Here is a 110983-nt window from a genome sequence, read left to right as displayed (position 1 = left end):
GCTAATGAGAGAATTTTGTCAAAGCAATAATAACAGCCGCGAAATAATGTTAGTGAACCCAAATGAAACGACTTATTACTAGTATTTTTAATTTCAGACGCCAACCAATAAAACTTATTTCGTCAACACAAATATGTAGATATAAATATTTTGATTATGGAAAAACCTGATGACTTGTTTATTGTTTCGATTCGGATATTTTATCTAAACACTTGCATAAACTTTAATATAAATTAGTAAATGTTAAAAAAAAAATGGTGAAGAAGTAACGACTCATTCATTTATTACCCTTTTTGAGATTTTGTAATCAATATAGAAAATAAAAAATTTATAATAAGTAAATAAAATTAATCGGGATATAATAAAAAATATAATATATATTTATAATGATATATTTATAACGTAAAAATAAAAATAAATTAAATAAATACAACCAGAATAACAAAATGAAGTTGAATGAATATATTGGCTATTTGGGGTTGTCTTCAATATAAGTATGGATGCATACGAATATATTTAAATGCATTTATATTAAATCAAAAGATGTGAATAAGAAGATGTTTTTATTATTTTTTGGTTAATTTGTATAAAAATTTGCATAATACATATGTTTTTATACGAGGTTAACTATTAATGTAAAATATAAAAAAAAATTAATATGATTGACGAAAGGAAAAATTTAAAAATAATATAACGAAGATACATAAAATAACATACATATGTAAGAAAGTTGAAAATGAGAACTTTACTTTTATTGTAGCAAACGCATCGCTAATGTAGGGAAACAATTTACGACAAAGCAACAACTCAAAAATATTCTTATACAGCATATGAAATGGTCAATCCAAAGCATTTCGCAATTAAGTAAACGTAATCAAATGATCCTATTCCCATATTAGAATAGGTATTGCTCATTAAAAATTAATTCCAAACGTAACAGACACAGACCCGGATTTTTATTAGGCCAAATCGGCAGCATTCTACAAATATATATTTGGAAAATGTTTATATCACAACAACAGGAACTGGAATATTAAAAAATAAAGACATGACAGTTATCGCTATTTTGTTTTAATGGGAAATTATTTATGGCTTCTCTTTTTTGAAAGCTGAATACGTATTGTGCAAGACTGAAGCCAAAATCGAGATTGACATGCATACATATTGGCTCAAGTTCTACGAGTATCCGAATATAATGAAGGTTTACAAAAACTACAATTCAGATACAACATCTGCCAAGCGAAAAGGGCTCAGAAAACTAAATCACAAATTTCAGAGAATTTTATTTAATATTAGAATAGTAAAAAAGGAGGTGTAGATGCTAATGAAGTAATCGAAAGGATGTTTGCTCTACTCAAAGAACACTATAAATATTAGGGCTTTATATAAAAATTTGCTATATCCAAATAGGTATAGTTAGAATCGAAAATGGAATTGAATAAATCTAATATATAATCATGAATTCAATTTGTACTTTTGAATAAAAACTATGCAATGATAATTGAATTTAACAGCAATAAAATATAACATAGGATAGATTATAATTTAAGTTTAAAATATTAATTATTAGTAATTAGTAAAAATATGGATAATTGGTAAGGTAATTTAAGTGGAAACCGTTAGTTCTTTTTAAGAAATTAATTCTAAACCAATCATTAGCAAGCAAATGTAAGAACAACAATTGATGTTTAACAAACGTAGTTTTCTATAAACAAATAATTTAAGATATTCTAAAGTGAGTAAATACATATTTGTATATAGGTATATTAAAAAGTCAGAAGGGAATAGTTGTAGCATAAAAAAAAACGGAAAAATTTGTAGTTACATATGTTAGGAATGATAAAACTAAAAAAAGCACCAAGTTAATTTTCTGCAAGAAATATAAATAGGAGTATTAAAAAGAAAATGCCAAGCGTGTAATTTGAAAAGTACTCCATTGTAACATAACAAATTTATAAATAATATTTGTAACTTAGCCTTAGAAATGAGCAACAATATATTTTTTGATAAATGAAAAAAAATTAAAAATGAATATTTAAAAGTAATGAACATACCTTAAACCACATTTTCAGTATAAAACACAAATATTTGGTTATATATTTTTGAGGTTAAAATATCTTAAAGATGTGGATTAAGAAGTGTAAACTCTGTGAAATAATCTAATCCCAGAATAGCTATAAACCAAAATGAAATTTAATCGATTAATAAGTTGTATATGTATGTAGATATTTGATTTAATTGAATTAACTTACCAAATGTAATTAAAAGTGGAATTAAGTTTGTAACAACCATTAAAAAATTATATATATGTACACATATTGCAGTAATTAAATAAAATGAACAGCAAGTACCAAAATATTACTAAGCAAATCTTGTATTTTGTACAAATATAAAATAAATAGCGAGAAACAGTTGAAACAAAAGCAACAACAAAATTACACAACGGCTACAAGAAATATTATTATATACAAATTATAGAAAATAATTGTATCGTATATTAATTATTAATATTATACTTCTTATAATTACTTACTTATTATATCTTAATTTTGTAAAGAAAAGGAAATGTAGGAATAAAGTGAAAATAAATGAATATCTGAATACAAAACACATATGACAACAACAACATCAACGTTTGTTAATTGCAGAAGTAGTTGTTTTATCAAAAATGAACAATTCAAAATTGCGAAACACTGAAATAGAGAAAATAAAATATGAAGGAATTACTGAAATTCATAACTTTCAATAAAAATATGACTTTATTCAAATCTTCAAGGTTTTTGATTTTCATACATATATGTATAAGGTATTTTCACCTAATTGTGGATAGGCAGAACAATTGTATATGGTTATCATTCATATACTTATATATTAATATTACCAATATAATGTAGGTAGTGGTAGTGGAACATACATACATTTATACTAGAGATGAGCGATATTGTGATTTTTCGATATCTGTGATTTCAGTGATTGCTATTTTTAAATCGCTGTGATTTTATATTGCTATTGCGATCGCAACTAAGTCGACGTTCAAACGTCGTTGTTGTTGTTGTAGCGGCAGATTCTGCCAATTTGACACTGTTTGGCCGAATAAAAGTCCGGGTCTGTTCCACTTACGTAGACCCGACTGTCGTGGGAACGACGGAAACATTTTGTCGTTATTGGCGGCAAATTCTCTTTTGGCTCCTGTAACTCGAGTCAAGTTTTTCCGCCTTTCTTTTCACTACATTTTCGCAAATGTTGGAGCGGTTCGGCTACCTGACACTTAGAGCGTATTGCATAGTTCATTTGTATTTTGGTATGATGGTTTCACACATTTCTTAGAAGGAATTACCATTAGTGTGGTTGATAATTTGTTTGTTTAGAATACCCGTTTTTAATATTTTCAAGGCCAAATAATTAATGCGAGTTTCCTAATCTTTGGGAAAATATTAAAAACCCGTAATTTTTTTATTCCATCATTTTATCTGAAATTAATTAGTTACAATTCTTGTTTTCATCACAAAAAGCTTTCAAATTTGGTTTTAACAATAAGTAAAATTAAAAATTTTATTAAAACAAATTGAAATATTCCATTTTGATTATATTTCATCTACCACTTCAAACATCACACTTCACTTCTTTTCCTTTATACATTTCCTGCCATTATTAAAAAATATAAGAACGTTACACTCAAAACTTCAAACCGATATGACGAAAAATAGCATATACGATATATACAATACCCTGAAGAAAGTTGTTACTTTTCTGCTATTTGCTATTGTGATCGTAATTCACAGGTTCGAACTGCTATCGTAAATCACAGGTTCAAACTGCGATCACAGTTTCGAGCTGCGATCGCAATTCAAAGGTTCGAACTGCGATCACAGTTTCGAACTGCGATCACAGTTTCGAATTGCGATCGCAATTCACAGGTTCGAACTGCAATCACAGTTTCGAATTGCGATCGCAATTCACAGGTTCGAACTGCGATCACAGTTTCGAACTACGATCGCAATCGCAGTTTATAGAAGCGAACTGCTATTTATAAAAAGTGATCGCAGTTGCGATTTGCGATTTTTCAATCACAGTGAAAAAATCACCGGTAGTGAAATATCGCTCATCACTAATTTATACATAAGTGCGTTTCAAAAAATTAGCTTCTGAAATACGCTGTTTTCTCTAGTAGTCATAGTTGGTAACGCAAAATAATCAGAAGGTAAAAGGCAATTGGCAACACATTATGAAAAATACGTTATATGTGCAAGGTCGCGTGATTATCCGATAATTTTGCATTTTTACTGGAATTGAGGATAAAGCAAAGGCGCCAAAATTGTGTTAAGATATTTGGAATATATAAAATTACTTTAAAATTGTTCCGTAAAAGTGTTGGAGTTAGTAGCTAAATCTCAAAGATTATTGTTTAGAAGAGACGAGTTGTTCAGTTTATATTACCTAAGTATTCAAATATTTCAGAATATACAGTTTGATTTGTTATCAAATATAGAGTTGTTGTTAGGATTTCCAGGCTAAGGCTAAAATAATAAAATTTTAAGCCCATAACTACTTTTGTTGTAATCAACGATGGATTCAGAGTAATCACTTTTGGTTGACTTCAATGGAAAATTAACCAGTGAGAACTGGATGAACTCGACATAACATTGGTAATGATAAAATGCACTTTAATTTATAATATCACCCTCAAGATAAATATATTTACTACGCTCAATTATTGTTTCGCCATCTTTCGTTGTTTTCTCTACAATTTTAACTATCCTTAATGAAAAGAAACAGATGTGAAAAATGTGACCAGTAAGTTGCAAATCCAATATTCATGAATTTTTATAACATAAACGAAATGTCAACGGTACATTTCCAAGAAAAACATAAAAAAAATTAATCAACCACTTCCGGCTGCATCATTGCATCTGCATATCCGTTTACCGGCACCGATAATTGGTGTCTGCGGTGTTTAACCATTATTTATGTCACGCAATCTTGCGCATCGTTTGAAAATTCCTACATTTCCATTCATTTAAACGATAAAAGAAAACTTAACAAATTCACATACTAGTGCTTTGGATGTTTGGAGAATCTGATCATAATTAAGTTATTTGTACTCGCAAGAAAAATGGGGACTACATATGAATGGAGACAACGGTAAGACTAGTAGAAATTCATAAATAAAAATTAGATCACTCAAATCTTTATGCATAAATTCGAACGTACTTGTTTTTTTTTAAGAAATTTATTAAAGAAAAACGTCTAAAGAGTAATTTAATGGTACGATTATGCACGTAGTTGACAAAATGCTTAAATGATTTATTAAAACCATATTCCATAATATAAGTTTTAGTTTATTATTGCTAATGCAATAGGAGTGGGCGCATTATGTTGTTTATGGAAGTGGGACCTGTGGTGAGAAGACGATTGCAAAGTTCAATGGTCTTTTGACATAAATGGTGTCAAGTTGAGCCAGGACCAAACGGACACACCAGCTACGAATGAAAACGAAGCAATACTCTACTCACACGTGCTTGTGCCTACCCACCCTTCAGCTTCTGCATCGACTTATTTTGTATATATGTATGTGCATACCATATATCATAGGTATTTAGGTATATCCATATTTTTATGTATTTTTTATAATATTGCCAGTGCCATCCAAAGTTTTGTAATTTGTTTCTATTTTCGAACATTACATATTTTGCATACATATGTATGTTTATATACTACAAATAAATGAACATATGAACATATTCAGAAGTATATGAGCATTTGTATATTCATCTACATATAAATATTCAACTTGTATATTTAACGCATGCATTGCTCTCGGGAAATACCGTTATATAGAAATATATAGTATAGTATATATAGATTTTTGTGTATACATATATGCCTTTAAAACATTTCCAGTTGTTGACAATATTCTCCGGTTTGTGTTGTTGTGAACCTACGACAACAAAATTACTCCTGCGCTTGTACCAGTAAGAGAAAAATGACAATTGCAGTTCCTTATTGTATACGATGTGCATGCAGAAATGCATGTGTTAGTGTGTTGAATCCGTGCTGAAAAGATATAAAATTGGTGGGTTAGTCTAAATAGTATCGTGCATCTTTCGCGATAGTTAGAAATATGTTAGGAAAGTGTAAGGTTTTCATCTCCAAATCAACTATATTAATTTTATAATTCCTTAAAAGTAAACATATAGAAATTTATTCTTAATAAACAATATACATGTGTATACTTTACTTATCATTTTGTTTTATTCAAGATATAAATCTTTGATTGTACATTTGCTTAAACTGAACACAGAATAGTATGCCAACTTAGCCCACTGTGTGCTTCTGAGTTGTTTTAGCGATATACATATATTTATGTGTTATGTGCATATTCCGTGAACTCCTTTTCATGTGTCCTGTTGCCTTGTTGTTTTCCCACCTCCTACTCTGAGTTTCCTCGTTGATGATGCTTTCATGTTCGGTATATGCATTTTTATCCTGAAAGCAGTAAGCGGTCGCCTTTAATCATTTAGTTCTTGCACTCTCCAACAGCAAGTTGTGTTTCTCTGTACGCGATTTTGGTTCTATCAAATCAAGTAGGATGTGTATTCTTTAAAAAGAAATTAATTAAAAATGAGAAATCATAGTTTGAAAGTAAATATAGTAGTTACCATTACAACAACTTGAACATTATGTTTGAATATTAAAGTTTCCAGATTGAAGTTTCAAACGTAGAACACGGAAGGTGTACTTAACAAAAAAATTGTGATTAGAAGCCATATTAATAAATTAAATGAGTGTTTTTTAAAGTTGTGTGACAACTTTTACAATGAATTAAGAAAAGTAATTGAGAGTAATATTTCATTTATTTATTATCGTAGTGCTTTTGAAATATGTTTATTTTTAGTGAAATCTTATACACTAAATGGTTAAATATTAAGGGCGTTTTCTGCACTTTGCAATAATCACAATTGATTTTCCGCAAAAATTTGAATTTCTCCATTGTAAAATGCATTCGCCAAACCAAATATACTAATGCATTAATGCATACATGTATTGATGCGAATGTATACGTTATTAGAAGTAAAGTCTGCTCGGTTGTTTATTTTTATAAATTTGAATATGCACGATTGCAACTGTTTCAACTAAACCCAACATTTCTTACCTCTCATCCAACGCCTTTCTGCGTGGAAAAATCGCGCTTTATGCTCTTCTGAATTTGTATACATTCCAATTCAACTAAAATTTATTGCAATTGCATTCTTTTAAAGAGCAAATTTTTCCACCAATAAATTGTCGAGCTTCCAGAACTTGCAGTGATTGTGATTACTATGACCTACCCGTCCATGCCACCTCTGCAGATAAAGCACGATTTTAGGCGTTGAAGAGGCCAAGAGAAAAATTCGATGGTTCATATACATACATTAGTGGCAAAATCAACGGAATCCCCAGGGAACAGCTGCTGGTAGCTTATAATTTATGTGTCTTTGAAGTTTCTAACATTGCCGCACCCTAAAAAGTTTAAATCGTTAACAATAGAAAAAGTATTAAGGTACTAGTTATATGGTAAATAGGTTCCGTTTGCAATTTAAAATTTTACATGGTTTTTTTGATCGAGTACACATTGTACTTTAATTCTAATAAATAAAGATAAGAATAACTTTGTGTATATACCGGCATACGCATTATGGATGCATTTATTTACATTTGGGTGGCGGAATGTATAATATGAGATGTCATAATAAATAATATTAATATAATTTCATGAATATATAAAGTTATTTGAATTTACAGTTATGATAGCATACAGTGGTATCTGTTTGAGATATGAATATAAGTGGGTGGGGCTGGTGTATAAATGTAAACGAATTATTTCTATATAAATGTGATAGTGATATGGTATATTGCAATTTTAACATTCGTAGTAATTTTACTTCATGTAAATTGCTTTACAGGATGTATTCGTATAAATAATTTAACCTTATTATTAAGGTTTTAATGGTATAAAATATTTGATTATGGTTTTATTGAGTACTGCTAACTTAGCATCAAGGTTATTTATGTGTGCGATAATAATAGTTGAAAATTTTAATGTTTAAAAGCTAAGTCACAATGTTAATTATCTTTTATAGAGCGCATTTTTAATTGTTATTCGTTGTATAAGTTGTTCTTGTTTCGGTCGAAATTAAACGGAATTTGTAATAAAATCTATTTTCGATTGCTACGGGTGTATAACGTAATGCCGACAATTAAAATCTCGAAATTCAGAATCCCGACAGTCAAAATACCGACAATAAATCATAACCCTTAGTCAGTAGAATTCTCTTTCTGTGCTACGATAGAAATAAGGGCGGACAATTTTCATATGTCGGGATTTTGTTTTGTCGCTATTTTAAGTGTATCCCGATGACAGCTTTATATTGTTATGAATTCATAGTATTGTGTATATTTGTATACTGCTCAGGTATATTAGTATCAAATCGTTAACATTGTTATTTATTTTACTATTGAGTAAATCATTTCGGAAAGTATGCGGATACATACATATGTTTAGTTAAATATAATATATATGTAGTGTTTCTATGATTATATTAAAAAAAAAAATCAAATATTTAGTGATTTGAAAAATGCAAATAAAAATGTATGCGGTTACACATGTTTCTTTTTGAGGGGATTTGTTTTATAGGTTTAATATACAGAAAGGGCAAATATACATACATATATGGTACGTCTCTTTGGAATGTATGTATAGCTCAAAAGCAAAGGCTGCGTAGTATAAGCACATTAAGAATATACGGCAAAAGCGAGACTACTGCAAAAATTTACTCCATATTTCTTAACTGAACATAATCTTCCTAGTTTTGCTGAAAATAGCCGGCTTTTTGTTGCAAGTAACTTATATGCAATTTAGTACATTTATACACCGTATTAGACTTTTTGAGTTATCATCATTATATTGTTATAAGCATGTAGTTAGACATATGTATGTAAGTCGGCTAGGTTCGATCTTAAAAATAAGTTTTGTGTTCTTAGATGAAAGCTAAACTTCATTGCCATCCAAGTCTTCCAAGGAGGGGCGAAGTCCAGGAATTGTGTTGTTTGTATATAATTTTCACTAATTAAATTGTAATATATTTTTAATTTTTTTATTTATATGCAATTATTTTTTACTTCTATATATGGATTCCTTCTCTCTCCTCTCTTAATTTCGAATATTAAAATTTCTTTGAAGCCTGCGCAGTAATAATTATACTTACCACTAGTTCAATGACTCTCACCCTACACTCTTTACAATATTACATGAATACCAACACAATCTCTCACGCAAACTCGCTACAACACTTTTGTTGAATTTCTCTGCAATGTCTATAAAAATATGTTTAAAAGTTTTCATTAGGGGCCTTTAGTTTATTTCCGTTCAGTTCAGTTGAAGGAAGGACCGTATTCTTTTCTACTTTGAGTTGATTTTTCCTTAATTTCATTTGCGTTTGTGTTCTACATTTTCGTTTTGTACTTCGGTTCGGTTTTTAAATAAAAAATGCAATAAATAAATAATAAACATTAAAGGAATTTATTAATTAAAAAATTCATTTACTTGATTTATTTCCCGTTCCTACTCGGTTTTGTGAAAACGCTTTTATGAAAATCAATGGAAGAGTTAGTAAAATAATAATTTTTCTAGGTATAAAATAATAGGTTTCACTTTTTATAATCAACATTTTAACTAATTCAAAAACAATCTATATCATTTAATACTACAAAATGTGTTTTGCACTACTACGGATATTCTATTCATGGCTAATGTGTTTCGTAATCGCAAAAATTCAGTACCAATTTCATCTTTTGAAAACGAAAAAATGCGAAAATAATTTTTGCTATGCACATTTATTTAGATTTTCGGTTTTCCGCCTACCTAATTGTGCTGTATATAGTATATGTGATGAACTACTCAAATTGGATTAAAAGAAAACTAGATAAAGGGTATTAAAATTTATATGTACACGGAAAATAAAGAGGTTTATTATTATTATTATTTGCTGAAAAGAAATCTAATTAAATACTTTTCCATAAAACATTATATATATGTACATACATATATCATTATTCAAATCCCAATTATTAGCATAATATGCGATCGATGTGTGTAAATGTATGATGTTGCATTTATATTTGTCTGAATAGACCAAAGACTAATATTGAAATACATTGGGATTGCAACAAATGTAGTATTTTGCCGCCGAAAATGTTAGAATCGGCTAAAAATATGCATGTGTTGTCTATCCATAAATATCCACAAGTCAATATAATTCAACATATTTGTATGTATATAAGAATATGGTCGACTAGAAATGGCTTCTCGTAATTGAGGCAATGCTACGCCACTGTCTGCTACAACTACTACAGACGAGCGATAAATATTGCTCTTGCTGCGAACTTATAAGCAAAGTAATTACCGTTATTTTCAGTTATTTTCAAACATAACTACTTTCTTATAACTTGTTTTAAAATTTTAAAACAAAAATCAGCTGCCGTTACCTTTCTCTTTCTTGATATTTATATTTTATGATCCATGAAGACATGACTCAGGAAAGATCTACAATATACATACATACATATGTACATATGTATATCATATCTGTTGTTAACTCGGCTATAATCGCGTAAGCGGTGTCTATGCCAGTAAAGAAGAAGAAGATATTATACGCACCTATCCGAAATCTGTATTTTTTTTTTCAGATTATAATGTATCTTATGGATTGCTGTTTTGTGTCTGTATTGGCCATGTGTCTGCATATAATTTAATGGAAAGATTCTTATATTTACGAAATCATCCGAGATTGGGATATTCAGGTTTCAGCTGCCATTGTAGCAATTGGCAAGAACAATCTCAAAGTTTAAACAAATATTCTATACTTAGTTGAATTGATCTTTTATTCGATCACTGATATTTTTAAACTGCCACGTTCAACGGCTACTCGTACTTCCGTATTTATTTATGTTTTTTAGAATGTTCTTGAAATTTTTCTCAAATCGAGTTACAGAAAAGGACCTATGTTGTGTAGTTTCGAGTAGAAACAATTTTTTTATAATCAATGAAAATGTAAAAACGGGTTATTTTATATTTGAGAACCCAAACATTATATAACAATATTTACTTTAGTTATTATATCAATAATATCAAAAATAGTAATTTTATAACATTAATCTCAACGCTTTAGTCTGATAAGATAGAAAACCGGCTACATTGTGCAAACTTTTGTTTTCATCAAACAAGTAAGATAGCGAGCCAAAAATTATAGAGAAATATGCAAGATCGCATTAGATAACCTTTTCATTTCGTTTGATATTTAGGGTTTTCACAAGTTTCATAAAGTTATAAATTATAACGATTCGAAAACATAGCATTGAGAATTGTAAATGTGTAAGCTCATTTTTGTTCGTAATCTAACAACAATTTTTTTAAACAAGTGTAAAAATTCATAATTTTATGATTTTACGATGCTTTACGACGGGTTGTAAGTACCCCAATTATAAAAAAAGAAACAAGATAAACGTTAACATAATTTTCACAAATGAAAACTTTTTATATAAGAATTTGATTTTGATCCGTTAATTTGCATGGAGGTTTAATGCTATAGAGGTCCTATGTCGGCGATTCCGATTCGTCTGCCAATTTTCCGAGTGATATCTCAAAAACTGAGTAACTATTTCACGTATATACATACAGTTGAATCAACACTATTTATCTCGCTGATCATTTATACATACATATGTATATATATTTTCTAGACTCTCTGACGTGTGCTTTTGGGTGTTGCAAACTTCGCGGCTTGTTAGTTACATATATAAGTCTAGGTCGAGTTTTCACCCGATTTTATTCATTCTAAGCATAAATGTGCACTGTTATAAGAAAAACGCGCTCATATTTAATAATGATAACTCACACATTGGCCAATATAAGCGGTATAAAATCACCTGGCAGTTCGAGAACCTTGATATTAGGTATACTGTGGATAAGGGAAGTATTGACCATATTCAACCCATTTGTAGCACTACAGGAAAGGATTCTCTCTCTATTTACGATTCAAATGGAATTTAAAATTGTGTTATATGGGAAGTAATCGTGGCTGTAGTTCAATTTCACTCATTTTCACACTGTAACTTAGGAATATCCGCAGTACCGCTATATGGGGAGTGAGCGGGGTTATCATCCGATTTCATTTATTTTCACACTGTCGGTAGGAGTCTTATAGTACTCGTATTTGCGCTAGTTAAATTTGTGGTAGTGGCTTAAGAGATATGTACCTAAAACTTATTGGAGAGTAGGGCCACGTCCACATTTTCAAATTTTTTTGCTCACACATGCTCTTTACTACTGCGATCCCTTGTGCCAAATTAGAGTTTTACGAGTATGTATATCTTAATTTAGTGCTTAGTTATGGTACTTTATCCATTCTCAGCTAATGGAGTTTTGTCGTGTGGCGTGGTCCGATAATATCCATCTATGAGCTCGTACTTTTGTTTTTGCCAAGGAACACGCATACAAAGTTCATCAAAATATCTCAATTTTTACTCAAGTTATAGCTTGCACAGACGGAAGAACGAACAGACAGACAGTCACTCGAATTTCAACTCGGTTCCTCATCCCGGTCATACATATATACATAACTCTATATCTATATCGATTAGTTTTAGATGATAATTAGGATATAAAAAATAAACAAATATAGATTGCAAATAATTTAAGTATTGTATTTCGTTATAGAAGTATTCTATATGTTGAATTATTGTGATTCGTTTTAAAGATTCATTATTTTTAAATATTTTTCAGTGCTGCGCTATTGCATCTGTAAACGGTGTCAACAAATAAGTTATTAAGATAAAAAAAAAAACAAACCATCAGTATTATTGTTGAGGAACTAAAAGAAATTAAGCAATATATTTGTTTTATTCAGGACTTCGTAATTAAAAACATAATTTTCTTAATTTTATATTTATAATTTAAAAGCTTTTGAACACTGAACGTTATTTGTTAAATTATATATTCTTCGTTCCTATGCCATTTGCGTCTTTGGACGAAACGAATATCATATATTTACAATATATTTGTCACTAAATGATGACTACCAGCTCTAATAGCAACAATATGGTTGAAAGTCAACAACAGCAGCAAAACGGCAGTAGTGGTCTCGGTGCTGCTACCGGGAGCGGCGGAGTAACAGCAGCAACGGCTACAGCTAATGCTGGTAGTAATAACAATAACAATAATAATACTAGTGCTAACAACAACAATAATAATATGGATAACGACTCTAAAACAAATTTGATTGTGAATTACTTACCCCAGACGATGTCTCAAGAGGAGATTCGGTCGTTATTTGTTAGTTTTGGGGATGTGGAGAGTTGCAAACTGATTAGAGATAAAGTTACAGGTGCGCAAATAAAATATATTCGTTTTTTCACATATAGAATAATTTGAATATTTTCCCTATGGTGCGGCAGGTCAAAGTCTTGGGTACGGATTTGTAAATTATATAAAACAAGAAGATGCTGAGAAGGCAATAAGCTCACTCAATGGCTTGCGTTTACAAAATAAAACAATTAAAGCAAGTTATCCACCGTTTCAGAAATGGGTTGCATATAAGTACTAGTTCTACCATATTTAAATTGTTCTTTTTTATGCAGGTTTCAGTAGCCCGTCCTAGTTCAGAATCAATTAAGGGTGCAAATTTATATGTGTCTGGTCTTCCCAAAAATATGACTCAACCAGAACTCGAAGTACTATTCAGTCCATATGGCAAGATAATTACCTCAAGAATTTTATGCGACAATATCACAGGTGGGATTTCAAGTTTATATTATTATCATTTGTAGTTTTATCGGCAGTATTACACACAAATTTTATACAAAACTTTAATATTGTAGCATTATTTTACGTCCCTTAAAACAATTACATATTTTTTATTTTACCTTTTAAAGGTCTATCGAAAGGTGTTGGCTTTATACGTTTCGATCAACGTCATGAAGCTGATCGTGCTATAAAAGAGTTAAATGGAACTATACCAAAAAACGCCACCGATCCGATTATTGTTAAATTTGCCAATAACCCCAGTAATAATAAGTCCATACAACCACTGGCTGCTTATTTAACGCCACAGACTGCTAGAGCACGCGGTTTTCCCGCCGCCGCAGCGGCAGTTGGCGCAGCTGCTGCAGCGGCAGCTATACATCCTTCGGCAGCAAGCCGCTACAGGCAAGAATAGTCCTGCTATGTAAACAAAAAATTGTATCGTACATAATTTTTCTCAATATATTTCACTTTTGTCAGCTCGGTGATTTCACGTTATTCACCTTTGGCTGGTGATCTTTTGGCGAACACAATGCTACCGGGGAATCCCATCAACGGTTCCGGATGGTGTATTTTCGTCTACAATTTGGCACCAGAAACTGAGGAGAATGTATTGTGGCAGCTATTTGGCCCATTCGGTGCCGTGCAATCAGTTAAGGTGAGTTATAATTCCATAACATAATTTCTATTCAAGTGGTATATTTAATTAATGTTCGAATTATTACTTCCGTTGTGGTAGGTTATACGTGATCTGCAAACCAATAAGTGCAAAGGTTTCGGTTTTGTCACTATGACTAATTATGAGGAAGCTGTTGTCGCCATACAATCCCTCAATGGATATACACTGGGCAACCGTGTACTTCAAGTCAGCTTTAAGACGAATAAAACAAAGCAAACGTAATTATTAACGAAAATAACTGCTGTTATGAATGCCACCGCCACCAATACAATAAACCTAACAACAACACCGACACCACCCTCCCTGTTCAATTCCAACACCACCAACAAGAACAAGAACACCACAACCACCACAACCACAACCACCACCAGTTTCAGTTTCAACTCCCTTAACAGCACTGAATTGATGTTGATGCATTTGAATGGCGGTGGTAGTGGTAGCCGTAAAACGAACAACAACAACACTAACCAAAACAACAAACATAACACCAACAGCAACAGCAACATCAATGCCAACAGCGGTCAGCACAATAATAGTAACAGGCTACAACATCAGAGCCAGCAACATACTAATCGTAAAACACAGCAACCCCCCACGGCGGCTACAACAACAAGAGCCACTGATTTGCAATCACTATTGAATTTGCCACCACCACATACCCCACATCAAGCAGCGGCAGCGGCGGTCGCAGCAGCAACAATTGCAAATGCGGCTGCAGCCGCATCGATTAGTTCATTTGGTGCCAATGGTTGTAATCAGCGAACAGGTGCTGTATCTATGGCAGGGCGGAGTCCAATACCTACACCACCACAGACACAGGCTCTCATAAAGACAGCAAGCAAATTTATCTACAACAAGCCACGCAATCACTTTGAGTTATTACAACAGCGTGTGCAAATGCAACAAGAATTTGCACATCTTCTTACGAGTGTTGCTGCGAGCAGTGCAGCTGCAGCTGCAGTCCAACAACATACACAGCATCAACAGCATCGCGGCCGGGGTGTAGCGGCAGCAGCAAACAACAACTTCGCCGGCACATCCAGCAGTAACACTCGTGCGGCACAAGCTGCAGCAGCAGCCGCAGCAGCTGCAAAAAATTCACTTTCTTCCCTTTTACCTTATTCGAATTGGTTCTTTTAAGTTATACTTATGTTATTTCTATTGGAGTTTCTTTAGTAGTTTTAGGTACAAAATGTTAATTATTAACAAATTGAGTTCTTGAATTTTAATCACTTAAGTTTCTTTGATTATAAAATGTGTTCGTTATTTATTGCGGATATGCAATATTTAGAAAGGTAATATAATTGTTTAATTGCTTTCGGGAATTAACGCTTAGCCAATAATTTTCATGATATAATTATTGATATTTTCGTGCTGAAGTTACAATTCTTATTGTTGAAAGAATCCAAATTGTTTTTGTTTACTTTTCGTCACAATTACCCACAGTTTAGATTTAGGTGATTTGAATACTGTTTTTAACTTTGACAACTGAATATTAATATACATACATACATATATATTTACTGTTTCTTTTACTTTATAGTATTTTGTAAGAATTGTTATATTTGTTTAATATGGAATTACTTAAACTGCTTTAATCGATCATGATTCAAAATTTTATAGATATACCTTCGAAATAAGTTAAGATCTGGAGAATAACGAGCGTTTCAAACTAATTATTTATTCACAATAGTAATAATTTTAGCAAGATTTGTAGTTATTCATAAATCAAAGTAGTTATTAATTTTTTTCCTACAAAAAAATTTTCGAAGTTACATCAGTTTCATTCAATTGGTTTTAAACCATTATTTGCATAGATTGATATTATTTTATTATTTAAAGTTTCCTTTATTATCATAAAATGTATTTCACTTGCATCGTACATCATCTAACTTGCATATAAGGCAAAAATATTTAGAACATTCTTAAAATTAAAGTTTTTACAACAAACTATGTGAAATCGCCACATCTTTTTTGCTACATTTTTTAACAAGTGAGTATATACATACAATCTACAAGCCCGTAATTCGAACGAATTTTTGCATTTTTGAAATTATACAAGTATAAAATCCTAGTTTTACAACTTATAAATCAGACATTTTGTTCGTAATGCCATACAAAATTTAATTAATCCTATTGCAAAATATGTATAATACTCATATAGTAATTGTACATATTTGCTAGTGCTATAAGTATTTATAGAATTACATTGAAAAAGGTGTTTGAAGTCACGTAATTCGAATATTTATGTTTTTCTTTGGTCTTGTGTAATAAACATCAAGTAGTTCCCAGTTCTGACTATTAACAATTTGCTTAGTATACATTACAATTTATGATATTCAAATAAATTTTATACATGTACTTAAAAGTAATTTTATACATTTAAAGATGTATTTGAAATAAAAAAATAATGTGCATAACCAAAATAGGAATAGAAATAATACAGCATTAATTTTCAACGAGAAAATTAGTCTAAACTACAATCGTTCGTCGTGGACAAGGGAATGTTGCAAATATAATATTGTAAATTGAATTCTGCTCATTAAGACGGATTCTATCATGAACACAGTTGTAAAAATAGAATGATGTTTCAATACTTAGTTGTTACAAATTACCTACTTGTTTTACATAAGAGAGTTATACCTACGTTTTTTCAAGATTTTCAGTTATGCTTGTTTTTTAAAATGAAAAAAAAAAAAATGCAAAACCAATTTTGTAAAAATTAGGTGAAATACAAAGTAATGAGAATATACATTATTTATGAATAAATAATAGGAATACCATACATATATTTTTTACAATTATAAAAATACATGCTTATAGATATGACAACCAAACCATTCCTGTTTTTATAATCCTTGCGAATTATTTTGAAAAGTGATAACAATAATTTTTTCTGTATTTATTTCCAAAGTTATTGAGTTTTAATTGATAACATTTGGAAACGTAGTCAGAGAAAGAATATAACATGAAATTCACAAAATGAGGAAATTTGTATAATTAACAAATAAATTCTACAAATTTCAAAGTACAGTTTCGGAAGGTAATAAATACGTTTTATTTCAAGATATTATTTCTCAAGACACAAAGTCTAATTTTTAATTGAACTTGTGAAGAGTCGTTTTCAACAACATCTATTCTTCATTTGGTATAAAAACAAGAAAGTGATACACACTACAACGGACCTAATTTATGTAAGTACATTTGTATTTTGTATTTACAAAATAATTGGTACTCACCTTAATTATTGTGTTATTAAATACCATGCTTTTTATACATGCACAATGAAAATCGGTTTTCTTTCCGCCCTATGTTAATTATGTTATGTGCATATACACCTCTTCTCACATACTTTACATATGTTAGTGCATATACTACATACACAAACATTAAAAAGTGTCAAAATTATTTTGCTTTTCTTGTGAGAATCCCGATTGTACAAAACATTAACATTGTAATTTGTTCTAACTGCAATGTGACTTACTTTAAACGATATGGACAAGAAATGCGCATAAAAACTCAAATGACATTAACTTAAAGTACTGGAAGAAGATTTAAATCAACTATAAATTGGCAATAGAAGTACAATAACAAAATTAATTAATACGCATACAGGATTGTTATTATAATTTATTTTTATTTATTGATAATCATGCTTTCTTACATTTTTAATCGAAACTTAGTCTTCACTTTTTTGTATACTTAATTTCTTATAAAATTCGATTAGAATTTCGAAAACCATTAAAACGTACTTAAAATTTTCGAATACAACGAATGAAAGTTTGTGAGTTTGCAAGAAGCAAAGATACACCGAATTCATCTGATACTCACAGCGAAAACAACCGGAGGATTCTTTGTTTAACAAATACTGTATCGTTTAGGACTATTTAATAAATATAAATTAAATACTTATTAAAACTAGCTAAGTTTTAAAAGACGCTATTAAATATACATAAATACCACGAGAGTAATATACGAATATGTAATAAAAGTTTGGAATGAAAAAACACCAACACAAACAAGAGCACCCAGATAAAAGAGATGATTTAAAATTTAATATTAGACAAAAAAAAATCAGGAAGTGCAAACATAAAATTTAAAGGGTTTTTAAAACGTTTCAAAATTTCTAAAAATTTACTATTACATTTTAATTCACAATGTTATACGTTGCTACTCAAAAAAACGGGATTGTCAAAATTTCCCGAATGAAGAAGACGTAAATACTACGTATACTTTTCATGCACTTGTATAACATAAAGAATTATTTTCTATGTCTTTTTCACATACTGATAATAAGAATACTTATGTACTATATAGTATATACGTATATAAATCACTATAATACGCAAATTTTAAATGTCAGATGCAAGTTTAGAAATTCCTAGTAGATTTCCGACATAAAAATTCACTTGCTGGAGTTTCCATATGTGGAGTAACATCAAGAGGTATGCTCCAAATAGAAGAAGTCCTTTAAAGCATATGTATATATACGTAGTAATTCATATATTTGTATGTATACAAATGGTCGACTTAAGCAAAAACGTGTGTTGTGAATAATCGTCGTGCTATTGTCTTATATTTTTCACTGTTATGTGTAACGAACATCCCTCTATAACATATTTTTACAAATAGAAAGATTATTAAAGACATATTTCATATTATTCAGACGAAAATACAAAAGTTAAAGACGCAGAATCATCTTGAACAAGTAGTTAATATTAAGAAGTTCACAAATTTATATTCCAAGCACATAGAAATTTTAAAACTTATCTATCAAGCAACATTAAATAGTTACTCTAAAAGTACTTAATAACTTAAACTTTAAGCTCGCCGTTTTCTTTTTTTCCATATGTAAGTTCTCAAAACTTTCTTATGGCATTTAAAAACTCAGCCTACCGTATGGACGTAATACTATTTTCCTCAATAACCAAAAAATGAAGTTATCTTAAGGCAAACACGATTTGTTAAATATATAAATATATGTAAAACGAGCCTAAGGTTCAGTATTAAAAGCATTTTGATATCACCTATAAACTATCCTATTGACGTTGTGTGTTTCAGTGTTTTAACATAACATTTGCTGAAATAGTAGCAGGGGAATTTAATTGTAGATGAATTATGAAATCTAATCTTTCAATAAATTCTATGCTATTGGCTTGCATAATTTGTTAGTTTATAAAACTAAATATACAGCTAGTTACAATCAATTGCTCATAAACAGTTGTATGGGCAGGCAATAAGGTCCCATTTTAATTAATTAAAATATAATACGCGAGTATACCTAAGTATGTATATTCAATATACATAAAGCAGATACAACCGTTGCAGAACCATGTTTATTACACAAAATAAGAATTATGAGATGGAAAAACGAAATAATAAACAACAAATCGTACAATAATCCACACATGTGTAATGTATGGAATTTTTTACTTAATTTTACAAGTTTCTAAAATAAATGGTTAAGGTGAAAAATATGAATATGATAAGTTAAATAACATTAACAAAAATGATATTAGATAATATAAAATAAACGCATGCATATGCAAAATAGAAATCGTTAACATAGCAAAAAGTCGCATATCTTGAAGTAAATAATTAACGAAGAATCATATACGACCGCATATGAAACTAACGTAAAAAATAAACAGAGAAAATTAAAAAAATAAGGTAATTTAAATTTACCATACACAATGTGACAACTTGTTATTGTAAATGTTCACTTTTGTACTTTTACACCGTATACAAAAACAGAAAAACGAGAGAACAAAAACATCCAAATTTTGAGATAAAATTAATTATTTAACTTCAATAAATATAAAAACTAATTAATATTGGGAATATATGCAACTAGATATAAATATTCTTATGTTAATGAACAGATTTAGAATATATGAGCTAGCTATTTTCAAAATTTATACCCAGAAGGGAATTTAAAATGAGTTTAATTTTATTTGTTTTATTAGAGGCTATGAAAGACCAAACGAATGAATATTTCTTCTTGGGATTTTTTTCTTTATTAAAATGTCTTTAAATATTTCAATATACAATTCAAAGTTATTTTAGAAATTTTATTTGTTTATTACAAAAATGTAAAATTTTACATTAATAGAAAACCACTTTAGCATTCGAAATGTTGACTGCTTCTAATTATTACAAATTAAATATATGTATATTTTTTGTGAATCATTTTATTAAAATAGTCATGCGTATATTAATAAGATACACGTATGTATATATATATATGCATGTTAAAAACTAAAATGAAATAATACAAATGAATTAATTATCTGCGGTTCATTACTACAAGTATATCTTATTACAAAAGAGAACGAAGATCGAATGTATTTTGTAAAATAAGCGAAGATACTTATAAACTTCAAGTAGATATTCTTATACTGGGGCTGAATAATACTTTAAACACGAACGAATATATACAAGTACTTACATATTACATATTGAACTAGTAGAACACAATTATTAAGTGTATTTAATTACGTATTTAAATGCATTATATATTATTATATTAACTAGATAATTCGTTGAAATTTGGAATTAACTTATAAAACAATGCCCACTAACATAAATAACTTCTTCATATAAAAAACAATTACTACTGAGAAATGCATACATGTTTAAAACTATAACATCGATAGAAATTTATAGAAAATTAAAAAAATAAAATAAAAATAAAAAGAAGTTATGTCGCAACACAAATACATACATATATTATTCATACATGTACATATATTTACATTGCATTATAAACGATTACATATATAAATAAGCACTTATGGACATTCATAATTCCTAATTTAAATCGAATTGATATTTTCTAGTCAGTCTTGTATCAGAATCTTAGATAATTAGTCTCCACGTAATTTTTAGACTAAAAAATTGCACTAGTATTATTTGCCCTAAGCTAAGCTTTAGTTGTGTATACAAAACTGATTTGCATAGTATGTATTTTTCTATAAAAGCGTGTTTTAAAAAAAATTACGATTTTTCAAAACTTGTTTTCAAGAACTCTTCAATACAAGTTTAATGCTCAATATTTGTATTGCACCAATTAATTTCTGTATATTGCAATAACAATGCAATTTTATAGTATTCGTAATAGCTAATAGTCCAAAAGTAAATCAACTTCACTTCAAGAAGATCAATATGAAAAATATCAAATTTAATTTAAAGTAACTTGAGCACAATCTCATGCATTTTGCATATACATAGAATAATCAAATCAGTTACTTAGTTTTACAATGCGTTAAAAACTTTTACACTATTTTTGAAAACAACTTAACAATCGCAGATCATATTTCCAAAGAACAATTCTTGAATACGCTAACTTTTGTCAAGTGTTTGGTTTTACAAATAAATTTTCAGGGGCGTCGAAAGTTTGACACCAAATAGGAAAAAGTATGCCTAATTATTCGCATGTATGCAAGTGTTTCAATTACTCAGTAAAGAATAAATAAAGTGTTCGAAAAAATGTTTTAGACTCTCCCGTTTTCTTAAGGATTATGAAATGGAAAAATTTCAGATTGATTGTTGTCTACTTCATTCAAACCAAGCGATTGATGATGCTTTGCTTTTAATGAGCTTTTGTAAGTGTAAAGAATTATTGTATAGTTAAAGATCTTTTGCATTTCTTGTGTCAAATTGTTTTCGATTTTCTTAACTTTGAATTTTAATCTTATAGATTTAAGGTCATCAGTTAATTTTTATTTCTTCATATTTAAGGATTGAGGTAAGTGCAGTAAAAAAATTGCTATTATATAAAACTTTTATCTTCAAAATTTATAAATTGAAAATATATATAATATAGAAAAATAAATAATTCATTCATTTAAGTACTTTTGTTAAAAATTCCTTAATTTCTTATGATGACATATACTTCAATATTATAAAATATTAACTTTAATTAATTTATTTTTTTATTAAAAAAATTCGTGAATACATCTCGTCAAATGAAAAGTTTACGAATGTATGATAGCTATGTATATTTACTCAACAAAAATATGAATTAATCAAATTTGTCAAGTAAACGGTGAAACCTCCGAAGAAATTGTTCAGATCGAGCTATTATATCACATAAATAATAGGGTGTTTTTTCTTATTTGTGAAGGGTATTATTGCTTCGGTTCAAATGTGTCTACGAATCGCTGTTAATATATTATATGTACTCATATTAAATATTTATAAAGACTACGTTGTTCTGGTCAATCAGAATTTTTACAAACATTAACTCATTTAAAATGCTCTTTTTCTTTAAATATATACAAAAACCACAAATGCAGAAACCACAAGCTTGCCACATAACTAATGTGCATAATACTCTAAAAATATATATATATAAAGGACCAATTCGTCAGCATATGCGTTTAACGATTAGATACTAGCTGCTGTGAAAACAAAACACATATAGTCCACTAAACTGACGGATAAAATGGATTTTGTTCAATTTTTTTGGTTTCCTAATGCTCTATATCGCATAGTGGGTTATGATTTTCAACAATTGCCACGAGCACATTGGCGAAAGGCTTTAATGAAAGCGTTTCTTATATTCACGACAATAAGTGGTATATGCACACGCATCTATATGCTATTCCAATTGCGTGAACTGATTTTAAGTGGTGACATTTTGAATAGCTTTCGTTTGGGTGTATATATATCTTATGCTATTGATTCAAATGTGAAATTTTTTGTATTTCTTCTGAATGCAAAACGTCTTCGTGTAATTTACCAATCTCTGTCTAATGAGTACCCAATGACGTCTATGGAACAAAAATTATATCAAGTGGATAAATATAGCTTCAAACGTGCACGTATAATGATTGTTTCTTATCTATCGGTAACTAATTCGATACTTATTGGACCAATGCTCCAGTCAATTTTCATGTACATAATAGATTTATTTCGTTATGGCTATGCTGCAGCAGCATTTTCATATTTGCATCCAACACCAATGTCATATAACTTTAACTATTGTACGCCGCATTATTACATTCTCATCTATATTTCGGAATATTTAAACGGGCATTTTTGTACAACAACAAATTTGGGAACGGATTTATATGTGTGCACTTTTGCGGGACAATTTTGTATGCAACTGGAATATTTGGGATCCTCACTGGAAGCTTATGAGCCTAGCATGGATAACTCAAAGGCAGATTGTAAATTTTTGATGGAATGGATAAGAAAACATCAGTTAATGTTGGAGTAAGTTATATTTCATATTTTATTTTGTAATCAATCTCATAAAATATGATGCCTGTAAACAAATATACATTATACCATATGAACATAGTAAATTCTCGGTTTGTGAATGAGTACTAGTAGTACTTATGGTAATATATTTTTATAATACATGTATTAATATTAAAATTAAAATTTTATATTTATTTAATTTACAGTCTTTGTAGCGAACTAAATGAAGTTTTTGGAACAACTCTATTATTTAAATTAATATCAAACTGCGCCGTATTTTGCATAATTGTTGTTCAACTGAAATTGGAGGGCTTTGGTTTCGGATTTTTAAATTTTCTCAGCTTCTTTTTCGTTACTGTTGCCCAATTCTTTATGGTATGTCAATATGGACAGAAGCTGATTACAATTGTAAGTTCCTATAATCGTAATTATTCTGTTATCGGGTGTAATGGTGCTTCTGCTTCGAACAATTAACATATTTTAAATTATTAAAACAATTAGTTAAGTTAGTAAGACATCTACAAATTTTGACATGTTTTACCTAAAATTCCATAGTCAGCAAGCAGTTTTATTGCACCCGTAACGTATTTAACAGTGTTATGAACTTTTATGCGTGTCGTAATTATTTTTATACTTTTAGAGTGAAAACTTAGCACTATGTGCATACAAAAACCGTTGGTATAACGGCTCACAAACATACAAAACCTTATTATTTAACATAATTGCACGTGCGCAGAAACCAGCTCGACTGACCGCGAAAGGATTTCAGCCTATATCGTTGGCGACCTTTCAAATTGTGAGAAGTTGAATATTATCGAATCGTTTAAAATATGTAATTAATTTGTTTTTCTCTTACCTCAGGTAATGACGATGACCTACCGCGTATTCGCGGTGCTGCAGCGTGCTTTGGACTAGTATAATTATTATTTTATTGTTTATACAAAATATTTTGATAATTCATCTTGTACGCAATATATAGCTATACAAAGCTAAATAAAGCTTCTAGCTATGATACCTTCATAACCAAAATGATAGTGCTAAGTTCGGACTTAGACTCGCAAATTGTATACCGTCACCTAAAATGAAAAGCAAAGTAACATAAAAAATTCGAAATACATTTTTTAATTTATTACGAAACACTACATCATACTACCTACATGTACACAATTTTAATCTTCAACTTATAACCGAAATTAAAATTTTATTTCAATATGTGTTTTATATAATTCGAAATACATTTTTTAATTTATTACGAAACACTACATCATACTACCTACATGTACACAATTTTAATCTTCAACTTATAACCGAAATTAAAATTTTATTTCAATATGTGTTTTATATATGTATACACTTTTTTATTCCACTAAACTTATGAAAATGGCGTTAGTTTGCATCGCAGGTGACGATATACCCAAATAGTAACTATTAAATGCGTGTGAAATGTTTAGAGTTATGAGCAAAACTCTATTAAAAAATTTAATTGTTTAATAATTATACATTATTTATAATGCAAGGGTAAAAAAGCCAAACAGAATAATGGAAATTAGCAGAAATCCTGAACCGTTTTTTTTCTAATTTTAACACTTATTCAATAAAAGTTGCGCACCTATTTTCTGACTTATTTTGTTAGTTATTAACCGTTGTATGAAGTTCATAATTCTGTTTCACGAACGGACAGACAGACATATATACATATATATATTAATATTAGTTTAAGATGTTACAAACATCTTTGCTGCATGCTGCGTTAGTATTATATAATTACATCAACAACATATGAGAGACCGTTGTTACTGTCAGAAAAGTTAGCACATTCAGTTTATATTTTTACTACCTGTAGAGCGACGTTTAAGTCCCATTTCTAAAAGTACTTTAAAAACACATACATTCTTTTCGAAAGCAAATGCAGTTCGTTATTTCAAATTCATATACACAAGTAACAAGATGCCTTCATTTAGGGTGCAATGCTAGGCGCTTTAAAGCTCTGCCTAGCATAGGCAATACTCTATTTGTTGGTTGCCATGTAGTTTCAAGGTCTACATTCAAACTCGTGCCATGTTGTCTATGTTTCCACATACTCCACAAATTTCAACTTTTACGGAACCAGCAGGTATCGTACGCGGCTGGTGTATAAGCTGACATTACTACAGAAATATATATATTACATTTTACTCGTATATGTCTGACACAATCGATCTTCGCAGTAATGGTGTAACAGTAGCATATACTTGCTGCAGTGTTGGGTGAATATGTGGGCGAACAACCGTGGAAGTTAGGTTGCTGGTTATTAGCAACCTTAAAGGCAACACCATTACAAATTGCTAAAACAATTTTTAATTTTTTTGCTTTCGATTTTTCGCGCCGTCGTAGTTTTGTAGACCATCGAGATTCGTGTAGCAGTTAGTCGGCGGTCGTTTTTTAACTGTTAATTGTGTGCCTCAAGCGATACGTTCGTGCTACTAATTTGATTATAATTTTGTACAAGTATTGAATTACATATTTCGGTAATGTACTTTTATTAAATTAACGCAAATAGAGTGTACAAAGAACGTATGAGACTCAGTACAGTTAAGAAAAGCTACCAGCTCGACGTACAATTACTGCTGGAATACCACATCGCAAACTTTAAATTTCAAAAATACATGTTCGAAGCAATAGTTTTTAAATTTTATAATTTTTGTATTTAAGGAGTAAACTGTTTTGGTGCGAATTTTCGGAAGTACGTGAGCTGTTAATCATTTTAATAGGTGGTAAGTAATCTAATGCGGATCTCATCTTTAAAAAAATTATCCGGAGGATTAATTTCTTTATTCGTTATAGTATCTTAACATTTTACAAAGCAGTATTGAGATTATTCTCTTAATCTAATCGAGATAAGGATATTATATAAAAATTGATTTGAGTATAATTTCATAACGACATCTTTCTAAAGTTCTTAAATATTATATATTTTTTGTTGCGAGTATAGTGATTTTCCAGTTAATGTAAACGAGATTATGGTCTTAATGCAGCATGAATTTTCAAAAAATTAAAAACTCCGTCCGCAATAATTTTTTAAACTTCAATATCCACGCTCCGAGTCCATCGCTGCGAAGCATTTTTGATACCGCAAGCCGCCACTTCTAGCACTAGACCTTAAATATCGACTTCTAAACGGTATTATTTTAGTATCTTATAATCTTCATCTTCCAATATTTGTTATAACTATTTACAGTTTCTATAATGGACAGCATTCACAGAAAAAAATAGTAAAACAAATACGAATACTTTTAATAGTAACATTACCAATATTGCCAATAATTTTCCTGAGTGGCTTGATTTTATTTAAGAAATTCTAGTTTTAAACTAGTATATTCTATGCGTAATTATATAATTAGTTTGTTTTGAGGTAATGGTATGTACATACATATATGCAGTATTTCCATATACATATACTTAAATTGCCGACTTGCCATTGAAAAAACAAAACAGAGACAACTAATCCAATTAAGACGTTTTAGGTTGCGATTCCTACATTTCTGTGCTGTTTCTTGCATACATTGCTTGAAAGCTTACGTTTGATTCTCTACTTTCATACACAATAAGTATGATCGTTAAACATATTATTAACAGTAGTATTATTAACATTTCTGCGATATTGATAACATTTATGCGCAAGTATTGCATGAGTGTATTTAGAGTTAAAATAAAATTCAGAATTTAAGCGAAAAAAGCGGGTAGTATAGTAGCCCTCTATTTCTATGAATTGTCCCATACATGACGTTCGAAAATTATATTAATGTACTCGTACTTATACGTAGTTCGTATTCTATAGGAATAAATATTTATTAAATATATGTAACTGAAAAGTGATACTTAAACTTCAGTCTATTTTAATTATACTTATGTACAAACTACGGGATAAAGGTACTCAAATCGATATAAAACATACGTACATAATACATACATTTTTACGAATAAAATACTTGAGATTTTGATTAAAGTAAATACAGTATAATATATATAGTATAAATATATCGTTATATAGCACTGCTCAGACATTAACATTACTTTAATGCCCTGAACAGAGTATATTAAGTTTGCCATAATAGTTGTAATATCCATAAGGAAAAATAAATGCCAAAGAATGTGGTTTCGAATGCTAACAAAAATTAAAGTTTCTGTTTTTCTTTTTTGTAAAAGTTGGACACCTCGAAATGAATCTCCCTTTATATACGCAAACTAGTCCCACAGATTTTGAGATTTTGCATGCGTTGTTTTCTCCCCAAGAAACTGCTTATTTGTCGGAACTGCTAATGTCAGACCTCTATAGCATATAGCTACTATATAAACTGGTCGGTTCAATTCAAGTTCTTGTAAGAAAAACATTTTTTATTTTTCAAGATATTTTCATGAGGCTTGACATAGATTATTTTAAAATATTCGAACAACCCGTTCAGATCAGCCCAAATCAAGATCAAATTCTCGTATAGAAAACTTTATATATCTTCGCAAATTGTTTAGATCGGACCACTACAGCGTATAACTTCTATTCAACTGTGCGATCCAAATGGCAAGGCAAGGATTTAGACATGAAACCGCTGGTTCATGTCCAAGAAAACGCAAAGGCGACTAACATACATACATATTTTTAAGAGGAGTTCATATTTCTTTCTTGCTTGAAATTGGTGAATTGAGTTTTATTTTACGGAATAAAATATTCGGAAAGTATTATCTTGACCATTATTTAAATGTTTGCTTTAAAATATTACTGAAAATTAATTTAAAATTGTTAAAGATAATGTTATACCTATATTGAGTGCAAACGATGCTTTAATTGAAATATTTGTATGTATCATTGAGAGCTTTAGTTAGTATCATCTGAGGTCGTAGATGTTGAATACAAGAAATGATTTTTTTTATGTGGATTACTTTCATTTATTTGCTTATCGAATGTTTGGTGTAGGGTAGATCTTATTTATGTTAAATGATTATCTATATATTTCCGCTAATTACTTGCGAATAGAATTCGAATTCTCAAACTTGATTTGTATAAAAATATTATGATTTTAATTATCCATACTTTAATATTTTCCAGCCCAAAAAGTTTTGCGCTCACTCTCAATTCCTTGCTGCATTTTTCATACCATTGCGCATGTTCTGGCTTAGTTACTGGTATATTCAGGCGTCTGAATATATTTGTGCGTTCATATACATAAATATATACATACATAAAGGACTTAAGCAAGTGTATAAACAGGGATAATTTGTTGAAGTTAAACCGATTCTTTCTATGATGTTATACTGAATTGCTCAAGTGGCAAATTTTTACCAAATCTAAAATGTCATAGCTTAAGCATTATTTTTTTTTGTTATGACTCCAACTTCATAGTTTGCAGGATGTTGTTCAATTTGTATATGTATGGATGTATAGTATTTAAATGTTAGACATCTCGTCGAAGTGTAATTGAAGATTTCTTGCAAAGCAACAAAATTTTCCTTCGGTTAACCTATAGAAAGCATACTGGTGAACGTTTGTTTGCATGAGTAGATTTAGACTCATTGCCGGTTTATGTCCATGTTATTCTATGAGTTATCCAGAAAAGAGCTCCATTCTTCCCAATTAAAAAAACTAAATAAAATAAAAGAAAAATTGGAGAGTTCTAATTATGAGAGAAATTCCGAACGAGTTTCCAACAAATTTATAACAGCAAGAGAGTTCGTAATCTGTAAAAGCGCAACGATTTATGTTATAAACTTTATGTTTTACAAGAAACTTAACAGCAACAGTGGGTGTGGTTCCAAGAATATGTAACAATGTAGGATATTTCAAAGGATATTATGTATTCTTGAACAACCCGTTTTATTTTCACATGATTTAGTCAACCAAGAATTTGAGTGTCATTAGTGGTTTTTTCTTTATATATGCATTACAAATATACATAGTCGTATAATAAAACAATATATCTTATAAAATATGATGCATAAGCTAAACGGTTGCGTGCGTTATACGGTTAGTATTACACATTAAAAACTGGCCCAGGGAAAAGTAGAATAGCATGATTAGAGTGAGCGGCAAAAGTCCAGAGAGTGTTGTATTGCGCGCGCCTGGGAAATCAAAATACAATTCCAACAATAACTATACTTATTATTTTACTCTCAATATAATCGTTTGAACTCAATTCATAGTATATACTCTCATCTTTTATTCTCCAAAAATTTCCAGGGGTGGTATGTGGATGAATTTCAGCCGTCATGGATCCCAGTGCTCTACAAAACATGGATCGGGACGCATTAAAGAAGCAAATTGAAAACATGAAGTACCAGGCTTCGATGGAACGATGGCCATTATCTAAAAGTATTGCAGAGTGAGTATTTAAATTTTGAGACAATTTATTTCTTAAAAATTGGAAAAATTGTTTTACTACATACATATATGTGCAATAAATAAAAATATGCTGAATTATATCAAACACAAGTTTGATATGTTGAAATGTGTATGTGAAATTGTGTAGTGCATTTTGTTCACACGCCTAAAAATATGCTTGAATACCTTAAAGCTACACAACAAAAAAGTAAGGTGTGTGTACAATACCCACGATTCATACCAGCTATGGTTTATGTATTAACTTGTGAATCGCTCGAATATTCAAAATTTGTATATAATGAGTATACATTCTCAATTTATATTTTAGCAGACAAAATATCGACTACAATTTGACTATCTATATTCATCACAAAATATATAAAAGTTGACAAACGTTCTTTACAAAATGTGTAAGATAAAGGTGCAAAGAATAACAAGCACATAAGCTAAACATAATTAGTACCAATTGTATTAATTAGAAGTTTTAAATATTTTCATAAATGGCTAAATTTGTTTAAGTACCTCATACCATTTCAAACATTTAAAATGCATATACGAATAAATTAAAAATCAGACTCTTGAATATTGATTAAATTTTACATAACGAGAGTTCTAATATGTTTCAGCGTTTTGTGTGCTTTCTATGCTATACTTGCCACTAAGTTTCATAGGGCTTTAGAATACTAATTAATATTTTTATGAAATTAGTTTAATTAGTTAAATTAATTAACATATTTATATATGTAGTATAACCTGACTAAATTTTACCTAAAAGAATTTATTTCCAGTAACATCAATTATTATCAATACTCACTATGAATTGTACATATGTATACCTTGTTTCAATAAATGCCAGGGCTAATGGCACATAACTTTTCATGAATTCTTAATTTGCTATATTTTTTGGTTATACTATATTAAATGTTTTAAATTGTGTATTAAAGTTTGTAAGCTTTGATTCTGTAGCCAAATATAGAAAAATATGCATGTTAGTAGTTGTGCATAAAGACGTCAAAATATATGCTATATTCTGGAGGAAGAGGTTGGTTAGCTATATTTACTTGATCACCATTAGTATGTCAACTAACTCTTTACATAAAGGCCCACATAGCAAACAGTTATAAGGGATTGAAATATAATTTACTGCAATATTTTTTTAATAATAATCTTAGCGATCATACCTCTTTAAATAACAATATACCAAGATTATGATTTACGAGTATTTATTGTAAAATACATATTTCGTTGACGGTGAACCGAGAGTTCGAAAATCATTATATTAGAAGTTTAGAGATGAGGCAAAATCAATTTTACACATTTTCTATACTAGGAGGAATTGTCTATTTCAAATAGTCCCCTATAGGCATGTGCAAAATGTAGTTCGAAATGGTCGAGCACGTGATGAAATATTATAAAATATGTCACCCAAAAGTTAGCGCTAAATCGCTTATTGTACAATTTATATCAATTCACATGCGAACCTAATATGTTACCTTTATGGTTAAATTTAATACATACGACATTTTTCGTTAGAGAATTATCGCACTTTAAGTAGTAAAATAACAGTTGTGTGGTAGGTGGGCGTGGTTAAAAAAATGTTTTCGCTAAGTTCAGTCACTAAAGCTTTAGTACTTTTTGGGATAAGCTCTCTCTAATATAATTTATATATCAAAAAGCTACCGTACCAGTGTGAACTAATTCTCATATACATATATAGTATATAACTATATTTATTGAAGTTATCGCAAGCACGGACATAGTCATGGTAAATTTTTTTACAATGTCGCTGTTACCAAAATTTAACGACTCCTTTTGGATTAGCACCTTCCAGTTGTGTGTACAACTTTTTTCCAAATTAAATCTGACGGGAACACTCTGAACACTTTTAATTTTCTTTGTAAAGTGAAATTAATAACACATTAATATGTAGTACGTTAATATAAGACTTTAATATACTGTTTTCGTTTTTTTTTTTTTCGAACTTCTTATATATGTATATGTAAATTACTATAATTGAATCTTAATATTTTTGATTACAATTTGTATTTATAAAACGTCACAAAGTAGAGCTTGAAAAGAATGACCGTGAATTTACTGTATAAGTAACCAAAAAAGTAAAATTTACATCACTTTAGAGCACGGCATTTTGTAACCACCTCTCATTTGTTATGTATTTCATATACATACATACATACATTATTTTTTGTCAAACGATATCTTTACTCTTTATACTCAGTGATGAGGTCAATGAGTTTGACCTCGTTTGATGTTTTTATTCTACGTATTAACAAAAGCATCACCTTACGGCTGCTATCACCACATATTTTATACTTAGAGATTTAATATCTATGAAACGAATACGAGCAGTGTTGATAATAATAGATGATTTAGTGTAAGTGTGCCAATTTATACCTTAAGAACTCAAAGTTAAATCAATTGAGATAAATATATCAAAATAAGGTAATAGTACAAATAAATTAAGCGCATCATAATTATCTTGCTTATTTTTAAAAAAGTCACAAATTTATTAACATTTTCTGATACAATATTTCGATCAGAATATTCTTATATACTTGTAAATATATAAATAATAAAAATAAAATCGTATTCATTGCAGTATAGTGTCAGCTTAGCTATGTGGCGCTAGAGCATTGAGTAAATATTTTATCGGTTAACTATCAGATGCCTTCAGTACCTCGTATTACTGCAGTTAATTTGAATTTTAATTCTAATGCCGATCTGCTTATAGGTGCTATATATAGAGTGAAATACGCACTAATTACATAGTTACATAAATGGATAAGTGGTAACACATTATCAGGCCATTGATTTCATACAAAGCAAATATTGGCAAAACGTGACCAATGGCAAATACTTACATTCAAGTGGAATTTAGTTGACAGTAGAGTGAGGAACACAAAAATCATAATTGTGGTAACATGAGATGAAAAAATAACTAAAGAATGTGGCTGTTCAGCATATATTTAATGGCTATTAATCACTTTGCGATGGTTTTTTGCTGGTATTTTTGCTATTATTTAACTTATATGGTGCTTTAAGCCGATCGAGAGGGAGCATAAATCAATCGAAAAGCTTTATTTTTTTTCAAATACCTTTCAGCACCCAGATTCACTTCTGACAGAAGAGCAGTCAAAACCTCCAAAATTTGATTATCATAAAATATTACAAGTAAAAGATATTAACATAGAACAAATCAATACGGCAAAGTAGAGCGAATACTAAATGCTTAGAATGTGATATTTATAATTGGAATATATGCTTAAATATTGATTTAACATACACATGTAGTTTAAAAGCAAGAAAAACTTCAACTCCGGCTGCACGCTTACATGGAGATATGTACTATATAACTAAATCTGAAAACGTTGGGTAATGTAAAGAATCTACAGTCGAATTAAGATTGCTTAGTAAGAAAAAAAGATATATGTCTATAGGGGTTCGATCTGAACAATTTGTTTTGTAGTGTTGCCCTGTTCATAAAATGTTATGCCTTATGGAGTAGTGTGTTGAGATGTGTGTGTTTGGAGGGGGCCACTTGGACTCATTTAGCCATATATTTTATAAGATGCTTTCTTCTGAGTGTTACTAACTTCGGGGCAACCTTAAGGGAATGCAAATATTTTGAAGAATGTATTTTGAAGCATATTGTATTATGATAACAACATAAACACATATATTTACTTTTTGCATATTCATAAATATTATACTATATAAATTACTTGTTCTTTTCTCATATTCCCAGAATGCGATCCTTCATCGAGGAAAATGAGAAAAATGATCCTCTAATTAATGCCCCGGATAAGAAGAACAATCCTTGGGCTGAAAAAGGAAAATGCGTTCTTATGTAATATTATCGTAAACCCCAACAGTACGATACCAACATTCACAAGTATCCCATTTATTACTACAATCACCACAATAATACCACTAGTCAGAAAAATTTTGTCAATAATAAGAATTATAAAACAAGGAATGAAAATAAAATAAATCAACCATTAAGAATACAACCACAAAATGCAATTAATGACTACAATAGCAACAAAGCCAACCTGCAACATTCAGATAGTCTTAATAAAATAAACTGTTTTAAAGAAATAACTGATTATAATAATTCCTTACTCCCAGAAAATATTAAACAGCGGGAAAGTCAGTTAAAATTAAAGAATGACATAGATGGGGTTGAAAGAGAAAGAATAACAGAAGACTACAGCGTAAAGGAACAAGATGAAATTGATGACTTCTTTCTAAATGAGGAAACAGTTACAGTATGCTATGGTAATAATTATTACAATAATAACAACAATTATTACTATCAAAATTATAACTTAAATTACAATCAACATCTGCATGAGTATTCGCTTTCCAAAACCCAAAAATTAATTCACCAGTTAAAACGTCGTACTCTACGAGAAATTATACAACGTCCAACTCTTATACAAATTGTCGCTTTCTTCATGTGGTTCCACGGTAAATTTTGGGAATTCTACTATGAAACACTGGCTCGAAGATTACAGTAAGCAGCAAAATTGTTTATATAAGTACTAAAATTAATTTTCGTATGTAGGTTTTTAGGTTAACAATTTAACGATTTTCTGGAAAATTAGCTATGGATAAACATCTTTCGTCAACATAGTTGGTAGGGATTTCTCTTTGCTGGATTTGCTAACACAACTGATTCTAACTAATTTTAGCTATTCGTTAAGCTCGTTAGCTGAATTGGCGGCTAAGAAAACATTATGTATTCAGTTTAAATATGTGCATACAATATATTCAACAATTTGAAAACATACATACATTATTTTTTTGCTGAATCTAATATACATGAAATGTACTAGTTACAAAATATCCACTACAAACTAATACTCAAATGAAATCTGACAAATCATCGTAGCCATTGACGTTCAATAATTTCCTTTAGTTTCATGTTTTTAATTTTTATTTTATAGAAAACTATTTAGACTTAAAAATTTTGTTATTTTTTATTACCTTTACGTGCTATTTTTATTTAAAATCATCATAAACCTCAAATTTTCCCAATATAAGAGCAATTCTCAAATCTCCGAAGTAAATAAAATATGAAACCATATAAAAAATCACCAAAAATTCAAAATAATTGAAATTATTATTTTAGAAATCCTAATATGTGTATTATGATAAGTAGTTCTTAAAGATATATTACAAATACTTAATTGTAAAAGTCTAACATTAGTTTTAAAAATCTGATGATGGATAAATACAAAAGATACAACCCTTATCCCACCCTATTTTTGAATAAAGCATAATAAACACAATGTTATACGCGGAAATGATGTAATTAAAAACTTTAATTAATTTTCAAAAATGCAGCCTTACAAATGAAATTAAGCGAAAAAGTGATATTACTTTTTGCATTCTACTTTCACGCGATCAAATCACATTCACCTTAACCAAAAGCAAATAATACGTGTTCACTATAAACATTTTAAATTGAAATTTTCTATTACCTACATTAATTAAACCTATTACTGGGAAAATATAGTATATTCGTAGAAAGATGTATGAAGCCAATGCTACGATTTTTGATATTCAGAACTTTTTTATAAAAATAAAACTTCGACATACATACATATAAATACTCGTATATTGAACTTTGCTAGGCGAAGGAAGATTATTCACTATGATTTATTCAACATGCGCTATGTGCCTATCAGTAAACAAAAATTAATATTTAAATCATAGATTCGATAATGAATTCATGAAATGCTATTGAAAATTGTGAAACTACTTTAATCACAACTATTACCTCTTTCCTTACTAGCTATTAGAACTTCACTTAAAAACAAAAAGTCAGTTGTGTTATTTCAAATGTATTTCGTTTTCAATTAACACTTTACTGAAAGCATCGAAGCGAAATTTTTACCCGTAAGCATTTTTGCTTGCTTAATCAGGAAAACTAGCTTTGCCACTAGTATGGTCAAAAAGAAAGGTAATAAATATATTTTATAAAATCTTACCAAAAAAAAAATTAAAAACAGTGAACTAGTTTCAATGTGTAGTATATATGTATATGGATCATAGTTTCAGTATATATTATAAATCACTTGTGACGATTTAATTGGATTGCTACATACGTATAACATTTCTTCTCACTGTTTTATTACTTTCCGATATTATTAATGACTTAAGTGAGGAAAGTAGAAGACAATTTCAACATAGTTCAAACAATATGTATGTACTTTTAACATTCTATTGAAAAGGCCAAATAAGGTATTAATAATAAATAGGCGAAAGCAAATTAACAACATAATTTATATTTAATTATAGCTTAACATAATTTACAACTGTATTCGAATGCAATTCGATAGCTTCAGTCATGTATTTAATTCAAAATCAAATTATTCGAAAATGTTCATCGTCTAATTCATCGAAAATGAGTAAATAAAATGAAACTTAATTATAAAATAATAAAAAGATGGCCAAAACGTAAGTCAATATATACAAAATTATATACACATACATATTATATATACAGAATATAAAGAAGTTGTCCTTCTGGTATATGTGCACACTAAAATATTTAGTAATCTTAAGAGTTATCAAATTGTAAATGTCTCACAAAACTTATTAGTTTGCTTTCGTAAATAAAATATTAAAGTTACTCAATGGAATAACACCAAATACAAATTTAATGAGTACTTAAGGTTAAAAGAGCCATAGCCAATGTATCGATACAACACGTAACATAAAGTAATTACACTATTTAAATTTTCTTACATCATACATATATACTTGTGTTAAAATTGAATTAACAATAGTACCAACAAAATATTAGATATTTTCGTTTTTTACCAGGATATCATGAATTCATTTGTTATTAAAATAAATTTATTCGAGAACTTTAAGCCAAAGTAAGGAAGAATGTGTTGAAAATAAGTTGGAGTTCAGTAAAATAACTGAATTTGGCTGGCGAAGATAAAAAGAAAACAAACAAATACAACTGCAATTAAAAACAAACCCGACATTTACACATACAAAGTAGTTGACAAACAGATGTCAAATTAGTGATGAGTACAACAAACGTAAAACTTATAAATACACATCCTTAACAACAACACGAAGGAAGAGTCGTCATAATTTTAAGTCAACAAGCAACAAAAATACGAAATAATAAGTAAAGTAGGTTTACTAAAATATTAAGACATGTTACATAAAAAGTAGTAGAAGCATATAACAACTTTTAATATTTGATCTTGAATATAATAATAAAAATAATATATGTGTGTTAACAAATGTAATCATTCCGAAAAAATACAATTTTAATAATAATGTGTGACGAAAAAACAGTAATAGTTTAAAAATAAATCAGAACCGGAGTTACTCTGACATTCATTAAAATGACTATCTAATAATTGAGCGTTAATTGCAGCTGAAAAATAGTGTTAAGATAACATTTAATAGCATAAAAAATCAAAACAACAATCGTTTAATAAGTAAATATTAAAAGACACAACGGAAAAGTTTAAGGTGTAAAAGAAAAATGTCTTTATCCATATGAAAAAGGTGTGATTTGATTTTCTGAAACCGTTAGTTTCTGTGATTGGAGAATTCATGAAACCGAATGAAATAACCAATAAATTTTAAGTTACATCAGTTTAAAATGTATTAAAGTTATTACAAAAGTATTTCAGACAAAGTAGAGAAAATATATATTTAAACTGGTTAAGTAACAAGATAAGCATATAATTATCACACGTGTAAATGCATATTTCTACATAAACAAAATTTATATTCTTGAATAATACAATTATTTTGAACAATACATAACTTTCCGGAATTTTGGGAAATTTGTAGGAAAACTTACATAAGAATAGCTCAGAACCGAAAAATATATGTTTATATGTTAAGAATGGTCAATGCTCATTTAAATAAATTAAGTAAAGGTTTATAGTTAGTTTAAATTCAAGTATTGAGAAAGGAGATAAAGTAAATTGAAGGCTAAGCAGCTGAGAAAAATATTTATGAAATATCGAAAATTGGCTAGGAAGCAAAAAATATTTGATTGCAGTCAAAAGATTGAAGTACAGATGTACAGACTGTGAAAACGAAGAGGCAGTGAGAACGAGCGAAAGATTTTGCGAAAAAACTGCCAAAATATCACCACAAACTAACAGCCAAGATTTTAAAAGGGATGGATTTAATGGGGAGTTATTAAATGTCTTCTACAATGGCTCATTTTACAAAATTCGAACACACAATTAGCAGATACGTTGAAAGTCGTATCGCATAGATGGAAACTTTTTCATCTTTTGATATTAATCGATTAGAGACATAATAACAAAAAAGCTTTGACAATTAATCTATGCAAATATGCATTTAATTCGACAAACAATTCGAAGAACAAAGAAAATAACTAATATATGGTACTTTTAATTGAGAAAATTTCGTATACATATGTATGTCATTTCTATATACCCATATTGTTGTCAGATCACATTAAATGAATTTCTGTTTTCACAAACAATCAAAGCCGTAATAAGTTTGCCGAAAGCTCTTATGAAGCCTTAGAAATTAACCGTAGTAATGCTGTCATTTGTGCGGTTGTGCGACAATTGTTATGCGCGATACGATATATCACTGAGATAGGGTTGGAAACGTGTATTAATGAGGAGTCAGAACACTCACGAACAGCCACAGCATGAATGTGTGAAATCTGTGGTGATGATTTTGAGCGTGTAGGTAAGCTAGGATGATTGAATTTACATCACCACATTTCTGCGTAACATATATGTGTATACTTGAAATTATTCAGTATAAGAAATAACAATACATACATACGTATACCGCAAAAACAATTGTATTAGAAATTGAAAAAATTTATTCAGCGTCCCCAAAAAATATTAACACAGTTTTTGAAGCGTGTAGTATTTCATAATTATATTGATATAGGAAAAAAATCACTTCAACCTGTAATCAAAAACTAATGTAGTCTTACTTTTTATTGGCACGATATTTTGCTCATAAACTCTTTTAAAAATAATCACTAAAGTTCGTTTTAAACCGATGTAGTATAGTATTTGTCAGAGCATCATCCTCGAAAGTTTAATGTTAATTCTACTGAGAAATATAAACCAGTTCATAGAGGTTACAAATATTAAAATAGAAAATATACTCTTTGGAAAGTATAAGCTTAATCGTGTTATGGTAGCAGGATGTTATATGAACTGTTACATTTCATCAGGTATGTTCGAGGAAGAGACGTACACATACCTACAACATTGGGAAGTGTACATACATTTTACTAGAATTCTAAATAATAACGGAAACGTTCTTTTGAAGGCACTATAACCACGAAGTATCACAGTGATAACCACGAGTAAAACAAATATTAATGATGGAGAAACGGAAATGTTAAACATTATAAAATGGAGTAGATGGCAAAGTCAAATTCAATGAGGTTAAACTACCGAGATCTCTAATATTTAGATATTTAGTAGCGTAAGTTAATGTTGGCTCTCAAATTATAACAAACGATATTATTAACAAAAGAATTAGCAAAAATTATCAATTACAATGCATAACTATTAAAATATAATAGAGTTTAAATACCTTTTCAAAATATTACATTTTAATAATGTTACCAAAAGTATAGATTTATGATTACATGTAAACTCCAAGCGACTTGCATGTTAAATTACTATATTGTGCATTTTGGATACATATTAAATGCATAATAGTAGCTGCTTGAGCTTAAGATTAATTATAATTAAGAGATTGATTGATATTGAAAGTTGCCCAAATTTACCAAAATAAACTCTAAAGAGTTTCTAGCGGTCAACAACATCTAGACTGCAAAAAGAAAAAAATCTTTGTTTCATTTAACATTTAGTTTAATGTATTCTGCTTAGAATGACTAATTATACTTAAACGAGATATATAGAAATACAAGTAAATAAGTTAGTGATGGTATTTAAACAAAAAGAAAAAAAAACGACAAACGGAAAACATCATTCGTAAAAACCTATAAAAAGAAAAAAATTTAAATTCAAATACATATAACAATACACAATTATTCAGAACAAACCCTATTTATTTGTATTATATACGAAGGCACTTATATTATTGTGGGATATTAAAACAGGTAATAACCTTATATTCAGTAACAAGCAAAAAATTTAAACCACTCTTAGAAAAAATATTTGAATCGGCAAGAACTTTGAACATACAATATATATGAAACTACAATTTTAGCCACTATTAGAAAGAAAAACAAACGATTTCCAAACTAGAAATAATCTGTAACTCATAATGAGTAGTGAAAAAAATCACCAATAAAATGAAAAAGTATTCCAAGTAAAAATCTAAACATCTTAGTGAAAAAGCACCTTCTAAGAAATTAAAAAAAAAAAAACAATTAAAAAGTATGCCTGCGTTTTATTTTTTACTCCGCATTCGTCAAGAAATTGTTAATTTAACAAATTAAAGCTCATAAATAAACATATTCAAAATATCCTTCAACTTCCCAATCCAACATATTGCGTTATTAGTTTTTAATATTGTCACATAAATGTAAATTAAATTCAATTTTTTAATTAAATTAAGTTTTTTTCTGTTCAATGTATTTTCAATAAGTTTGTGTTTTATAAAATATTTTGCAACATTAGTAGTTTTGCAAACCATATGTTAGTAATGTAATTCATTTGAATTGAAGTTTGCAATGATTTTTTGAACTGAACAAATTTTGTCAAAATATCATTACACGGATATTAAGACTAAAGGTAAGTATCTAATCAAAAAAGATTTATACAATAAAAATATCCAATTTAGGTATTCACGTACATGCATCAATATACATACATATGTATGTACATATATATAACGTCACGTTTCGCCGGGATAAACTCTGAAACTAATGAACCGGTTTAAGAAAGTTTAGTACGCTGTGTTCAGTTTGATCAATTTTAAAAGACAAGAATGTTTATATATTGAAAGTAACACAATTGATAAATAACAAAGCGTATATTTGGCCAAATGGAAAATTATTAATTTTTTCCATATTTGTATCAATCATTTTCAAAATTAAACCTCAAGTACATGCTTTTATGTATTACTGACAATCAAGTTTTCGCCTTCATTATATTATAAATATTATTATTATTATTTTGAATTAAAATCTAATTGGAAAACTATTTTAATTATGAGCTTTCAGCAAAAAAAAATCTATAATGTACAAATATGTACGTACGTAAGTATTATTTCTTTTTTTGAGCACAAATATGCTTTGGAAATGGGGATAAGAGAATTGTGGACATGTTAATGTGAATTTTTTACAGTCATGTTTGAATTAATTCCAAATGCCTCATTTAAATTAAACCGTTTTTTACATTAATTCAATTTTTTTACAGTTTGGGAGCGATGACCTTACAACGTAAGTATTGAGTTTTTAAATCCTGGTCTGTCCAACAGAACCATTTCTAGAAGCTAAATTTCGTAAATACAGGTATTTATCAATGTTTGGAGGGTCTTAAATCACATTCAAATATAATTAAAAAAGTAAGATTTTATTGTTTTGATATATTTAAGTTTTTGACGTTTTTTTTTTGAGTTTAGAATTGTAGATAATCAACTAGTTTGTAGCCAATCCAATGTTAAAAGTAAAGACTATTACGTGTTGTAGTCTTTGGAGATGCACAGTTCTACTCCGTTGTTTTAATTCTAATCGAACTATGCTGAAATAATAAATTACATACCTTCTACGTTCACACTTTGGAAACATTCAGGGGTTTTCATCTCCATTTTCCAGCCTTTGCAAGAAATATCATGGTAGTCTTACCTTCGCCGAACTAGAAGACATAGTCGAAATTGATATTAGCCTTCTTAAAAAGTTTTAAGGCTATCACAACTTTTTCTCGAATTAAGCTATTATACAATAACATGGGATTTTTAGGTACCACAACGCACCTGCACCCTTACATTTCCCTCTCTCAATAGAGTTTTACAGAAATTACGTCCGTAGAAAAGTGTTTTGTTTAATATGTATCGAACGGTAATTTCCGAACCCAATCAACGGATACCAAATGCACACAATCCAACCTGGTGAATATCAGCGACGCATAACAGCACATTGTTTTCACTAAGCACTCACACGGCTAGCATCTGTGAGTGTAAAAATGACATATTTATACCCTGGACAAATTATCTTAAGTTTGCAACGAAGTTTTTATTGGCAAGACAAAAACGTTCGACGGGTTTTCAAAAGGAATGATATGATTTTCAAGTGTCGTTTCTGTCATTTTTAATATTTCATGATCTGTAATATGATCTCTAATTTTTGTTTCATTGTATTCAGTATTTTTTTTAATTTTATATATGGATATACGCAAGAATTTTCATAATGTTCAAGTGTCAATAAGACAAAAAACTGCTCGAAGTATTGAAAACATTGCTGCCGTTCAGGCAAGTGTGCTGAAAACCGCAATTTGTCGAATCCAAGACGTTTTGAAGAATTGATACAATCTCAAATCCCAACCTGGCAGTACTTGAATCTGTATGCAGTTATTCTAACTCAGGAACTCTTTTCCGTACTTCTTTTGAAATAAAGAACGGTATAAGTCGGTGGTTATCAACTTTTTATGGCCGCAATTTGTAGAAAATAATCTTAATATTATCTGATTCCAACAAGACGGGGCTACGTGTCACACAGCATATACAACAGCCGAATTATTGTGAGAAAACCTTGGAAATTACCTATATCAATAGATTGTGACATTGAAGGGCCTCTAAAAAGTTGTGATTTAACACCATTAGACTATTTCTTGTGCGGCCACTTGAAGTCATTGGTCTTTAGCAATAAACCAGAATCTCTTTAAGCTTTAGAAGTCAATACTGAATGGGCTATTCATGACATACGACTGATTTAGTAGAAAAGTGTTCGGGAATTGGGTTCATCAGATTCGTTTATGCAAAACAAGTCGTAGGAGCCATTTGTATGATGTTTTATTCAGAACTTAATTTTATCGTTTGAACTTCACATTAAATAAAAAACATTTGAATTTAACAATTAGTGTGCTTTTTTTTGAATATATATATACATATATGTATGTAAATGCTCTGCTGCACCGATTTGTATCTGTATATCAGTTTGTACATACAAGAACTAGTCCTTAAGCTTATGAGATATCGATATAAAATTTTGCACTCGTTCACTCGTGCATCACTATAGCATATAGCTGCCATACTGGACGATTAAAATCAAGAGCTTGAGCGGAAGAAATTGTTCTGATTAGACTACTATAGCATATAGTTGCCTTACAAACTTAACGATCGGAATCGAGGAAATTGTTCAGAGCGGAGGACTAGAGCATATAGCTGTCACACAAACTCACTGATCAAAATAATGTTAACTTTTTTCTTGTTTTTCTTGTTTTTAAGGTAGATACGAGTATGTTATAGACTTTACACTTTTATTAAGTCTTCTGTAAACTCTGAATAGAGATAGTAAATGTGCGGTACTACCGTAAATTAAATGTATTCCAAATTAAACTCTTTCTAAGAGATATAGGGTATGTAGGTATGTTTTTTCCAGTAAAAGTTAGTTAACTTTTGTACTTACGTAATTTTCAAAAATGACCAGGTTTTGTAAATAAGAATAAAAACCAATTCATATGCAAATTAATATAATATTTTTATTAGTCTTTTTTCAATATTAAATGTTGTATTATTTCCAATTTCTTTGTTAACTCACTCATTTCCTCTATTTGCATTTTTTCAATTATTTCATACGATTTTGTTGCTGTATATGTATGCGTGGTTGTGTATATAAAGATTATTATATAAGATTTATAAGCAAATATTTAATAATACAATACATAATAATTTTTAGCACAGTTACTGTTGTTAAGAATTAACGTCTATATTTTCTATAAATAATTTCTGGCATTTAAAAAAAAATTAATAATATGCTGTTTTTGTTCGAGCATTGAATCCTTTGGTACCTGTGCTTCTGTTATTTTTTGTTTACGTTTTATCAATATTTTTTCATATACTAAACTCTCAAGAAATAAATCAAAGTCATTTTAAATAATTATTTATTGTAGAAATATCGAAGGCGAAAGTCAACATTAAAAAATATCAGCGATCACAATTACTTATTTAAAAAAAATTATATAAACTAAATGATAAGGAAAATGTAAACACCGCAGAACATATGTATTTGTTACACATATGTATATGGTACATACATACATACATATCTCCAGTGGATTTTAAATCATCATGTTGTATTTTTGAGTTAAATTCACCATTACTATTCGCGTTGATGTAATTTTGAAACTACAGCAAATGTATTCAGTAAATTGAATGTATAAAATAATACAAATACGTATGGAGTTTCTTAACAAAAGCTTCACGTTCACCATATAAATGTTGTTATGTATATGTACATATACATTTATACCGTAATTCCACGATTTGCATATTATCTAGACAAATATACATACATACAAGTACAAAGAGACAATACCTTGAAATATGTAATAAATAATAATCAAATATTATATATAATAATATTAATATTATATATAATATATAAATATTGTATTTTTTGAAACACATATACTTATGTATATCCACACCCACACATTTTAATACTTCATAGTTTGGGTATTAATGAAACTAAACCGTATTTTTATAATCAATTAAGCTGATGGAACATCTGTTAGAAGGTTGCAACAATCTTTAGAACAGATTTTATTTTAACTCTCATTAACAATGCATTTTATTATTGAAAAAAATTAACAATGCATTTTATACACATGAATATCCACAAAATGATACGAAATATGATTATGTCATTAATAGTTTGGTTTTTAATTTTACTATACATACATATATAATGTATAGTCCAATTGAGTTTTCTTTGTTTTATAAGAAAAATATAGACAGGTGCAGCGCATACATGAACACATGTGTTACAATCCACTATACTTATACCTATATATTTATCTATTTAATTAAAATTATCAATACAATTTACTATGCACATCGCATAAATACTTTAATTTTTTTTTTACATTTAAGTTTGTGAAGCCGTTTTTTCAGTTTTCAGTGACATTCGAGTTGGTGCATATATTGTTGTACTTTTCTTATTTAGTAAACAACTCTTTAACATGGAAATATTTTAAAATTATACACATCTATACCATAAAAATATAAGAAAGAAGTAACAATAATGACATAGCATGCGGGCAGTAACAAACAATATAATTTTGAATCCTTAATGTAGGTATAAGCGATAGTTGAAAACAAACAAATTGATAATAAGTAATGAAATCGACTTCATATATTTTATATAAAAGTGTCAACAAGTGTTAAAAAGAGGTGTACTGTTGGCAAACATATAAATTTTTTGTCACTTTACCTTTTATTTCTATTATTGAGGAAAAATAAACAAAATCTAGCTTGTAATGTAATTGTTATGTACAATAAAAAATCATATGTACACTTTTACGCGACTCCGAACAATAGCGCAAACATTTATGCTTTTGCTACAGTTTTTAGTAATTTTACTTGTACACATTTTTGCTCGTACATATTACTCAGTCTTACTGAATCGTTAAATTTTATAATCAATCCCATTTCAACCCATTTTATTGGAGTTATGATGCCTAAATATGTTCCTCCTATTTACGATTACATGACTTTTTTTCTAAACTGTGTTTATTCTTGATTTCGTACTTTCTTACATGTCTTCACCAAAACAACCACAGCCAATCAATATTTTATGTCATTCTCCTTGTTGGTATATATACATATATATAATTATATAAGTAGCATTCATCTTATTTTAAGCCATTGTTATAATGATAAGGCTTCGTTTCGGTATGTTTTCAAGAGATAAATTCTTTCATTCAAATCAATGTTGTTTTAGTATTTCTATTCAATGCAGTAAATTGAGATTATTGAAATCATAATGAAAAATATTAAATAGAAACAAAAGAATTACTACATATAAAATATAGTTATTTGGCCGCGTCTTCCATTTTATTGCCTTTTTTTAAATGAATGATGGTTTTAATTTGTATGCAACTATTTAATTATACTTATCAATGTATATATTTTCTGGTGCAATGAATTGCGAAATTCGAGGGATCTATTGACTATTAACTTTGTAAATACTTGTGTAGATATTTTGTATACTGTACTGTATTATATATATATATCGAATGTAGTACGAATTGAGTTTTGTTTTAATTTAAGCCAAATTATTTTGAGATTGTGATGCAATTATTTTATGTTCTTTTATGTACACATTACATTGTTAGCATTTAAATTATATTTTAATTTTTCAATATTGTTAAATAGTTACCATGTAGTGTTTTTTTATTTCAAAAAGTATATAAGTGCTTAAATTGTTAATTGCAATGTTCTATACGATTACACTTTTGTATATTTTTATTTTTGTTTATTTCTTTTCGACAGGCAGCAATGTGTAGAACAATACATATTTGGTACTTCTTTTCGTTTTTTTTTATTTCAGTAATAAAGAACTTAAAGGTAGGCCATGCAAATAGAACAGAACATTAAAAGTTGTCAGTTTTTATGAGTTTGTTATTTCGCAGGTTTACCTCCTTCTTTTCTAATCGTCTCAGGTATAAAATCCTATATATGTACATAACCTGGTTGAACTTTCGGTAATTAACAATACTTAAATGTATTAGCATTTTGAATATATGTTTAAGTTGAGTACAGATATTGTACAAAATAAAAAAAGATTTATGTATATTTATGTATATATGAAAGATCAAGCCGCCGACTTTTTATTATTTTCATATATTAGGACTTTTACTAAAAATATTCAAGTATACATATATGCGCATATACATATGTATGTAGATAACGCACGTACTCCATTTGTTAAAAGCTGCAAGTGTTTGTAAAATTATAGAGTAGTATTTTATACTATAATTATGCATATAAATACATAAAATTAACCTATTGTTTTGTGAGAATATTTTTTATACAAACATTTGATCTGTTATTTAAATAATAATTATTCAAATTGAAATTATGAAAACATATAAAAGTTTGAAAATTGAGTACTAATATATATATATATATGTATTTGTGTTTGTATTTTTCATAACAGGTTTATGAAAATTATTACCTAATATTTATAAGTTCTACTCTTTACTATTCCCCTTAATTATTGTTATGGGGTTTCCATATTCTAATTCTCACTAAATTTACATTTTGTGTTAAAAGTGTAAAGAGATTTACTACTTACAATTAGTCTCAAAAAACAGTAAATGCCACTTGTCGTTTAAATAATTTTGCTCGTTTACGCTTTGTCATTTACTTATAATATTTGTATCAATTCTCTGTTTGGATGTATTAATAAATATTTAAATATCCATCTAAGCAGTTTGTAATGAGATTTTAAAATTTTCTACTAAATACAAATTAAAAACAAAAAAAAAAAATATTAACAATCGACAGGAAAATATCGCATTTTTAGGTTTATCACTTCACACATTTCTATGTAATATTTTAATGAATATTGAAAATGTAATTTACATGGACCATAAAATGTCAATTATTAATATTTCCATATGCAATCATGCTATTATATAAAATTATTACTCATATGTAGTTATAAAACTGATAATAAAATAAGTTTATAATGTTTAATCGAAAATATCGATTATTGTACGCAGAAATGACAGTCTGTCATTTAACTCGTATAACAATTATATCTTTAGTATACATTTTTACCACCTACCTTCTTTACATTCATTTCGGAGGTTTAAAACCTTTTAAGAGTAGTAATTATTGATACATATAAATTTAGCAACTTTTGGTACAATAATAAATAAGTCTAATGACAGAATTTGATTACTACAATATTTTTAAATATTTATTTTTCCACAAATAATACCCAAATACCATATACACACAAATGATAATTCGTTTTGTTGTTCGATTACAAAAAAAAACAATGCTCAAACATTCAAGTGTTCAATTTTAATAACTATCTTATGACATAAATATATTTTTTTTGTTTTACAAAAATGCACTAGTCGAATAAACATTTGTACCACTCAATTGTGATCATAGCCTCTAAAAATGGTTCATTTTCGTTCTTAATCTTTACTGCACTTAAGGCGCTGTTTTCCATGTAAATTTCTTCTTATGAACTACTTCCTCTACATTAACTCTTCATATTAGCATATAATTTACTAACCAGAATTATTAACATATCAATTCACTTCAACTTACTTAACTTTCTTAAATTGAATGTTCTATACGGTGCATCTTTAATATTTTTTGTTAAATGTTTTTATTATATTTTTTTTATATACTGTACTATGTTCCATAGGGGATATTTTAGTGTGTATATATAAATTATTATTTATCTTTTCATTTGTTTGATTTTTTTGTGTGGGAAAAAAATGTAATCACTCCTCTTATGAACACCGACCGATCATGAATTCGATTAACGTTAGCAACTGCACTGAAATATCAACCGTTTAGCTACATATTAATTCGTCGTCCTTTCATTGAGTTTGAGTAATTGAGGAAATGAACGATGATAATATTAGTTCATAACATAAGCTGTATTTTATTGGCTTATTGTGTATTTGCGGTCTTTTAGAAAAAATAATAGCAATGTTTTGCATTTAACTTTTTTGTGGTCCATATATGTATGTATGTATTGAAATATATACATATATTTCCAAATATAAAGAAATGGGCCATTATTTCACACTACAATGAAAAATTGTCTCCGCAATCATCTGTCGGTCTTCATATTTGGGTTGAATGCTTTCCATTACCCTTTAGTCAAAATTGACCATATTTATATCTAAAAGTCGTTTTTCCTGATAATATAATAATTTTGTTCTATATTATATTATATCATATTCACTTTATGTTATATTATTTCATTTATTTATTTATTTATAATTTGAACTTATATAAGAGGTATTTCTATATTTCCGAGAGTTTTTTGTTCTCCTTTCTCGCCCTTTGTTTATCAATCAATTTGATCTCTATATTTTACTTATTTTTCTTTTGTTTAAATATAATATGCACTCACAAGCAAAGTGTCTCGAATGTATTTACATAAAATGCAGTGAGAAAAACCTCATACACAAAATTATGATTTCAAATTGGATATAAATATTTTTTAGGAAGTGTTAAAGAAATTATTAACTAGTCATTTTTATTGTTATTGAATGACCGCCGTTATCAAGCTCTAACTAATTTTTCGAAGTAAAAATCTGTGTGGATTATTATACATGTACTATTACATAATTGAATGAAATTTTAAAATATAAAACTCACCTCACTATTTGAATTAGAATGAAGTGCTATAACTCTCTTAATAACTTCAAATCTACATGTGTATGTGGTTTCATTCGTACTCCCAAGATTACAAGTCACCTAATAGAGAATTCAAATAATAACTGTAAACAAACTGAAAAGAGAATATCAAAAAGAAATGATTACACGAAATATTTTTATTATATCAACTTTACATTTTTATTAATTTGCATTACAAACTTAAGAAGCAAAAAACAGAAAAGGCTTATGTAGTAGAAAAAATTTACTATTAATTTTTATTATTAAAAGTTGTAACATTACTGCTATTAACTACAACGACACGAAAAGTATACGTTTGATGTCTATTTATAGTATACAACGTGTTTAAGAATATCTTTATATAGAGTTACATCCGTAGAAAAACTTAAGGTGTAATTAATAAAAAAAACAATATTTTTATATAATTAAAAAAATAACAATAATTTACCCTTAACAGTTGCTGCACCTACATAAATACATTGCATTTCAGATATACTATGTAACTTTTAAATTAACTAACAAAAATCAAGTAAGAATTCTTTATATTATTTAATTAATATTATATTTGAAAGTTTCATTGCCCTTTTTATCCTGTTTAATAAATTAATAAAGCAAACAATAGTGTTTTAGCCACTGAACACCTTAATAATAAAAATTTCATTTTCTTCTCGTTAATTACACTTAATTAATTAGGCTTTCTAAAGCTAAGACAATTAACTATATTTTACGTCTATTATTTTTATTTTACAACAATATTGGGAAAATTACATGCTATATGTATTTATTGGACTAATATCTCACAATCAAATTATCCTCCTTCGTATTTTTTTAATTACAGAAAAAGGAAAAAAACATTTCAAATAACAAACAATTTTTTTTTAGTTCAAATCAATAGAAAATAACTGAAAGTTCATAGTTAACAAAATCAAAGATATATTAAATGAAATGGAAACAAAAATAAAGTTGGATTTCATCTTCTTATACGTAGTATCTAGTGCATTAGTAACTGACTGCATTTCACGAAGTAATTTTACACTAATGGACAACATTTTGCAAAATAACCCAGGGACAAGCTTTAATCTTATTAAATGAAAATGCCTTTTATGTATATTTTAATTCTAAATAAATAAAAATATTAAAATCATAACCGATTAGTAACCACAACTGTGCATTATGTAAATTTTTCCTACTTTAATCATCCAGTGTAAGTTTTCTATTTTATATATGAAAAAAAAAATATTGTAAACAAATTAAATAACATATTCAAAATTTAAACCTTATAAACATTTTACTGGAATTAGAAAATTAGTAATTATATGTATATGTATGAGTTTTTGAAGCGTATTTACGTGTACACGTTTTTTTTATAAAAGAACGTTGTTCATAAAATGCTTATCTTGCTTTATAATTTTTGGCTATTTTTCTCCAACCGTCTCCTACGCCAACGTAACTATTACCTATCATTTGCATTGTACAAAGTACAATTTTCAATTACTTCATCTACAATTTGTATACTTTTGCGATATAATAGAATTATTTTGATATATCACTGCATTTTTTGTTTGAAACTTTATGCTTGTTTATAAGTTTGTAGCAGATTTGTAGTATTAATTTTATAAATTCAATTGAAATTTAAATTTAGATTTTTTTCGAAAAATTAATATTTTTAGTTGGTGCGGTGCAAAATAGTCAGTGTAAATATTTTTATAACAAAATCGTTTACCGTTTCCCCTTAATGTAATATGCTTATTGGATTAAACTTGACTGTTTTACAGTTCGAAATATTTAAAACTTTAAACATTACTTTCCTTAGTGTTTTATAAGAATTATGTACTTAAACATAACGCTTAATAATTAATTAATTTCCTTAACTTGCACTTGCAAAAATGTAATTATTTTTGAAAGATTTGTATAATATAGTATATACACACTTGCGCCCTTAAATTTTAACACTTTTTTACTAAGTAATTAATGTCGTTTCACCCACTATAATTCTTTTACATTTTAGCTTTGTTTTATGTTCTTCTTTCGAATTACACCGTTTAACAAATTAGGATTGAAATATTTTATTTAATCTGGCCAGTCCACCTCAATCAGGCTTCCACTAACAGCAATTTTTCCTTTTCCACCGTAAATTTGTTTGCAATACGCGCTATGTTTTTAATATCTTCAGTTAATTTTTGTTATTATTGAACTGATGACAACAGGTTTTAATTTCTTTTCGCAATTGATTTCCTTTTTCGGTAATTTTCATATTTGTAGATACGTAATATCCAATAAGACGTATCAGCTTGGAATTCGATTATGCATATTTGTGGTTCTTAACAAGTTTTTTTTTTATTGGTCTCGAGGTTCTAATAAGGTTTTGTATTGGTATTTTTCATGAAACGAAATATGAAAGATCCTATATTCATTCAAAATTCTATTTTATATTTACGTAATTGTATGCACATATATCTATTTAACACATCTTCAATTTTTTTTAGCTATTTTGATATATTTGTAACAGTATTATGTAAATAAATGCTAAGATTCTATTGCACCTAGGTACATGTTTCTCTTTTCGCTTCCAATGTTTATAATTGAAAAAAATGTTTGTTAACACAAGAAAATAATTAAAATTTCATGTTTGCTATATACATATTATTAAATATAATATTACTTAATATATTTTTTCGTTCATGTCAATATGCAGTTCTTTTTATTGTTGAGTTGTCGACGGCCGTTAGTAGTGTACATTGAATTCCAGACTTTTTATGGTCACCTTGTAGCATTGTTGCCAAAGAAATCTTCTGCAATTGAAATATGCCGAAAATTGTAATACAAAAATTTTTTTCATTATTCTCTACTCAATAATATTTCTATTATGAAGTTTGAGATTACGAATCAAATAATCTGCTAAAGATAAGTTATATACATTGTTAAGTTAATAATATTATTCAAAACTCAATTCTCAAATTTCTATTATGATTAATGAAGTTTTAGATTAAAAATCAAATTATTATTCAGATCTGCCAAAGATGAGTTAATAATTTCTTTCAATAAACTTTTATTTCAAAGTATAAGCATACAGTTCTATAAATATATCCATTCTTTATTAATAATATAGTTCCGTTTTTAAACCTGATAACTATGAATTCTCTAAATAATTATGCTTGGTTACTTACGTGCATCGAAGCTAAAGTTCATGGAAGGATCTGGTGTATTAAGTAGTGCATTTTGGCTAACACCAGTTCCTATTGACCCAGATTGATGTTGTTGCATGCTAAGCGAATTTGTACTATTTAAACCTCCAGAATTGCCACCACTCATTGGTCCCTGTTGAGCACTGCTCAAGGGACTTTGCGGGGTGGAAGTTATTCGCAGACCGCCAGGACCGACATTTCCTCCGCCGCCACCTGGCACTCCGTTTCCACCAGAAGAAGCACCAGCTCCCCCAGCGGCAGCAGCCTGTTGTTGAGCACGTCCGCTTACTATAGCCCTCAATTCTTGTTTTACGAAATCAGAAGAGTTTGCTGCATTACCTGCTGAAAAAAAAAACAAACAAAGTAAAAAATAAACATTAAACAAAATAAATTAAAAAAGTATAAACATAATTTTTTACTCTAATTATTTACATATATTGTTATTCTGATATGTTTACATGATACATTATGATGTGTAAGTATGAATAAAAAAATAATCCCAATTTATTACATAACGATGCATACATATCACATAGTCAACAACACAAATGTGTAAAAAAAAGGACGTTTAACCTAATGTTGATTTACCACCGATTGGCGCTCAAAATAAAATTATGTTATTTACAATACGAGAATCCAGTTCGAATTCGGTTTCTGCAACTTTATTTAAACTATGACTATGGTAAAATTATTACATATAAAATAATAATTCTTATAAAACAAAATATAAAATTGAGTTCTTTTTAGAAATGGAAAGGAATACCAGTTGGTTTATCTCTCAATAATTCACAAAAATAATGTACCCCAAAAATTATCGATTTCCCATTTTAACCAACTTTTACATCAAATATATTAATAATTTAATAAAATAAAGCAAATAAATAAGCCATATATAGTTTTATTTTACAATTTTATAGAAAGTTGTAGTGAACTAACAGTTTTTATCTGTGCATAAAATTAAAGAAATGCATAACGTATTTTTTAATACATTCACGTAAGCCATTAGCTAACGGGCAGAATGTAAAAATAATCAGATAGAACAATGTAGGAAGTAAGGAAGTTTGTGTAATTTATTTTAGTAATTATATCTAGCATACAAAGCATTTATGTACAACATGAGTATATACAATAAAAGTGTGAGCTCAACAACGGTGGGTAGTAACCAAAATAACAAATACACCATATTTTTTAAATAAATATATTATTCAGAGCACATTTGCATGTTTCGCATTTCGGGTTATTATGTGAAAAATTAAATTTTTGCAAATAATTTCATTAAACTAACAATTTCGGCTATTTTTTAGTCACATATAGACAGTAATATGATTAATACAGAAGGATTTGAATACAAATTTTTTTTTATTTTATTTTATAAACTCCAGAACACCAATTTGATTTAAATAATACAACTTGTTTGGAAGAAATTCTAATTCTTCAAAAAATTTACATATAGTAGATCAGTATTCTTTAAGAAAAAATGTTTATGGCCTTCCTTTTTACATTATCGGCCAGATAATAAACATAAATATCGAATATAAGTTTAACATCTATATACATTAAGTGTATATTTTTGTATTAGATACAAATGTAGGGAATATACATATTATATGGTACAAAATATATATACTATTTTATATTCCAAGTTGGTAAACGCTTACCGGCCTGAGCGCGACCATAAAATTCGTTTTGTGTTTGTTGTGAGGTCGCATGAGCAGCATGCTGCATATTATTGTACATCATGCCACCAAAGCCAACAATACCGACACTCCCGCCGACGCTGACACCGCCATTTACGCCGAGGCTTGTGGCGGCGCCATTGCCGCTTGTACCTACAATATTTTCGTGATTTACATTCGCAATGAAAGGGCGTGGAGAGCCTGTTTTGGGTTAATACGATATTTGCATTTTAAGTTCAAAACTATATTTACTGGACGTATTCTGAAATATTTCTAATAGTAAAACTTTTCTAATATCATAGATTTATAATTTATAATAAATAAATGTGGAGGACTAAAATCAGGTCAGTACTCTTCTTGCCGGCTACTGTTTACTAAGTAACTAATATAATAAAGCAAATACGAATAAATAGTCGTGTTCACGCTTTTGTATATTTTTTTATTTAAAAGATATATTTGAAACATACTTAACCTGCAGGTTTAAAATTTTAAAGAATAACTCTTTTTGGCAAAATTAGATTCCATCATTCAATAGATAATATTTGACGTTTAAGGTAATACGGATATTTCGATAACATACAGTTTATGTAATTCGATTTGCCTTTAGGCATCAGCCTTAGCTTTAAATGTAAATGTTAATTTTTGATTTATTATTGATGTCTTGTATCTTCATCATATATATTTCATTATTTGATAAAAGTCTTTTTAAGTACTTATTTTCACATTAGGGAACATCGAAAAACACAACTTCGAAACGAAAACTACACCACGCATTGAGTGGTTTGGACAACAAAGCTTTAAATTTATACACAAAATATTCTCATATGAATTAGCCATGCGAATCCTATTTAGATTTGCGTATATAATTTCTGTGTTATTCAAAACTTATAATATTGCAAAAAATATCAGAGAAATATGCTTATTAAGAAAAGGATAAATTTAGAAATAGTCTTTTGAAAGAAAAAAAATAATAATAATATTACTAAAAGCATCAGAGTTTACAAATATGCTTATTGAGTAAAGGGTAATAAAAAAATAACACAGTAATAAGGCGACTTCGTTCTCACTTTCGATGTGACGTAGGTGGTAAGCGCGAAGGATATGAATACGATCACGAGCATTTACGGTCTTTTGACCAAATCGATAAAATTTGAATTTTATTTTTAATATTTAATTATAAATGTTCCCATATTTATGTACGTTCATAAATGCATTGACCCCATTGGTTTTTAGCAATTTTATTAATGAACTAGCTTTTTACCCGCGGCTTCGCACGCAGTGGAGCCATTAAATAAGTATGAGAGATAAAGATTAAGAGTATTATAATAGGAATGAGTCAATATGATAACTAAATTTTATTGCTTGGCTGAGATCAACAATTTTTCAAAATTACTACAGTCAATGAAGTTTCAACACCTTAATATATGCGTATTTAAATGAAATAACAAATGTTAAAATATATTTCCCCGTAACAAAAATAAATAGTTCTGAATTCTAACAGTTTAAAAAATAAAATACACAGTATTAATCTAAGATATTTTTGTAAACAATGTTATAAGTTTTCCCGTCGGGTGCAAATATGTGTAAATTCCAGGCATTAGATACACGTGAACAGGCTACATAAAGTCGACCATGATAGAAGCATGGGTTTTCTAAATGCACTCCTGCTACCTGTAATGTTTGTCCTTGTGCCTTGTTTATAGTAACAGCAAAGCTAAGCTTGACGGGAAACTGAACCCTTTTAAATTGGAATGGAATGTCAGTGGGAATAATTGGTATTCGAGGTATTATAACACTATTTCCTTTACCGACACCTGTTAAAATAGTAGCACCAAGTATGTTTTGTCCCAATTTTGTTATCCGAAGCTTTATTCAATTACATAGCCGAGAGGCATCTAGATTTCGCATAAGCATTACTGGTACATATAGTTTATGGGACGGTATACCCGATAGTTCAAGTGAATTTAAAAACTCCATAGGATATGAAGTACTTAGTTCCGTATCTATAATTGTATCCATTGACAAATATTCCTTCATTTCTCCTTGAACCTCGTTTAAAATGTCAGTGTGGATCCTATTAACAATTTCATTTCTTGGTGCTAATATTGCTCTTGCACACAACCACCGATCACTACACAAATTTTGTTGCAATTCCGGAAAAACATTAGCAGTGAGATCCACATCACTTTCTACTAAATTCTCTTGATCCAATTTGATTTTTTTTAATATGAAGTACCCTATTTTACTATAGTTTTAAACTGCATGTAACGACAGAAGAAAATAACAATAAATATGGAAAAAGTACAAACATTTGAAACTATGTACATATATTCGATTGAATTAGATATTGTCTTCACCGTCGGTAATACAGTAGAACGGTATTACAGTATTCATTGTTGAAACTTCATTTTCGCATTTATAATATTAGTATGAGTATGATTTGGATATACCAGATTTCCGCTTCCGAGGCATTTCTAAGAAAAGCAGAGTAAGAATTAACATCAGAGAGTAAGATGTAAAATAATAAAGTGACAGCTAACCACAAAAATTGCGGATTACCTAAAAAATTTTAATAGTTTTATACTGTATGCCGGTAATACTGTGGGACGGTATTACAGTATTCATGGTTGAAACTTCATTACTGTAATGCTAGATGGCGTTGAAGTAGCTAAATTTAACGATTTTTTGAAAAACAATTTTTTACCTTTCTTACATTTTTTTTTAATATAAAGTACCCTATTTTACTTCTAATACCTTCAGGAGTATATGTACAAAGTTTCATGATGATCGGTTAAGTAGTTTTTGCGTGAAGGCGTAACAAACAAACTTACATTCGCATTTATAATATTGGTATGATTATAGTTAAAAAATTTAAAAGTTGGTGTGTATTTGTGTATCATGATATTGTCACCTAAACACATCAATGTATCAGTATTTCTCAATATAATTGAAGCGAGATCAGTAAAAGTCGAGTTTAAATTCAAATATCTCAAAGCATGGCAAGCATGGGTGAAGACAGAGCGGAGCAAAAACAAAATTGAATTGTGAAAAATGAGCAAATGATCACTGATTCCCATACCCACGACAACTATGTAAAGGGTGATTTTTTAAGAGCTTGATAACTTTTTTAAAAAAAAAACGCATAAAATTTGCAAAATCTCATCGGTTCTTTATTTGAAACGTTAGATTGGTTCATGACATTTACTTTTTGAAGATAATTTCATTTAAATGTTGACCGCGGCTGTGTCTTAGGTGGTCCATTCGGAAAGTCCAATTTTGGGCAACTTTTTCGAGCATTTCGGCCGGAATAGCCCGAATTTCTTCGGAAATGTTGTCTTCCAAAGCTGGAATAGTTGCTGGCTTATTTCTGTAGACTTTAGACTTGACGTAGCCCCACAAAAAATAGTCTAAAGGCGTTAAAATCGCATGATCTTGGTGGCCAACTTACGGGTCCATTTCTTGAGATGAATTGTTGTCCGAAGTTTTCCCTCAAAATGGCCATAGAATCGCGAGCTGTGTGGCATGTAGCGCCATCTTGTTGAAAACCACATGTCAACCAAGTTTCAGTTCTTCCATTTTTGGCAACAAAAAGTTTGTTAGCATCGAACGATAGCGATCGCCATTCACCGTAACGTTGCGTCCAACAGCATCTTTGAAAAAATACGGTCCAATGATTCCACCAGCGTACAAACCACACCAAACAGTGGCATTTTTCGGGATGCATGGGCAGTTCTTGAACGGCTTCTGGTTGCTCTTCACCCCAAATGCGGCAATTTTGCTTATTTACGTAGCCATTCAACCAGAAATGAGCCTCATCGCTGAACAAAATTTGTCGATAAAAAAGCGGATTTTCACATTTCGAACCGAACACTGATTTTGGTAATAAAATTCAATGATTTGCAAGCGTTGCTCGTTAGTAAGTCTATTCATGATGAAATGTCAAAGCATACTGAGCATCTTTCTCTTTGACACCATGTCTGAAATCCCACGTGATCTGTCAAATACTAATGCATGAAAATCCTAACCTCAAAAAAATCACCCGTTACATAAACATACACATATGTATACTGTATTACCGCCGAAATGTATAAATCGTCGCTAAGTTAACAAAAATCGTTGAATCGACAATTTTGCGACAATGTCGGCTATGTTGGCAGTTCTGTACTTTTTGCAGTGCTTTGATTTGAAGTAATGCAATTTTCGATTGGACTACATTTTCATGCCGTCAAATTTAGATAAAATGAGCTAAATCGAGGAATGTGCTTTGAACATATAGAAGAAATGATAATTGTACAGAAATTGTATTATTTATTGTCAGATATAGTACATAATAATGACACAAATGAAAAAAAAATTTAGTTCTTTAACACTCTCTGCTTTCATATTCCACTGAATTGAAAAACATGTAATTTCTAAATAAAACGTAGTGTCATATGTTACACGTCACGGCGTCATAAAAAGTTGAAAGTATTAACTAATGAAACCAAAATGTTGTGATATATAAAATTATTCGACAAAAAATCATTGTTTTGTAAAAATTGGAAATTAATTTGCGGTGCTCATATTCTCGAGAAACACCACTTTTGAGTATACTCGACCGGCAATACATTGGCCCTCACCGCTTTGTAGTTCCTCAGTCGGGTAATTGCTATTTAATTTCATGGTCTGTCAATGGAGCGTCTGAACGTCTGCACATCATCAATTAGGGAATCGGGTTCACTACCTCCTGGCTTTATGATTTCACTGACATTCAGCACGCTGGAGAAGTGTTCCTTTTATATTTTTAATATATCCTAAACATCCAAGCCAAAGAACATCCGTTTGAAGGCGAACCATCCCTACCTAGGGTTGTGCGCTGGATTTGGGACCCGCCACGTAAAAAACCCCCCAATGAAGAGGAAATAACAGGCTCGGACAAGAAATCCCCTTTCTGATGACGACAGCTTAATTTACAATTGATAATTAAGTATGTTTTCGAATCTTTTTGTGATTAGTTGTGTGCAGGATTTATTATTGTGTTCAGTTCAATAAATTTAAATATTTATTGTAAGCATTAGAGTGGTTTTCACCTATTTAATAGACAGAGACCCAAGTGAACAAAGTGAGAATCTAACCATGAGGCCAACAATATCGTGATCACTTCCGTTGCGACTGATATAGATAAACTTGAAAACTTGATGACCCGTTAATTCCAATGCGGGCAAATTTAATGAAGCTTTTATATTTTGACAATTTGACCGATATATATTATTCAGATATTTAAATTTAAATAACATATTTTTCAGTCAGAATGTCCAAGCCTAAATGTTGTTAGCTTATATAAAAAAGAATTAAATGTAAATTTACAAAGAAGTATGTATTGTCGAAATCAAAAATAGTCTTACTAAAAAACGCACGAGGAAACAAAATATTTCAGAGACTTATTTTCACATTTTCAAACTCAATGAATTTAATGTTATTCAATTGAATAATATACAAGTACTTTTATACAGAAGTCTAAGTAATGTAATTATTGTTGTTTACTTACTAACACTAAATTAAATGTGAATTAGTATGCTTCTCAAATCTTTCTTCAATATATACATATTAAAGAGCTTTTGGCATCCTTTCTTAGAGTACTATTCTGACATCATTATGAGGGATACATAAAAAATCAAATGGACGGACATTCAGTACCAATATCAAAACTTTATAAATATGTTGGAGCTAAAGATCTTTCCACCTTACTAGCCTACAAAATTTTGCTTTCTTTCTTTAGTACTATTACGAAACTACATTTCTGTACCGTTAATCGCAAATTTTTGGTAGTTTTGGGCAATAGTACAATATGCGTAGTAGTAAAGATATTTGCTGTCCTCGGAGATATTCCCATTTATCAAATATGGGCATGTTTTACAAAAAAATTAAAAAAAAACTCAACAATAATTTATAAACCATAGTATCGTTTTGTGAGCGTGAAATTGAAGCGATTATGCGTGCACGTTAGTTAAGTTGACTTTACTATTGCTATAATAACTTTAGCACGGACCATACATGTAAATTAATATATTTCTTCATTGTGATCATTTAGATAAACCGCAATCTCTACTACCGTTATTTTGTACTTTTACAAAAAAAAAAGTTATCAGAACAAAATTATTACACAAAGAATATTCAATTCGAAGCAAATGGCGGGATGTAAAAATTATAAAAGTATTTTGCTTCTGGTATAACAACTTTGACCAGATAAACGGTATTGGTTAAAAACAATCTGTTAATTAGAAACCTACAAACCTACGTTAGATAGCGGACATTCTCTGTGTTATTACTCTTTGATGGAAATATTAATAATATAACAATTTTCAATTACTATAAATGTTTTCACATACCAGGTAAATGTTGGGTAGTTTGCGGAACGCTACTCTGCCGTTGCATTCGTTGCATTTGTTGTTGCTGGAATACGTTTGAGCTGGGCCCACCATATGGTGACTGTGGAGATGGGGAATTTGAGGTACCACCACTAAAACCACCAGATTCACCACCTTGAAAAGAATTTTGCCGCTGCAGACCGACATTAGTTCCGATATTACTTGTAACTGCATTGCCAGATACACCCCCTCCGTTCGGAGAGTTGAGACTTCGCCGCTGATTTTGATACGGACGTGTTGTATAAGGACTAACACCCTGCTAAAGGAATTACAAAAAATAAAGAAAATGTCCTCAAAGGTAAATTTTATTCACTAACTTGTAACTGCGCGCTTAACATAGGATTGTGTTGTTGTAATGAATGACCGCGTTGAGTTGTCACATTTCCACTTAGTTGTACACTTGGCGTACTAACATTACCACTTGCATTCCATTGTTGTGATGACGGCATGCCTGTAGGTGATTGTACACCACCTGCTCCTCCACCAAAAGGCGGTTGGCGTGGTGATAGCTGCGGAGTGACATTAGCGTTTGCTGCTTGGGCAGCCTGAAACGCCATCTGTTGTTGTTGCTGAGCATTCACTTGTTGTTGCTGCTGTGAAATATGCTGTTGATGATGGGGCGATAGACGTTGTCCGCTTTGTGAATATTGCGGTGCATAACCTACAGGGTACAGTGTGATAAAATACATGTGACTGTAAAATCAAAAATGAAATGCTGGTAACTAACCTGCATTCGTTTGTGGACTAAATGGTGCATTACGTTGCCCTGGACTTAACTGTTGTTGTTGAAGTAAATTCTGTGCAAAATTCGGACTCAGTTGCGAATCGGGCGGCAAGTTGGTACGAGACAAGGCGACATTTGGCGCTACTGTGTTATTTAACAGCGAACCAATGTTGTTGATGTTCGGATTTAGACCTGTACGGCACAGATAGTATAAATAAATATAAAAAATGTATGTAATTATTATTTTTACGTACATAACTGGTCTGTGCGCGCTGTTGCACTCTCAGGAACCAAAAGCTGTTGCTTTTGTTGTTGCTGAAGAAGACGCTCTTTCTGTTGTTGTTGCTGTTGCTGTTGTTGACGAATTCGGTACTGCTGATGCGCTGGCAAAACAGAGCCTCCAGGTGTCGTAACAGTATTCATTGGGCCCCTGTTACGCGACGCCGAATACATAGGTGGCGGTCGTTGGAAACTTTGATTGGCGTTGACACGTAGTACCTCCAACATTTGTTGTACCTGAGTTGACTGTTGATTGCCTCCAATTGCAGCCTGCTGCCTTTGCAACATCTGCAGGTGATGCTGGAGCTGTAGCTGTTGTTGTTGCTGAGTTAAATTCCCTCCAGTGCCACTCCCCATTATGTTGCCAGGATAGGCTGGCGGTTGCGGCTGTTGTTGATGATGTTGCTGCTGTTGCAGTTGAGATGTCTCGACCATCAATGAATTTTGAATAGCGTTGATAGCCATGCGTTCATTAATCTCTTGCTGCGTTAATCCAGCCAAGGCAGTGGGAGTAGGTGCTGATACAAATGGCCCATCGTCTGAAACATAGTCCATAACGCTATCCAAAATCTTAGATAATTCTGAATCGCCATCAGCGCCGCTAGGAGCGGCTAATTGGGAGTTTGCTTGTGACGTCACAATTGACGCTGTGACGTTGGCTGTCCCTGAGGTAGCTGTGGTGTTATGTGAAGATGTTCCGAAGGCGTCCGATGAAGCAAAGTTTATTTGCGGTTGAGATAGTTGTGTTGGCTGCTGATGTGAAGAACGTTGAATGTTACCTAAACATTGTTGTTGTTGTTGTTGTTGTTGTAGGTGGAGTTGTTGCTGATGTTGCTGCTGTTGCAGCGTGAGGTAGGCATCGGAAAATTGTTTGCGCATACTATTGCTCCGTCCACCGGCTCCGACAGAACTGCCTCCTGCACTAATTGATGAGGTCGTCGTCATTATGCCGCTTTTTGGTGGCATGCCACCTAGACTATTCGGCGCTGAAACACTCATAACACCGAGTGTCGAGTTGACGCGGCTTGCTGAAGGTGCAATGTCAGGTATAGTTTTGACTTGAGGTGGTACAGTGACTATAGGATTCTTTGGCGGATTTTCTAACAGCGAGGCAAGCATTTTATTGCTCTCACGTAACTTGGATGGGCGGTCACTTTCACGTTTTGCTAATATGCCATCATCCGGTTCATTGAGCGAACGCTTGCGAGTTGTAGGATCACCCTGGTACTTTAAACTTTTTAGTAAATCCTCTTGCGACATGTCCTTGGAGTGATGTTGCCCGTGGCTATGACCGTGTGAATGACTATAATGACCATCGTCCTTTTGTAGTTGACGCATCAATTCACTTTGTCGACCAAGCGAAGGTCCTTTTCCATCATCATCCTCCGATTTTTCGTTAAGCAGCTGTATTAAATATATTCAGAAAAAAAATCTGTATATTCCAATTCAAGTACATGAGTGTACTCAAACATTTGTGCTGATAGAATATGGCAGATAAGTGAATGATTTAAAGGGATGGTGGGGCCTTACTTACCGACAGTAACATGGGATTGCTGGAGTTCGAAGATTTTGGTAATGCACCACCACCAAATAGGCGCGCATTCGATATACCAGTAGCGCCCATTTTGAACATTCCGGACGAACCCCTGTTGCTACCGCCGGCACCTCCACCATCCTTATCATCATCGGAATTCAGTAGACTCTGATTGTAAAACTTTTGGGAGATCAAAAATATCGCATAAATAATACCTCCTTACAAACTACATATTAAATTATGAGCAAAGAGAAATTATGTATGTATATAACTCTAAACTCACCTTATGGCGCAGGCTAAGATGATCTTTATCACCATCGGCCGGGTTCATTCCTGAGGTCATTGAATGCGATTTATTTGTTAATAAGTGCCGTAAACGCTCTGATTCCGGTTGGGGTGGATTCGGCTGTGCAGATAGTTGAGTCATGTTAGCAACAGTGGTAAGTAATGGCGGACCACCATTTGGTAAATTTGCAGGGCCGCTCAACGCACCACTGGAACCACCTTGAGGTCCAGAATTATTGCCACTTATGCTGCTACTGCTGTTTATGCTAGCGTTCATGTGGTCTTTATCATTATTTTTATCACTTGTTTCAAACGCCGGAAAACCAAAACCAAATGGCCCTCCACTAACCCCGGGACCAGCAGATGACGGCTGACTTGTATTTGACTGAGGCGAAGGCAAGCTCGCAGCTGAGTGTGACGACAATTGATATGGTGTAGATGGTGAAGCACATACTGCCGGACTGAAACCATGTCCCGCTGACGGTGGACGCGGAGTGCTTACTGGGGTAGTAACAGAAGCGCGAGAGTTTGGACGCGAATCCGTCCAACCAGTGGCGTCCATTTCAAAACTGGAATGTGCCAAGTCAAAATCAAAAGGGTCGGAACTATAGAAAATCGTTGCTTCGGGTCCAGCAGGCGATGCGGTAAACGAATTCACCAGATTGGAATTATTCGAAGTCGATGCCGATGTTGCCACAGCAGGATTGTTACGTTGTGTACCACTCCCTGTACCATTGATAACAGCTGAAGTCATCAGTGGTCCACCCACATTAGTAGTTTGCGTGGTGAGTGGTGGCATACCACCACCTCCAACTAGTCCTCCTAACATATGTACACCGCTACTTACACTTGCTAAAGCTGACGCCGACGAAGAGGAGCATGACGAATTGTTATTAACAAGTGAGTCCAAGGGCAGAGAAAGGGGCGAAACTAACGATGGACTAGGCGACATTGTTGACAAACTGCTAGATGGCATCATACTACTGTTCCCGATACCTCCGATGTTCAATCCACTTATACCTCCTCCGCCTATATCGTTATCCGTGTTAAGTAATGTTTGCAGAGACATAATATAATCTCCCTCAGTTTGCGACTGATTTAAAAAAAGTCGTGAATTCGCCTTAACATGGACATAAACATCGGGTGCGCCCAGACGCAATCTAAATGGACGTGACATCACATTCGCAATGGGAGGATGAATGAGTGTTGCAGGCGTTCCACCAGGTGAGTGTGATGATGGAGAGTTCATCAAATGGACTGAAGCAGCTGACTCTTGAACCTCGCGTAAGTGTGATTTCAGAGCATTTAAGTCTTGCGGATGACAAAGATCCTGCAAAAGGCGTCCCAACCAACTACTTAAATGTTGACGATAGGGTTGACGAAGTGCGGTTACATCCAAATTGAGTATCTTGCCGTGTACGTCAAGTTTAAAGGTTAAATGCTCTATGGCCTGCGGTTGTATCTGTTGTATGGCCGGTTCATCTTCGGGACGCGTAATCAAACACAATATGGAGGACGTTGTATCACCATCGTCTAAAATTTATGTAATTAGTAAATGAAAAACTCAAACAACTAACATCTTACCTTTCATCGGTGTTGCTAGCAGCATAACTTCCTCATATTTTTCGGGGTTTATATGTTGTCCGACAGTTTTCTGATCCAAAGCATCGTTTTGGTGCGTCATAGATGTTTGAGTAGCCGAACGCAAATCTTTCACTAGCATTCGGACTTTAGCTGCTATATTTCTTTTAGCTTTAGCACTTCCTGGACCTAACGAAGCTGTTGAATGTTGCGAATTTGTACCACTATTCGCATCTTCCAAATCATTCCAGCCACTTTGGCTACCGCTACCACAACCAATGTCACCAGTTGCATTTCCGCTAACTCCATACGGCATATTATTTATAATTGGATTTAATTTCGCATGATCGTCGGAGTGTAGGTACTGATATAGTGGTTTACGAAACAGTTCCTGTTTGTCATAGCCGATTAGCTCTCGTATATTCTGCGTACACGACTCGATTATCCCGTCTGCAGTGACTTGTAAAAGCACCCAATCGACTGAAGAGAGGTAATGTTCCAACGCCTCAAAATAGGCAGATATTTCGGGCACCTGACCGTTAAGCAGTGATGGCTCCGGCAATGGGGGTTCGGTCGATGAAACGTCACCTTGTTGTACTGGATGGATAGAGCAATTGTCAGTTGCACATCGTAAACAACGTGTAGATGCTGTATTATTTCGATTATCGTTGCTTTTAGAAGTTGAGCTGCTATTGTTGTTATTAGGTGTCGTCGAATTGAGAGCTGAAGAAGCGGTAGTCGACGTTGAGGAAGAAATATCACGGCTTTGGCCCTTGTCACAAAACTCACGATACTGAAAAAATGGGAATAGTTATAAGCCAATGACGAGACAGGAATTTATTGTGTAAAAAATACAATATATCAACTGGACTTTGAGAAAATATGTGTAATTAAAGGACATTAAATCAATAAAAATTATATAAATAAATAATGTTTACCGTAAAAAACTTTTAAAGTTAATCCTCATTTGCAATCTTCTCATACGTATGTACAAGGATCTCAAAATGTTTATATATGTTCGTATGAAAGTAAATGCCTTTCTGTAAAGATTATTTGACTATTTGGAGTAAGTATATATATATCAAATTGTACATTTATCATGTGCTAAATCATACAAAAAATTGACATTACTTCTGAAGAACAACCACTGTTGGAAAAAACTACGCTTTTAGACTTTGCCTGGGCCACGAATCACACACACACACTTAACCAACTCGACTATGAAAAACTTGTTACTATTTGCAAAGTACAAAATAGTTAAATTTAATTCCAGTTATAGAAACCTTTGGTTATAAATTTAAATAAAATAAATATGTATTATGCCTTCATAGAATCTTTATAGTTATTTTTGTTTAGCTACTCTTTGGGCCAATATATGCAAATGATTTCTTTTCTACTATATTTGCCGCTGCAACCTCTCAACGATTTCGAACCTCTACAACGAATGAATTAAAATTTTATAGTATGCAAGAAAAAGAGAAAAGCGCACATTGTGAAAACGAAAAATATTGCACCGATCAACGCAATCATAACAAAAACAAATAAAGAATCAGCATGTACACAAGAACAAACGAAACGAAATAAGAGAAGATTTAAAACATTATAACGTTTGGGAGTGCGAATGGTAAACTAAGGCAAAGTGAGATCTACCTCATGAAGCTCCACTACCAAACAAAAAAACCTCAAAAATTAAACCCACATAAGAGATATCTTTGCAAAAACAACTGTTGAAGCAACGAACAATCGCAAACTGAGAACGATGAAATACATTCAATGCTGACGATACAACACAATGATGGCGACAACTTTGACAATGAGTCGACGTATACACGAAGCGAAGGTAATTAAAGTGTATATATTACGTCAAATATATCTATGTATGCATGTACATACATACTATACATGTGTAGATACATATATGTACGTATATATGATTATCGAGGAAACTATAGCTACAGATAGGAAGATAATGAAACAGGCATAATGAGTAATATGCTACATATTTTTTTTAAACTTTGCGAAATCCGCAACCGCATTTCAATATTTAACAACTAAATAATTGATATAAAGCAAATATTAGTTTCACTCGTTTAATAATAAAACCTTAAAACATTATTAGGGGTTTCACATAGGCTCATTATTGTTATAACGATCCGAAAACATGGCGTTCAGAGTTGTATTTCTGTAAACTTATTTTAGTATGCAATCCAACAACAAAAATGTACGATTCTATGATTTTACGATTCTTTATGAGATGTTGTGAGTACCCCATATTATTTTATTTACACAATATCACCCTAGTAAAACAACAATAAAAATTATGTAATGATGTCATATACAGCCATATGAGCTTGAAAATAATTTCTCATATTGACTTGCACAACCAGAGCAATGACGATCATGGTGCTTAGGTAGCCGGCATCTCATAATAAGAGTACATGGATGAAGCAATAGAGCTTTTTGGATAAAGCTTGCGGGAGCCGGTATCCGTTCAACTGAAAGGCGAAAGAGGAATTGCAGAACTGTGTAATATAAATTTAACTTATCCCTTGAGGATATTTAATGTAAATTCAGCTTTAATGTAAAATATGATGATATAGAATGATATACAAACAAACAAAATACTAGCAAAAGCATGCAATCTTAATAAAAAAAACGCACTCAGCATTTAGAGCTACAACACCAACGATATTCTAATGAACACCAAAATTTAGTTAAACTATGTAATGCACAATAATATTGCCAAAAGAAGAAACGCTAACAAAAATAAACACCTTTGCACCTCTAAAAACTCAAAACAAGCCCAGCCGAATGAACATACATACATATGTATGTACATGTATGTACACATGTACATAGTTCGTTGATCTGCTCATTTTGTTGTTATACGATTGGAAAAAGTCTTTTTAAGTTTCCTTTATTGTATTCTTCACCTATTATATGTATGTATTTTGCAATGTTGTTACAAACTTTTGAATTTACCAAAGAGGAAGAGAGAATAAATACAGCACATGTTCAGAAGAATAAAAATATATATGTAGAGAAATATTGAGATAAGTATAAATCAGTGGTGGTGTAGCTCCCCGAAACCAATGAATATGAGTAACAAAATAAGCTATATGTAAGTATGTGTTAAATCATACTTATGCAAGAATATGTCAGAAAAGCCATTCATATGTATATACATCCATATACGGCGTTCACCAACATTGTTTATTATGGGTCTATTTATCCCTTAGAAATACAATACACTTGTGTGCCTTTTCTTAGTAGAACATTCATGATTACGAGAGCACAGCGCCTTTTAAAAGGTAAATTGGAACTGATATTTGTTTAATAAAAAAATAATAATTGATAGTATTTTGTTATTTTAATTCAAGCGATGTGTTTTTAATGCAGACAGAAAAAATATGTTTTACACAAATAATTGGTTAGTAAAATATTGCTTCCCCTCAGACAAGTATGGCTGAAGACCGCCAAGACAACAACAACTTGAAAACGATAACCATTTTTTTAAAGGAAATCGTCTTCTCCGAGGCTCATTTTCATATGACCAAAAATTGTCCAAATCTAAATATAACTGCAAAATATCGGTCAATGTGTGAGATATATAATTCATTCAGGAATAATATTTTCCTGACAATGGTATGTCTGTGGGTCAAAAAAGGGTTGAATCGTGTCAGTACTTCCCTTACCTCCCGTATACCTAACACAACGATTTTCAAACTTCTTAGTGAATTTATACCGCATACCGGTGTGTTCAAAAAGTATCGCGAATCGAAACTGACAGTTTTCTTCGATTGCAGGGGCGTGGTGCATCATGAGTTCTTGCCACAGGGAAGAACGGTCAATAAGGAATATTACCTGCAAGTTATGCGCAATTTGCGCGAAGCAATCCGTCAGAAACGCCTGGATTTGTGGAAGAACAAAAATTGGCTTTTGCACCACGATAACGCCCCTGCTCACATCGTTGCTTGTGCGCGACTTTTTGGCCAAAAACAACACACTAATGATGCCGCAGCCACCGTATTCCCCAGATCTACCCCCCTGTGACTTTTTGTTGTTCCCTAAACTGAAGAGGCCCATGAAAGGGCGACGTTACACTTCTCTTGACGAGATAAAGACGGCATCGAAGGAGGAGCTGAAGAAGATAAAAAAAAAGATTTTTTGAAGTGCTTCGAAGATTGGAAAAACCGTTGGCACAAGTGCATAATATCTCATGGGGATTACTTTGAAGGGGACAAAATAGATATTCATGAATAAATAATTAATTTTTGAAAAAACACAAAATTCGCGATACTTTTTGAGCACACCTCGTATATCGGCCAGCATGTGAGTTATCTCTATGGAAATGAGAGAAGATTTTTTACTGAAACAGTGTATCTTTGGGTCTAAAATGAATAAAATTGGCGAAAACATAACCTAGCCTTCATATAAGAAACATGTTAATAGAAGGCAGTTTAAGTTTTAAAATAGATAAACTCGGGTCGATACTACCCTCAACTCCCATCTACTATATACACATATATAATGGTTTCCGTTGTTTTAACAAATCTTTTGTTGAATATATCGGTCAGGGTATGTGTTATATAACATTATTATATTGTATATACATACATAGAGTTGAACATGCATAACTCAAACTCTTGAATTGGTAATAGAAGTCAAATTTCATACAAATTTACTTTCATAACTCTAAGTTTTTTTGTGAATCATGGTGATTCGAGTTAAGGAAGTTCAACTATATACATAAGTATATAATTACTTGGATTCCGATCCTCTGGTTGACGGTTTACCCTTTAAGGTATTTCCCTGGTTTTGATTCACGTTGCAAGAATATAAAATGTTCGGTTGCGCCCGAACTTAGTTCTTCCTTACTTGTTTAGGGGCACAAACATACACTGTTATGAGCTAAACACGCTCTCTTATTTTCATAACGCACATATTGGCCGATATATGCGGTTCAAAGTCACCCGGAAGTTCGAATATCCATATATTAAGTATATGGGGGTTAAAGGAACTATTGGTCCCATTCAACCCATCTTTGACATACAGACATACCATTATAAGATAATGATTATCCCTTAATTTCAGTTATATGTACATATATATCACACATTGACAGACATTTTCGACCAAAAGTCAACTGTAAGTACCGGAGTCTAAATATTCGGTACCAGAGGCTTGAACAGTTTTATTGAATTTAAAAAAATTGTTGGTCATAAGATGGCACATACTAAAGGCATTATTTGTGCAAAGTTTTATCCCGTTATATTAATTGCTTCTTTATTTATGTACTGGAAAGTGCTTTCACTTGGAAATTAAAAGTGTGTAGTATATGGTTGTAATTGAGTTATCCCCAGATTACCTCCATTTTCACACTGTCGGTAGAAGTTCTTATTCTTATTTGTACTCAGAAAACTTGGTTGCTGTAACTTAAGTTGTTAAGGAGATATGTACATTAAACTTGCTATAGGGCGGGACCACGCCCACTTTTTTTATTACAGCTTTATATCTTAACTTAGTGCTTAGTTATGCCACTTTATATGTTTTCGGTTAAAGGCGATTTGTGGGCGTGGCAGTGGTTCGATTAGACCCAACTACGAACCAAGTTTCATTAAAATATCTCAATTTTTACTCAAGTTACAGCTTGCACTGACGAACGGGCAGGCAGACAGACATTTCAACTTTTCTCGGCATTTTCATCATTTATATATATAACCCTATACCTATCACGATTAGTTTTAGGTGATACGTACGACCGTTAGGTTAACAAAACTATAATACTCTGTAGCAAATAGGTTGCAAGAGTATAAAAAGTAATGCTGTAAACACACCGACCGATAATTAAACTGAAGGTCTGAACGTGAAAGCTTTTCTTGGACATTATCGGGAACTTATCTTCCATTCATCTCATCACCATCTCTTCTACAAATTACAAGTTGTCGCAATAAATGTGTCCTGTAGTGGCCACGAGCCCTGAGCTGACACCTTGTAAGTTTGTATGCCTACCACCATAGAATATTTCCTTGCTCGAATCAACCGCATTCTCTTTCAGCACATTTTTTATTAACATCAACATTTTGAATTTATTTAAACATTTAAAATATTTGCTTATCGCATGTCATTTTGCCAACTGATTTATGGTCGATGCAAATCATGAAGGAAAGCACTAAAACGTAAAAAATAGATTTCCGAATAACGTTATTTGAAGAAAATATATAACTGAAGACTACATTTGGCCCACTTTTCAGGGCCACGAGTTGGGTATAAGCTTAGTATTTACATATATACAGACACACATTGACATGTATTAACAAGTAAGAAAGGGCTAAGTTCGGTTGTCACCGAACATTTTATACTCTCGCATGATAAAGTGATAATTGAGATTTTATTATCCGTCATTTACATATTTTTTTATTTTGTTGTAAAATTAATTAGATTAGTAGTTCCTGAGATATGGTTTTTGGTCCATAAGCGGGCGACGCCACGCCCATTTTCAATTTTTAAAAAAAGCCTGGGTGCAACTTCCTTCTGCCATTTCTTCCGTAAAATTTAGTGTTTCTGACGTTTTTTGTTAGTCGGTTAACGCACTTTTAGTGATTTTCAACATAACCTTTGTATGGGAGGTAGGCGTGGTTATTAACCGAGTTCTTCCATTTTTGAACTGTATATGGAAATGCCTGAAGGAAACGACTCTATAGAGTTTGGTTGACATAGCTATAGTAGTTTCCGAGATATGTACAAAAAACTCAATAGGGGGCGGGCCACGCCCACTTTTCCAAAAAAAAATTACGTCCAAATATGCCCCTCCCTAATGCTATCCTTTGTGCCAAATTTCACTTTAATATCTTTATTTATGGCTTAGTTATGACACTTTATAGGTTTTCGGTTTTCGCCATTTTGTGGGCGTGGCAGTGGGTCGATTTTGCCCATCTTCGAACTTAACCTTCTTATGAAGCGAAGCAATACGTGTACCAAGTTTCATCCTGATATCTCATTTTTTACTCAAGTTACAGCTTGCACGGACGGACGGACAGGCAGACATCTGGATTTCAACTCTTTGGTATATATGTATAACCCTATATCTGACTCTTTTAGTTTTAGGACTTACAAACAACCGTTATGTGAACAAAACTATAATACTCTCCTTAGCAACTTTGTTGCGAGAGTATAAAAAGATATTTGAAAATTCACTTACCGTTTTCACTACTTGGTTCAGTATTGCTGCCTTGTCTGGTTTCGTTGAGGCTGTATCACCGCGTTTGTTGAGTTGTAAAAACTCGGACAATTGCTCGATATAATTGTTTTCCAATTCGCGACGCCTTTTCTCGTTATTACATTTATTAATCTGTGATTGTGGCTAGATTATTTCATAACAATAAGTTAGTTATATAAAACATTTATATTTTATAATATTTTATAAGCTTTTAAATATTTCAAAATTTTAAATATTTAAAGTTAAAAAATAAAAACCCTACAATTCTCTTAGAAAAATAAAATGTATACAATTACTTTTCTCTGTACTATTTTTTGTGTGTTATAAAACTAAATAATATAACTGAGTGAATAGATAAATTCATACATACGTAAACTACATACGTAACTTTTACAGATGAATACAAAGCTGGCTCTCATAAAGCTGTCTGATAGCATCTCGATGGTAAAATTTAATGTCTCTGTCTCCGGGACTGAGCGGGGTTATGATCCGATTTCATTAATTTTCATTTTCTTATAGAATTTATCTTGAGAGAATTTTGTTATTTTGGCTTAAATGGTTTAGGAGACATGTAAATTAATCCTATTAGAGGGCCTAGCCAAGCCTATTCTTTCAAAAAAATTTAACTCACTGGTAGGGGGTATACCATTGCGATCCTGTGTGCCAAATTACTGTTCTATATCTTAATTTAGTCCTTAGTTATGGCACTTTATAGATTTTTTTAATGTTGTTTTGTGGGCCGATTACGCCCATCTACGAACTCGTTCTTACTTATTCGCCAAGGAACTTATGTACATATATATAAAGTTTCAGTAAGTATCTCAATTTTTACTCAAGTAACAAGGTCCTCTTTCGACGAACAAAAGCCAAACTCTATAAGACGCTCATAATTCCCGTCCTGCTATATGGTGCAGAGGCTTGGACGATGACAACAACCGATGAGTTGACGTTGCGAGTTTTCGAGAGAAAAGTTCTGCGAAAGATTTATGGTCCTTTGCGCGTTGGCCACGGCGAATATCGCATTCGATGGAACGATGAGCTGTACGAGATATACGACGACATTGACATAGTTCAGCGAATTAAAAGACAGCGGCTACGCTGGCTAGGTCATGTTGTCCGGATGGATGAAAACACTCCAGCTCTGAAAGTGTTCGACGCAGTACCCGCCGCGGGAAGCAGAGGAAGAGGAAGACCTCCACTCCGTTGGAAGGACCAAGTGGAGAAGGACCTGGCCTCGCTTGGAATATCCAATTGGCGCCACGTAGCGAAGAGAAGAAACGACTGGCGCGCTGTTGTTGACTCGGCTATAATCGCGTAAGCGGTGTCTACGCCAGTAAAGAAGAAGAACAAGGCTTGCATGAACCCGGTTTTCAACTTGTCTCGTCATCCTGCTCATTTATTTATATATATATACATATATATTTTACCCTATATCTAACTCAATCCGTTTTAGGTGATACATACACCCATTAGTTAAACAAAACTATTATACTCTGTAGCAACCTGTTGCAAGAGTTGACAACATGGGTGCCGGGTTGTTAAAGTTCACCAACAAGACCGTGAAATGACTTTACAGAAGTGTGGGAAGCTGTTTATTTGGTATCGCCCGAAGGAGTTGCCGCGTCATTTCGTGACAATTGACGATATATGGATTTGAAAAAAGTCACTCGTTAGGCAGAAAATTGAGTCGAATGCCACCACAGAGGAATTTTTTTATAGAACTCCAAACAACGTATTTTTATGATAGGTTAAAGAAATGGGAGCCTCGCTGGGTGAAATATTATATATCGAACTAATAATTCTAAGTTCTTTTGTAGGCTAAGTACTTATAGAGCAGCCCTCGAATAATTTATATTTTTCTTGAAAAGGTATTTTTAAGGCATTGCTGAAAATAATTTGAAATAAGAAAATTACCTACCAAATTGGCTTTCGGATCAGTTTTTCTTCTAATTTTTCGAGTCGGCGTCGCTGGGTTGTTTGAGATTGGCGAAGCTACCGCATTCATGGTGATTGAATTTTGAAGTGCGGCGGCTAAACTTACAGTTGCTGCAGCCTTCTGTCGTAGTATTAAATTAAAATTGTTGCTATTTTTATGGTGGTTATTATTCACTAAAGAGCTGTTATTGTTGTTTTGGTTGCTCTGTTTGTTATGTAGCAATAAGCCGTTTTGTTGTTGCAATTGTAGTTGCTGTTGCTGCAATGGAAGTGTTAGACTTCTAACGCTGGTATTGCCAGTGTTATTTGCGTTATTATTGACGTTGTTTACTTGATAATTTGTAATTGTTTTTTGAGCCGAAATACTATTGCTACTACCACCAGCTGATATTGGGCTTGATAACAGTACACCAGCAAAAGCTCCAGTTCCACCGGTACTCGTTCCAGTAACGGACACACACGTCGGTATTGAGGGTACCAGACCCACACCTAAAGACGTTACTACACTACCAATGCTGGCTGGTGAAACAGTAACAGCGGCTGTAGCAGCGGCTGGCGATGAGAGAGGCACCTTGTATATAAGACTGGAAGTGGTTGATGTTGTTGCTCTTGCCGTTGATGTTGGTGAAAAGCCGAAAGAAGTGGTCGGTTGAATGGCAGTTGTAGTTGGACTGCTTTGGTTCTTGAAGAACACAATATTCGAGCTAATATTGTTGTCAATATTAAGAGGGACAGCCGTGTTTGATGAATTTTCTGTGACTGCTGATAACGATGAGATGTCTCTACTATTTGCAACGATACTAGTAATATTGTTGTTGCTATTATTTGTGTTTGGTGCCCACGAATCTGGTAAATCACATGGGCCAAGCCTATAAGAGAGAAAAAATAGATATATTTACTTAGGTGATTCAATAAGTAACTTAGTATTAGTAAAGAAATAACGTAACAAAATATAGCTAAAACTATTGATGATATGGTTTACTAAGTCAGATATAAATATCTAAGAGGTGGGCTGAAAAGTTCTTAGGATAACATGAAACGATTACTGCTGTAAATTTTTCACACAATAAAATAGTGTTTTGCCCCCATCAATAATATGACAAATTCACTAATTGACATGTTGTTGTCTTTTGTATTTTAAGGGGCACACCTAGTGTGAAATTTTCAAAAAATCTACTTTTTTTCATATTTCGATATGTTATACCTTTAAAAATAACGTACTAAAATTCAATCAAATCGATATCTGAAACAGTTTTTGAGTTACAGCCATTTAAAAGAGTAGCCGCTCGGCAGTTAGATAGTTGCATTGGAACTTTAAACGCGTTTTTCTCGAAACAGTATTTTTCGAATTTGCTGCAGTGATTACTCAAAAACAAATGATCCGATCACTATCGAATTTTTTTTACATGTTCTATATTTAGTTCTCCGTACAATGACCTATCGATTTTTGATCTGATCAAAAAATCGAATTTTGGCAGGCCAAAAACGACCAAAATTTTGGGTAAAATTCGACTATTTTTTTTTAAACGCCGCCAATTGTCAATTTTTGATTTTTTTTTATCGTAGGTCATTGTACAGACAATATTATCTAGTTTAACGAGAATTTTGTTTTATATTTCATCCACGGAGAAGGCCGGAAGCACTACAGCAGTGAAGGACCTTTTTTTCGCGCCGTTGGAGATCGACTATAACTTAAAAAATATTTAATTTTTTTTTTCAAAAATTTCACTGTATATTTTTGAAACATGTATAAATATATTCCTAAAATTTTGAAGTAATTGATTAAGTATTTTTTTTAATAAAAATTCCCAAAAATCTCCTTTTTTTGAGGCCCTTACACTAGGTGTGCCCCTTAAATTGTAGATATTTTAGACAAAGAAAAATACATCTTCTATATATATGTATGTATATAAAAATGAAACCCGTTTTCCGTTGTCACGGCATCACGTGTGAATGGCTGGACCGATTTCACTAATTCTTTTTTTGTTGTATTTGTTATTATTAGGAGAAGGTTCTTATGTAAAAAAAAATTACGAAAGTTGGCGGAAAACGCCCCACACAAACATTTTATTTTGTATATAAGTACATACATATGTACATATGTACATATATACATACATGCATATGTATGTAAGTAAAAATGAATGTTTGTTTGTTAGTAACGCTAAGGCTCGAGAACGGCGAAACCAATCTTCATGAAATTTTCAGAAGTTGTTCGCTGTGGATCTGGAAAGGTTCAGAAATAAAAAAAAAACTTTTCATAAGAAAAAGTCGAAAAATTGGAAATTTCCAAAAATTGACTTTTTTCATACAATTCTTTTTTCTTTTGTTTTTCAATATTTTGATTTGTAAATTATTTCAAATGTTCAATTTCGGTCGCTTGCTCTTTTATTCTAGCTATTTAAAAAAAAAAATTTAAAATTATTCAGTGAAAACTTTATGTGTGTTTCAAACGAAGTGATCAATTACAGATTGAAATTTGTTACGAAGCCACGAAGAGGTCCCGCTAATATCGGTCGGTGTTCTTTTTGCCATCAACGCCAAGGCACATGAACGAGTACTCCCAGGATGCGATGACATACGTGTGGAATTATGGATCGGGGTCAATCAGCAAGCGATCGTCACGTTGTCACAGCACGACTTTTCAAACAACAGTTACGATGTTCTTCTTTGGATGGTGGATAGTGGTTCCACCAGATCAAATCATTTCTGCGGAAATTCCTAATGCAGAGAAAGATCCAGTATTAAACGAGGTGATGAAAACCAATATGGTTCATGGACCTTACGGACACCACAATCCCACTTCGGCTTGTACATATGTCTAACAATAAATGCACGAAACACTATCCACTTGCTTTTCTTTCGGAACCGCATACTGGAAATGATGGATATCCATTTTATCGTCGTAGCTCATCAGACGACCATACAACTTAGAGTAGTGAATATCGAAGTTGACAACATATTGATCGTACTATATTCTCCACTGTTGTCTAATTCACATTCAAAACTCATATCAATGTTTAGTATTGCAGTTTGGTGTAATCTATAAAATACGTTTGTAAGTACGTCATCAAAGGAACCAATATGGCGGTTATTGGTCTTGAACGATACGGTCGATACGTGAACTGCAATAAAGCGCTTTGTAGGGTATTTACTTTTGCAATTCATGAACGTTTTTTGACTGTTGTGCGTCTCGCAGTTCATTTGAAGAATGGCTAAAGAGTGTTTTTCAACCCAGAGAATACAGTACAGCCAGCGGAAACACTTCCAACAACATTGACATTTTCCTCAAAAATAATACAATTGCTAAGTATTTGGAATAGAAGAAAAGAACTGCAACCAAATACGCAGTGAAATAGATTATAAATGGTTCAGTAATCAGTCGTTGAGTATGTATTATATCACGTGCATCCCTAAAGACTGATGTCACAACCTTTCCAGCCGCCTTTTTCGTTTTTCCACGCCCGAGAACCATCATCACCAACTTCATCATGTGCAGTCCACTAGAATGACTGTCGATTGGACTCCAGCGGGAAATGATGGAGCTATATTTCTATCACCGACGCAAAAATTCGGCTTTATTGCGATTAGAGAGTACTTAAACACTTCTCAGAATTAGTTGTTTTTGTTGGATTATGAACTTGCAAGCACCTACTTTGCAACTCAACGGTGGATTTCCCTGAGCTCAAATTCAACAGTATTTTCCACAAAAAAGCAATGCTTTATTGACACACGAAATGCTTTATGAGCCATTGTTTTAAAGTAACACAAGTTGCTTCAGAAAAATGCTATATCTCATTAACTAATAGTTATAATCCAACTAATAGAAATCATATAGATGGTAGTAGTAGTATTATCTATGTATCAGCCACAGTGAAGCGTGGACGGGTCCTCTAGTAATAAATATATATAAACGTTTTCGTTTTCTAAACGGTAGGTAATACATAAGTTTTTATATGTTGCTACAGAGTATAATGTAGTTTTGTTCACCTAACGATTATACGTCACATGTAAATGACGTGAAACAATAACGGTACACATAACGGGACACTAGCATTAAAATATAGGGTGGGTCATCTAACGTTTTAAATTTGAATTATCTATATTTCGACATTGGAAACGTCAAATACCATTCGGAAAGTGACAGATATTCACTAAAAAGTCTAATATTTACGAAATGGGTCGCTTTTCACTAGAAAAAAGCTGTCTACAGTTCGCAGATTGGGCAGAAGATCGTTTGACCGAGGATGCTCAATTTTACCGAAAAATCATCTTTTCAGACGGGGCTCATTTTCACCTCAATGGTTATGTTAACAAGCAGAATTGTCGCATTTGGGGCACAGAAAACTCGCACGTAATCGTCGAGAAGCCAATGCACCCAGGACGAATCACTGTATGGTGCGGATTTTGGTCTGGTGGAATCATCGACCCATTTTTCTTCGAAAATGAAGGAGGAACCGCCGTAACCATCAATGGTGAGCGATATCGCGCAATGTTAACCGAATTTTTTTCAAGCAAATTGAAGAGGAAGACTTGGACACCATTTGGTTTCAGCAGGACGGCGCTACGTGCCATACAGCAAACGCTACACTCAATCTTTTACGCCCTATCTTTAAATTTAAAATTTTATATGGTCCACCCTTTACTTCTGCTTTTAGTTCTCGGAGACACTTATTATTGCTTTCCACAAAATAATAGGAGTGTTTGATATTTCGTTTTCAAAATAGTCTTTAACATAAAAAATATTCACAAAATTAGAAAAGTAATTATAGTTCCATAATCTAGCAGCAATTTAAATTAGTTATTATTTTATTTATTCATTGGGTTTTTCTCCAGTGTACTCGTATAGAAGAAATCTTTGTAGAGGAAAAGCGGAAAACGATAAAAAAATTGGAAAAACTAGGAAAAACTCAGAAAGAAATTCAAGAAATCGAAAATTGCTCTCATCAAATGACAGCAAATGCCTTAAATTATAGAAACAGAAATGAAACTCGTAGACGAAAACGCAAAACATCCACTGCACACGATCACGATATAGTACGCTACTGCAAAATTAATACTTTTGCTTCAGCCGGGAGCATTCATGACGAACTAAATTTGTCAATTAATACTGAAACTGTTCATAAGCATTTGGAGCAGAACAAATTATTTGTCAGAACTCTACGAAAAGGACCCCTACTAAAACAGAAGCACAAGGAGGCCCGCATACAATTTGGCGTAGACACCGCTTACGCGATTATAGCCGAGTGACGTGAGTGCCAAGTCGCGAGTGCGACGACTGTTTGTTTGATGACAGGAGATATTTCGTCTTGCCCTCGTTCACTGCCAGACCCATTTCTTTTGCTTCCTTGTCCAGTCTGGAGAAAGCAGAACTAACGGCGCGGGTGTTGAGGCCGATGATATCAATATCATTGGGGGTCTCTCATCCGAGGCTGTTTACACTTTTTCATTGTGTTTTTTTACGTGGCGGGTCCCAAACCCAGCGCACAACCCTATGCAGGGGATGTTTCGCCTTCTCACTTTAGCTCGCCTTCAAACGGATGTTCTTAGGCTACCCAGAGGATACTTGGTCAAAGACCGGAAGTCGTGAGCTGCTTGAGCCACATTTAAAAGAATCGTTTCTGGCCACTCCCAAGTGAATGGCAATCAGAGGACTTTCCGCACTTGCTACACATGACTCCATCCTCCAGCACCTTCATTACGCAGATTAAAAAACGCCTGATCGCTTCCTTTATGGATATACTTGCAAATATATTTAATTGCACACACAGAATTGCAAGCTTCAACATTAATGTGGGCATTGAATAATTTACACAAAATCGGGGAATAGGGCACTTCCCAGCTATTATCAAAGCTCTTTATTCTCCCACTGCGAGTACGTGCAACTTTTGCGGATTTCCAGATTTCCGCTTTCGAGGCATTTTCAAAGAAATGCAGAGTAAGAATTAACATCAGCGAGTAAGATCTAAAATAATAAAGTGAAAAAACCTTGGAAAAACCTACGGATTACGGAGATATATAAAAATTAGAAACAGTTGAAACTATGTACATATGTATATTCAATTGAATTAGATATTGTCGTTACCGCCGGTAATACAGTGGGATGGTATTACAGTATTCATGGTTGAAACTTCATTACTGTAATGCTAGATGGCGTTAAAGTAGCTAAATTTGACGATTTTTTGACAAACAATTTTTTTATCTTTCTTAAAAATTTTTTTTTTGTTTTTAATATATATTACCCTATTTTACTTCTAATACCTTCAGGAGTACATGTACAAAATTTCATGATGATCGGTTAAGTAGTTTTTACGTGAAAGCGTAACAAACAAACTTACATTCGCATTTATAATATTAGTATGATTATAGAACGGTCTCGTATTCCATAAAATACTCTTTTTTTGTGGATCTAGTTTTGTAGTTTACTTGATATAAACTGCGATATAAATTTTTGTTTATTGAAATAAATGAAATCTGGAAATATGGGTCGGCTTTAGTATACGATCCCACGATTTCAGGGTTAAAAGTGGTATGGTTGGATAGAGCTGATGCCCGCCAACGCGAATTATTTTATAAAATTTGCAAACTCTTAATCTGGAGCAGCAGCTCTATCCAACCATACCACTTTTAACCCTGAAATCGTGGGATCGTATACTAAAGTTTCCCCGGAAATATTAATAGATCTTTAGCAAATTACATTGTGAAAAATTAAAAAAAAAAAACAAAAAACATTTTTGTTAATGAAAATTAACAATTCGTTTTTCTTATGTGGTCACTCCTATTTTTTTGTGGACAACTGTATATGTCGACTGGTGCATTAGAATCTGCTTTCTTTATCGATTATCCAGTGAGAATTTCATGACATTTCATTTATTGGAAGTGAAGTTACAGCGTTTTAAATGCCAGTATGTTTGTGTTATCGGTGCGAAAATGAGCTTTAAACAAAGATCCAACATTAAATTTTGTTTTAAAATTGGTAAAACTTTTACCGCAACGTGTCAATTGATGAAACAAGTTTTTCGCGAAGATTGCTTATCCCGTAGCAGAGTTCACGAGTGGTTTCAACGTTTTCATAGTGGTCGTGAGGACATAAATGACAATCAACATGTGGGCCAATCAAAATCCGTGATCAACGGAAACTCGATCGAAACTGTGCGTGAATTCATCAAAAATCAACAGAAATCATCATTGAAATTCATGGAAATGGAATTGAACATCTCCAAAACATCGATTTATCGCTTTTTGACCGAACATTTGGGCTTACGAAAGATGTGTGCACGGTTTGATCCGCACAAATTTACTGACGATCAAAAATTGCTCAGAATCACACATTCTAAGGACAATTATTTGACCAAAAATCACATTTTAACCATTAACCACTCCCCCTATTCACCTGATGTGGCACCGTGCGACTTCTTCCTTTTCGGAAAAATGCATTTGCTCATGAAAGGAAAGCATTATGCAGACGTAGAGGCATACTGGAGGTTATACCGGCCAACGAGCTAAAACACTCGTTCGACATGCTTTTGGACCGTGCAAAAAGCTGTATTGAAGCAGAAGGAGACTATTTTGAATAAAATAAATTGATTTAAACAAAATTCAGAAAGCAACTTATCGCCAAAGTGAATAATATGAGCATTCGCATTTTTAACTTAAATTAATATCTGTACGTACACGTACTTAGGTACCACATACGTATATTTATGTAAACACAAATGTTTTACGAAACGATGCCAGTAGGTCAGAGTCGACTGAAATAGCAAAACCGTCAACGGCATTGTCTATAACTACAAAAATTACTTCTCTATGTTGAGCGTACAGCTATGCAATTGAAAAAGTATCAATGGTACTTATAATAGAACATAGAACTAATTACTACTAACGGGAAATAGATATGTAAATTAACTATAAATAAACTCTGATATGATTTTATTTAAAATATGTTAATAAAACCGTTAGTAAAAAAATACTTTAGTTCGCTAGCTGCTTCTTTTGCCACAAGGAAACGAATTTTGATTATTTCCAGTCTTCGAAACATTCGAAATAGTAGTTTTCCAGTATAGCCTTCAACACATTCTTTGATTCGGGCTTTATCTCCTCAAGTGTGTTAAAACCGCAACGCCATTGTTTAGTTTTCTAAATATTTATAAGTCGCACGGAACCAAATCCGAATACGGTGAATCAAATCCGATCATTATGAGCATACTAAATGGCAAATTTAGTTTAATTGATATGAGTTCATAAAAATATCTTAATATTTCCTGAGCTAACTGTTTTTATCAGTCTCGATATTCTGATTTTGTTAGCCTACATATAGAAACCTACATCGTCACCTGAAATGCAAAAAAATAACGTATCATCAAAAAATTCTAATTTGAGTGTCTCATTAATTCCGATTCACTACTTCAACTTACATACATAATATTACATATGTCGAACATTTTCAGGTTCTGCCCTCAGATATAAAACAGGTTTAACCAATATTAACCCATTACTTCCCAAGCATCGAAATCATTGGAATTTTTTGATGAAAATTGTAACTTGAGCTCTTAATACGTTAAGAAAGAAGAATATGAAATAAAAAAAATAAAAATATACCTTGATTAATGAATCAGCCTGTCATATAAATAGGACACTGGGGATATATGCTCAGAAAAAATTAAAGATAACGCTTTTAAGAAAATCAACTTTATTAAAATTATCATTGTATTTAAGCTTATTTTGTGTGAATCACAAAGAATTACAATCACAAAGTGTTTTATCGCATTTGACCCAAAAGTAAGAGGTTTTTTTACAACCTAGTCCTTGGTAACGCTTCTGTTTGTCCCTCTTCATCATATAGTGACCTAAATTACAAAATCGACCAGTTTTAAAAATTCATATTAAAATAATGTTAACACTTTTAATAGCCAGAAAATAATATTATAATAGAAAAATAGTACATGAATATAAATTTCTACAGAAATAAATAAAATAAAAGGTCAGTTTTGAAAAAAAAAAAAATATTTACTATGGTGTCCTATAAATAGGACAGTGGTAAGGAATGGGTTAAAATTTTTTTTCAATCATTTTCCATTTTATTTCGTGTTTCATTCATGCCACTGTTAATTTCCGAGAATTTTGTTACGTTATTTTGCATTTCAGGTGATGATATATTCCTCGTTTATTTGTAAGTACTGCCATCCCCCATAAAAGAGTTCTCAGTTGCAGAGTTGCTTTCTTATAACTTTCTATTAAAGAAATAGTTACACCTGTTCCGTGAGTGGGTAATCTCTTTCAAATAAATCAAGCAGTATGTACATACTTTGTCATAAAGTTCTTTTGTGTAATTTTTAACAGATTTAAATATTATTATTAAACCCGAAAGGGGTTTTCTTATTATTTTACCACCAACCTCATATTTATAATTTTTTGTTCGCATCACTTTGCTTCACTTTATAGCTGGTTAGTTAGTAGTTTTCGAAATCTGTTTTCGCCATGGCAAAACTATGCAATATTCCATTCCATTTAAATTTTAATATCATTAGTTATAATTCTGGGACAACGTATTCCTCTATTTTGTAAACTGATTAAATCATACTACTATTAAAATATTATTTACTAATAAACAAAATTTTAAAACTTAACATAATTTTTACATTTAACAGAAAATGCAGCGTCATGGCTTTAAGATCCTTTGTATTAATGTTCGCAGTTAAGTAAATATAACTTTTTTCTAAAATCTTACAAGCACGATTACAAGCATTTTTCATATGATGAGCAACACTTTTATGAGGACGTTTATCAAAGTATTAAAAGGCCCTTCGTTGTCTTTGACTAATAAATGAGAAAACAAGAAAAAAAGTTAACTTCGGTTGCACCGTTATACCTTTACAAATACAAAAGATTTCTTACAAGAACTTTAGGTAATCGTTTAGTTTGCATGGCAGCTGTAAGATATAGTGGTCCGATATCGGCGACTCCGATAAATGAGCAACTTCTTGCGAAGAAAAGAACGTGAGCAAATTTCAAATCGATATCTCAAAAACTTCGCGTGTATACAGACAGACGGACATGGCTAAATCGACTTAGCTCGTCACGCTGATCACTTAAATACATATATATTTTATGGGATCTCAAACGTTTCCTTCTGAATTTTACAAATGTCGTGGCAAACTTAATATATAAGGGTATAAAAAATATTGAATATACATATGTATAGTCTGTCAAGTAAGAGCGTGGTGGTGTTAATTTATAAAAAAGAAATTATTTTATGAAACTTTCATATTTACATATATATACATTGTACACATTACAAGCAATGATGCAATATGGTCAATAATATGTCCAGCCACCACCGGCGTCGATAATTGCCTGGTATCTCCGAGGTATGCTTTCCACTAATTTGACGGCGTATTCTAGTGGCAAGGATCTCCAGAACCGACGAATTTCGTAAGACAACTGCTTCAAAGTGTCCGTGCGTCTTCCACGAAGCTTCTGTTTAATATATGCCCACACATTTTCAATAGGGTTTGCATCGGGCGACTGCGACGGCCAATCCAATGTAACGATGCCAGATTGAGTTTTCCACTGAGTACAGAGCTTGCTGCGGTGTTTAGGTTCGTTTTCCTCTTGCAGAATACAATCTTCATTTTTTCTGATGAACCATCGTTTGGCAGATAGCAGTAAAGCCTTTTTGTAGATTTTTATCATTTTCTCGGCATTTAGGTTGTCAGTAAAGAGGTATAAAGTGCCGAATCCCTGCATTGAGAAGCAGCCCCAAAGATGAACCTTTATTCCATGTTTTACGGTCCGCTGAACAAGCCTATTGGTGGAAGTTGACCAGGCTCACGTGAGGACAGAACGTGCCCATATAGAATATTCATCAGTAAAAATTACATTTTAAAAATCTCTGTCAATATTCTCATGCGCCCAAGCGAGTCGCTTTGTCCAAGTTTTTCAGTCAACAGAGGCTTCTTCATTGTGTTGCGCCATTTCAGATCATGAGTATGAAGAAGGGTTCGGATAGTGTCCTTGCCACAGTGTTAAAGCAGGATTCGGCGAAAACAGATTCACTATCCTTTTTCATCTTTTTTGTTCACTTTTCCTATCGAACCACGTTCTATAGGAATCATCGACATTTTTAGCCACTATGTATCGCTGTATCCCCTTCTGTACAAATGCCTTCGAATTTCTCATATATTTAGCAACCGCTGATTGCGACATTTTGGGACCTTTCGGGTGGATGCAAAGGAACACAGCTTCGTAGCGCGACGCGTACTTAGCACTCATGGCGTTTAACGTGATTCTCTTTCAAAAGATCAACGACAACTGAACCTTTGTTGACAATGCACCAAGGACAAAGCTTCCCTCTATCGGCTCGCGAAGGAATTAGAGCGAAGTCTTTCATTAACTGCCGGTCAAGTCGACCATGCTCTTACTTGACAGACTGTATATCTTGCGGGCTCGGTTCAAATTGGCAACATTTGTTTGAAATTCGTGGATTAGTTTGAAGTTAAGTTAACATATTTGCAATCGGACCACTCTTTTATTATTTAAGTTGTTATAAACATTGATTGGGTGAACCAAACCTTTAAACTTGTAGCAAAACACATTTTTAAAGAAAGGTGTTATTTATGCCGATTTAAAACATCTTCTCTTAACTTATTTGACAGTTACAATTATATGTAATACACTATGTATGAATAGACCTTAACTGGTTACTCATATCACCTGCTAATACAGCGCAATACCCATAACAATGGCGTCTGGTATGTTGCAGTTATTACTGAAATGAGATGATAGCATTGGTATGTACTTGCTGTACAGAGAGAAAATTTGCGAGAGAATATCTATATATGCGCGCTTAAACTAACTTATAACACCGCAATACTCTTTAGCGCTCCGTCGTTTACAGAAAGTGGGTCATGGATGGTGGAAAAAACGTAAGCAAAGTGGGTTATGAATTTTGTTTCTCTCATATTCAAGTGTAATTCGATTTTATTTCTTATAAAATTTTTGATAAGCTACATTTTTATTCAAACATATTTTTAACAAGAAAACCTTTTTTTTTTTTATTATTTATAAACGAAAAACAGTGGTTAATCAAAGCCAATTATTGTACTTGGTTAAGAGTAAATTATTATGTTATAGTCCCGTTTAGTTTTTCCCAATACGAATAAGACACCTTCTTGTTAACCAAAAATATTATTTTATTTGTATGTATTAAAACGAATACAGATTTACGACATGTTTAAACCTTTATAACACTTATTCTATTATAAAAATATGACATTATTCACGATATCCTCTTATTTTAATAGTGTATAACATCTTTCAGTCAAGATAATAGATTCCGCGAAAATCGGAGAAATTACTTTTTCTAATACTCAAACTCTCGAACAAAAGTGGTTCAGTCCAGCACCCAGAAAAAAACGAGTTAATTTACACATTCCCGTAATTTCTTTTCTATCCGGTTATTAACTTCCACAAATTGAAAAATATGTGCATTTTTGTGGTTTTGCAGCTATGTATAGAGTAAGTTAAATTTTATATAGATTTCGAATTCAAACTCTTAAGTAATTCATTTTTTATTAAAAAAAAACAAATTTTATTTAAATTACTTTAGTAACACAGGGTAACAGGTGCAAACATGGGAAAAATACACGTACCGAGCTTTCCAAATGGGGTTATATGATTTCTTATTGCCGTTTCGGCAATTTTTAATATTTTCATTGTATTCAGTAATGTTTACAATTTTTTCATGGAAGGATATACGCAAGAGCAACGTTTACAAATAATTCAATTTTATTATCAAAATAATCGTTCTTCAATTCCAACTTTTCGTGTACTCACTATTCGTCGAATTGTTGAAAATTTCGAGCGTTTATTTTCTTTACATAATGTTCAAGTCCCAATAAGTTAAAGAACCACTCGAAGTAATGGAAATATTGATGCTGTTCAGGCAAGTCTATATTGCAAAACGTTTTCATGAATTAAGACTGTCTCAAACCACAACTTGGCGCATTTTGAGAAAAGATTTGGTATTGCATCCGTATAAAATTGTTCTCTCTCAAGAACTGAAGCCATTGGATCATTTACTGATTTTGCTTGGAACGACTTAAAAATGATAACGATTTTTAAGATAATCATTTTTTCCGATAATACTCACATTCATTTAAATGGTGCAGTAAATAAACAAAACTCTCGCTTCTAGTGCGAAAAAAAAATCCACAAATTATTCTAGAACAACCATTATATTCACCTAAATTGTCAGTTTGGTGTGGTTTTTTGTCTGGTGGAATCATCGGCCGTACTTCTTTCGAAATGAAGAACGATATATGTATGTATGTAGATCGAAAATAACATCAACTTTTTATAGCCGCAATTCTAAGAAGTTAATCTTAACACCATCTGATTCCAATAAAACGGGGCTACGTGCCACACAGCACGTACAAGTGTCGCATTATTGGGAGAAAACTTTGCAGATTTCATATTTCAAAAAATTGTGCCATTCAATCGCCTCGAAGAAATTGTGATTTAACGCCATTAGACTACTTCTTGAGAGTTTATTTGAAGTCATTGGTCTTTGGTAATAAACCAATCTTCAATCTTTAGAAGTGCCATGTAGACATACGACTTGATTTTGTGGAAAAAGTACTCGAAAAAAAAGTACTCAAAATTAGGTTCATCTTATTCGTTCCAGAAAGTGAAGTCGTGGAGGTCATTTTAATGATGTCATATATATTTAGCACTTAATTGTATCGATTGTACTTCACAATTAGTGTTTTTTTTTTCTTGGAAATAAATCATATCACTCCGTTTGGAAAAGTCGCAAGAAACTGCAACCACGCGATTGGGTGCACTTTGTAGTTTTGTGGCAGATTCTTTGTTGCCAAAACGTGGTTTAGAAATTCTCTATAAATATTTAATTTAAAACTAGAGGATAGCCCAACTGTATACAAATAAAAAAATTATACCACTCATAACTCAATTTTTCATTTTGAAATCGAGATCGGCCAAGATAGATTGTCATGCATTGGTCGTGATGTCAGAAACCTTAATAAAAAATAGTTGTATATACATATAATGATTTTGGTGATTATTTTAAAGGCCTCATTTATTAATGAAATAATGTATAAATTAGTTTAATTCTATAATAGTACCTATACTGTGGCAGTAACAAAGTTAAAGATCAGGGTATGAAAGTAAAAGAGGAAATAAATTATTCAACGCTTGATAATAAAACCTTTACAAATAAATGAGGGAAATGTACAGTAAAAGTCGTTTATCTCAAAAGACAGCGAACGACCTACACAATACAAAACAGTACAAGGCAATACAAGTTAGTGAAAAAAAAGTTGTATGTGCTATAATGAAGAAACAAACCAGACCAACAGAGCCAACTAAAATGATACAAATAGATATGTATGTATATTTTTACGAAGAAGGAAAGATCCAAGACAATAACGAATATTGGAGATAGTGGCGACTTCTGCAGTTGGGAATTGGCTAAAAGTCGATAAACAAGAGAATAAAGAGCATATGCATTATAACAACCAAAAAAGCGAACAATTTCAGTGCGTTTCTCTGCAAAATATTTTCAATGACATTGGAAATGTGTAACTCTTTTTAAATATTTAAACTTAAAAATGGATTGCAAATGAGCTCTTTCTTAATTTCGAATGCAAGTTAATCATTATTGCGCGTTTGGTAAAGAGAGTGAGAGAAACATGATTTACTGGATTGAAAAAATGTACTATAAACATATGTTCATGTACATTTCACAATTTAAGAGAAAGCTATAAGTTAAGAAGAGCATTAATATATTAAAACATACGAACGTGTAAATCTACAAGCACACATATGAAAGTAATATTAGCGTTCTTATGTTACTTATTTGTCATATACTTTTTTTAATTTTCTGCCATATTTTTGTATTGGATGTTCTTTAATGCAGTTCAAATTATACATAAATTAGACAATGTTTTCCTACAGATCTTTTATTGAGCAGTTGTTAAGAAAGCGACTACGAATTCGCGTAAAAAAAGCTTTCCTACATGTGCATACGTGAATATGTTTATTATCAGTAACTCGCTCTCGAATTTATCGTTTCTTTTGTTTAATGCGTAACAAGCTGTATACACATTGAAACTGTGAAGAGGCATTGTGAACAAAAGTACGTATGTATTTAAATAAACATCTCCATTTACATGTATCCATTTTAACACATATCTTGTATATATGCATGTAATTATACGTATACCTACCTATACCAATGTAAAATCTGGTATGAAGAGACCAACATATACATTTATTTATGTTATATATTCAGAGTTAAAGAGTGAATTGCTAAATAATATACACATTACCAGTGAGAAAAAACCGAATGCTCAGTTTTGTTTGTTAAAATAAATATTACATACGAGTATGTGTCTTTTTTCCGTAAAACAGGCGGTTGGGATACGAAGATACGAACAGAACAGAAGTCGTGAGAATGACAGTATAAAGTAAAGAGCAAGAAAGCTGACGACTAAACAAAATGGCAAAATGTCAATGTCCTGCACTGACAATACAACTAAAGAGAAATTCTTGCTAATCGAGAGAGCGTTGAGTTTGCATGTTAAATCACACTAATTCGGTAAAATATCAAAAAATTTATCAGCAAGTATATTGTCTAAAGAGAGCGTTCCAAAACACTTAACTAATTTGAGTTTAGAGCGTCATTAATTATACACTAGCACTAGTGGCTAGTACTTGTATATGGCGAATCTTAGGTGTATCTGCTTGTACTCTCTTCTGTGCAATTCATTGTGAGACTGTCGTGCTTACGTATTGACTTTGCATGTGTATGGGTTGTGCACTTCGGAATTGCGTCGCAATTTTTCTTGGCGTTTATACCTCTTTCTCACTTAAATGTTAACATCAGTAAAAAAAAAAAAGTAATTGCATTACGTTTGCTTTCGTCAAATCATCACAAGGTTTGCAAGAAGTGTATTTTTGAATTACTGGTTAAGTAACAACGGAGCATACCAAAATTTTTTTTTTAACAATAAGCTAATAAATAGTACAATTTTAACCAGGTTTATTTTAACAAAAAAGTTGCAACAACCTTCGTTTCTTCGCAATCATTATCGAACTTGAGAGCGTTCTCGTATTTTTTCTCCACAGAATAATATTTAAAATACATGCATATATGTATATGTATGTATGCATGTATATGTACGTATGTATATGTAGTACATCGGCTATAGCACCAAGTATATACTTATGTACACATGGTTATACATATGTATGTACATATGTATGTATTACTTTCGTGTTAGAACTTCTGAATACCTATGATTTGGCAGTTGCACTTAAGGACTTAATTTTGCACAGTATACATACTATGTAATTATAATAGTTCACTTGTTGTTTGTAACCCCTTAACTTGGTATAAATAATTCTGTATACTGCAACGGTCAAACGAAAAACGTTAAAAATATTGCATTTAACGATAAACCCCCATATATCTTACATAAGAATTTCCATTTCCGTTGATTGTAATTGATTCACAGTCTGATCTGTTTTATATTTGATATTTTGGGCTAAATTCGGTTGTAACTGATCATTTTATACTCATGCAATTTGCAAGAATCACAGCTGGGCAAATATTTACAGCTTTGGCAAATCTTTAATTTTGCGAAAGAATTCAGCATTCATTACCCGACGAAATCGTGAATGGATTACAATTAAATAAAATTTTGTATATTGCTCATTTAATATATGCATTATTAAATAAAATGAACTTTAGTATTGATGCGGTTTCATCTCAACATGTTCGTTTTCGCGCTACATATGCATGCATTGAATATATTAGAAGGCGCGGCCACACCAGCTTTTTAAAAAGATTTAACTAAAGACAGCTCTCCTTACTTTGATGTCTCGTACTAAATAACAGTTTTGTAATTTAATTTGTGACTTAGTTATAGCCTTTTACAGATTTTCGACGGCATATTGTGGGCGTGACTATGGTCGAATTCCACCCATCTATAATACTAACTTTCTCATAATGCCAAGTAACACGTCGATTAAGTTTCATCAAGATATCCCAATTCTTACTACAGATATCGCTTTCTCGAATGAACGGGCAGACAGACAGATATTTAGAATTAAACTCGTCTTATCGTATTTATCCTTTTGATAAACATATGGCGTAGCTACACACGTATATACATACCATACAAACTTCCTCAAAATGCCAAGAAACACGTGGATTAAGTTTCACAAACCTTATTCAAGTTCCTTTCGACCGCTTCAAGGAAACCAATCGGGCGAGTAAGCCACACTGCACATCATTTCATGACATTGGCTCCCCTCCCGCGGTCTAATGACGCTAGCATCGCATATTACTATGTTACAGCTTAGCCGAAGTATCGGACCTAATTCAATTCAAACATACAGCTGATCAAATCTTTCCTCTTTATAATATTGGGTTGTCAAAAAAGTCTTGCGGTATTTTCGCTAGTTGGCGCTGAAAGCGCGTAGTTCTAGTTTTATTCGTCGCATCGGGTCATGCTATACCTTTTTGGAAAGCTCATTTCATGCACTAACACGTGTTTGATTGATTGTCGTTTCTTTTAAGTCATTCGTGAGTTATAGCGTCGCAAACATGGAGCAAAATAAAGAGAAAATACGGCATATTTTACAGTACTACTACGATAAAGGCAAAAATGCATCTCAAGCCGCCAATAAAATTTGTGCAGTTTATGGACCCGATACAGTTTCCATTTCCACCACACAACGATGGTTTCAACGTTTTCGTTCTGGTGTAGAGGTGGTCGAAGATGCGCCACGCTCCGGAAGGCCTGTCGTCGAAAATTGCGATAAAATCGCTGAATTGGTCGAAAGAGACCGGCATAGTAGTCATCAAACCGTTATAAACCATTTGAAGAAGCTTGGAATCACTAAAAAACTCGATGTAGGGGTGCCACACGAATTGATTCAATAAAAATATCGCAACACTTTTTTGACAACCCAATATTAGCAAACATAAAACGTGAGCTTACATAAAACGCCTAGAAACATAATTATATTAAATTAATAATAGGAAAATTTACAAAAATATCTTGTGAGTACAAATGATATGCATTTATATGACTTACATATATATATGTATGTATGTAACAGGTCAATTGAAAAGTCCCCGGTCTACCATATTAAAACATATTTGTTTCCTTCAAGGGTAATACACTGATTATAGCGGCCCTCCAATTTTTTGACACCGTTTTTCTGTTACGATTTGTCCTTTGCTTCAAAGTAGTCCTCAGTTATGCCCAGTTTGGTAGTCGCTGGGGGCCATGTATGGGGAATTCGGTGGATGTGTAAGTATTTCGAATTGTAACAGGGTGGATTACCTTGGTGAAACCGCACTTACATTTTCTTCAATGCGACATTTCCGCCTTGCAAACAGTTCAGTAACGCTTACTTTTTCAAAGTAGTCAATAAACATTATTCCATGCTTTTCCGAAAATATAGACGCTAACCGACAGTCACCAAAGTGGACTGTACACAATGAACTTTCTCCAAAGCGTGGCAAAACGCAAATATCAGTTGGCAAGGTTATGGCAAGACTATGGATTATTACGCTTCAACATCTCCAAACACCAAATCATCAAGTAGTCGTTTTTTTTCATATCCAAATATTGGTGAATAATATCTTGTAGACGTTTAGTTGATATGTTTACAGTGTCTTTGTTTTTTCGGTGTTTTCGTCAGTAACCACATTTTTTGGGCGTACACTGCGTTCACCGTCTTTGATGCTCATCTGTGGGGCTGTGTCCGGAAACTCGTCATCAAGCCAAGTGTTGTCTTCAACTGCAATATTTACCAACACTCGAAATTCCATTTTTTATCAACTTTTTCACAATTACAAAAGTTGCTTCACTCAAACCTATATAATACACCAACAAATGATCCGATAGCTGTTAAATACACGACACTTTTGAAGGTTAAGCATTTAGTTCTAGAGACGTCACCTATTTTTCAGACCGGGAACTTATCAATTGACCTGTTATGTACGCACAAACAGGTTGAACTAACGTATCATCAGTTTTCGTTTTATTTTGGTTTTCATAATACCAATACCCAATACCAAATATTTCGCTATAAATAGCGAAAATGGAGTACTTGTAAAAGGACAAAATAAACATGAAATATTAATTACAAATGTTTTCATGGGCTTCAATTTCCGAAAGAAGGGCATACATACATATAGTATCCGTGCGTAATATCAAATTTTATATATCCTATTATTGAATATACGATAACTAGTTTTGCATTGCTGAAACCGAGATGTACATAGATGTTACGATTTTTAACTTGGTTGTTTTGTATAACCAAGTTGCTATTGACAACCGCCAGCTAGTGATACTCAAGCTTTAATGACCGCAGCAAAATTTATATTCAAGTAACAACCAAGTAATACAGTATAGGTATAGTTACAGTAAATATTCCAAATATGACAAGAGTGAGATGTTTTAGAGACGTGTAACTGCACAAGCAAAAACATGTGATAGACATTGGTGATCAGTTAATTTTAAAATTTCCATTTCAAGACCTACATTTAGTGATTTTGGAATTTTATTTGCAAAATTCGCTTTCTGAACGGCCAACTTTTATTTGGAGCTTTATTCCAGAAAATCATACTGAATTTTATGTTTTGCATGCCGAAATTTTTAATCATACAATTTTTTTTAATGAAATGAAAGCGTATAACCGAACATTTTATACTCTTACAAATTAGAGGCATCAAAGAAGGGGAACTACCTTATGATGTAATTGGAATCTAAGAAATTTTATGAATACATTTGGGTGTTTTTTTAATTATTCAGTTTTTTCAATCCTGTCATGAAATTTTCTTGGAAATACTCTAAAAAAATTCCCTGAAAATCTCAGTCCTTAATATTAACATTAAGGACTGGACCAAGACATGTAAAAATTTTCGATTGAAAATACAAGACAATAGTGATTGCCCATTGCGACAAAGTCAAAATTCACATTGGCGAGGTAGTACGGGACTCTAAACCTGATTTTTCTGAAAAATGTGTTTGATTGCATAACTTTTTTAAATCACATGTAAATGACGCGAAACAATAAAGGTACACATAACGGGATACCAGCATTAAAATACAAAACAAATTTTTTTGTGATGATTGCTATTCTACTTCCGCTTTGCTAGTTCTCGAAGACACTTGTTATTGCTTTGCACAAAATAATAGGAGAGTTAGATATTTCATTTTCAAAAATAGTCCTTAACATAAAAAATTTTCACAAAATTAGAAAAGTAAATATTGTTCCATAATCTAACAGCAATTTTAATTAGTTATTATTTTATTTAATCATTGAGTTTTTCTCCAGTGGGTAGAGGAAATCATTATACAGAGGAAAAGCGGAAAACGATCACAAAAAATTGAGAAAACTAGAAAAAACTTATAAAGAGATCAAAACTCCGTAAAATGCTCTCCTTAAATGATAGCAAATGCCTTTAATTATAGAAAAAAAAATGAAACTAGTGGACAAAAGCGCAAAACATACACCAGTCGAAAAGAATAACAAATAGTTAAACCAAAAGTTAAAAAATAAAGAAAAAAGGAAATACCAAACAATACTGAACAAAAATAACATGACAACTTGACACGACTCACGCGAGATCTGTCAAAAAAAGGCTACAGAAAGAAGTACCTCTACTTCGATCCAATTAATTGAACGTCACGCCTTAAATTCTTACGAATTGCTGATTCGTCCGATCTTAACACGTTCTTTCTTATTTAATAACTAGAAATTTGTATTTCAATTTGAGCCAATCCCAATAGTAAAGTAATCTAAAATTTAACTCGATAACATAGAAGACTGTTATTGTCATTCACCAAAGTCGGTATTATAAGGGTTTATTACATGACGTTACAATAAACGTTAGGCATTTAAAACAATATTTCTTTGTGGGAGCTTTTGCTTCGAATTTTGACATCTCATCCAATCAGAATTCGTGTTAGTTCTTATAAAGGGTATTTAATAATTTTAAGGACATGTGCAGAATAATTTTTACCAGCTTCAGCAAATAAACATGTTTCGTGCATATTCTCTTTACTATTTCCGCAGAACTTAATATGATTACTGCGAACTGAATTTGTTTTTGTTGGTTAAGCTTGGTTTACCTTCAAGATAACAAATTATTTAACGTCAGCGATAACTGGAACGGTTGAAAAATTAAAACTTATACAAGTTCCCTAACAGAAAATTTGTAGGTAACGAAACAAAACGAGCCCTGAACACAAGAAGTAGGCAGCAAAATGGTGCAATTCAATGCTATCAAATGTTATATAAGTATTCATACAAAAACTTTCAGCGGGCCGTATAGAGCAAGAAATACTATAGGATTCCAATATGCCAGAGTGAAGCACAATAACCACGTTTCATACATTTTAAGCTTATAGTGAAAAACCAGTTCACGATGTGTAATAGCATTTCTACGCATACATAATATTTTACATACAAGTGTCAAAGCATGTGTGCATGTTATTTTATGCCTCATGCACTGTCGCCAACTATTCGACCTAGCAAGCAAAGTAATCAACAATTGGAGTAGATATCCGTGGTTAAATTCACTTTTGCTTTAGTTTTGATTTTTATTTCAGTTTACATTTTTTGATATTTGAATGGGATTTCATTACTGTGTGGTATATTGCACTTTGTTATATTAGACACGGTCTGATTACTTCTACGCATTTATTCATATACATACATACATACATATGTACTATACGTACCCATATTACAAATACAATTAAATATATGAGTATATATAAAACATATTTCATATTCTGTAGTACTTTAGGAAATCTGTAAATGTTGAAATTATTATTTTTGACTACCTACTTATTACAGATGTATTTGCATACATCGTACTTAAAAATTTAACAGTAAGCGGAATATTTTATACCTCCTCGGCTTTACGTATACAAGGATTGTACAAAAAATGTCGTGAATTTTTAATTTTCGCGGGCTACGTATATTCCATTTTCGATTGTTTTGTTGCGTTATGTTGGAGCTTATGTTCTTTACTTATGCTGACAAAGGTTAATTTTTACAGCTGTGTTGCTTGGAAGCGTTTTGGTTTGTCTTCAACTCTTGCTTACTCCAAAAAATGGATCAAAGAATTTGTATACAATTTTGTGTGAAAAACCAAATTAAGTACGCGGACATTCCGAATGTTAACTGTGGCATATGGTGAAACATTGTACAAAAGCTATTTTTATCGGTGTTGCAAAATGGTCTCAGAGGGAAGATGTGGCTTTTCTGGCTTTTGTACGATGATAACGCTCCTGCATGTGCGTGGACATTTGGTCAAAAACAACACATTAATGCTGCCGTAGCCACCGTATTTTCTAGACCATGGCCTCGGTACCTTTTTCATTCCCAAAATTGAAGAAACCCATCAAAGGAAGACGCTTCGCTTCGATTAAGGAGATAAAAATTACATCGAGGAACAAGATCTTAAACTAAGTGCAATATATCTGTGGTAGTTACTTTGAGGGGACAAAATAGATATTCACGAATAAATAAACGCTTACTTAAGAAACAACTTAAAGAACTGCATCAAACTAACCGCATAAGGCTCAATACCGGAGAAATGTTTTCAGGTTTGGCAAATATTTATATTAAAAAATATTGCGTAAGAATTCAGTATTCATTATTCAACGAAAACATTAATGGATCAAAAGCATAGTTAACTTACATACATAAATTATTGGCATTAGTACATTTCGCTTTGTGTCCGAGACATTTACATTAAAATCAATCTAATTTACTAAAATGACTCGTACGTGATATAAATACAATCACATATCATCCTATATTTAATATACGAGGACTGTCCGATAAATAACCGACCTCAACGTGAAGCTAGCGGCACATCTGAAAAAAAAGTTTCTACTTCAAATTGTGCATATTATAATAGCTTCTCGCCAAAATTTCAGAAATTTATCTTGCGCAATTATCTGTTGACAGTCGTTTTTGTGAGTCTATTTCGGTGATTTCCCCAAAATGAAAAAAATTGAATATCGAGCTGTAATTAAATTTTTATTTTTGAAAGGCAATACGCCTTCACAAATCAAAGATGAGTTGGACTCTGTGTATGGTGACTCTGCACCATCGTTTACCACCGTAAAATTTTGGGCAGCTGAATTTAAACGTGGTCGCAGGAGCTTGGAAGATGATGAACGTCCTGGGCGTCCAAAAACTGTAACCACTAACGATAACATCGCTAAAGTTCATCAATTGGTACTAGACGACCGCCGGATTAAAGTTAGGGAAATAGCTGAGATTATGAAGATGTCAAAAGAAACTGTTTGTCACATATTAAACCAAGATTTGGGCATGAGAAAGCTGTCCGCGCGTTGGGTGCCGCGTTTGCTTACGCTAGACCACAAACGTGCGCGCATGAACATTTCCAGCGCTCTGTTGGCTCAGTTTAGAGGCAATAAGACCGAGTTTTGGCGCCGAGTGATAACTGTAGACGAAACTTGGATTCATCAATTTCGAAAAATCGGCCACATTTGCAAAAAAAGAAAGTCTTGTTCCACCAAGACAACGCACCATCTCACATCTCAACAGTCGCCATGGCGAAAATCCACGAATTGCGGTTCGAACTGCTTGACCATCCACCTTATTCACCGGATCTAGCACCAAGCGACTTTTTTTTGTTTCCTCAACTTAAAACTGCGCTCGGCGGCCAGAGATTTTCGTGAAATGAGGAGGCAATCTCTTTCGTGAACTCGTATTTTGCAGACAAAGACACCAAGTACTATTTGGAAGGGTTGCAGAGATGGGAGCATCGCTGGGGTGGAGTTACAAGGAGACTATGTAGAAAAAAAAAATAATAATAATAATTTTGAAAAAGTCGCGTGCATCATGGTTAGGTCGGTTATTTATCGGACAGCGTATTTAGTATATGAGGAAAAACCAAACAAAAAATCGGAAGTAAGATATTAGGGATAGGAAGTTTAGTTCAAGGTCAATACCAATTTCATTCAAATTCAACGTGAAACCACATATTGATTTAGAAAACTTAATTTAAGTAAATATCACAAAATAGGGTATTTTGAAGCTTGGAGAAGGTATGCACTGATTGCATTACTATACTACGTATTGTTATACGTTCACTTAAGTTTACTAAGGTATCTTACATATTGACCGACATACATATATGTACATAGATATAAATCTAATCGGTAGACACTATTAATGGTGATGTCTAGAATCATCATAGATTCACCGATATACATATATGATATTAGATATATCGGAAGTGGAGGAATATTCACTCCATTTTATCCTTTTTTAGCACAACAATGCACTGCTATTAGAAAAATAGATGTAAAGTCAACCGGAACAGGAATGTTTACGGAGTCTTTACCCAGTTTTAGGTTATTTGACACCAATGTCACTCATAGAGTCGCAGTTCCACTCATGCCGACCACTGTGCTAAAAAAAAGCATGGTTGATAAAACTTTAGAAGTTAATGAAATTGATAATAAATCTATTAGAGATCGAGACCACGCCAACTGGTTGAAATTAATCAAACCACTGATGAGCCTCTCCATTGCGATTCCGAGTTCCAAATTAGTTTCGTATCATACAGTGAAGCTTGGATATTCAATATTATACATTTGGAACATTAACCTTCTTATAACGTCTAGAAAAATACGTACTAAGTTTTATATTTCGATTGTACAGACGAATTGAAGGACGGACAGTCTCCCGGACTTTTCATCCGGGTCATTTTATATACATTTCATTTTATATACATATACCTACATTTATTTCGAATTATGTAGTTTTAGGTGATAAAAACAACCGATGGGTGAAGAAAACTCTATATGCATTGGAAACATATTGCGGGAATATAAAACCAGAAAACGGATATGCAAACAAAAACCAATGTACTCGTATACATAATAGTGGAAATGCCAATTCATTTATAATATTATAGATTTAATAAATAGATACGTAATAGATGTATATCTGTTACAGTTTTGATAATGAAAATTTAACTTACCCTGCATTTTCGGCTGCAACAATTGACATGTGGGGATCATCTGTTAGCTGCGTGTAGATGTCCCCGTCTCCCGTTTCTGCCCAGGATTACACACTATCCTTTTCTTCAACGCACGTGTTTTTCATACGAATCGTTATAAAATAATTACTATACGAAAGGTTTTGATTAAATAAACCAGACTAAGTAATTAAGGTTCTCGATTTCTTGGATTTATTCTATTTTTTAACGTGCGTTGCGTGTAATACTTAACTGTAAAGAGTAATAGAATAAATTTTAGTAACATGAAGAATAAAATCCATTATAAACCTATAATATAAGATCCAATTTAGCATTGGGTATAATATGTAAAATTTGCTAGGAAACGAACAGTTTTCCGCCGTAAGCAAAAAGATGTCCAACACACAATAATTAACATACAGTGGCGGACAAAAGTCTACATACACCCCCTGTTTTCTTCGATGTGAGAGTACAAAAACTTTTTAGAAAAATGTGTTGATACAGTTTTATTCTAATCTTCTTTCTAATAACAACAAACTTAAAAAATCCATTAATTAATATACAAATTTATGGAATAAAAACTCAAATATTGTGTTGACAAAAGTCTACATACAGTACAAAAATATCTTAGTTCAGTGCGAAAAACTGTAAAAAATGCTAGTTATTAAGACGTTTTAGTATTTAGTTGGGTCCCCATTGGTATCTATAACCGCTTGAAGACGCCGTGGCATTGATTCTGCTATATTTGTCAACGCTGCAAATGTAATGCTGTTCCAAGGTCCCAATATGCGCTCTTAGAGTATAGCACAGCTAGAAATTTGGTTCTTTCTAATTCTACGCTCTAAAATCTTTCAGACATGTTCAATAATATTCATATTTGGACGTTGAGGTGGTGTATTTAATTGACTTGGAGTATAATAAAGCAACCAGTCCTTAACAATTTGCGCCGCATGCATCGGATCGTTATCTTGTTGAAATATCCAACCGGAACCGAGCCCTAAATTATCCACCAAAGGCTTCAAATTACGTTCCAACAGAGACTTGTACTTATAACCGTCCATTTTACCTTCAATAAAGTCCAACTTTCCAACTCCAGAGGCCGCAATAGCTCCCCAAACCATTACGCTGCCGCCACCGAGCTTCACAATTGATACTACGTTCTTCGGTTCAATCGTGCGTTTGTTTTCCTTCAAATTTTAGCCCTTCCATCACTACCAAAAAGGGTGAATTTAGAATCATCTGTAAATGAAACTTTTTTCCAAAAATCCATTTCCTTTTCTTTGTGTCTTTTGGCGAACTTTAAACGAAGTTTCCGGGTTTTTTTCAGAAATAAAAGGTTTCTTCCGTGGTGTTCTACTGTGGAATCCGTTATCGTTTAGAGTTTTTTTTATTGTTCTTGGTTGGATACTCATTTGTGACGTACTTACTATGCGTTCGGCTATATTTGGAGCATTTACTTTTGGATTTTGGTGTACTTCGTTGAGAATCAGGCTGACGTATCTACGAGATTGTTTTTTTGGGGGTCCACTGCGCGGTTTATTTTCGTTGGAACCATTATTTTTAAAGTTTTTTAGAATTGTCTGTACTGTTGCTCGACTCAAGTTTAAAATTTTAGAAGCTTCACCATATGATTTTTTTTCTTTTCTTTCTTTTATCACCAAATTTCTTACATCAATTGATATTTCATTTCGCGGAGCCATTATAGCTATTGAAGTGTTTAAACCACAACTAAATTCAATGAATATCAAACAATAAACATATTGAAATAAAAGAAAAAGGCTAACGTTACGTTACTGTTAATTTAATAATGTACAAAGTATGAGATTTGAACTGTATGTAGACTTTTGTCAAAGAAATTTTTGAGTTTTTCTTCCATAAATTTGTTGTTTTATGTTAAATAATGGATTTTTTTAGTTAATTGCTATTATAATAAATATTAGAATATAACTGTATAAATACATTTTTCTAAAAACTTTTTGTACTCTCACATCGAAGAAAACAGGGGGTGTATGTAGACTTTTGTCCGCCACTGTATGAAGATCGCATTTCACACGAACATAAAAAATAGTTGTACCAGTATAAAAAAAAAGATTTATCGATTTTGGTTTAATAATCCGTATCAAACATGATCTTAAATGTACATGTATGTAGGACTTATAGTTTAATAGATAGTTTAGTAGATGAAAAGAAATATTTTTTTAAATGGGACATATTGCTGAAGTTTTTTCAAATCCTTAGATAGTAACTAAGTAAAATATGGGTCCTCCATTATTTTGTATCTTCTTTAATCTATTTAACTACATTTATTAAATTAAAAGATCTAGAATGAGGGAAAGACTCCGTCGCCGAATCTTGGCATTTAGTCGGTGGATGGACACAAACCCGCATAAAAGCGAAGTTCTTCACTATATCGTTGATTTGCGCCTACGCCCCGACTAAAGAGAAGAACAGTGTGACCAAAGATGTCTATTTTAAGCGCTTGGAGCGCAAGTATAAGAACTGTCTCCGCCACGATGTCAAAATCGTGCTTGGCGACATTAACGGCAGGGTGGGAAAAGAAGGTATATTTGGCATAACGGTCGGTCAACTTAGCCCCATGATGAAACATCCCTAAATAGGTTGAGGCTCATCGACTGCGCCGAAATATCGGCGGCCAAAAATATAGTTATCTGTAGCACTAGATTCCATCTCCCCGCAAAACTAATACGGCTGTTTAAATTGACGTTGAGCAATACCAAAAGCTCCGTCAGGATCGGGAAGGACCTCTCCGAGCCGTTCGATACCAAACAAAGTTTTAGACAAGGTGACTTCCTTTCTTGCGACTTCTTCAATCTACTCTTGGAGAAAATAATTCAAGCAGCAGAGCTGAAAAGAAAAGTTACAATCTTCAATAAGAGTGTACAACCGCTGATTTACGCTGATGTTGATATCATTGGCCTCAACAAGTGCGCCGTTAGTTCAGCTTTCTCCAGACTGGATGAATAACTCTTGCCAACAGGTGCTACTTCGGACTGAGTAGGTGATTGAAAATAAGAGTCCTCTCCCCACGAACAAAGACCAAACTCAACAAGTCACTCATCATCCCCGTCCTGCTATATGGTCCAAAGGCATAGACGATGACGACATCTGATGAGTCGGCGTTACGAGTTTATAGAGAAAGGTTCTGCGGAAGATTTGTGGCAGTTCAGCGAATTAAGAATTAGCAGCTACGATGGCTAGGACATGTCGTCCGAATGGATGAAAACACTCCAGCTCTGAGAGTATTCGATGCAGTACTCACCGGGAGAAGCAGACGAAGAGGAAGACCTCCACTCCGTTGGACCTCTACAAGTAGGGAAGGACCTGACTACACTTGGAAGCTCCAATTAACGCCAACCAGCGAAAAGGAAGAACAATTGGCACGCTGTTGTAAACTTGGATACAAACACGTAAGCGGTATGTACGCTAATAAAGAAGAGGAAATGGTTATTGTTGAATACTATCTTCGCCGAGACACAAAATTAATCAGAGGCAATGTTATATTATAATCTGCATAGCTAGCTCTATTTCCAAAAGATGACGTCAGTACGAGAACAGATATTTTTAAGATTCTGGAGAACAAAACTGACGGACTATTAATTATTATATATAAAAATTTCAAGGAAAGTTTACTTCACGAATGTCTATGGCGAAATTTTAAAGCATAGGAACTAGCTTAAGGTAATTTAACTCTATAAGAATCAACATCTAAAATATATTCTGGCGATAATTTTGAACTTCTCGAAATTTTAAATTTCACTACTGATAGTCTGTTTTTGTATGTTTGACTGAACTGTAGTATTTTCACGCATTCGTTTATTACGTACAAATATTTTTGCCGGTGCTTGGACATTGACTTTTGTTATTGTAATTATTCATATTTGGCGTAATGAGCATACTCATGTGAGTATTCTCAGTACCTATGATGAAAAATGAAGCATTTTTGGCTTTGACCTTGAAAAGCTTTATCTAAAAATCGAGTGCAATCAACTTCTCACAGAATTAATTTGATTTGTATTTGGTGTTGTAGTTGTAGTGGTAGTACCTGTGTGAATTTCTATCAGTTAAGTTTAAATAATTTTTGTATTACTTAGTCATACTTAAATTTTACTTGTTTTTATTATCGTTTTTTGTTTTCGAGAATTTAACGAAGTATTTGTTGTTTTACTTGGTTTTAGATGTTAACTTCTGGTATACTACTTTTTATAAATATGTAAAATAAAATTACCAGTAAAATATTGAAACTATAACAAAAATCGGAATTTTTAGGAAGAAGGGAATATATTTGTAGTATTGTCAATAAATCATTATTGTCAATTATCATTTAACTACGGTGTAATGTACCTAGTACATTTTTGTGTTTAAAGTTAGCTAAACGTCTATCAAAGGTATTAACCCTAATTATGGGTAAATTTTAGAATAGCATCCCCGGATTTCAGGGTTAAAATGGGTATGTACGGATAGAGGAGGTCCTCTAGATTAAGAAAATATATATAGAGTTGCCGCTAATTTATGGTTTTTGAGATATTTGCATTTAAAGTTCAAAAGTTCAACTATTTAAAATACGTCTTTTTCCCATTTATAATGAATTTTATGGTTATATTTTTAACTATTATATCCACTAACACTTCACCAAATCGTTCCTAACCATTTATTTTATATTAAATAGTGCAAAAATAACTTTTATTCAACATTTAACTTTTGTTCATTTATTTTTGTTCGTGCAATAAAGAAAGGGTTGCATTCTAACTAATAATCAGTGCTACCTAACGTTCATATTTTACAGAAGAACCAAAAGAAATAAAGAAAACAAATAATACCCCCATGACAGGAAATATATAACACATTGGTTTTCCGCATAGAATTCCTTTCTGCATTGGCGGGCTTCGGCTGCGCTTCAAAAAAATAACCCTCGGTCGGACCAACACCTGGACGTGCTCAGTTTTTTGCGTTGAACTCCTTTTTTGGCCGATCCAACACCGGGATTTATGAAGATAATGAGAATTCTGAAAGATTTTACATTACTCATCACACGGTAATGAATTTAGTTATGAATTCATAATCTTTCTTTTTTCTTATTTTTATTCCATTACAATATATGGTAACACTAAGTTTTTGCTTGTTTATAACCAATTTCTTATTTTATGAATAAATGGATTTTAACTGAAGTTTGATATGGAATTAAAGTTAATTTTGCACTATTTAATATAAAATAAATGATTAGAAACGAATTAGTGTAGTGTTAGTGGATATAAAAGTATAAAATATAAGTGTAAAATGCATTATAAATCTGAGAAACACGCATTTTAAATAGTTGATTTTTTTAACTTTAAATGCAAATATCTCAAAAACCATAAGTCAGCGGTAACTATATGTATATACATATATTCTTGATCTGGAGGACCTCCTCTATCCGTACATACCTATTTTAACCCCGAAATCTGGGGATGCTATTCTAAATCGCAGCCCTAATTATTATTATTACATAAGAATATTAAATAGAGATATGGCGTCAAACTAATTTAGTTGTTACGTCAGGTCACATAAAAACGTTCTAATACTGCGGATTACTATGAGAAGACTAAGAGCAAACACTAAAACATAAGTAAACAAAACCGGTTTTCCTGCCTATTTCAAGAACTTTTGTATAAGTGTGTATGTACAACCTTCTTAAATATATGCATATTCTGTTGGTAACTATACTAATGTAAAGTTATGCCTGTAGAATAACTTATTAGTTATATCCTTGTTTTGACGTTATACAATATTAAGTTTAAATCTGTAATATACATACTTATATCTTTATGATATAAAATGTAAATACAAGAGTGGTTAACAATATCATCAAAGCATCATCAAAGAATTTCAGTGGCAATTCAATATTTTTCTGTGAGCCTTTTATGACAGAGGCTGTAAGCAATAGGATGCTCAAAAGAAATCAAAAAACCTCGATAATGCTTTTACTTTTCTAGCAACTTACTTTTTACTTTTTTTTACTTTTCTAGCATAAGCTCAATTTAGAAATACATTGTTTTTTTGAATTTCATTTATTCAATCTCTCGAAAATAATAGGCGTGGGCTATTAACAAAAGTAAAATTTCTTTACATATTACATTTAACATGGCCATTTAATTTATCAGAAAAGTTAAAACATGAAGTGATAGTCTTTCTAATATAATTAATAATTAATATAATTTATATTAAATTATATAGATCAACCATATATTAATATATAATATCTTTTTTTGTACCTCTGAAACCCACACAACCCCTCAACACCTTATAGCTATCAAATAAACGTAAAAACCAATAAAGGACAGTATGAAGGTATTCCCGCAACATATTTTATTAAAAATAGTAAAGGAGGATTTTATTTCTGAAAAAACCGGAAACTTTGTTTAAAGTTCTCCAAAAAACACAAAGAAAAGGAAATGGATTTTTGGAAAAAAGTTTCATTTACAGATGATTCTAAATTCACCCTTTTTGGCAGTGATGAAAGGGCTAAAATTTGAAGGAAAACTAACGCCACGCCTGAACCGAAGAACGTAGTATAAATTGTGAAGCTCGGTGGCGGCAGCGTAATAGTTTGGGGAGCTGTTGCGGCCTCTGGAGTTAGAAAGTTGGACTTTATTGAAGATGAAATGGACGGTTATAAGTATAAGTCTCTGTTGGAACATAATTTGAAGCCTTTGGTGGATAATTTAGGGCTCGGTTCCAGTTGGATATTTCAACAAGATAACGATCCGATGCATGCGGCGCAAATTGTTAAGGACTGGTTGCTTTATTATACTCCAAGGCAATTAAATACACCACCTCAAAGTCCAAATATGAATATTATTGAACATGTCTGGGAGATTTTGGAGCGTAGAATTAGAAAGCACCAATTTTCTAGCTCTGCTATACTCTAAGAGCGCATATTGGAACATTGGAACAGCATTACATCTGCAGCGTTGACAAATTTAGCAGAATCAATGCCACGGCGTCTTCAAGCAGTTATAGATGCCAATGGGGACCCAACTATGTAAATACTAAAACGTCCTAATAACTAGCATTTTGTAAATCTGAACTAAGATATTTTTGTACTGTATGTAGACTTTTGTCAACACAATATTTGAGTTTTTATTCCATAAATTTGTATATTAATTAATGGATTTTTTAAGTTTGTTGTTATTAGAAAGAAGATTATAATAAAACTGTATCAACACATTTTTCTAAAAAGTTTTTGTACTCTCACATCGAAGAAAACAGGGGGTGTATGTAGACTTTTGTCCGCCACTGTATATCTATATCTAGAAAGCATCATCAAAGAATTTCAGTGGCAATTCAATATTTTTCTGTGAGCCTTTTATGACAGAGGCTGTAAGCAATAGGATGCTCAAAAGAAATCAAAAAACCTCGATAATGCTTTTACTTTTCTAGCATAAGCTCAATTTAGAAATACAATATATTTTTTTTTTTTGAATTTCATTTCCTCAATCTCTCGAAAATACTTAATAGGCGTGGGCTATTAACAAAAGTAAAATTTCTTTACATATTACATTGAACATGGCCATTTAATTTATCAGAAAAGTTAAAACATGAAATGATAGTCTTTCTATAATTAATAATTAATATAATTGATATTAAATTATATAGATCAACCATATATTTATATATAATGGTTACTTTAATGAGTTGGGTGGGTTTGAAAATTAAAAAAAAAATCAATTTCTTTGTCTTATTAAATAGTACAATTTGTTTAAAATATTCTCCTAAAGTTTTAAATCGATCAGGGCGCATGGGAGGTATAGGCGTTTTTCTCAAAACTCCATTTTGAAGTCGGTGGACACGATTTCTTGAAAAGTCATGGACCGATTTAGTTCGAAATGTGTACACGTCTTTAAAATAACATTATCTAGTTATTGATCTAAGGACATTTTTTTCATTACTGACATGCAATGAAAAAATTATATATATATTTTTTTTAATTTAATTTCATTTACACTATAATTGAAATTAATATTTTATTTTATTTTTTCTTAATTGAAATACGAAGTGGGTGTATCACTTTAAAAATAATTAAAAACTATAATTATATTTAGATAACATAATTTAGTTCACTTCTGCTTACTAAAAATATAAAAAAGCCCAACTGAAAAAAATCCCGAACGAACGAAAAAGATCGACAAAAATTTAAGAAAGTATAGTGGTAAGGTTTGCGTGGCTACGAGTGTATGATTGTTTATATTAAAAAAAAATCATAAAAATATCTTTTTTTGTACCTCTGAAACCCACACAACCCCTCAACACCTTATAGCTATCAAATAAACGTAAAAAGCAATAAAGGAAAGTATGTTGGTATTCCCACAACATATTTTATTAAAAATAGTAAGGGAGGCCTATTTTTGGGTGTAACCGAACATTTTATACCCCACAATTTCCAAAAATCAGAGCTGAGGCAGATGTCCCTTAATCCGATATATTTATATTAAAATTAATCTAACACATAAATCTCTACATCTCATCATATTATTGCTAAATAAAAGTACTGATGTCTATAATTCTTGCTCTCAGATGGCATAATGCTAATTGATATATGATTGATATATGGTATTGTTGCTTAAGGGGTTATATACCTTTTTTTAATTTCAAAAAATCGAAATTTTTTTATTGCTTAGAACAACTCCTTGAGAACATTTTCTCAAATTTTCATAGAGATTCGAACTTGAACTTGAACGATCGACTTTTTACGCACAAACTTTTTTTGCGCCGAAATGAATTTTTTAGTGAAATTTCTAGTGACCAAAAAGTTAATTTCTTGCATAAAACGTTCCCGTGTGCACAAAAAAAAAATCATAAAAACGATCGTTCAAGCACAAGGAATTACACTAAACTAATCAAATTTGTTTACTTTCATGGTTTCAGTTGACTTGTTCGACCTGGGGAATTGTCACCGCAAGGCTTTGCCAAAAAAAGGCCTCTAAGGGAAACAGACACCCCTTAAAAACTATTTGATATTTTTTCACGAAATGTCGCACAAAAATTGTTAATAAAGTGTACTATCAAAAAATAAAAAAATTCGTGTAATGAAATAATTGCTACATACCTAAAAAAATCCAAACTTTCCTTTTTTTCTTCGACAAAGAAGGTATATAACCCTTTAAGTTTATTATTGCAAGGATACATATTTTACAAAGAGTTTTTGAGTTCTACAAAAAAATGTGCCTCTTCGTTGAGAGCTTCTTCTTAGGTTCATCAAAAGTAAAAATTAAATAATATGTGCTTTAATGAAAATTATAAACTAGGAAAAAAATGTATTTTTGGCAAATGTTTTGGCAAAAAATAAAAATTAAAATTTTGGTGAAAATTTTCCGACCGTTTTGTGTTTTTAAATAGTTGTAATTGAACAAACAGCCTTCGTTCAAGACCCTTGTAAAATTTCATTAAGATCGGTTGAGTAATTCGCGACAAATCTCGCGACTTTGAAAACACTGTTTCGAGAAATACCTCGAACGCGCAACTTTTCAAGACTGAATTTCCAAACAATGTTCTAGAGATTTTATAGAATTAAATAAGACAAAAAAAAATTCTGAAGCCCTAAAACACATACATACATATATCCCACTACTAAACTCATCCAAAGGGTCGAAATTTAAAATATTGGGTATATAAGGGAAAGGAAATGGATGCAGATTCCTTTATATTGGGATATATCCAGTTTCATTCATATACAGCTAGTGCTAGCTAAAAAACAATTAATTTGGTTACAATATGACATATATTGACCTAAGTAAACTGTTTAAAGTCAAGTAAAAAGTCAAAGAAATTGACCAATTATAACCATTGAAGGCACACGGATTAATAATTAACATAAAAATAAGCTATTTGAAAGTAATTAATTTGGTTACAATATGACATATATTGACCTAAGTAAACTGTTTAAAGTCAAGTAAAAAGTCAAAGAAATTGACCAATTATAACCACTGAAGGCACACGGATTAATAATTAACATAAAAATAAGCTATTTGAAAGTACCTCACATATTGAATTTATCTGAAATATCTCAAAAATTGTCCGATATTACCAGTATAAAGTTAGCTATAGGCACTGAGGGCTTGAAAATGTATGGTCCGACTTCTACAATTTTTGGCTAGATAGTTATGCAAACTACTAAATTGAAGTTTTGTTTCTTAATTAGCTTAGTTGTGGCACTTAGTGGGTTTGGTTGGTTTATAGGTTTTCGGTTAACGGCATTTTGTGGACGAGGCAATAGTCTCTTTGTGTATATATGCAATACCAACCCTTTTTGGCCTAGTATCAGTTTTTATTCAAATTATCTCTTACAGGGGCAGATAGATAGACAGTAATCCGAATTTCAACTCGTCTCATCATTCTGATCATTTATATACACATATGTATATAACTCTATATCTACATATCTCGATTCGTTGTAGGTGATACAAACAATCATTATGTGAACAAAACCATTACACTCTCTACCATTATAACATTTGATTGTGCTGATACATAGTACATAGAATAATGCATTAGGCGTTATTTATAATGAATTTTGTTTATCAATTATAAATTTACATTCAATTATCCATTTTTAATATGTATCGTTAGATATTTAGTTATCATCTAATATATTTAATTCAAACCTTACCTTAGTATGATACACGAATGTCGTAACTTTTATTATTTTTCAACATCAAAGGCTCAGTGTATATATCCCGGATTTATTTAGTATAAGATCAACATTAAAGAATATATCACGGTTGTTTATATTTATGAGCTATTACGATTTATAAAATATATTTTTTAATTTTAGTGGTATATTTTCAATACATGTTTGCGTAAAAAAGTCATTTCTTTTAATACACTTTTATTAACACAAAGAAGATGAGAGCACATTTAATTAAATTTGAGTAAATATTTTATACGATTTGGACTACGTCATACAATATTATTAAGTAGTTTGATCTATTGTTTTTCCATTACGCACATTATAATTGGATATATTTTTAAGCTTCATAACCTAGTATATCATAATTATGAAACCGATTTCTTTTAAACACTTGAAAATCACTATACATGTACACGTTTTTTTATTTTCTCACATAAATATTGAGCCTAACATTACGTATATAATTTAGCATACAGGCCTTTCATTTCGATTAATGATTATTTACTTTTGTATTAATTGTTAATTCTGCTACTTATAACAATTTTTCTTTCAATTTTTTACTTACTTTGTTTTTATATTTTATTTTTTATACACATATTTTTGAGTAAATTAACGCTTCTGTTGTTAACTTAATATTTCTTTGCAATATTTTCTAGCTATAAAAATTAAAAACATAGTAAGCACTTTTTTGATTGCTTGATTATTTATTATTAGTGTGATTTTTTAACCACACTTTTTTTTATGTTCCATTTTGGCGACTATTTGTTTATTATACATTAAACATTAATATATAATAACGGTATTAAGATTGTATAAGCATATGTATGCATATGAAGAATTGATTCCTTTTGACTATTAATTGTAAATTTTCTGTAAAATAAAAGCTCTGCGATGTGTTAAATCGCTTATTTTAGGAAACATTGGACATTGTCGCAAAATACCTAGGTACGTCATAAAAATACCTACAT

At 31.6% G+C, this 110983-nt stretch overlaps 4 protein-coding genes and 2 long non-coding RNA genes across 21 annotated transcripts; 3 read left to right on the top strand and 3 right to left on the bottom strand.

Annotated features, from left to right (window-relative positions):
- Positions 1-4960: 4960 nt before the first annotated feature.
- On the bottom strand, positions 4961-9351 carry LOC125778343 (uncharacterized). Of its 2 annotated transcripts, XR_007422642.1 has the most exons (4): positions 8707-9351; positions 7154-7500; positions 6239-6598; positions 4961-6054 (listed from the first exon to the last, which is right to left on the bottom strand). It is a non-coding gene; the product is annotated as an uncharacterized LOC125778343 (long non-coding RNA). The 2 variants fall into 2 exon arrangements; XR_007422641.1 differs by having other exon boundaries at positions 7154-9351.
- Positions 9352-9393: 42 nt separating this feature from the next.
- LOC105232252 (ELAV-like protein 2) lies at positions 9394-22012 on the top strand. 2 transcript variants are annotated; one of them, XM_049455340.1, is made up of 8 exons: positions 9404-9645; positions 12821-13421; positions 13492-13595; positions 13675-13828; positions 13969-14242; positions 14318-14495; positions 14577-14734; positions 15011-22012. In XM_049455340.1, the coding sequence occupies exons 2-8, from the start codon at positions 13106-13108 to the stop codon at positions 15654-15656; spliced, it is 1830 nt and encodes a 609-aa protein (XP_049311297.1). In that variant the 5' UTR covers positions 9404-9645; positions 12821-13105; the 3' UTR covers positions 15657-22012. The 2 variants fall into 2 exon arrangements, with proteins under 2 accessions (XP_029408688.1, XP_049311297.1); XM_029552828.2 differs by having other exon boundaries at positions 9394-9670; positions 14577-22012.
- A 142-nt stretch (positions 22013-22154) lies between these two features.
- On the top strand, positions 22155-24853 carry LOC105232447 (odorant receptor 49a). Its single transcript, XM_011214129.3, has 4 exons — positions 22155-23735; positions 23930-24131; positions 24364-24519; positions 24585-24853. The coding sequence occupies exons 1-4, from the start codon at positions 22963-22965 to the stop codon at positions 24636-24638; spliced, it is 1185 nt and encodes a 394-aa protein (XP_011212431.1). The 5' UTR covers positions 22155-22962; the 3' UTR covers positions 24639-24853.
- LOC115066574 (uncharacterized) lies at positions 23725-26271 on the bottom strand. 3 transcript variants are annotated; one of them, XR_003846136.2, is made up of 3 exons: positions 25333-26271; positions 24580-24799; positions 23725-24509 (listed from the first exon to the last, which is right to left on the bottom strand). It is a non-coding gene; the product is annotated as an uncharacterized LOC115066574 (long non-coding RNA). The 3 variants fall into 3 exon arrangements; XR_003846135.2 differs by having other exon boundaries at positions 25561-26268; XR_007422639.1 differs by having other exon boundaries at positions 24580-24876; positions 24997-26092.
- A 30-nt stretch (positions 26272-26301) lies between these two features.
- Positions 26302-40600, top strand: LOC105232251 (guanine nucleotide-binding protein subunit gamma-e). Its single transcript, XM_011213881.4, has 4 exons — positions 26302-26476; positions 29932-30073; positions 33836-34606; positions 34658-40600. The coding sequence occupies exons 2-3, from the start codon at positions 29961-29963 to the stop codon at positions 33939-33941; spliced, it is 219 nt and encodes a 72-aa protein (XP_011212183.1). The 5' UTR covers positions 26302-26476; positions 29932-29960; the 3' UTR covers positions 33942-34606; positions 34658-40600.
- A 5911-nt stretch (positions 40601-46511) lies between these two features.
- Taiman (nuclear receptor coactivator 2) lies at positions 46512-110977 on the bottom strand. Of its 12 annotated transcripts, none has more exons than XM_049455200.1 (14): positions 109995-110977; positions 99335-99583; positions 74240-75125; positions 72304-72465; positions 65106-65895; positions 63520-65054; positions 63237-63416; positions 61678-63106; positions 61427-61615; positions 61017-61360; positions 60661-60958; positions 54275-54493; positions 52599-52958; positions 46512-52223 (listed from the first exon to the last, which is right to left on the bottom strand). In XM_049455200.1, exons 2-14 carry the CDS (start codon positions 99361-99363, stop codon positions 52192-52194), a joined length of 6453 nt encoding a protein of 2150 aa, XP_049311157.1. In that variant the 5' UTR covers positions 99364-99583; positions 109995-110977; the 3' UTR covers positions 46512-52191. The 12 variants fall into 12 exon arrangements, with proteins under 12 accessions (XP_049311157.1, XP_049311165.1, XP_049311171.1 ...); XM_049455208.1 differs by having other exon boundaries at positions 52599-52955; XM_049455214.1 differs by having other exon boundaries at positions 54275-54445.
- Positions 110978-110983: the final 6 nt, after the last annotated feature.

This window comes from Bactrocera dorsalis, chromosome 1, assembly GCF_023373825.1.
Source record: "Bactrocera dorsalis isolate Fly_Bdor chromosome 1, ASM2337382v1, whole genome shotgun sequence".
Taxonomy (NCBI): domain Eukaryota; kingdom Metazoa; phylum Arthropoda; class Insecta; order Diptera; family Tephritidae; genus Bactrocera; species Bactrocera dorsalis.
This window is presented reverse-complemented; position numbering and strand designations above follow the sequence as displayed.

Coding starts and splice junctions, on each gene's coding strand:
- Taiman (XM_049455200.1), bottom strand. CDS start 99,363: ATGTCAATTGTTGCAGCCGAAAATGCAGG. Junction 65,896..72,303: donor TGAACCAAGTAGTGAAAACG/GTAAGTGAATTT, acceptor CCATTTTTTCAG/TATCGTGAGTTTTGTGACAA. Junction 52,224..52,598: donor GAACTTTAGCTTCGATGCAC/GTAAGTAACCAA, acceptor TTTCAATTGCAG/AAGATTTCTTTGGCAACAAT.
- LOC105232252 (XM_049455340.1), top strand. CDS start 13,106: ATGATGACTACCAGCTCTAATAGCAACAATATGGTTGAAAGTCAACAA. Junction 14,243..14,317: donor TCGGCAGCAAGCCGCTACAG/GCAAGAATAGTC, acceptor CACTTTTGTCAG/CTCGGTGATTTCACGTTATT. Junction 14,496..14,576: donor GTGCCGTGCAATCAGTTAAG/GTGAGTTATAAT, acceptor CCGTTGTGGTAG/GTTATACGTGATCTGCAAAC.
- LOC105232447 (XM_011214129.3), top strand. CDS start 22,963: ATGGATTTTGTTCAATTTTTTTGGTTTCCTAATGCTCTATATCGCATA. Junction 24,132..24,363: donor GACAGAAGCTGATTACAATT/GTAAGTTCCTAT, acceptor TTATACTTTTAG/AGTGAAAACTTAGCACTATG. Junction 24,520..24,584: donor CGTTGGCGACCTTTCAAATT/GTGAGAAGTTGA, acceptor CTCTTACCTCAG/GTAATGACGATGACCTACCG.
- LOC105232251 (XM_011213881.4), top strand. CDS start 29,961: ATGGATCCCAGTGCTCTACAAAACATGGATCGGGACGCATTAAAGAAG. Junction 30,074..33,835: donor TTATCTAAAAGTATTGCAGA/GTGAGTATTTAA, acceptor TCATATTCCCAG/AATGCGATCCTTCATCGAGG.